The sequence below is a fragment of the Schistocerca gregaria genome, chromosome 1 (assembly GCF_023897955.1).
Source record: "Schistocerca gregaria isolate iqSchGreg1 chromosome 1, iqSchGreg1.2, whole genome shotgun sequence".
In the NCBI taxonomy this organism is placed as follows: domain Eukaryota; kingdom Metazoa; phylum Arthropoda; class Insecta; order Orthoptera; family Acrididae; genus Schistocerca; species Schistocerca gregaria.
Genome location: NC_064920.1, coordinates 142,690,545 through 142,834,723, shown reverse-complemented (window position 1 = coordinate 142,834,723; position 144,179 = coordinate 142,690,545). Strand labels below are relative to the sequence as shown.

Here is a 144,179-nt window from a genome sequence, read left to right as displayed (position 1 = left end):
AACTACATGGCCTGAGTAGGAAATGTCAGTTTGTCACGGACACTCATCACGAGTCTTATGCGGATTCAATGGTTAGGGATGCCATTCTACGGCTTGCTCCTGATAAAGAAGTTCGGCAACGTGCCCTACAACTGCCAAACCCGTCGTTGTCGGAAGTTCTGAGCATCGCTCAATCCTTTGAAGTGTCTCACGCTGCTGGCGCGCAAATAGACGCGTGGTGTGATGTAGGCGCTGTACAGTCAACTCTCGACAAGGACAATTTGCCTGTTGCACAGGAGAACGAAGATGTGGCGGCGGTTCACTCGCGTAAACAACGTCGCGTTGGGCCGCAACGCTCGCAGCGAAACCAGCAACCACAGAAGCCGGTTCGTTCCGCGCTTCCTTCTTGCCCCCGTTGTTTCGTACAGCACGACAGGGCAGCGTGTCCAAAACGTTGGGCCACGTGTAATTCATGTAGGAAAAACGGCCACATTGCTTCTGTGTGTCAGTCCCATAAAGTTCCTGTCGACGAGGACGAGGCGTCGGACATGGATGTTCACTGTGTGCTTTCTCAAACAAATAAGTTGTTTGTTACTGTTCGTGTTCTGAATAAAGACATCCGCATGCAAGTGGACACTGGCTCTGCAGTAACTCTCATTAATTCTCGCACGTATTTGGCGTTGGGCTCCCCTCCTTTGTCTCCAGTTACGCGCAATCTGAGGACTTATAATCAGCAGAAAATTCCTATCATGGGCCAGTTTGATGCTTCCACTGCCTACAAGTCTGTTGTTCGGCCCCTCACGTTTTATGTGGTGGATCATGCGGGCACTGAAAACCTGTTCGGTTATGATGCTTTCCAGTTGTTTGGGTTCTCCATTGATGATGATGTGCACCTCATATCTGAGGACATTCCGTATCAACAGCTTGATGGATTGTGTTGTGAATTTTCGTCCGTGTTCTCTGCTGGTCTAGGTTGTGCCAAGGATTTTGCAGCCCACATTACTCTTAAACCTACGGCTCGCCCTAAGTTTTTCCGGGCACGCCCTATTCCAGTGGCGTTGCGTGCACCTGTCAAGGCTGAGCTAGACAGGTTAACAGCTTCAGGGATTCTCCTTCCGGTTACCTCCAGCGAATGGGCATCGCCGATCGTGGTGGTTTCTAAACCAAACGGGAGTCTGCGATTGTGTGGTGACTTTAAAGCCACTGTCAACGCTCAGAGCCTCATTGACACTTATCCTCTTCCTCGTCCTGAGGAGTTGTTTACCAAGCTCGCTGGGGGCCAGTTCTTTTCCAAACTTGACTTATCGGAGGCGTACCATCAGTTGCCGTTGGACGCTCCTTCCAAGGAATTTCTCGTTATCAACACTCCTTGTGGGTTGTATCAGTACCAGCGATTACCATTGGGCGTCGCTAGCGCACCGGCCATTTTTCAGCGGTTTTTGGAACAGCTCACGGCTTCCGTTCCCGGCTGCATAAACTATCTGGATGACATTGTTGTCACGGGAGCCTCCACTGCGGAGCACCTTCGTAATTTACGTTCACTGTTTCGGGTTTTGCATTCGGCTGGGTTGAGGTGCAATCTGGACAAGTCACAGTTCTTCCAACCCTCCATTGAGTATCTTGGTTTCCAGTTGTCCCGTGAGGGCATACGCCCTCTCCGTGAGCACGTTGCGGCCATTAACGCTCTACCCCGGCCGTCTACGGTCAAAGAACTTCAGGCGTTTCTAGGCAAGATTGCTTATTATCACAAATTCATTCCATCCGCAGCAGCGGTAGCTTATCCTCTGCATCAGCTGTTACGCAAAAACGTCCCCTTCTGTTGGTCCGACGGGTGTGAGCAGGCTTTTGTCCGCCTGAAGGCTCATTTGCAGTCGGCGCCTTGTCTTGCCACATTCCGTCCAGGTCAGCACTTGGTTCTGGCGACTGACGCGTCACAGTATGGCCTAGGGGCTGTTCTCGCCCATCGGTATGAGGATGGGTCGGAACGACCCATTGCCTATGCTTCCAAGACCCTCAACGAGGCGCAACGGCGTTACTCTCAAATCGAAAAGGAGGCGCTCGCTATCATTTATGCTCTAAAAAAGTTCAGCGTTTTTTTGTATGGTTCTAAGTTTCACCTCATCACCGACCACAAACCGCTGGTCTCTCTGTTCAGCCCCTCGGCGTCACTTCCGGATAAGGCAGCTCACCGCCTGCAACGTTGGGCCTTATACTTGTCTCGTTTTCATTACGAGATTCACTATCGCCCCACGGCCCAGCACGCAAACGCGGATGCATTGTCGCGATTGCCGATGGGCCCCGACCCTGTTTTCGATCGCGATGAACTCCTCTGTTTCCACATTGATGAGGAAGAACGTCGTGCAGTCGAGGGCTTTCCACTTACAGGTTCGCAGGTCGCGTCAGCTACTGCGCGGGACCCGGTCCTGCGTCGGGTGATCGGTTTTGTTCAACGAGGTTGGCCAGACAGGACCGGGGGCCGGGCATCGGATCCCCTTCGCAACTACCATGCCTTGCGCCTTCGTCTGTCTGTTCGTGATGGTGTTGTTCTTCTGGCCACGGATGGCGCATCTCCACGGGTCGTGGTGCCAGCCTCTCTTCGCAAAGATGTTCTCAAACTGTTGCACGGAGGCCATTGGGGTATTTCTCGGACTAAGTCCCTGGCCCACAGGCACGTTTATTGGCCCGGCATTGATTCGGACATCGCCCATATGGTTGCTGCATGTGACCAGTGTGCTCAACAACTGGCGGCACCTCGTACAATGCCCTCTCCGTGGCCTGATCCAGCTCAGCCATGGGAACGGGTGCACGCCGACTTTGCTGGCCCCTTCCTCGGTACTTATTGGCTACTGTTGATTGACGCCTTCTCGAAGTTTCCATTTGTTGTTAGATGTCCGTCGCCCACCACTGCGGCGACGACGCTCGCTTTGTCCAAAATCTTTGCGCTAGAAGGTCTTCCATCCACGATCGTCACGGACAATGGCCCTCAGTTCTCTTCGCAGGCCTTCCGTGATTTTTGTACTGGACAAGGGATTCATCATGTTACCGCACCTCCCTTCCATCCGCAATCGAATGGGGAGGTCGAGCGCCTTGTCCGCACTTTCAAATGCCAGATGAAAAAATTCCTTAGTGATTTTTCCACAGACGACGCCCTGCTGCAATTTCTGAGTTCTTATCGCTTCACGCCTCTGGGTGATCGCAGCCCTGCTGAACTCTTGCATGGCCGCCAACCGCGCACTCTACTGCACCTGCTTCACCCTGTCAGGCCTTGTACTGTGTCCCCTAGTGCGGGAAAATACTCGGTGGGCGCCGACGTGTGGGCACGAGGGTATGGATCTCGCCCTAAATGGATTCCAGGGGTGGTCAAGGCTCTTCGTGGCCGCCGGCTTTGTGAAATCCGTACGGGCGACGGCACGGTTGTTCGCCATTACGACCAGATGCGCCCACGAGTGGTGGCCACGCCTGTGCCACCGCCCCATCCTTCGCCTCCACCAGCTCGAGACGCCAGTCCTGTCGCTGCTGCCGATCTACCGTCCGTGTTGATGCAGCCGCCGTCGCTGCCGCTTCCAAGTACTCCGGAACCGGCCCCAGTCGCGACGCCGCCTTCTCTGGGACCCATCTCGCTGGAGCACACTCCCAGGTCAATGACACCTATGGATGCTGCTCCGGAGTTTTCACCCATCATCTCATCCAGGAGGCACGTTCCTCGCACGAGCTTCCGTCCTGGACATTTTCGACCATACTCCCGTGTCTCTGCGCGGGATCTCCTCGGGGCCTCACAAGAGGCCATGGATGTCTCTGCGCTGTCCATGTCTCCAAGGAAGTGAGTGTTTATTTTTTTCAAGGGGGGAAAAGTGTTGTGATAGTGCCACGACATTTAACAGTGCCGCCACGACAGTACGCACAAATGGCGATAGAGGCGCTCCGCAAATCAGATGAGCGCGGGAGCGCCACCTAGCTACGAACGGCACCGGCCGCATGTCACGGCACAGCAGTCGAATACGAGAGACTGAGTTGTAATCATGTGATCAGCTATTGTTTCTAAGAAAGAGTGTGAAAATCCACGCAATTATTGTGATTAAAGGTTATAACAAAAACAGTTTTCAAACATGGTACTGACATTGTCCATGAATGTGTCATATTTTTCATTCATGTCATGAGCACTATAAACATCTTTCCAGTTCATATCTTTGAGCAGTTTTCTAAATCACTCAATTTTTGGCAGTCCTGATAATCTGCTTAGAATTTACATCTAAAACAAGCAGCTGCATGTCATGATCTGATAGTCCATTTATTACAGGTTTTATGATATGATTTTGTTCCTTTGATCTGTCTATAAAAAATGTTATCAATGGCTGTCCTTGAGGATTTAGTGATCCTACTTGTAAAGTTTGCAGTGCGAGTTAGATTGAAAGAGAACATTACTAACTGCAGTAAATGTTTACTGTAAGATTGCATTAGAAAATCTGTATTAAAGTCACCAGCAACCAAAATTTCTTTGTTTCTTCCTGTTAATTAACCCAAAAGAGCTTCTAGATGATTTATGAATAGATTATAATTTCCTGCAGGTACTCGATGATGTTTGTAACAAAGTATTTGACTAAATAATTATAATGATGTAGTGACATTCATGTTTTAAATGTTCTGCCAATTCTACCAAAAACACTGCTTGCCATTTCCGAGATGATAGCTTCCAAGTAACCACAAACTGCCACTCATTGGATTTCACATTGGACACTGACCACATCACTGATGGGGAGACTCAAGGTCTTCCAACAGCAGTACATCTCACAGTGCTTGTTGTACAACATCAGCACCACTGCTGGTTGAGAGGGCCATCTGGTGACTGTTTCTGATCATTGTTACAAGCACTCCCAGGTGCCAAAGACCTACATACCTGCTGGGGCCTGGATCAGCCAACTATATGACTTCTGACAGTGCTGTCCATCATGATGGGTCATTGCAGGTCATCGTTATTTTCCAGAACAGGATTGAGGATACTTTAACAAAGTGTGCAGGTATAATTTCATGCTATGTCTTTGCCAGAAGAATGCCAAACAGCAGCCTGGAAGACTTCAGCTGAATTTATGGTGTAGTTGCCTAGGTGATAGGCCAGTTTAGCTGATGACAGGTAGCAATCAGATTTCACCATGTCACTTGCACAAGGCACCAGCAGAGGCTGAAAACAAGATTCTGAACTGTAAATCTGAAAGAAAAAAGTTTTAATTTGCTAATAATGTTTTATTAGCACCGAAAGGCCCTCACAGTTTTCACATCCTCATGAGAACATAGGTGTCTCCATGTCGCAGCCCTACAATATGTAAAACCCTAAGAGATAATCAGTAATTTGAGAAAGGTGGATCACACCAGCAGAAACTCTGGTAGTCCCATTTTCCTGTAAAGTAATGTCAGCAATATGAAATTAATTAACATACACAATAATTAACATGCAGCTTATTACATTTTTCTTGTAGATTTTGTCATAACTTTTTTTAGAATCCAAACTTTAACTACATACTTTTGTTACATTGATTTCTCTGTGAAAATGACATACAGCACTGATTAGTTAACTGATGAATTAATAATTTAATTTACTTTGTTCTAACCTGCAATATGGTGCTCATATGTGTAAACAAGAGGATCCACATCACAGAAGGGTGACAGTGTCCATGTATTTTTCTAAACTTCTTACCAAGAATACTTTCCATAAGACAAGATCACATTACTTCTGGTAGTTTTTACAGACCAGTAAAATCCAGACTAGCCAATTTTTAAAGCATTATGTATAAAGAGCAATTAAAAAGCTTTTTTCTGCTGTCCATACAGGCCACAAGCAGCATGTCAATCAGGCAAAATCACTGTGAGTACTGAAGAAATCTTCTCACTAATTCACCAGACTGAACACAAAAATTTAATAAAACAATATGTCCTGCTGCATGAAGAAGTCTGTAACTGCCTGCTGCACATCCTCATCTGACAGGAATTAATGACCCTTTGAGGCCTTATTTGAGAGACTGAAGGCACAATAATCATACCAGGAGGATCAGAACTGTAGGGTAGGTCCTAGCATGTGTCCCAGTTGGTTTGGCTTAAATTCTGCATTACAAAATTTGTGATATTGGGATGTGCATTATAATGAAGCAGCTCACCTCATGGTATACCATTTCACAAGGGTGATTTCCAGCAGACATGCACCTCCATACATATTCTTCATTCTCTAATGGATGTCTACCAGTGTTTGTCCTTTTCCATTTGAGTAAAGAATAATAGCATGTTGGTCCTGTTTTGATGTATTTGGTCTCCACATTTTACTTTCCACATTTACTGCACAAACATCAGAAAGAAACTAATGCCACCCTAATTCCTTGCCTATATGTCAGTGCTTGTATATACATGTTGGAGTCACGCTACATTGCATATATGCTGCAGCAAAGCCCTCAGATGGAAATTTTTGATTGCTGCTTATACTTTATGAAACAACAGCTTATTCTTATGCCCATCTTTAAGTAGTTGGACATCATCCAAGTTTGGTAGCTCACTGTTTGAAAGCTCACAAGTAAGACCTATGTTAGAGTCACTCACACTGTTGACTAATGCCACTACTATGCCCACCCCATGCAGGCTTCGAGCCTCTTCATTATGAGACACTATGTAGACACTGGCTAGTCATGGCTCTGGCACCATCATTCTTGCATCAGTTCAGAAAATCTCTTCCTTGTTGACTCTGTGTGTCAACTGTGTGTGGACTCTATTGCTTCTTGCATTATTTATAATGAGTCTTTGTATGCTTGGAGAAATACAAGTTAAGTAAATCTTCTATTTGCAGTCCTAACTTGTGCATTACTCATTTCTGCTCGTGACCAGTTTTCCTATGTTACACTTACCACATTACTCTGTAGCCCCTATCTCCTTACCATTTTGTACCAAGTCATAGACATTAGGCTACTCAACTGTGGCTCACAGCCAGACCCAAACTTCCACATGTCTTCAACCATGTGTGTACCACCTGTATTGTACATCCATTCCCATACAGGGGATACATTTTAATTGAAAGTTGTTCTGGAATAGGATGCAATGTTTCTTCTGACATACATGCATTCCAAACGTAACAGGCATTGTGGTGACCATGACCATTACAAAATACTTGAAACATATTCACAGCTGTGATTAGACAACCATCAGCTATATAATGGAATGACAAAAATGTCAATTAAAATGTCTCCCCTGTATGGGAATATAGAATAGGATAGAGTAAAATAAGATAGAATATTTTATTAGCCTTTCAATATTTTTCATACAATGGACTTTGTCGAAGTTTACAGTGATGTCAAAAGTTATACAATAATCAATTACATATACAGAAAAAACACAGGAAATGACTAGCTTATTTAAGAACTAAAAGGTTTCCTTTATCGCCCCGGAAAAACATATATTACAGTTACTATTTTCTAGGAATTCTATAGCTGAACTGAATTCACAGCATTGTAGCCAAGTTTGTTATACACTCCTATATTTATTTAGTGGTACTGTATGAGCTGAGTATGAAAACTTGATGAAAAATACAGTTTGTATTGCAATCCTAAGGACTAGATATTGAAGTAATTTAGCACATATTCATAAATACAACAAACATTACAGGCAACATACAAAGTAGAATATTAATAATGCATCTTTATTTTTGTTGTTTGGCTTTTATATATTCTGTCAGACTGTAAAAGCAATGATCAATGAAATATGTCTTTACTTCAGCCTTAAAACTACAGAGTTTACCTATTGATTTAATATGTTTAGGTAGATTATTGAAAATCTTTATCCCAGTATGTAGTGTGCCTTTTTGGCACAATGCTCTTCTCACCTGTTTCATATGAAGGTCAGATTTTTGCCTTGTATTGTGTGCATGTATATCTTCATTTTTTAATAAGATGTCTGGGTGTCTATCAATATATTGTTTGATGAAAACTGATGTTTCATAGATACAAATGCAAGGAGGAGGAAGAACTGACAGTTTTTTGAATATGGGTCTGCATGATTTCATATTGTTTACCCCTTCAATAATTCTTAGTATTCTATTTTGCATCCTGAAAAGTTTAATATTTGTTGTTGTATTGCCCTAGAAGATTATGCCATATTTAATTACAGAATGCACCTAGGAGTAGTATACGTTTAACAGGCTGGCTTTGGTGCAACAAGTTTTTAAGATCCGTATCATGTAACAGGTTTTGCTTAGTTTTCTTTGCAAATATTCAATGTGTATCTCCAATTTTGTGTTGTTCTGGAGCCAGAGTCCCAGAAATTTAGTGCTGACAACACTTTCAAGAACCCCTTCTCTAAGTTCTATTTCCATGTTTGGGTGGTGTCTACCTTTTACCTTATAGAAGTTTAGTGCTACTGTCTTTTCTTTGTTTATAATCAGCTTGATGTAGCTGAACCACTGTTCTACGCTGTTCATTGTTTGGATAGCAGAGTCTTTTAGTTTTTCTTCTGTTTTACCACTAATAAGGGAGCTTGTATTGTCTGCAAATTGGAGGGTAGTTTGGCAATACTTGTTGTACATAAGATCATTGACATAGAGGAGAAACAAAATGGGTCCTAATACTCATCCTTAAAGGACACCATATTTCACATTTTCATATCCTGAATAGTAGTAGCTGATTTTGTTATGGTCAGTATATTGCACTTCAACCACCTGTTTGCGACCACATAGGTATGTCTTGAGCCACTCATTGGATATACCTCTAATTCCTAATTGGTCAAGCTTCTGCAGTAGGGCATTATGGTCAATGACGTCAAAAGCTTTAGATAAATCAAGACATATGCCTGTCACAAACTCACTTGCATCCAGTTCAGTATAGATTTCATTAAGAAATTCAAATATTGCACTTTCAGTTAAATAGCCTTTCCTGAAGCCATGCTGTGAAGGAGAGAGAATTTTATTTTTATTAAGGAAATCAGAAAATCTCTTACAAAAAACTTTTTTCTAAGATTTTTCAAAATACAGGCAGTAGGGCTATTGGTCTATAATTTGAAACACATTCTGGATTTCCTTTTTTGAACAGTGATTTCAGTTTTGCTGTTTCTAAGTATGAAGGGAAGGTTCCTGATGCCAGTGAGCTGTTGCACAAATGTGTCAAGGGTTCAGCTAAGGCAAGACAGCATTTTTTAATAATTGCATCTGGTATTCCATCAATTCAACAGGAGTACCCTGCTTTCAAGGTTTCTATAACTGATAAAATTTCTTCAGAATTTGTGGGCGAAAGGAACAAAGATGTAGACACATTTCTCACACTATTGCATGATGGAGGTGATATTTTGTTGTGTTCTTCCAGTCCACTCACCAACTGTTGACTTACGTTTGCAAAATATTTGTTGAAGGTCCCTGCAATTTCTGTTGGGTGAGAAATCATTTGTCCTTCATAACATAAGTTCATATTTTTATATTGTTTAGTTTCACTTGTTGTTTGATTTTTTATAACTTCCCATATAGCTTTAGATTCATTTTTTGAATTTTCAATGTATTTGTCATTTGCCATTGTTTTAGCTTTCCTTACACCATTTTGGAGGATCCTCTTGTAATTCTTCAGGTACAAATGAAGTTCATGAGGCATATTCTGTGTCTTTGCTATATTGTATAATCTTCTTTTCTCTGCACAAGATATTCTAATACCTGTTGTAACCCATTTATTCTTTTTGAAGTTAGGTTGACATTTTTGCTTTTTTAATGGAAATGCAGCTTCAAAGCATGACGTGAAGATTTCCATGAATTTTCCAAACTTTTTGTTAGTATTTTCACAAGTATACACTTCATACCAAGTTTCACATGGGAAAAATATATTAAAAACAAAGATTCCAAGACTTACCAAGCGGGAAAGCGCTGGCAGACAGGCACAATGAACAAAACACACAAACACACACACAGAACTACTAGCTTTCGCAACCGATGGTTGCTTCTTCAGGAAGGAGAGGGAAAGACTCTCCCTTAAAACCCACATCCTTCGTCTTTCCCTCTCCTTCCTGAAGAAGCAACCATCGGTTGCGAAAGCTAGTAATTCTGTGTTTGTGTGTTTTATTCATTGTGCCTGTCTGCCGGCGCTTTCCTGCTTTGTAAGTCTTGGAATCTTTGTTTTTAATATATTTTTCCCATGTGGAAGTTTCTTTCTATTTTATTTACATCATCATACCAAGTTTCTTCACTTAGTCTCTGTGCAAAAAGGTTTATTTGTTTGTTAGTGAATTTCCTTGCTTCTTTTACAAGTTCCTCTTTCTCAGTTGTTTCACTTGGGATGTGCAAAGCAATAAACTGTGCATAGTGATCACTGAAGCCAGTATTAAGATTTCCGGCACAGAAATTGTGATTTACATTTGTGTTTATTAATATCTGATCAATTGTTGAACTAGTTGTTGGTGTAACTCTTGTAGGAGAGTGTATGGTGGGTTTTATGTTATATGTTTCCAGTAGGGTCATCAAGCTTTGCTGGTCTTTTGAGATTTCTTGAAAATCAATATTATAATCTTCACATATGATCACTGTTTTGTTGAAGCTTTTTTATTGTATTTAAAGCTGCTTCTAGTTGATGACAGAAATCATTTAAGTTCCCATCAGGGCTCCTATATACACAGATGATTATTAATTTTAATGCAGAGAGTTTAACTGCAGTTACTTCAAAAATTTTCTCTTCAGCTAACAGTTCAATAGGTTTTATGTTACAATAATCAATGCCACTTTTAACAAATATACATGACCCTCCCCCATGACTGGATGTAATTCTAGAAAATGATGATGAAAGATTGATGTCTGCAATTTTTGTTACTAACATTGCATCTTTAGGCAGCCAGTGTTCAGTTATACACATTAAGAAACGTTTTTTAGCTCATCGGTACATAAAATTTCAACTTCACTTAATTTGTTTAGCAATGGTTGGACATTTTGATAAATCAGCATGAAATTAAAGGATTTGTTAGGCTTTGGCATATTGTTAGACTTTGGCATATTTAATTGATCACTTACCTTTACCTTGTCAATAGAAAATCATTCAGGTGTGCTGGAAGTACTGCCTTTCTTTTCCCGACTGCAACTATTCTTCTATTATCATCTGCAGCAGAATTTTCTTCTGTGTCTGGCTCCCCTGGTAGTTCTTCAGGTGCTGCTCCTGCTGTTGATAATATTGCTGCTGGTGTTAGAGCTGGGTCTGCAATTGGTAGAGCTGTTACTGCATTCATTGTTGTTGCTGTGCCTGAATATTGGAGGCACCTAGTTCCTTCTTTTGTTGTTGATGTTGGTGAGTGAAGTCTTGCTGGCATTGTTTCCTTCGAATATTTTGGGGGCAAGTCCAGGATGATTTTGCTTTTGAGTGTTTGATGCCTTTTGATGATAATTTCTTCAATTTTTCCGACGAGTAGTTTTTTCCCCATGTTGTTAACATGCAATCCATATGTGTGGAATCTGCGCCCAATATTGTTAACATTTATGAGTTCTACATTTCTGAAATGTTTGCAAAGTAATGAAATTTGTTGGTTGGCATTGATTATTTCTTTATTTATGCATGACCAATGCCAATGTGGAATGTTCAGCACTAAAACATTTGTGTGTGTCAACTGTCCTAAGCACCTTTTTAGTTCTTGTTTTGGTTCGTGGGTTTCGTTTTTATATACATCATTTGACCCACCAATTAGCACAACAAAGTCTTCAGAGGATAAGTCAGCAACGTCTGTGGATTGTACATGTTTGCAAACTTCCGACATAGAAGTGCCAGGCTTTATGTAAGCGATTGTTTGTATACTGGACTGACTGTTCAGAATGCGAGCAAATCCACGACCATGACTGTCTGCCATCAAAACTACTTTTATTCGTTTAGGTTTCTCTGCATGTTTAGAAGGCCCATCATCATTATGGCCAAACAATTTAGTTTCAGCACTGGACAAACACTTGATGTGTGATGTCAGTACAATATCTGCTGATTACAGTGGGGCAAGTATTTTATACTGTGCACTTAATCTCTGCCAGGAAATTGGAAAAGCATTTGTAAGTACTTTTGTAATTATTCATTATATGAGACTAATCCATTTTCTTTAACTAGTCTGTCATACTGTTTACATTCATTTGTCATAGTAGACTATATGGTCACTTCTCTTCTTCCAGTATTGAGAGCTGAATTTTCAATTTGAATCCATAGTTCTGCATGATACTGATATTCCTAATACTAAACATATGTGATGGATGTACAAGTGCCACTTGTAGATACATAGTTGATGACATACGAAACTTTGGGTCTGGCCATGAGTTATGCTCTGATAGCCTAATGGTAGTATGATTGCCCACAATAAGTAGGAAATCAGTGTTCAAGTCCTGGTCCACCACAAATGTTCATTGTCGTCATTCCATTATACAGCTGATGGAAGTCCATATTTGCAACTGTGAATATGTTTTGTGAACAAAATGTAGTTGCTAAAAGTAAATTTGAATGTAATAGTGGGATAAAGTTAGTAGAATCCTGTTTTTATAGTTAGTCTACTGCTAGCCTAATTATCAACAAAACATCAAGGGCTGTATCCGCTGCTTACTGTAGTCTGAATGAGGAAGTGGGCAGTTTATAGTTGATTAAACAATGCAAAGTTAAACAGGAATTTCATGAGGAAAGTAGCAAAATGCAGGAAGTGTCAGTAAAGGAGTACTTTCCGTCAGTGGTAATGGAGCATATGAAAAACTTGAAATCAAAAATGGAGAAAAGTGAGAGTGACACATAGTGGTTTAAGAGTAAAAATAAGCAAAAATAGTAAAGACATTAAAAAGGTACTTGTTGTGACTCGCCGATCTTTCAAAGTGCCGCCGCACAGTTACACGTGTCCTCTACATGCGTCGCTGTCCGCCAGCCATGCAGCAGCAGCACAGCAGCAGCAGCACCACCTAAGCGGCCAGACAGCCAGTGGCCGCTAAACTCGGACTCAGTTATGATTTGACTGTTAAAGTGTACACACATCTTACTCTGTTTACTTGATCTGTGACTTTCATGTATTGCGTCTTCCTTGAAATATATTTGTTCAACTTGAAGTTATAACAATTGGCGATCAGGTAGTGATTTTTCTTTTCCATCATTGACCCACATGTTTCCATGGCTACTTTAGAGTAACTATTGCAAGGTCTCATAGAACAGCAAACGGTTCTCACAAATGCTATTCATGATTACCTCATGGCATCAAATGTGGGGCATCTCTCATCGTTGTCTCTACCTCCTTTTCCTCCTTACGATGAGACGGCGGAAGACTGGTCTCATTACGAAAAACGTCTTCGACAGAACTTCTTGGCATTTCTTGTTGCAGACGAACAAGCATGTAAATCTCTGTTCCTTTCATGGATTTCACCTCAAATGTATTGGTTGTTGTCACAATTGGTTCTTCTGAAAGATCCTACGTCTTTGTCCTTTGCTGAAATGTGCTCACTTCTGCCCATCTATTTTAAAAGCAAACGCATGTGGTAGCCTCTTGTGTTGCCTTTTATCATTGTCAAAAACAACTGAATCAATCCTATCAAGCTTGGGCTGCTGAACTTCACGGCCTCAGTAGAAAGTGTCAATTTATTACTAACGTTTACAAAGAATCCTACACCGATTTGATGGTATTATGGGATGCTATAATCTGATCGGCACCCGACAAAGAAGTTAGGCAACGTGCCCTTCAGTTGGCAAATCCAACTCTAGATGAAGTCCTATCCATCGCTCAGTCTATTGAAATTTCTCGCATCTCTGGAGCGCAAATAGAGCCATGGGGCGACGTCGGGGAAATACAACCTCTTTGCAATGTTGACGAACCGTGTGGCATGTCCCCGCTGGCCGACGTGGCCACAGTATGCTCCCAAGCGCAGCCTCAGCCTAACCATAAATAAACCTCTAAGAAACTGCAGCAAAACCCACAGCAACTTCCTTCATGTCCACGGTGTTTTACGAAACATTCATGAGAAGATTGTCCACAACGTTCGGCCGTGTGTCACAAATGCAAAAAAAAAGAAGAGTCATGTATCATCCGTTTGCAAATCTGACCGCATACATGATGTTCATGAACATGACACTGAATCTGATTCTGTGTTCTGTCAATTGTACTTCTTCCCTTTCAGGGAAGTTATTCCTCACTGTCCAAATACTTGGTCGAGATGTTCACATGCAGGTGGATACTGGTTCTGCTGCCACTATCATCAATTCTAAGATGTATCTTCAGTTGGGTTCTCCAATCCTGTCACCTGTCACTAGGCAATTACTGACTTACAATAAACAGAAGATTTCTCTCTTGGGACAATTTGATGCTGAGATATCTTACAAATCTGTTGTTCGCACTGTTCCCATATTTGTGGTTGACCATAGTAATGTGGAGAATCTTTTTGGTTTCAATGCCTTTCGCGTTTTTGGGTTCTCCATAGATGACTCTGTCAATATCGTCTCTGATGCTATTCCTTATGCTCAGTTGGATTCCTTATCGATGACATTTTTGTCCCTTTTTTCTCCTGTGTTAGGGTGTGCAAACGACTTTGAAGCTCATATCACGCTCAAACCCACTGTTTTTTCAAGCTCGGCCCATTCCTGTGGCCCTTCATGATCAGGTCAAATGGGAGCTGGGTCATCTCACTGCTTCAGGGGTCTTGCTTCCTGTCACTTCCAGTGAGTGGTCCTCTCCTGTCGTCGTCATTGCTAAGCTAAATGGTGACATTCATCTCTGTGGCAATTTCAAAGCCACTGTCAATGCTCAGTGCCTTATCAACACTTACCCTATGCCTTGACCTTAGGAATTGTTCACTAAACTTGCTGGAGGCCAGAATTTTTCTAAACTTGACCTGTCAGAAGCTTATCGTCAACTTCCTCTTGACGCTGCTTCCCAGCAGTTTCTGGTCCTTAACATGCCTTTTGGCCTCTATCAATACCAACAATTGCCATTCGGGGTTGCCAGTGCCCCTGCTCTCTTTCAGCGATTCTTGGAACAATTATTGCTCACTATCACTGGGTGTATAAATTACCAGGACGACATTGTTGTCACTGGCTCCACCACTGACGAACATCTTCAAAATCATTTTCATGTCCTACAGACTGCCGGTCTTAATTGTAACCTTCAGAAATCAAAATTTTGTCAGGCATCTATCACATACTTGGGGTTTCAACTCTCCAGGGATGGTATTTGTCCGCTTCAGCAAACTATCACCTGCGATCAATGCCCTTCCTTGCCCTACATCTGTTAAGGAACTGCAGGCCTTCTTGGGAAAAATAGCATACTATCACAAGTTTTTACCATCTGCTGCTTCAGTGGCTCTGCCGTTGCATTGCCTGTTGCATAAAAACAAGCCTTTTCACTGGTCTCCGTCATGTAATGCGGCTTTCCAGAAATTGAAGACTATGCTGAAACAGGCCCCATACCTGGCTCCTTATCGACCTGGCCAAAATCTTGTTCTTGCCATGGATGCCTCTCAATATGGGGTCGGTGCAGTCCTTGCGCACTTTTTTTCCGACGTTTCTGAACAACCCATTGCTTGTGCCTCCAAAACAGTCACGGATGTCCAACAAAAGTATTCTCAAATTGAAAAAGAAGCTTTGGCCATTATTTATGCTCTTCATAAGTTTCGTGTTTTTCTCTATGGATCCAAATTTCATCTTGTTACGGATCAAAAACCACTTGTTTCTTTGTTTCACCCATCAACGTCACTTCCCGACAAGGCTGCACACCGTCTCCTGCAATGGGCTCTTTACTTGCCTCATTTCAATTATGAGATTCATTTCCGGCTGACGGCTCAACATGTCTCACCTTCCCATGGGTCCTGATCTGGCATTCTATAGGGACGAACTTTTGTGTTTCCACCTGGATGTTGCTGAGTAGTGGGTTGCGGATGGGTTCCCCATCACCGGGAGCCAGCTGGCGACTGCTACAGGTTCTGACCCTACCCTCTCCTAGGTTTTATGCTGTATTCAGAAGGGTGGGCCAGATCATCCATCCGCTAAGACTTCTGATCCGTTGCAGAACTACTACGCTTTGTGTTACCACCTCGCTGCGTGTTGTGGTGCCTGCGTCTTTGCGTGTTTCGGTCTTGCACCTCCTTCACCAAGGGTACTGGGGTGTCTCCTGCACAAAATCTCTGGAACGCCGTCATGTGTACTGGCCCTGCATCAACTCTGAAATCACACACATGGTCACTGCCTTTGGCCCTTGTGCGTCACAGGCCGCTGCCCCGAAGTCATCTTTGTCACCGTGGCCTTCGCCTGCGAAGCCCTGTGAGTGTATTCATGCTGAATTCGCGGGACCTTTTTTAGGTACTTATTGGATTCTCGTTATTGATGCCTATGGGTACAGGTACGGGTACAGGGATATGGAAGGTGGACAAAATGGAGTCCTGGCCGCATCTTACGACAACGTGGCCAACGCCTGTATGAAATCCAGACAGACATGGGTGTTGCAGTGTGCCATTCAGACCAGCTTCAGCCTCATGAACCGGAAATATCTGTTCTGGATGCCGCTACACCACCTTTGGCTCTACCTAATGCTTGGGATACTGGAATCTCTCATTACTCACATGGCAGTCCTTTCACCATCATATCGGTGACAGCACAAGAACTGATGCCGCCAGAAGACGTGCCCATGCAGGAACCAGATGACCATCATCTGTCGGAGCACATCGACTCACCTTCTTCTCCTATGAATGTGGACACATCGCCCATGTCTCCTGTTATAACAACCAGACGTGCGGCAACGGGCAGATTGGTGCATGGGGCCCCAGCAGATTCAACCCCCACTTCTTCTGTCATCTCGACCCATTATCATAGGGGACACTTCTGTCCATATGGGAAACCTCCTCCTTGAGACTTGAGTAATATTATTGATTTTTGAAAGGGTTAGGGTCATAGTAGTAGACAGTCTGAGATATTTTGAAGATAAGGAGCAACCAAGGAGTTATTACCATGTAAACAGAACAAGTTGTGGAAGTAATAATGGAGGTCCAATAAATAACTGGCAGCCAAACGATACAAAATAGAACTAATAAGAGAAATTTCAGTGATAAGAGAATGGAGAACATAAGACCCCAGTCAGAAAACTGAAGTTAGTTCCATTTGGGGCTCACACTTGGGAAAGACATAAAAAACCCATTTCTTAATAAATGTATACCAAGTTTCAGCAATACTGATGTGAATACAGACGGTGAAATAAGCAGAGAACTTAAATAACGTCTGGTGCTATCCAAAAGTGTTTCCAAGAGATAGAATCTTACACTATCAAAAGAGCAAATTGATGAGTAAAAAGTTTAAGAGCTAAAGTGTCTAATTTTATGGAGAGGCAGAGAAGATAGAGAACATATGATCAATCAAGAATTTGAAGATAGTGACATTAACACTAGTATTAGTTCAAATACTGGTGGATGTAGCTAAATATTAAGTACTGATGAAGAAGATGAGGTGTATGAAGTATTTGAATTTGTTTGTGTGGTGAAGGGAATATATTAACTAATTAAATAGTAAATGAATGTTAAGGAGCAAAGTGATGAAGAATACGAACCTTTTTTCAGGAAATATTGTTATCCTATATTCTAAGAAAAGAGCTGTATGAAAGGAAATAGAGAGGATACTGGCCTGGGGAATTACTGAGCAATCAAACAGTAGGTCCAATAACCCTCCAACTGTGGGTAATTTTCCAGCTTTTCCATACAAAGTTGTGGGGAATATTTATTTTATAATTAGCATAGTCATAAGGATAGAGTCAGAGAAATTTAGGAAGAAAATCAAACACTTACTTTAGTATTCATTTTTAATTGATGTTTAACATAAATAATGCAGGAAATACAAACCTTATAAAAGCAGGATAGACGTATTGATGAATTTTCTGAATGTTATATACCTTTAAGGAACGTTCCATACACAAGCTTAGGAATGTGGATACAAAATTGCTGAAATGAGGAGCAATACATGTAAGTAAGTGATTGAGACTAAAGAATGTGAAAAATGTGTCCACTGTTCCAGATTGGAAAATAGTGAGCTCTGACGTTCCAGAGCAACATAACAATGATTTGACAGGAAAATAGCAGCTTACAATGTCCCAGAACAACAGAGAAGCATTTGACAGGAAAACTGTGCCTTCTCATGTACAGACAGAGCAGAAATTACATCCAATGTGATAAATAAAGGCCCCAAAAATGATCCAGAAAGAGGTGAATGCACATGTCTGCATTGTCTATGGCTGGAGAGTTAATCCATTGGTGATCATTAGAGGAACGAATGGGTTGTAAGAGCTGTTTCGTATGTTAGAAAATGAAATGAATTTGTTTGGAGGCAAAGTGACAAACCAGCTAGTATTGATGAAATGCTGCAAAAATTTCACAGCTCCAAATTTCTTTCCTCTTTTGATGTAACTTTTTGCTAGAGGAATATTAGTTTAGCAAAATAATTAAGACCTTGCACAGTGTTTTTGCATGGAGGTAAGTGTTATCAATATTGAGTGCTACCTTTTGGTCTAAATTTATCTGTGATATTCATTATAGCTATTGATACAATTTTATGTAGTGAACTGCTGTTAAAGTGATTGCCTGTCTTGAAGACACCTGGCTAGAAAGTTCTGATTGATTGGAACTCTGTATAGTTTTGGATGAGGGTCTTAAAGCTATGTACAGATGAGGTATGAAACTGAAATTAAGCAAGTCTGAGTCAAGAAAGAAATGTCATTACTTAGCAAAAATAATTAATGAAAAATGGATACAACCTAACACAAAAAGCTCAAATTTGCTGCAAAGATTTTTCAGCACCTAAAAACAGGAAACAGCCAAATGCCATGTTTAATCTATTTGGTTACTACTGAAAATATAATCATCACTGTTTGGGTAACTCATTAAAGAAAAATAATCTCTGGAATTGAACACCTGGCCGCAAAGAAAATTTTCAAAATTTGCAGAAGGAATTAGTAGACAGTAGGTTATTGTATCATCCAGACATTTACTTACCTCTTTGTATAAATACTAATTCAAGCTATTGTGATTTTGTGGTTGAAATTTTTCAATTAGTAGGAACAGATACAAGAGTTGAATGCAAAGTACTTGCTTTTGCAAGTAGGACTTGGCATGCTCATTAAAAGAATCTTTAGCAATAGTTTTGAATTTAAAAAATATAGGGGGTATTTATTAGGGACAATATAAGATTTTACACATGACACAAAGCTTGTAGTTTTCTACAACAGTGTAGAATAAGGCATCCTAAGCCCACACAAATAATTCTATGCACAATACCATATAGATATGACATGCCAAATGAAAACTGCAAAATCTACAAAATGAACAATTACTTGATGCAGAAAACATCTTACAGTGAACACATCAGAGTTTTAGATGTAAATAGCTTCCTAAAATGGAAAGACTTCTCTAGGAATGGGCTTCACTTACATAAAAATGGGTAAAAGACACTGTGTGTTAATCTGCTGAATGCCACCAAAAGTCCACTGGTAACAAGAAGTGCCATAAAATGTGTTACACCAGGACATCAAACATATTTATGGTCCAATGAAGCTAATTTGTGGACAATCTCAGAAGAATGAGCAATACTGCAGCTGAACCAACAACAACACCAGGAGTTGAAGAGCCATCAGTAACAACAACAAAAGTGAATATCACAGAAAACATCAGAAACAGTGTTAGAAAAGAAGAAGGTATCCACAGTCAGCATCAAGTTACCACCAACATAATGTGCAAAAATCTTGTCAAGTGCCACAAATCAGTCAGCCCACGACATCCAAGCAGAAACAACAAAAAATTTGCAGCCACACTCCAAATCAGTACCACTGGAAACTGTGACAAGATCTTCAACACGAAAATGCAGACCTCCAGCCTACAGCCATGATTTTTTATGGGCAAGAACACCAGTAGCTCCCTGCTCGCAGCAAACCAAAGGAAAACAGATGCAGAGCAAAATCTTCATGAACCAAAACTACAAGAAAACCCGGTGAGTGGTGTAAAAAACCATTCCATTGGAAAACAGTCACTATTATCCTTTAAAATATTACACCATAATGTGCAGTCAATGTTTAATAAGTTACTAGAAATAGATCTCTTCCAAAAAACAAAGTCACACTTAGATGTTCTCTGTATTACTGAACACTGGTTAACAGAAGACAAAATTTAAAAAAAGCCACTTAGCGAATTTACTCTAGATGGTTATTCCTGTCGGGAAAAAAGTAAGGGAGATGAAAAAAAAAGAGCTAAAAAAGCCTCACAAAGTACAATAATATGCAAATAGAAACAGACCATGAATTCTCCTTAATTACTTTAACAGACTATAACCTATTGATACTGAATGTATATAGAGCCCCTGATGGGAACATCGAAACCTTCAATCACTCCCTCAAACCGCTACTCACAAAAATTCACTCACTAAACAAAAATCTATTAATAAGTGAAGATTTTAATATTGACTTCCTCACACATGGAAAAAACAAAGATGAATTGTTGAATATTACAGATTCATTCAACCTATCCCCAACTGTAAACCACACCAACCAGGATCACAAAAAATTCAAAAACAGTTCTAGATCAGATTTTCATAAATGTAGACAAGGTACACCACTCACTCAAAGTCATCAGCACAGGTTACAGTGACCATGAAGCCCAAATACTGACAGCAAATTTAAATTACATAAGACAATATCCCACAAAACCTAAAATGCAAGGGCAATTTAATGATGGTAATATAAGGCTTTTTAACTATCTGTTAAGGGCTGAAAACTGGGCAGATGTCTATAAAGAAAATGATGTAAACTACATATTTAATTCCTTCCATGAAACATTTCTCCACCACTTCACTACTGCATTTCCACTGAAATCCAGGAAAATCTGAAATAATCACACAAACTCATGGGTAACAAAAGGGATAAGGACCTCCAGCCAAAAAAAGCGTGACATGAAACACCATGAAGTCGATGATCAGTTTAGGTCATATTGTAAGAACTATTTTGCAATCTACAGAAAAGTAATCCAACAAGCAAAAAATTATACAATGATAAATTTATAAAGGAATCTAACAATAAAATCAAAGGCTTGTGGACAGTTGTAAAAAATGAAACAGACAGTAAGCAGCATGTTATAAACAAAATGTTAAAACTAAACCTAAATGATGAAGTCACAATAGATCCCCACAAAATAGTAAATGGTTTCAGTGCCTATTATCGCATAATAGCAGAAAACCTGATAAAGAAAAACTGCCACAGACCAGATACTCAACACCAAACACTAATGGAAACCATATCAATACAGGCATCAATGTTTCTTCACATAGTCTCCAATACTGAAATACGTACAACTATAAAAGGACTAAAGAATAAGTACTCCAGTGGCAGTGACAACATTCCCAATTTAATTGTAAAGAAATGTGGAGAATCCATTGTAGAACCCCTAAACCACATAATAAATGCATCCTTTACAAATGGCGTTTTCCCTGACCTACTAAAGGTCCCTAAAAATGATGTTGCCATTTACAGGCCCATTGCACAACTCAGCTCATTCTCAAAAATATTTGAACAAATTTTTTACACCAGATCGATAGACTTTACTAATAAACTATCCTTATTAACAAAAATCCAGCATAGTTTTAGAAAACAGAAGGTGACTACCACAGCTATTTATGTGTATCTCAACAAAACCTTAAAAGCACTGGATAATAAGGAAATCTCTACTTGTATCTTTTTACATTTACCCAAGGCCTTTGATGTAATTGACCATACCATACTCCTTAAGAAGCTAGAAAATAAAAGTATAAGAGGAACTGCAAACAAATGGTGAGAATCTTACCTGTCAAACAGATTACAAAAAGTTGAAGTTAATTTTGAAAAAAAAAAGAATACAACCACCCATCAATGTCCTGTCCACACAATGCCTATTAGATATGGTGTGCCCCAAGGCTCAATCCTGGGACCAATACTGTTTCTGCTACACATTGACGACATAAGCACGAACCTTGGTACAGGACATACTACACTTATTTGCCAATGACAAAAGTATACTAATAACAGGTACTGATACAGAGGACCACAACCAGACAATTAAACTGCTTATGTCGTCACTCAGCAAATGGTTCAACGAGAACAAACTGATTATAAATATACAGAAAACAATGTACATCAACTTCAGACTCTTATCCCAAAACAAGAAATGTCCAATGTGATTCTAAATAACCAAGAGCTTATGTGTGTGGACTCTGTCAAGTTTCTTGGCATATGGCTTGAAGAAAATCTCACACAAATTATATCTCAAAAAAGCTATGAACTGTTTGTTACATTTTAAGGATACTCAAATAATCAGTCACAAAATCTGTTCTCATACTTACATATTATGATTACTTCCACTCTACATTACAGTAAGGAATCATATTTTGGGGGAACTCACCTGGGGGTAGATATATTTTCAAAATGCAAAATAGGCAATACGCATAATTATATACTGTGCATGTCTATGAAATATACTGGATTATTATATACTGTGAATGTTTATGAAATACACTGGATTATTTTACTATTACATTTGTACTGGCTGTTTGTATTTTACCATACAACATTTGTATTTACTGTTTTGTTAAAGATAGATAATTTCCTCATTACAAAATAATGTAAAATCAATTTATTAAAAATTACTTGCAAATATGTTGTCTTGACCTGTCCAATATCATATGTACAACTGTACAATTCTATTATTTGTATTGACTGTTTTGATTAAGATAGATAATTTCCTCACTACAAAATAATGTAAAAATCAATTTCTAAAAATTACTTGTAAATTTGCTCTCTTGACCTGTCCAATATCATATGGTACAATACTATGATTGCATCGATCAATAAAATACAGTACAACTGGACAGACATTGTAACAGGTGTGGCAATGAAATGGATGATTTGACAATCCTGGAAATAACATATTAGCATATGGAAGGAGCAAACAGGAGTGCTGCCATCTAGACAACAAACATTTGCCACTGATCCTGATACTGATATTCAGCCATGAAGGTGTTTTTCTTATTTTTTTAAAAAAGACAAAAAACTATATGTCTGTGCAGCATGTATTTTGTGTTCATAACAGTCTTACGCATCATGCTGCAGTCCCATTGGCACATCCTATAAAATCATGGGTATAGAACTTCAAGGAAATGTGTTGAAATACAAAATGCATGTTAAAAGATTAGAAGAAGCATACACTTTCTTTTTTATAGAAACAACCAATACCATATATACTACCAGTTCTTGTATAGGTGAACATTATATCAGCTGTTTAAAGTGAATGAACTTCATATAAGTCTGTATATGATGTATTATATTTAATGCTAATATGTATAACAAGAAATTAATGTGTTACAATCGATATGTACTAACAGTTAAAATTACTCTTCTTTCAAAAAATATTTCAAATTACGAAATTTCTTGTATACATAAAATTCATATTATTAATTGCACAATACAATGATAATTATTAAATTTATTTCTCGATTCATTTGTAAAATAATAATACATCGTGGTGATGAATCTTTTTTTGTCAAGGAAGATTGCAAACTCTTTTGCTTTGTAAAGTCTTTGGAATATTGTGAGTACTGCACAATGTTAGTGGGAGTGGTGGGCCTGCCTCTGATGGAAGTACATGTTTATCTAAGTTTATCAACAACAATCTAATTATTGGTTTTTTTTGAAAGTGGAAATTGTAGAAATGGTGTGATATTTAATAATGTGACAAACAATAAAATTCAAGAAATTTACAGGCATATCTTCATCAGTTATTCAGTCATCAGGAACCCCAATGTTAAGTCACAATTTCAGTCTCAAGAATGTACCCTTAGAGTCGAGACTTGGAGCCAACAGCAAGAGAAAATGCAAATGAGTAAAACGATTTTCTGTTGTATATCTTACACTTCTTGAAGCATATGAAAATAATGAAAAGACTAAGAAAAAATCAATGACGATATGTGGGAAGGTAAGATTACAAGTGTGGACGTCAGCTGTGATCTGTTGACTGATAATGAAGTTTTGTCTGTTGTGGGAGAAGAAAGGACAATTATTTATGTATTTCTAAATAACAATGTAAATTAACATCTATCACTTGATGATAGAAGACCCAAGAACTACCAACAAAGTCATATCAACAGTGACGAGATAATATCAATAATGATAGACCAGATCAATTGAAAGAGGACTTGACAACTATGATGAAGGACATCAGAAAAAATTAGTACAAATCATTTGCGAAACAAATTTTTTTTAAGTAGACTTGTGTGGTTGTTAGGAAAATGAGAGATGGGGGTAGGGATGTAGATGTGAAAGCTGTAGAACACAGCCAAGACATGTTTGAACCAAGTGAAAGTGTAGTCAACAAAGAATCAATTAAAAATGATATTCTAAAGTTGATTTTTGCAAAATTAGAGGAAATGAAAACAGAACAGATTGAAAATAATAATAAAATGCACAGGGTATGATACCAGACCAACTTAGTAATCAGATTTTGGAGCTTAAAAAATGGATGTCAGATGGATTAAAAAGCATGAATGAGAAAGTCGATGTGTTACAAAATAAATTTATTGTTTTGGAAAATGAGTTAGTGCATAATCTCCACAACAGGAGTAGAAGTTAATGATGCCAGAATTAAACAAAAGGCCATAGAGGAAAAAATGGAACAGAACTTTTGTAGTATAGATCAAAAAATTTTAAATGTTTAAAACAGTATGCTAACTAATGTTTTAGATCAAAAAATTTCAGCAGTTCAGGAAAACTGAATTCACAACAAACTGTTCTCAAATAATGGTATTGCATTGTTCAACATTCCAATCAAAAGTGTTCCATCAGACAATTTACATCCTGTGGATTTTCTACACCACTGTAGGGGTAGTTTTGTGTCGGGAATGAGAGGCAACCGAGAGATTAAATTTGTTAAAAGATGTCTTTAAGGTGGAGCTCTGTCATGGGTAAATCTAAATTTAAGTCCGTTGAAAACATATTAAAGTTTTGAAAAACGTTTTTTAAAATAAATTCTGGTCTGAAACTGAACAAGGGAGAATTAAAAGTAAATTTCTGAACGGTCCTAATTACAGGAATAGGGATGGTATACTAAAAGAGTTTTGTAAGAATCAACTAAAGAGAACAGCACACCTTGACAGGCCACATGATGAAATGACATTAATTGATGCACTGAAAAGGAGATTACCAGAGATGTTGCAGTGAGATTTGGTACATGGACCTGATGATTGCCTTGAACAATTTTTACAGTATGTTGACAGGCTGGATAGGGCAGTAGAAAGAAACATATGCCATAGCAATCAAAATGATAGAGATCACAATGGTAACAACTACAGAAACAGACATAGTGGTAACTTCTATCAGAGTCAAAATGGTAATAGAGACAGAAACTTTGAACATCAGTAGAATAGGAACAAGGGTGTAACCATGTGCAATTTAATAGAAGAAACAGTCATAGAGGTAACTATTTGCGAAAGGTGGTCTGCCTCAATGAAGGTCCACAGTTTTGGGGTGATGAAACACAGCAAGTAAAGGACCCCCAATTTCCACTTACAATTAGACAATAATAACAGTTATTAAGGAGAACATATTTCATGTCATGTGAAGAAGGTACTGAACAGCATATTTATTACACAAAATAATGTTTCAGAATTTGATGTGAATGCTAGACAGTAAGTTATCTATCCACTGGAGTGTGTGATGAGAGCTCTAAAGAGGAAACTGAAAGATGTGTGTGGATCCACTCCGCACATGGCTGTATGGCTGTACCCTGCTGGACCAGTCAACCTGCAAGAGATCATGGGTGCTGGGTAACGTACTCAAACATGTGTTGCCTAGATCTGTGTTGTGTCTTATATTTGTCAATTGTTAGCCAAGACCATTAAAGGCAGTGTTATTCAGCATAAATGCATATTTTTCAAGAACAATACATTATGTAGCTTTAAATCAGTATTTTTTTTATCATTTGTAAGTGAATCTTCTAGCTCTTTATGTGTGTAGGTTAGTTTGTATGGACGATTAGAACAGTGTGGAAGACAAATTGTTGGATGTGAGGTCTGCCAATTATGCAAAACACCATTTTTCTCAGTACTGGAGGAACTCAGATACAACAATTTTAACTGCAAACACGGCCAATACAAGGAGCTGCAAATCTAAATGATGGATAGTGTGGAAGACATTTACTAGTAAGGACAATATAACAATATGTATACATGTCTGCTTCCATACTCTGTTTTTGGTTCTCAGGCTACTGGATTGTTACACCATTCAAAGTTAATTATGACTACAGTTACCTGTATTTATCCCAAGTTTTGCAATATTGTATCTGATTGGATCTTGAGTTGCGGACAGACTCCTGCTTAGCTCTGATTTGGGTACCCCTGGTCATCACGTGTGTGTGTGTGTGTGTGTGTGTGTGTGTGTGTGTGTGTGTGTGTGTGTGTGTGTGTGTGTGTGTACTCAAGGAGGGAGTACAACCATTGATTGAGGGTAGATGCTTCCTACAAATCCTCTTTGCATACAATTGGACTTATTGGAATGACTAAGAGCTTTACTCATTTGGTTGTGTCAAAACATTTTGTACCCAGGGTGGTTTGGATTCATGGGTCGATCCCCATATCGTAAACTTATGCCCTACCATTTTTCCGTAATTTTGTTCTTTCATGAGTCAACATATCCTTGAATACTCTGGTTCATGTGGCTGATTGATTCCTACTCATGACAGAGTATATTCTTCTAGTCTGTACCTGTCGTTTTTTGAGTCGGCTCACTTGTCATACACTTAAGCCCTGAAATTTTTCTCTTCCCTTTTAAAGATTGGGAAGGTTTGATTGTCTGGATGTTAATGTACAATTTATAATCCTAGTAATTTACATTTCCTCTGTAATTATTTCTATAGTTTAGTGGTGCAATTTTGTAGTGTTGATTTTGTAGTAATTTTTGTGACAATGTGTTCCACAGATCTGAAAATCTGAATGTCATATCCTGATATATGTATAGATTATAATATGTATAGTAGATATTATTCTTATGTTTTCTGTAATATGTTATGTATCAGATACTTTTACACATCCATCTGTTATCCTAGACATAATTTTGTTCACTGTTTGGCAAACTTTATAATCTATCACAAAATATTGTAAACATCCTATTTCCAATTTTGTGAGGGGGATATTGTAATTTGACACCCTTTTCTAACATAACATTTTTTATAGAAATAACTGATACCCGTGATGACTGGGTGTTGTGTGATATCCTTAGGTTAGTTAGGTTTAAGTAGTTCTAAGTTCTAGGGGACTGATGACCATAGATGTTAAGTCCCATAGTGCTCAAGCCATTTTGAATAACTGATACCATTTATACTATCAATTCTTGTATAGGTGAACATTATATCAGCTGTTTATGTGAATGAACTTCATACGATTCTATATATGATGTATTTATATTGCAGGCTAAAACGTATGAAAAGAGATTAACGTGTTACAATTGATATGTACTAACAATTAAAATTACTCTTCTTTTAAAAATATTTGAAATTTCGAAATTTCTTGTATACATAAAATTCATATTATTAATCCACAATCCAATGCTAATTATTGAATTTATTTCTGGATTCATTTATAAGATAATAATATATCTTGGTGATGATTCTTTTTTTGTCAAGGAAGTTTGCAAACTCTTTTGTTTTGTAAACTCTTTGGAATATTGTGTGTACTGCACAATTTTAGTGGAAGTAGTGGGCCGGCCTCTGATGAGAGAACACGTTTTTCTAAGTTTGCCAACAACAATATAATTATTGGTTTTTTTGAAATTGGAAATTTTAGAAATGGTGTGATATTTAATTATGTGACAAACAATAAAATTCAAGAAATTTACAGGCATATCTTCATCAGTTATTCAGTCATCAGGAACCCCCAATGCTAAATCAAAATTTCAGTCTCAAGGATGTAGTCTTGAGTCAAGACTTCGAGCCAACAACAAGAAAAATAGCATATAAGTAAGAAGTTTTTCTTTTGTATATCTTACACCTCTTGAAGCTTTTGAAAATAATGAAGAGACTAAGGGAAAATCAATAGTGATGTGTCGGAGGCTAAGATTACAAGCTGAAGTCCCAGGTGTTCTGTACACAAGCTTGCACTGCAACTTGACATATTGTATGACAGTGTATGGCAAATATTGCACTAGAAACCACAATACCTCTCATAAAAAATTTACATCATGGAAAAACAGAATGCACACAACCTCCCAAACAGACTACATTTTCCCCAGGAACTGTTGGAAGTCATTAATGATCCAACCCAGCCCTATGCTACAATCTGGTCCTGAGAGATGTGGACCATTTTAGGCATGAGGCTTTGCTAACAGGTAAAGCATTAGATACTAGTTACACAAAAATCCTAAAATGCTTCATAAAACACCACTTCACAGTCAGAACCTGCTATCAGTGTGAGGTGTATCATCATATGTAATTGCAGGGACCTATTTTTTGAAGATGGTCACAGCAATACTATTGCTATGAACACATAATGTTATGTTCACATGCTGAACCATTTGTTAATGTCACTGCTTGCACATTCTTCCAGCAAGACAGGTCCACATGCCATATCGCACAGCATTCCATAAACACAAGACACAATGTCTTTCCTGGTCATCTCTTCTCTGAGACTGGTGTCATTTTCTAACCTCCAAGATCATGGACTCTTCAGCATGTGATTTTTTTTCCTTTGGGGTCATTTTAAATCTCAAATCTTCTAATGTGAACCATCATACACCATACAGGAACTGAAGGGTCAAATGCAGGAAGAAGTTAATCAAATTCCATGATGTCATTTTCAAGTGATGGTCATTTTAAATTGCAAGCACTGTAAATTCATGTTATATTTCTTTTAAATCACTGTGAATAAATTTGTGTTACTGGTGGAGGGTTGAAAGCTCCAAGTCATTGCGCACCTGTTATTTACAGCAGTTTCACTTATAAATTAGGTAAAGGTAAAGACAACAGTATTGTTTTATCCTGAAAGCTGGTACGGAATAGCAATAATTATGACCATGAGCTAAATGAGAGTCAAATAAGATTGTGTTATTTACAGGAACTCAGGTATGAGAAACTGGTTGGGCATATTTCTAGAAACATGCAAAAGAGATTACTTTAAGAATTTTACAGCTCAGATGGAAACCTAAAAGTAAAACAGTATTATACCATACATCAGGAATTAGCATTGAGGAGAGAAACCACAGACAAATAGCAGTGAAAGTTGTGTCTTCCAGAACAATATGTTGACAAGTTAAGTGATTACTTTCATGAAAGTGGTGGACATTATGGCACTAGAAAAACTGCAGCCAAAGTTTAGAAAACAGTAATAATGAAAACAAGTGGCAAAGAGTGAAAAAGAGATTGAAAGCACTGGATAAATGTTGAAGAGAGAAAACCACTTACGTACAATCTAAAGGTCTAATGCATTCAGTTCTTCCTCATGAAATAAGAGACTTAATTGCTGTTTATTTAGTTTGTCCTCTTCCAGAATCTATACAGGAAGTTACAGACATATTTTTGTAGCTTTAGATACATTTACCACACTTTTGTTCCATAAAAAGAGGCAACACTAAAATAACAGTTCAGAAATTAGAAACAGATTATTTTTTCAATGTGGGGTACTAAAATTTCTTTTGGCAAACAGTGGACCTCAGTTTTCATCTGAAAGGTTTATGCAAAGTATGGAGCTACACAAAATTATTTGTATTAAAATTTCTACTATTTTCTGAAAGGGAATATAGGTGAAAGGCTTATGAACTAAATCAATAGATTGTGCAGGAGATAGTATAATAATAAAACACTCTGCTTGGACCAGCCAGATAGACATCCCCAACTGCTAGTGGAATTAATCTACTGGATTTTCTCCTCATGAACTGTAGTTTGGGCTGAAACTTACTAACATTACTGAGGAACAGATTCTACATTGATAGAAATTACTGAAAATGAAAATATTATGGTAGCTTGGAAAATGATGAATGAAGAGGTCAAGGAAAGGAAGAGGGGAGCTGATGACAATTTTAAACCTACCAGCTACAAGTTAGGGAAATTAGTATTGGTGAAGACAGGAAAATTTCATTTATACAACTTTGAAAGTTTGCTGGTTGTGGGAAATATTTATTTTTGAAGTAGAACTGAAGACATTTTTATTAATAAGAAACATAATTAGTTAAAGGATGCACTGATTTTTGGTGAAAATCCCAAGGGGGGTGGGGGGCGTCAGCAGGGGGGGGGGGGGGAGGTGCCTTACTCCAATTGAGTGTTTCCAATTTTCCTTCCTGATATACATTTACTTTTGATTCTGACTCACCTTGCCCTAATTTTTTCTGTCCTGGGTCTATCCCATTTTGGTTACATCTACCAAGTTTTGCACTTCCTTTACAATTCTTGCACTTGGGACATCTTCCATGCTCTGCTTTCATAAAAAAAGGAGCAGAGATGCCTTTTGGAATTGCATATTTTTATATAAAAGGGTAAATGTGAATTGTCTGACAGAGTTAAACAACAATAACTGTAATTTTGCTTACGGACTTTTCTCTGAATAAAATCAGTTGAAATTATGAGAGATATTCCATTCCCTTAACTGGTGTGACCATATAATGAACTCTGACAGAAGAAATTACTGAAATCCTGTTCTTTGCATGAAAATATTCAATCTCATCACTGGGGATATTTTCACACAGACTCAAATATCCTATGCCAGACCCCTCTATGACCAAAAATGTAAGACAGATGTTAATAATTATTGATCAGTGTCACAGCTTATCTTCTTTTCAAATCTGCTGGAGCAGATTATATCTGGAAGAAATCAAACCAAACCTTTATCAAAATAGGTTCATAGCCCATTTCACTCTGGATTTCAAAAATATTTCTCTACAGAAATTTTACTTTTCGACTCACAAATAAGATTACAATTTTTATAGACAAAATATTGCCAAATGGTATTTTCTGAGATTTTTCAAAAGCATCTGATTATGCAGTTCACAGTTTACTCCTAGGGAAACTCAAGTACTCATGTGTCATAGATCTTCCTGGTAACTGATTCTTGTCCTGTCTAACTATAAGGGTGCAGTTTCCACATTAAGAAACTCAGGACATGTACACAATAAAGCAGCATCTTCCAAATGGCGAATAATCACTACAGGTGTATCATAAGGATGAATGTTTGGTCTGTTCTTGTTATTTTTATATGTAAATGAGCTGCCATCATGGATCCAAATGCACAAATAGGTCTCATTTCTGATGATGCAAGAATTTAATCAAACCCAATAGAGAAACTTCACCAGTTGAACATGTAAATATTTTCTTGAAAACTAGTAGCTGGGTCTCTGAAAATGATCATCATTGAACTTAGATGAAAAACATATACACAATTCTGTAATCACAGGACCCAATCATACTTTTATAAATAATGTGTAAGGGAAATTCAATAAATGAAACTGAGTATTCTAAATTCTTAGATATTTGGATCAACAAGGAAGTAAATGGTAGTTACATGTTACAGGTATTTCTGAATGGCTGATCTTTGCAACTTTTGAGTTATGGTTGGATTTACTTACTTCTGAAGTAACTCACTATTGGGAAAAATTGTTAAACAAGAAGTGGTGTCATCTCTAGAGCCTCTTCTAGAAAGCTCTTTAAACATTATGACACACTGACATGAGCCCCTCAGTAGGTTTACTCCATTATTAATTCCAGTTAGAAAGCAAAACTAGTTTCATAAGACAAAGTACTAAAAGGAGAAATGGTTTATATTATCTACCACTTAACCTTACTCATGTATGCTGCTAGAGAAAGCGATAGTAAAGAGCAGTTTTACCTGTGTGAAAGGATAACTTTGCATAGAATATTCTATGTATTCTGCAGCCTCACTCAGAGGGTACAGCACAGACAACACAGATCCAGAGGACAGTGATGCAAACAACATCAAATTACTATGCGAAAAAACCACACAGTTTAAAGGCTGTTCTGCAAGAGTCAGTACACGCACAACCTGGAATGTAAATATTAATTCCTTTAGCAATTTATATACAACATTTAATTCTTCTGAGATCAGTTTGAAAGTTGTGTGTTATGATGTGTCAGCTTCCATTAGATGTATGTTGAATGTTGTAATCAAAATCTCAACTAGTAACATAATTCATTCTTTCTTTTCATAGGCAGAAATAATATATAAAACTGAGAGATGTTTTATTTCCAGTTTAATATCATTGTAATCAAGTTTTAAAATTATTGCCTTTATTCCTATTTGTATAATGTATTCTGAAAACATTTGTAAGCATTTGTGTGTAGCATTCCTTGGGCTGCAAATTTTTGCACTTGTTGACTTGTTTAGCAAATAGTTAGACGAAGAAGTTAAGGAGATATGATGTGCGTAATTGGACTCCGAATTCATTTGGTTTTGGCTGGAAGCTGCCTGGTTGATTTCTGTGTTACAGGGTAGTTTGATTTGAGAAATCTTTTGGAAATGTACATGAAATGAAGGAAACAAGAAGTAAAGATGAAGAAACAGATACAACTAGTGTTCAAATTTCAACAGATCTAGTCACATTCCTGCATGTGACAGTGTTTGAGTGACCATAATTTGCAATGAGCCACATATTCTAAGAGGAGCAACAAGAAGCACGTACATACTAAGCGACTTTCCTTCTCACATATCTATTAGCTGCACATACCTAATGGTGTAAGCTAGAAAAGTGCACATGCTCTGCACTTTTATTTTTCAATTGCTTTGTGTGACAGTACAGAGGAGGGTTGCTTTTCACGAGTAATAGTGTGGTTATGCTTGCATGTGACATGATTTTTAATTCTCTTAACAATTGAAAAGCACCACTCAGGTTATGATGTCAAGATAGGCATCATGATTAGCAATTCCAACACTTTAACAGTCTTGTCGAATGTGTCATGAAGCTCATCCACAAGAATCAATGAAAGAAATGCAACTGCACTCAACTCTGGCCTACCATAGAAGACTTGAAGCTCACCCTTCAACTTTCTTTTTTCCAGAAAAGTGTATGTGTCTTTAATTTCAAGTATTTGTCAGGAAAATCTATGATGTATTTGTCGAACTGATTTTCATCAAATAAGTTGGCTGGAATGAGGTGTCCAGTGAATTGAAAACATAGTTTTATTTCAGAATGGCATCACACACTTACAAAGCATATCTTTTTTTTGCCCATCAAGAATCCGTAGCTTCTTGGCAGGCATAGTTTCATAATTTTCTAAACCAATCTCATTAAGGATGGAGTCTGTGTCATCTCTGGTGTTTTGCATTATGGCTTCAATGTTCTTGTTGTCTTGCATTGCTGTGGTCAGTTGAGTTATCTTCTTCTGAAGCTGATTAAAAAGTATGTCTCCATGAGGCATTATCTCATAGAAAAATGATAGCCAGAAAAAGGAATTCTTTATCTTACAGTTTTTGTTTGTATGAACCAGCTTTTTCAATAGTAGGAGATAGTTTTATGCTCTCACTTGTTTCAGTGACTTCCACAACAGTAATAAGATATTCCCCTGTTTTCAAAAACATCTTTTACTACTTGTGAATAGTAATTCCATCCTGTCACACACATGGGGCAAGCTTTTCTGAATAATGCTATGTAACATTTTTGATCTATGTGGTGATTTACAAAAAAGAAGAATTGCCCCAAAGGTGTCCAAAAAAGATGTAGGCTTTGCAATTAACAGAGGGTGCTATAGACATAAGGTTGAATTGATGCATACAACAATGGATGTAGTTTGCATTTAGATATTTGTGTGTAATTTCTGAGCCCTGTTGGGCTTGCCACTCATAACATTTGCACTACCATAACTCTGAGCTATTAGTTATGCTCGATCATAACTAATTAATTGTTCCATTTGTTTCAGAATACTCTGAGCTACAGTATGAGCATTCTGACTTTCTCGATTAACAAAGTTCCAAAATCTTTCAACAGGTTTACCCTTAACAAAATAATGCAAAACAATAACCAATTGATATTCACAAGACACACCTGTGCTTTCAGCCATGACTATTGCAACATAATCGGCATATTTAATTTCTTTACAAACTTCATCATGGTACACTTCCAACGTGCATTGCAGTAGTCCATTCTGAATAGTCTTAGAAATGCCATTGAACACTGATCCTTGAATGAGATGAGCTTGAAGATCTTTATCCAGTTCCATGCTGAACTGAATTAGCTCATGCAAAAAACCTTTATTTTGAGAGGCATCAGACTCATCGTGGTCCCTGAGAGCCAGTTTCAGAGCACCACAGAACCAAATACAGTTTATAATTAAATTCAATATATATCTATTCTTTTCTACGCATTTGAAGTGGCTGTCAGTTGTTTGTCTATATTGCAACTTAAATTTCTGCTTGGTTTTGCCTAGAAATGAAAGACTGAACACATTAGTCATGTGTTACTTTGACATTTTATGTACTTTCATTTTAGACTTCATATATACCCAATATCAGTTACTCTGGTCTTACACCAGTGAAGATCTCCCATAAATAACACACAAGGAAAACAAAAAAAAAAGCATTGCTTTCTTCACAACCACAACTCCTTTTCTTCTTTTGGCAGATTTCTGGATTGAACTTATGGCATCTAGTTTATGTTTGTTGCTACAGCTTCAGATTTGGGAGTGGCCTACCTTCTGTTTTTCATCTGCGAGTCCTGTTGCTAAATAGTATTTTTACAAACTCATTTACTTTGTTCATGTTTGCAATTTTCACAGTCAACTGAATTTTTCCTTACAGATAAGACTGTGCAGACAGCTATTTACAGTCAACTACCTGACATCACAATAACTACAACATGTTTGTACAGAACTGTAGTACATGAATGTAATGAATACAAACAGAAATACTACACCTTTGTTTGGAAAACAGATTTTATTTATTTTTTATTTTGCGTATGGCAATAAAGCGACAATATTTTATATAAGTACAACAATACGTAAACGAAATGTATAAAACAATACAATGTGTAAATAGTACATGTGTAAAAAAAAAGCAATAACACAAAAGGATAAAGTACAAACACTCAAGACAAAATAACTACACATTAAACGCTTGGAAAGCCTGACTAGAAACTCATTCATATATTTAAAGCTCAATATTTGGATTGCACAGCCAATCCAAAGCAGAGGGTTTCACATATATAACCTCAGAGAGAGGTCCGGCGTATCTCCTTAAGGGACATTCCTCAATAATATGGCGGATGTTGTGTTCTGGTGCTCCACAGTCACTGGCTGATGAGTCACATAGACCCCACTTGTACTTATATGCATTGCATCTTGCATGGCCCATTCTGATATGCTTTAATTTAGTCCAGGTAAATCTCTTCAAGTCAAAGCTCGGTAATTCCAGAGTAGGATCTTGGATACCTTGTTTATTAATTCCAGAATCATTCCAAAAGTGCCGCCATTGCTCCTTGATGTCAGGTTGATGTTCTTGTGTATTAACCCGTATAGGCTTCCATGACATCAAGAGGGTTGATAGTATTTCGTTCAAAACGTCATGGATTGGTAGATTCTGTGGGTAATCTGAGTCATGAATTTTTGACCACTCTCTTACTGCTGCTTCTTGCTTTCTCAATTATGGAGGTGGGATATTGCTTAGAGTATGCAGCCAAGGGACTGGGGTGGATTTAATACAACCCATTATTATCCTCATACAGTCGTTCAACTGGACATTGATTTTCTTAGTGCTCGAATGCCAGACAGCAGAGCAATATTCGGAAACAGGATATACCAGGGCTATTGTGGCAGTACGTAAGGTGGATGCTTGAGCTCCCCAAGTTGAGCCAGCCAATTTTCTCAGGATGTTGTTGTGTCTCTTTAGCTTTTGGCATACATTTTCTAAATGTTTTTTGTAAGTCAGGGAGCGGTCCAGTGTTATGACAAGGTATTTGGTGTTGAAGTTGTGTTTGACTCTTTGTTCACAGAAGTTCACATTCAGTTCCTAGTGGGTCATTTTATTGTTCAAGTGGAAAGCACACACCTCAGTCTTGGCTGGATTAGGACAGAGTCACCATTTTTTATGATAGGAATTCAAGGACTCCAGATCTTCTGTGAGTACATTCGCTCCGTCCCCAAGTGTTTTAGTTTGTACAACTAGCGCCAAATCATCAGCATGGCAAAATTTCCTGCTGACTGTATTTGGTAAGTCGCTAACATATGAATTAAAAAGGATTGGAGCCAACACAGATCCTTGAGGAAGGCCATTTTTTATTTTATACAATCTGCTGGTGTTGTGGCTGATGCTCACTTTGAAACACCTGTTTGTCAGCATGTTGTTCATTAAGGTTGCCAGTTTTAAACTAGATATGTGTCTCTTGAACTTAAGCACAAGACCCTGGAGCCACAGTGTCATATGCCAATGACAGAACAACATAAGCTACACTTGACTTCATCCTGCTCTGGAATCAGCTTTCTATATATGATGTTAGGGCTAAAACAGCTGCACTTGTTTCTGAAACCTGCCTGATAAGGAAGGGTTATTCCATCCACTATGTCCTGAGTTCTATTAAGTATTAGGCATTCCAACAACTTAAAGCATACACTCAGGAGGGCAATGGGACGGTAGCTAGTTGGATCTTGTGGTAGCTTTCCAGGTTTAAGGATTGCTAGTGTGTGGGCTATTTTAAATTGTGGTGGGACTATTCCAGTGTTTAAAATGTTGGCGTAAAAGTTTCTTAGCCACACTTTTCCATTAGGTCCGAGGTGTTTTATAAATTATGGGAATATACCATCCAATCCCGCCGCTTTGCATATTTTTAAGGTCTTTATCGCACCCTTGATTTCCTCTTTACTAAATGGTGATGAAAGCGATGTATCATCATTTAGAGTTTTATCAATTTCTTGTAGTTCTTCTTTAGTTTCTGCTTCAGTTGTTGGATCAAGAGGGGTTTTCTTCAGCATGCACCTTTATGTGCAATGCCATCTCCGACGATTTTATTTTAGGCTCCTGGTGGTGTGCTGAAAAGGAGTTACCAAGTTTGCTCAATAATGACCAGGCTTTTCTGCTGGAATGTGTAAAATTCATCTGGGATGTGAGTTCCTGCCACTTGTGTTTTCTATGTGTGTTTAGTCCCCGTTTCTTGGTATTTATCATAAAGTTTGTTAATATTATTGTCCCAGCAAGGAATATACTGTTGTCTAACTCCACGTGGTATATTCCTTTTGGCTGCAGCAATGATGACTCCAGTGAATCGTTTACAGTTTTCTTGCTTTGGGGTAATCCAGCACAAATTTTGATCAACTTCTTGAGCATATTTTGCCCAATTAGCTTTCTTAAAGTTCCATCACAGTTTATTGATAGATTTTACTACTGGGATTTGGAGGCCAATGTTAAGTATGGTGGGACAATGTTGGCTCTTTGGAAAGTGTTTCAGGACTATTTTTGTATGGTATAGTGGGACTCTATTCTGATCAGTGAACACAATGCAGAGATCAGGATTGGTATCTGTTTGCCATCTGGCTGATTGGAATGTCTTAGGGTCCTTGGCATCATATATCATGTACATGTCTTGTGCTTCAATCCACTCAGACAGAGTTTCTCCATTTTCGTCATCGTTGCCATACCCCCAGAGAATGTGACGGCTACTAAAATCCCCCACATGCACGCAGGGGTTGGGCAGTACTGTTAAAGCTGGTGTTGGTGATTTACATTGTGGGGGCTTATAAATGGCTGCTATGGTCATTCCATTAAGTTCAATAGCAATTATTTCTATGTCATTGATTTCTTGGCATATCACTTCTTTGTACCCAGCAATGTTGTTACCAAGATACAGAGCGGATCCATGAATGTGCAATGGCAGTGCTGCGACCATCCTGTAGCCTGGAATGGTGCATGTTGTTATGCACTCCTGCACTTGATGAGTTTCTTGGAGTGCTATGATGTCGATTTTATGATGGTTAGCCAGCTTGCTTATGTAGTCACATTTATCCCTTGTCAGGCCTTCTACATTAATTTGCAGAACATGGATGATGGGTCCAATATTTTTAGTCTGTTGGCTCTCAGAAGAGCCTTTCTTGATGATAGCATTCTTCTTTTTCTTGTTTTGTCACTGTGTGTGGCAGTGAGAGATCAATGATCTAATTCAGCCACCATTTGAGTATACTTTCTGCCACCTGCTATTACAGTCTGTTGCCCGGGGGCACCATCTTGGAGGTTGTCTACACGTCGCACCTCGAAAAACAAATGCTCTACAGGTGGTGAATACGTCAGTTTTTTTGTTCTGTAGCAATAGCACTACTGTTGTGAAATATACCAATATTGAAATAATGCCTCTTAGTTTCAAAATCTAAGGGCATAATTGTATTCAAATTACACATAGCTATTTATAACAATATTTAAGTGTGTTATTTCTGTATTTGATTTAATTAAGCATTAATTGGCATTTAAGTATGCATTACCATAACTTGTAGAAAAACTGAAAAACTCGATTACAAGAAATCTGCACGATGATGTATTCTAACATGATCGCTAGATGGCAGATTGTGCTTCTATAGGTCCTGCATTTTACTTCTCTCTGGCGGAAAGAACATGAAGTTTTAAGTCAGACTAGCTGTGGCTCTACCTACACTATAAGAAGCATGTAGAAACCAAAGACTGAGCCTTTCACACAGCCCTTATGCGGGCAGTTGGATCCAAGCTTCAGAAAACTACCGGGGAAGCATGCATGGTGAAATGTGCCTCTTCAAATCACAAACTACATACTCTCAAACAGCGTTTTAGGCACAGTTTGCATAGATTTCTCTTTATTTTTTACACTAGTGGTGCTGTGGCACAGCGGCACTACCCCAGTAGCCGCCCATGATGGCCATTGCCAAACTGGGGCCCGGAACAAAGTTGACCACCTGGTGGCAACAACATGTAGCTGAGAACAACATGCTCTATTTCACTGGCTGCTTTACAACCTTTGCCAACTGGATCCTTTCCCCACATTTACTTTTCTAAACTATGCCGATGGGAGTAATTCTTTCTGGCCTCAACCTTTGCTAGCCCACTGCAGCCACCTCTTCCTCTGTCCTCTCACTCCCTCCTAAGCCATGTGTACACATCATTGTTATCATTCACCCCCCCCCCCCCCTACCCCCCTCTGCCTCTCCCTACTGCAATCCCATCCCATGCACCTGTTGCCCCTCTCCAAGCTGTTAGTTACCAATCAGAGAACACTCCTAATATCACTTGAAAATGTCCATATTCACTTTTGACTTTTAACAATATTCTTATCTATCTATGTATTGTTACCTCATGACCTCTGAATCAGATTAATAATAAAAGTTCACAGACTTGCTTGTCCCTGCTACATTCCATATATGAATGAAATGGCACAAAACTCTTTCATATAATTAATAAAATTAATGGAGTATATGTGTAAATGTAGTTCTAGACCCACTTTAATGCAAACATTTCTTTTTTTTTTTTAGTTTTGTTGTGGATGCGGTCAATACAATTTTATTGATAAGATGAGCATCATTCTGATTTTTGTTTCTAGTCCATATCACTCATCAGTTGGGCTCAACAGGTAAAAATAATTGTGTTCCTGTCAATAAATGTATACTGTGTTACATTTCTGCCCACTACACCCACTATGAGAAATATTTTAAGTGGTTAAATTTTCAATTGTGGCACAAATTTCTGGTTTATTGAAGTTCATGATACCTTTGTTTAGAAAAAAAACTGCTGTTATTTTAATAATTTTATTCAGTACTTATTGAATGTTTGATATAGTGGTTGAGTCTCAATCACAGCTTATGTAAAGGGGATGTTGAGTAGTAGTCAGGCACACCAAAAAGACTTCTAAACATATGAGCTTTTTGCCAAAAGGCCTTAGTTTCCAGAGACAGTAGTCATGTGCATGTGAGTTGTGTTAGTGTGATTGTGTGTGTGTTGTCTAATTGAGAAGAAGGCCTTATGGCTGAAAGCTCATATGTTTAGTAGTCTTTTTGGTGTGCCTGTCTGTGGCTAAACATCTCATCTATATGGTGGGTAGTAATCTAAAGTAAATTCAGAAAGATGTAGGTTTCAGTAAGTACTGGGAGATGAAGAAGCTTGCACAGGATATGGTAGCATGGAGAGCTGCATCAAACCAGTCTCAGGACTGAAGACCACAACAACAAAACAATCTATCCTTTTCATAATATGGCCATTATTCCACACTGGATTTTCCATTGCTTGATATTGCACAGCTTATTTAGATATATTAAAAGCAGCCAGCACAATGCAATGCCATTCTAAAACAGTTTCAATGTTTCTCAGTATGTATTTTGAGTGTTTTTTAACTAATGTCTACATTTCTTCATGTTGTAGGATAATCATAGCAAAAATTTCCACTTTAGTTAACTCAGCATTGAAATGTTGACTGATAAGTCTGTAGTTTTAGAACGTGAACTGTCTAAATGACTTCCAAACATGCAACAGGTGGCTGAATGCAAACAGTCAGTAAGAACATTTAAGTAATAGGAGAATTTTATTGTTTGGTCTTAGTATCTTACACAATTCATCAGACTGAACTGGTAATGTACTGATTTGGGCAACATATTTATAGTTTAAGATTTATAAGAGGTATAGTAACATAGGGAGTCATAGACATATAACATGTAAAAATTGTAATAAACTGGTACTTTTTGTATATAATTATATTTATTTTTTGCGAATGAATGAAATAAATACTGTAGTTGAATCAATTAATGAAAATTTATATTTTATTGACTTACTGAATTGTTAGTTATTTCTCTCAATAAGCCATCTTTGCTGACAGTAATTATTGTTTTTCCATCTGATGTTACTGCGATCTGAGAGAGGCCAGGCCCCAATGCTATTTGGCCAGTAATTTCCCCACGAGGAATGTCCCAAATAACAATTGTGCCGTCTGGACTGCAGGAGACCAGCATGTTATCCATACAGGCCCACCTTATGCTGCATACCTGCATTTTTTGGCACAAAGATGAAACAGCATGAATATTTATTAGTGAGAAGTATGTTTTTCATATCATTATCTTGGAAACTCAAAAACAAAAATAAGTAATTAAAGAGTTTCACTTTGTGCATTCTTTGTGTAAGTGTACTGACATGATTTCGATGAACTTTAAATTAGTCTCATAAATAGCTCTAATTGATAAAAACTGAAAAATGTACACCATTCACCTTATACTACAAAGGTATTTATAAACAAAAAGTGTGATTCAGAATTTAAAAAATATGGTATCAAAGTAATAAAAATTATGTGTGTTCAAGTCAAATTTGAGTACAACGTTTGAGCTCTTAAACAAGAGTAAACCAAATATCTGCTAGAGATATCTTCAAGGTGTAATTCATCAGTCAGAGCAGGCAAGACATTATGTGAACATCACAGGCTCATCATTAGCCTGTGAGTGTCAGTCTTCCATAATGCCTACAACATGGAGTAGTGCAGAGCAAAGTGACTAGAACAGTACTGTATAATAAGTGAAACTGTACTTACCAAAACACAGATGATCGCAGTATCAACAAGCTGTGAGGATGTGTGAATATGAAACAGAGCATTCGCTGCAGATAATCAACTGATCAAGCATAGAACGCTATAGTGTTAGATGAAGTAAAATGCAATTATTCCTCATGGAAACATATGAAAGTGAGATGAACAGTGCATGTACTGTGGACACCATACAGTAATGAAGCATGGAATACTTTAGATATAAATACATGAATCTTTATACTGTGTACTCACAAGGACTGTAAATACTGGCCTGTGATAATGAAATCAAATATTAAAGGCATAACAAAGCACAGAAGAAAGCATGGCACATGAGATGTGATGTAATAGTTGCTTGCTTCATCAACAATGTTGGCAGTGCCACTGTTACAGCTTGTGGAACTGTGATGTCAAACTATCTATGACATGAATGAATGAACTATTTGACATTTATTAAAAACAATGGACCATCACTGAACTTGGTCATACACTAAGATGATGATGATGATGTTTGGTTTGTGGGGTGCTCAACTGTTCGGTTATCGGCACCTGTACAAATTCCCAACATTAGTTCAGTCCAATCTTGGAATTATGAATGATGATGAAATGATGAGGACAACGCAAACACCCAGTCATCTCGAGGCAGGTGAAAAATCCCTGACCCTGCCAGGAATCAAACCCAGGACACTGTGCTCGGGAAGTGATACACTAAGAGAAGTGATCCATAATATGTAAAAACATGTTTATTCTGGTGTAGGATGTGAGGGTCTTGATAAAGTGTACTTCCAGACATTCTATACAATGCATTACGCTATTTAGTGAGCATAGAACCATTTAGGCACAGTTTTAATCTTTGTTTTTGTATGCCTGTTTCCTCCGAAGATCTTTCTGCAATTTGATTGCTTTTGTTAAGTGTATTTGTAATGACATTAGTAGCGTACTTCTTCCAGGTGTATCCCGTATGACAATACTATGTATGGCCTTTCTGGGAGCTGTTCAACAAACAGTAGGAAGCAAGTAGACAGGGATCCATGTCACGCATCCATGGCTAGCAGGCCAAAATCCTAACACACCCATTATAAAATTGTCAATATTTTCTCAAATTTCTTCAGGTGGCATATGAATATAACTATGTTAAGACCTATTTATAAAGCAAACAGAAAAGCAAGACACAAGAATGACAAACAATAATGGAAATATATGATTTAGTCTCCTTTTTTTAAAGTTGTGCTAAAAGAACTGGCGTAATGATCATAGAGAAATCAAAGATAAAGTAGTGGAATAGAGAAGTAAACATAAGACAGCACCAGCAATGTTATACACACTTCCACCATCAGCAGAAGGAATCAAGAGGTTATTATTTTGTTATTATTAGTTTCACTTCAGTAGAATTTACTTAGTTATTGTTGAGATATAGGTTCATTTACTGTGTCATTTGTGTAATTTTTATCCAGAGAATTTGTTGCCAGGGGCTTCATCTGATTGAAAAAACGATTAAAATACGAAAAGTGTCAATATTTTATATGTTGTTTTATGAATTAGATGCATTTTATAATCATGAAAAATATTTGGCAAACAATAACAACAAACAAACATTCACAAAAGGAAAATAAGAATATAACAGGTAACTTTAAAAAGTCATCTCTTGTAAATTATTAACCATTAATATTATATGCTTTATTTTTAAAGCTCCATCTCCCTAGTATCAGTGAAATAATCTTGCTTCTATTGATCAGTGACATTATTTTGCTCTCATGAAAGAAGTAGGATGACTTTGTACAGAAGGTGAAGTATGACTACAGAATAGTATAGCAACATTCTCCTTTGGCTAGAGGTACATCTTGTGCTGAATGAATGAGGTCTTCTGTTGTAATTTCAAAGTGCATGATGCATACTGAGCTGTGGATGAGGATAGATCATAACATTATAAGACACCCATCATTACTGTTAATAAATGTATTCCAGACAGAAATGCACATACAATGTATAAAATGGCATTAACATTACATTACCACATTTACACTGAATTTTTTTGGTGCAGACTACACATTTGCCCCAAAGAGCACTCACAGGCAAGAGAAATATAATCTAGAAATCCCTTGGTTTCTAAGTGCACTACAAAAGGTGCTGAATTCAAATGATAGTCACTGCATTGGTCCTTTCCAATACACTCTTTTTGTTGGTATTCTAAATGGTCTTCTGTTGTCAGCATTGACCTGCAGGGGCAGTCTAACAAACTGAGAAAATTCATCTTGTCTTTAAAATCTACAAACAATTCCACCTCCTTATATGTATCAAATATGGCAATGTGTTTAGCTTCTACAGTGGAAGTCACTACAATGGACTGCTTTTTACTTTTCCAGCTGATTGCTACACCAGCTAACAAAATCATGTACCATATTACAGACTGTACCATATTACAAACTATCAGCTGGGTCATCTGCCCAGTCAGTACCACTGAATGCACTAATATAAGAACAATTGGCTCTGAAACATAAACCCAAATCTTTAGTTTGCCACAGGTAGTGGAATATCCCATTTTTGGCACAGTGAGGATCACGTGGTTTTGAAATGAACTGACCCAACCTTCCCACAATAAAGACAATATCAGGCTGAGTACAAATCGAAATACATGCCAAACAACCACCACCTTTTGGTGCAATGTTTGGTCAAGTGGCTTGTGTTTCTCATCTTCATCATAACAGTTGTCATTACATAGTGTATCTATGCCCTTGCACACACTCTTGAATGTTACAAGCCTCTCTCCATCTCCTGTTGCAACAGCATCATATGAATCCCAGAGATCAGTAGAGAAGAATGCACAATGATCCTGTTCACATTATTCCAAACCTAACTTTATCATCACAGAGCTGTTAAAAGCATTTCAATTCTTATGTGCCTGGTGAAGCCCATACAAGCTCTGATTCAATAAATACTAAACAATTTTGGTTTCTCCATGAAGCCCTACACACAGATTTATTGGGAATACTCTGCATGCTTGGTACTGCCTATGCTTGTCTTTCATGGAAATGTGGTCACTTCCTGCCAATGTGGTCCTTTCCACTGCAGGAGAAACAGAGTATGTTTCTGCTAGATATGTTCTTTCAGTTTCAGATTAGCAGTTTCTATATCAATTTGTTTGAGTTTTCATTCCCGTAGTACTGTAACTCCTATCAGAATCCTCAAGCAACTTCATCTTATCACTGGATCTTACCTTTCCCAATAATCCACTGCAAATACCTAGCTATAATCCAGAGCTACTAACCTTGCTTTAAGTTTAATGGTATCACCTTCTCTGTTTTGCTTTGTTGTAAATATGCACTTACTTGCTATAGCATGATCAGCTTTTGATCTACTGACAAGTTGCCATATGCTATAGCATTTTAGACTACTCACCTGTGACTCCATGGCTGTATGCCATATGTCCATGTGAACTGATGCTAAAGCCTCTTCTACTGATGCTGGAATGGAATAGATTCACTTGACACGTGGTAATTAAAAACCATACAAAGGAACATGAACCACACTTTCACAGTTTTGCCAGATGTGAAGACCACTGTAATCCCACTTCACTATTTTCTCCAGGAATTCAACTTTCCAGCACTGTATCACACTCCTCACACACATTACTATCTTTCTACTGATGCTGGAATGGAATAGATTCACTTGACACGTGGTAATTAAAAACCATACAAAGGAACATGAACCACACTTTCACAGTTTTGCCAGATGTGAAGACCACTGTAATCCCACTTCACTATTTTCTCCAGGAATTCAACTTTCCAGCACTGTATCACACTCCTCACACACATTACTATCTTCACAGGCAGTAACTGCACTGTCTTCTGTATCTTAGCTATTTCTTCTCTGATTCCATATTGGCCCCCATCTCCTTGAACAGCTGTTGACTCCACTGCATTGTCTGTTATTGGTTTGACATACCTAGATGGTGTGTTGTCACAATCTGTTGATAGATCTGGGAAGCTCAAATGCATTGTATTGGCATTATCTGCTGTCACCGTATTACTGTGTGGATTAGCTATGGTTGTCTGCTTCATGTTTACTTCCCCTGGAAGACACAGTTACTTGTTAACTGTTGCCCTCAGAGGAAATATTCTCTCATCAAAGATGACATCCCCTTTCGAAAGGATATTTCATTGTCCACAGATCCATAGACAACATCCTTTTGATATTGCTTCCTCTCCAAGATAAATACAATCTTCTGCTCATTCCCCAAGTCTGTCACATGTCGATGTGTTTGCCAGGTTCTGCAGCCAAACACTGAGCATTTTCAAATCTCCTTTAACAATTTATTTCTGCTTCCAGACTTCATATGGGATTTTTCCACTAAGGAATCTTGTTGGTTATCTATTTCAGATGTACCAGGCTAACATCAAAGTTTCAACCAAATGCTAAAGGGCAAACAACTTTGGAATAGCAGACACCTCATGATGAATATAATTGTTTGATTCAGGCACTCAGCTTTTCTGTTGGATGGAGGAGAGTAAACTGTACTTTTCTGATGTGGTATGCACTCTTCCTTGAACAGCTCTTAAAATTGGCCTTTGATGTACATGGCCCCATTGTCCAATTCAAAACTTTGTGGTTTACTCAATATCTCACACTCTACATACCCCTTAAACTCCTCAAAAGACTCAGACACACCACTTTCTACCTTAAGCACTTTGACTACTGAATACCGTGAGTGATAATCCAGGTAAGTAGCATAGTAATGCACTCCACCCAAGGAGGTCTGTCTAACATACACTACATCACTATGTACCAGTTCTAGGACGTTTCCAGTCACAGTTTGGCTTGGTTTGAAAGACTGTCTTTCATTTTTCCTTCACACATAATTCACGTTTTTCATCGTACTTAGTAGCTGCACATAATTTTGGTAAAATTTCTGTGTGTCCATGTCTTTGATGCAAGAAAAACTCCTATTTGCTCAGATGTCGCTTTAGTCTCTACTTGTTGATGTGTTTTGTCACTTGGGGCATCACTGTACTGTTATTCACTTTGTAATATTCATAGCACACTAAACAGACATCACTCCTTAATGATCTTCCTCTCAACATTTCATTTGCACCAACACACATGCTAACATCACTATTTTTAATCTAATGCTCTTTCTTTTTTTGTCCATTTGTTTAGAAACAATAAGTTACCATCCAGTTCTTTCATGAGAAGCACTTCTGTAAGTTGGAATGACTTACCACCACATGATTATATTGCTTTCTTGAGAACACTTACCAGTCACTTTAGTAACATTCTAATCATCCAACTTCTTCAGAGTTACCTATCTCTAAATCTTGTAGTATCTGTTAGTGAATATGATCTATATCTACATCTACATCTATACTCTGTGAACCACCATAAGGTGCATGGCAGATGGTATTCCCATTGTACCAGTTATTTGGGTTCTTCCTGTTCTATCCATGTATTGAGCATACTGAGAATGATTGTTTCAATGCCTCTGTGGATGCAGTAATTGTTCTAATCTTATTTTCACGATCCCTATGCGAGTGATACATAGGGTGTTGTAGTATATTCCTAGAGTAATAATTTAAAGTCAGTTCTTGAAACATTGTTAATAGACTTCCTCGGGATAGTTCATGTCTATCTTCAAGAGACTTCCAGTTGAGTTCCTTCATTATCTCTGTAACACTCTCCTACAGAGTAAACAAATCTGTGTTCATTCATGCTGTCCTTTTCTGTATATGTTTAATATCCTCTGTTAGTCCTATCTAGTATGGGCCCCACACACTTCAACAATATTCTAGAACTGGTCACATGAGTGATTTGCAAGCAATCTCCTTTGTAGAATGATTGCATTTCTCCAGTGTTCTACCAATAAATTGAAGTCACCTCCTGCTTTACCCATGACTGAAACTATGTGATCATTCAATTTCATATCCCTACAAAGTGTTACACCCAGGTATTTGTATGAGTTGGCCAATTCCAGCAGTGACTCGTTGATATTATAGTCATAAGATAGTATTTTTTAATTTTTTTTCATTTTCTGAAGTGCAAAATTTAACATTTATGAACATTTGAAGCAAGTTTTCAATCCCTGCACCACTTTCAAATCTTATCAAGATGTGACTGAATATTCTTCTTTAAGATAGTACCACATTATAGATAACTGCATCATCTGCAGAAAGTGTAATTTTACTATTAAAATTGTCTGCAAGGTCATTAACATGCAACATGAACAGCAAGGGTCCCAACACATTTCCCAGGTGCACACTCAAAGTTACTTCTATATCTGACAATTACTCTCCATCCAAGATAACATGTTGACCTCTCTATCAAAAAGTCATCAATCCAGTCACAAATTTCACTTGGTACCCCATATGATCATGCTTTCTGCCGTAAGGGTAGGTGTGGTACTGAGTCAAATGCTTTTGGAAATCAAGAAATACAGCATCTACCCAACTGTCTCGATCCAAAGTTTTCAGTAAGTCATGTGAGAAAAGTGCAAGTTGGGTTTCACATGATCGATGTTCTCAAAATTGATGCAGGTTGGCACTGAGGAGCTCATTCTGTTCAAGATACTTCATTACATATGAGCTCAGAACATGTTCTAAGATTTTACAACAACTCACTGTTAAAGATATTGGACAATAGTTTTATGGATCACTTTGTTCAAGGGATCTGCAATAGATTATAGTTAGAAGAGGGGCTAACACAGCTGCAAATTGAGAATAGAATCTCACAGGGATTCCATTGGGACCTGGGGCTTTTACAATTTTAGACATTTCAACTGTTTCTCAACACCACTGGCGCTAAGACTTATTTCATTCAGCTTTTCAGTTGTACAAAGATTAAACTGCGGCAATTCTCCTGGGTTTTACTTTGTAAAGAAACATTTGAAAAGGGAGTTAAGCAATTCAGCTTTTGCTTTGTTACCATAAACTTCAGTTTCTGTCTTATTTGCTAGGGACTGGACACTAACTTCACATATGAACAGAATTTCTTTGGGTTCTGTGAATGATCGCTTGACAATATTCTGCTGTGGGAGTCATTGAAGGCATCATGCATTGTTCTCTTGACAGCCAAACAAGTTTGATTCAGCCTCTCTCTATGTATAGTCCTAAGCTTTGTTTTACTTCTATTCTGCAGTAATTTCTCTTTCTTTAGAGATTTCTTTACAGCAATAGTATACAATGGATGTTTCCTCACATTATATGAACTCTTCTGCTGGGTACATTTCTATACATTGTATTGTTGACTACTCTTTTAAAATTGAGCCAGAGTTCCTGCCCTGTGCTGAAATTTCAAGTCGATATGACTCCACTGATATTTTTACCTAGTTTACTGAACCTATATAACTTCCTGCTTATTTTAGTTGTCCTTTGTACTCTGGTAATCATTGTTGTCACAACTGCATCATGGTCACTGATACCAGTTTCAATGTGGACAGCCTCAAAGAGGTTAGGTCTTTTTGTTGCCATTACATCCAATATTTTTCATCATGAATGGGGTCCTAACTGTCTGTTCTAGGTAGTTTTCAGACAAGACATTTAGTAAAGTTCCACAGGATGTTTTGTCACTCACATGACTAACAAAATTGTAATTTTCAAATTAATTGTTGAATGGTTAAAGTCTGCACCAAAGATTGCAGTTTTATTGGGGAGCTTATGTACAACTGAACTGTGGTTTTCTCTAAAGTTTTTTTTCACATCAGCAGATGAGTCTGGTGGGTGATATAAGAATCCAATTATCATTTTATGCCCATCTCTGATACTGAGTCTTGCCCAAACATTCTCATATGCTGCTCCAATTTCTACCTTGGTGGATTTGAGTTTCTTGTGTACTGCAACAAATACACACCTCCAATTTCCATTTGCCTATCCTTTCAATATACGCTAAATTTTCCCCAAAATTCTCATTACTATCAATTTCAGGTTTCAACTAGCTTTTAGTATTTAATATTATATGAGATTTGCTGCTTTCCATGAGTGCTTCAAATTCTGACACTTTGTTGCAAATGCTTCTGCAGTTTACTATTAGGATTTTAATTCACTCACCTGTTGGAAGCTTTATTTTTGATATTACATTGATACTTCTGGGTTTCCTACAGCTATCATTATCTGGATTGGATATAGGGTTGCCTAAGCTAAAAAAACCTCGTGTGCACCACACACACAGATACCTAAGTAACAGCTTCCAGTGTGTAGTAAGTCAAGGAAGTTGCAGCCTAGTTTGTCAAAAAACCTTCTAATTCTCTGGTTCAGTCCTTCCGCTTGACTCAGAACCAAAGTGCCAAAATCAGTTCTGGGGACAATGCTGCAGATTGTGAGCTCCATTGAAACTTCATGCACAAGGCTGGTTTTCTCAACCTTCTCTGCAGTCCCAGGAATGACCAAAGAGCGACCTCACAGCCCAGATGACAAGCATCATATGCCAGAATGAGATTTTCACTCTGCAGTGGAGTGTGCGCTGATATGATACCTCCTGGGAGATTAAAACTGTGTGCCGGACTGAGACTCAAACTCGGGACCTTTGCCTTTTGCAGGCAAGTGCTCTACTACTCTAAAGCACTTGCCTGCAAAAGACAAAGGTCCTGAGTTTGAGTCTCAGCACAGCACACAGTTTTATTCTGCCAGGAAGTTTCAGGCAACATATGTTCCAATGTGCTTCAGAGTCTGCAGTTGGTTGTATCCTGTCCAATCAGTGGCTGCTGGAATAGCCTCTTCAACATGTTGAATGAGGCCCAAAGGCCTACACACTGAGTGCACCTGATCCTTTTCTGTCCCTTGCAGCCATTGCCAAGGACTACCATCATTTGCCATATGTTTGAACTACCAACAATTAATAGACCCCTACACATTTGTGTTTGCCTCCTTCTGACACCAGACAAAATAGGTCTCCCCTCAAACAGGTGAAGTGAGTCCTACTGACTCAGTTTCAGTTTCAGTGAAAGGCAGCACCTCAAACTTATTGATTATGGGGATTGGTACAACACCCTGAGTCCTCCCTGCTCCTCATTGGCCCTGTGCAGTATGCCTACATCTGCCATTGACACACCCCTCGCAATCCAGTGGATGAGTAATGACAGATTTTGTTCTCTCTGCAGAGGAGCCAGGATCCATGAGAGAAGATAGTACTTGAGGTACCTCTGGTACAAGCATCACATGTACATGACTCACGGGAGCTCTTCCAGCACACCAACTTGCAGCAGCTGCCAGTCATTTCCAGCTACTTATGAACATCAACCAACTCATCTAGTGTTTGAGAGCAGCATTCACAGTGGGGCTACATTTTGGCTGGTGCCATGCATTATAAGGTAGTTAACAAATAACTTTAAATTAAGCCAGCAGATTATCTTTTAATCTGTTGAGCTAAAATTTTGCTAGTTGCCTACAATTATTGAAACAAATACACAAAATAAGATTTCTATTAACACAACACAAAAACCTATGGTAAAAACTACTAGTTTCCTAAAATGTTTTAGGGTTAATTGCAGTTATTAGCAAACTCAAAAACAGAGTTAATTTATGAAAATGTAGATAAGATATAGGGCTACTCCTTTTTAAAGGAAAACTAAATGTAACTCAATACATTAGTTAGAAAATCTGCTACAGTTACTAAATCACAAATGCCAATTTGCTACATGATGTGATGCTCCTGGATCAAAAACTCACATCTTTCTATCAGCATCTCTTCATCTTTGGTAACTGTCATAACCACTATTTCATCATCTTACTTTGCACTTGCACTATATGAGTCTTTGCTGTTCGCATCATTTGTAACAGTGTTGAGCTTATACCTTCTTTCCCTACATGCTGCTTTCTTGGGAATATTCTGCCTTCTCAGTAGAGCTCCTGCTTCTTTTTCATGGAAATGTGGGCACTCCCTGTTGATGTGGGCTGATTCACTGCAGAAGAAACAGGGTCTCTTTCTGCTGTATGTGTTATTTCCACTTTCTGGGTGTCATTTGTGACATCTGTGGTGGTTCCAGACAAACCTGTTTTGTTTCTGATCTCCACCTTGTGCTGCATATGCTTTGGCTTCTTTTGGCTCTTGGTGGGTTTGGAATCTGGTTCCAGTCACTACTCTCTTGATTCTTATTTGTTGCTGGCAATGTATGTGTTCAATCTGTAATAATCTCCTTCTAAATTTCTAATAAGACTTTCATATTTTTCCATAGGCATCCGAAGAAGCATGAAATGTGCAATTGTTTTGTCATCAAAGGTGAATCCCCCTTGTTTCACTAATCTATTGGCAGCCATGGTCTCCATAGTCATATCATCTTCTTTCTTGATATTTACAAAGTTTTTCATCTTGGATATGTATTAAATAGGTCACTTTGAGTATATTTAATCAAGCTTCCACCATGCCTCCTTTGCCAGCTTAAGAGCACCAGTCATTTCTAGTTAGTAGTTTTGACAAGAGTTAGAAAGTTACACAAGGCCCTCTCTCTTTCCTTCTTTGTGCCTGCATGCAATTGGTCATAATGTGTTCCAGAGCTGGGTTCTAGGGCATCCAATGTCTCACAGTGCTGTATCACTGAATGAACACTGATCAAGCAAGCAAAATACTTATTTCTGTGTCGACCATTCATCTTTGGAGATGGTTCTGTCTTTCTGAATTGTTTTCCTCGTTGTCTGATATTGTATTTACTTATTTATTTACATATCAAGTTCTGTAGGACCAAATTGAGGAGCAAGTCTCCAAGGTCATGGAACATGTCAGTACATGAAATTACAGCATAAAAGTAATAACAGATAAAATAAAATGTTTATGAACCTGAAAAAAGTCAAGCCATAAGTCTAAGTAAACACAATCAACAATATAACAAGAATCAGCTTAATTTTTCAAGGAACTCCTTGACAGAATAGAAGGAGTGACCCATGAGAAAACTCTTCCATTTTTATTTGAAAGTGCATGGATTACTGCTAAGATTTTTGAATTCTAGTGGTAGCTTATTGAAAATGGCTGCAGCAGTATACTGCACACTTTTGTGTACAAGAGTTAAGGAAGTCCAATCAAAATGCAGGTTTGATTTCTGCCAAGTATTAACCAAGTGGAAGCTTCATATTCTTGAGAATAAACCAACATTGTTAACTAGAAATGACATTAAGGAACAGGGGTCAACAAGAGATTTGTGAACTTATCCCACTTATTTCCCAAACTGCCTGTTTCTGAGCCAATATCAGATACATTGTCTATATCAGTTCTTGCACTTAGCATTTCTTCTCTCATTGAACTCACATGCACACCACACTCATACGCTGAGCCCATAAACTGTTGCAATTTTAAAGTGTATAGTACATATTGAGATGTAGTTGAGGATAGGTCACTGAATAATAACACACAGATCTCACTGTTAAGAAATATATTCCAGATAAACACACACATACAATTTACACATACATATTTACACTGAGATGTTTTGGTATGAACAACACAGCCATCAGAAAGAGCACACACAGAAATGAGGACCATAAGCCCAAAATCCCTTAGTTTCCTTGTGCGTTGGAAACAACAAATAAAAATGATGCTCACTGGATTAACTAGACAGAATTGTGACATATTCCACCTAAAATACTACTTTCACAAAATTAAGATTTACAAAGTTCTTTTTTTCCCCATTTACAGTACCAGTACTCTGTCATGACTCCACGACACAGAAGACAAACACTGCCTTTATAGAAAATATTTAATTTGTGAAGGTATGTGGTGTGACTGAAATTATTTTGCAAAGAGGGTCTTCTACGCTTTTATCAAAACGTATTTTGTAATCATTGCTCTCTCTAGGTTTTGGACTTTATTTGTAAGAATTATTTAGAGAGGGTGGGAATAATCTTACCTACACCAAAATATTATTTTTTACTTGTTTTCAGAGCTTGCATGGTATCATGAGAAGTCCTACTGATACACTCTTAGCAATACCTGGTACTAGAGATGAATTGTGTGATATAGTCCTCCACGTATTCCTTCATAAACATTTATGGGAAGCCCCAGATTAATTCTCTGCACTGTCATACTATTAAACTAATCTACACAGAGTATTTGGAAATTCCCATTACAAACTGCTAGGACTTGTAGAGAGTGAGTACATAATATTTTGAATAGCAACCCATGCCCAGAAACATACTGTTCCCATGCTGCAGCTGTTTGAAAACATGTTTGCTAGATAGTTACACAACAGGATAGTCATAGTGGGGGGTGGTTACATCAAATTGGCTGATATCGTTTGCCATCTATCCTACCTCTCTGACATGGACTGAGCCTCATTCATATATCTCTGAGTGTTAGAGCAACATGCTTAAGTACACGTTTGTAGAATAACATCAACATGATCCTTTGGAATGCTGAAGCTCATGGTAATGGAAGGGCTGACGAAAGATGATAATTACAGTACAACTGTAGGTCTTAATGACTTAGTGAAGAATAGAGATGCACATCATGATCTGTGAAATACTGAACAAGCTTAAGGATGGAATAAAAGACGGGGAGAATTTTAGTGCATTTCCTATAATTGGTGTCAAGCTTAAAGATGTTACTGGATTAAGTAGTAAAGTGATTATCAGGTGTGTTCCATTGATTTTCAAGATAAATGAGGTTTCTTTTGTGCAGGGATGTTTAATAATTGAGGATTAGAATGCAAATTTAATGCTGGGAATGAATTGGATGGTCAAGGCTAAAGTTGGTTTTAATTGGAATGAGATAAAATTGTCATTTAATGAGCCTAAGAGGGGAATTTCTTAGAAGAGAGAACTTGTAATGATAAGTAACAGTAATAGCAATCATATCAGGGAGTTGAGGAATTTGATGATAAAGGATGCTATGAGAAAGATGAAGAATTATATGATGGGGAAATAAGTAATGAAACTTACAGTGATCTTGTAGCAAATAGAGATGGGAAGTGAAGCTTTGAGTACAGAGGATAAACAGGAAATAGAAAACTTTTTATAGGGATCTAATGATATTTTTGATGAGAGACTAGATAAGGTGAAGAATTATCAATGTAAACTAAAGCTGAAACCTTATGATCCATTTTCCATGAAGCCTTAAGATGTACCCAACTGTAAGAGAAAAGCAGTTGAAAGGGAGTTACAAAAAATGTGAAAGATGAGGGTAGTGGAATGAAGTTATAGCCAAGATAATAACCCATTGGTGGTCATTTCTAAATGAGATGGTAGGATTAGGCAAGTTCTGGGCTCTAGACATTTGAACAAGTACTTGGAGAGAGAGACTAATCATCCAGAAAACATAGGTGACTTACTGAATAAATTTGAGAAAGTGGAATACATGACTAGCCTTGACTTAACTTCTGATTTTCATCCAATATGACTCTAAAATGTACTGCATTTTTACATAATGGTGGTTTTGGTGCTATGAGGTTTCATTTGTGTTGAATGATTCTGCAGCTAAACTTATTATGGGGTTTTCTTTTGTTTTGTGGAAGGAACTTTTAGCCAAATTAACTATTTTTGTAGATGAAATTCCATTATCCACTTAGATATGGAAAGATCATATGAGTACTTGCAGGGAAATTGGGGAAAATTGAAAAAGGGGTGTATGACTCTGATGTTTGAAAAAAGGAAATTTACTGTGAAACAAGTTAACTTCCTTATCCACAGAATAACAAAGAAGGGAATTTTGCCTCATAATGAGAATACCAAAGCCACTGCAAAAGTCCCTAAGCCAAAGTTTAAGAAGGAGATGAACTCATTCTTTGATCTTGTATGTTTCTACAGAAAGTATCCTAGGACTGAAGGTTAACTACACCTTGCTTAAACAATCTGCTGGCCCAAAAGTACTTAGTATAGTAAGTAACAAATTATCTTGTATCAGCAATTTGGAACATATGTCTCAAAACTCAGAACCAGATCACGGAAACATATAAGGCTGACCAAGCCTGAAATGTGTCAGACTTGGTCAAAACAAAGAGCTTGAGATTATAATACAAAAACCATACTTAAAGCAAATAATCAAACTAAGCCCAATGTAAGCAATGTACCCTCTTGCAGAAAAAATGAAGTACTTTTGTTACATATAAATGTAGTCCCTAAGAAACAAAGTCATGGAACTACAGAACTGGCTGGATGAATTTCAGTCTGGAATTCTCTGCTTGAATGAACATAGGATTAAAAGTTCAGAAATAAGCTTATTTGTACCATTTGGCTACTCATTTGTAACAAGCTACTGTAGACCAAACAACGTCCACAGTGGAGTGTCCACTTATATCAACAAAAACTTGAATCTAAAATATTCAATCATAGACCTCACAAGTCTGTCTGTTGAAGGACTTTTTGAAGCATCTGCCTTGGTTATACACACTCAGAAACTCATTATTGCAACAGTTTACTGGCCACTAACTTCTGATGCGGAGATATTCACAGAAAAACTCTCTTAATTAATCTTACTGACTGCCAAATTTGAGCAAAATAAAACATTTGTCACAGGAGACATTAATATAGATGTAAGACTAAAGAGAAAAACAGTGGTATACGTCCTAAATATCTTAAGATCAATTAATTACTGCTGCTTAAATGAAAAATCAACCAGAATGGACGCATGCCTTGACAATATAATTAGAAATGTGTGTCAGAATGATGTAGTGTGGGATACCATCAAATTAGAACTATCTGACCATGATGGCTTATGGTTCAAAATCAGAAATCTGACACTTGGTGCCAAGTGGTTCTAGGTGTTAGAGCCTGGAATCATGCGACCGCTATGGTCACAGGTTCGAATCCTGCCTCGGGCATGAATGTGTGTGATGTCCTTAGGTTAGTTAGGTTTAAGTACTTCTAAGTTTTGGGAGACTGATGACCTCAGAAGTTAAGTCCCATAATGCTAAGAGCCGTTTGACACTTGGTGATACCAGGATGCTATACGACATATAGAGCTCTCAAGGAAGAGAATATTGAAGTAATGAGAAATGAACTGAGTAGAACAGAATGGGCTAGAATACTAACCATACCGCAGCACGCGACATAGCTTTGCAGATGATAAATGTAACCATTTCAGAGAGAAGAGCGGCCAATGTGACGATCTGGCTTTAAGTCGATTCGATAACAAAAGACGAAAACGGACGGATTTTTCAGGTTTTTACTACATATGAACACTTTTGACATTCTCCCATGCAACGCGATTGCTAGTCCTCCCTTCATGCAAAATCTTAAGGTCCTAGCTCATGCCCAAGGCACCAAAGAAGGGTAAAAAGTAAATAATTGATAACTAAAACTTGAATTGTACTGCTTCTTACTGGCTCTTACATCAACTTAGAAGCTTCTTCTGTGTTCTACTATGGTGCTTTTAGTGTCTCCGCATACCGCAGATATAAGTGAAAGCTTTTCTGCATTCATATCCAATGTAAAAAATACATTAGACAGTAACTGCTTTTTTATTACTAAGAAATGTAACCCTTGCAATATGCATAAACCACAACATACAAAAAGTGGTACACCCTACACCTCAATAAAATCAGAATCCTTCTACTCATGGTGAAGGACAAAATTGAAGACAGTGAAGAAAACAAGAGTAGATATACAAACTTAAGAAAAATACACATATCTGAAATTAAAGCAGCAAAAAATGAAAGCAAATGAGGAGTATATTTTAAATCCTAAAAACAAATGTAAAGCTGCCTGGAACACAGTTAAAAGTGAGATAAACATGGGAAAGGAAGAAGTCAGTAACCCAAATTGTAACACTTTCAACAAATACTTCATAAATTCAGTAGATGCCCATGTACCAAATAGTGAAGATTTAACTGATGCAGATTTTTTTTGCAATCACAGAATAAAACAGATAAAAGATGTAACTGGAGTAGAATCACTGCTACAGATATAAATAACTCTGTAAACAACTGTAGAACAGAAGACTACTATGGAATGAGTAACTTTGTAATAAAGGCTATAATTAAGGAAATTAGAACTCCTTTACTCTATCTTGCAAATAAAATCCTTGATGATGGCATTTTCCCTGATTGCCTTAAAATTATTGATACACACACCTTATACAAAAAGGGTGACAAAGAAATGCCAGATAACTAAGACCAATATCAATTGCCCTTATACTGGCCAAAATCATAGAGAGCAGCTCACACACACAGATTTACATGTATTTTGAGAGCAATAAATTACTTAATGATAGCCAGTTTGGATGTAGAACTAATCAATCAACCATAAAAGCTATTGAAAGCCTGATAACTGAAATCCACAATGCTTTTGAAAGGAAACTGACCAACTGTGCAACACTCATAAACTTCAGCAAAGCATTTGACTCAATATCACATGAGATAATTGTTAAAAAATTAGAATATTATGGTATTGAAGACAAACCACTTAACTTGATTAAGTCATACATAAATAACAGGCAACAGTTAGTGTATGTCAGCAATGATAGGTCAGAACTAATGAAAATTAAGAGAGGAATTCCACAGGGGTCCGTTCTTGGACCCTTCGTCTTTATTATCTATGTTAATGACTTCTCAAACTCTATAGCCAGCAAAAAAGTTTTATATGCTGATGATATGACCATGATCTCCACAGGTGAGAGTATGCAAGAGGTGGTAAACAACAATAATGAACTTTTTGAAAAGTGTAGGATGTATTGTATTGCTGACCAGTTATGTATAAACAACACAAAAATTGAGGATATTTTTTAAATCTGAAGGTACAGAAATAAGAGAATCGCAGTGTCAAACTATTCGGACTAAAAACAGACCAGAGGCTCTCATAGGACGACCATATGAGCTATCTGACTTGCATGCTTGATATTCCTGCTGTATAAACTAACGTATTCGCCGATACCCCAGGAGCAACAGTGTCTCTAATTTGCTGGGAAGTGGCGGTGCGGTCCCCTACGGCACTGCGTAGGATCCTACGGTCTTGGCGTGCATCCGTGCATCGCTGCGGTCTGGTCCCAGGTCGACGGGCACGTGCACCTTCCGCCGACCACTGGCGACAACATCGATGTACTGTGGAGACCTCAAGCCCCACGTGTTGAGCAATTCAGCAGTATGTCCACCTGGCCTCCCGCATGCCCACTATACGCCATCGCTCAAAGTCCGTCAACTGCACATACGGTTCACGTCCACGCTGTCGCGGCATGCTACCAGTGTTAAAGACTGAGATGGAGCTCCGTATGCCACGGCAAACTGGCTGACACTGACGGCGGCGGTGCACAAATGCTGTGCAGCTAGCACCATTCGACGGCCAACACCGCGGTTCCTGGTGTGTCCGCTGTGCCGTGCATGTGATCATTGCTTGTACAGCCCTCTCGCAGTGTCCGGAGCAAGTATGGTGGGTCTGACACACCGGTGTCAATGTGTTCTTTTTTCCATTTCCAGGAGTGTATATGACATTTCATTCTTACTACTTGCAGGCATCCACTGACCTCTAAACTGTGATGCCTACCTCCTGATAAACAGCAAGCAACTCAGTCTAAGTGCAGTAAAATGCTATCAGATGATTCAGTATCTAGATATCACAGCTCATGGGCTTCTCTTTTGCACATGGTCAAGAAGAAAAGTGGAACATGGTGCTTGTGCAGTGACTGTTGGGGCCTTAATTCCCATGAATCAGTACCCAGTTTCAAATGTAATGGATTCTAACTAAAATGTGTTGAGATCATGTATCTTCAGTATTATTGACTGTGCCAAAGCCTTCTTGCAGATACCAAGGGCAAAAAGGGATAAGTGTAAAACTGCCATAACTATGTCATTTTGGCTCTTCAAACACAATGTGATGCTTTTCACCTTCTACAATGAAGCACAAACATGGCAGAATTTTATGCACGTAATTCTTGCGAGACTTGACATTTACATTTTGTTACATTGGATGATATTCTAATTTTTTCCCAAAGCCTTGAACACCATTGTCAAAACAGATTGCAAAGTTTTAGAATCAAGATAACTCTGGATAAATGCATTTTTGCCAAGCAAAAGGTACAATTCCTAGATTACAAGGGCTCAAAAACTGGACTCACACTTCTGTCAGTAAAAGTGAATGACACCCAACAACTTCATCTGCCATCTAAAGGACTTCACTGTTTCTTTTGAATGCTCAGTTATTAAGGACACCACATTCTACATTCCACAGCACTTCAGGAGCCACTGAACCTTTTGTTTGTTGGCAAACACACTCCTTGAAAGAGTTTCTGCCTTTAACTCCATGGAATCTGCACTTCCTAATGCCACCTTACTGGTACACTCTATCGAGGAGTTACCCCTTGCTTTAAAGTTAGATGCTAGACAGTCTGTTGTGGGAGCACTCTTAGAACACATTTCAATATCATGGCAGCATCTGGATTTTTTTCAAAAAATCTGTCACAGCAACAACATTGTTGGTGTGCCTTTTACAGAGAACTAGTTGCAATTTGTCTGGTCATGGAGCATTTCAGACCTTGGGCATGGTTTCAAATCATTTGCAAATCATAAACCACTCAGGTCCCTATTTCATGAAATTATGGAGTCCAGCTTGCCTTGTCAAAGCCACCACATGGATTTCATAGGGCAGTTAACCACCAATATTCAGCATATTGTCAGCCATGCCAATGTTGTGGTTGACTGCCTGTCAAGGGATTGTGCATTGCTCACCACCATTAACTAGGATCCCATGGCCATTTATCAATAATCTGACCTTACGTCCTGCGGTGTCTTCAGGATCCATCATCCACAGCATTGCATCCAGAGCTCCTCCCTCAGCAAGTTTCTAAATGAAAGGTTTGGTGTGATACATCTTGCAACAAGGTACATTCCCTCATCCCTATGCAATGGCACCACCTAATTTTCAACACTTACAACAACCTAGCTGACTCGAGAATCAAAGCTACTGCAAAACTGCTTGCTGACAAAGTAGTCTAGCCTAGTTTGCAGCATGATTGTTGCCAGGGGGTGAGATGTTGTTGCAGCTGCCAAACTGCAAAATTAGCTCACGATGTATCTGTTAATGTCTCCTCTTTCTCTGCCCCTACAGGGAGTTTTGTCCATACCCATTTGGATGTTGTAGGTTCTCTTCCTGCTTCACAAAATTTCTGTTACATGATAACGGTTATCGACAGTTTCACACATTGGCCTGAAGCTATCCTGGCCATGGACATTTTGGCTTCTTTGATTGCTCAGGCTTTGATCACTAAGTGCTTTTCACATTTTGTAATCCCTCATAAACAGAGGTAAATAATTTGCAGAGATATTGTGTTCATGTGGGCATGGTTATGTCTGCACTACCAACTAGCATCCAAAAAGTAACAGAAATGTAGAGCACCTACACTGCACCCTGTCCTGTCACTTTTAATCATGGTCTGACACTCTCCCCATGGTTTTTCTTGGCCTGCTTGCAGTCACAAAGGAAGATATCAGCTGTTCCCTCACCCAACTTGTTTATGCAGAACCTCTGAAAGTTTCAGGTGATTTCCTTTCTACTTCCCCCTTGCCTCATGTACAAGTTAGCAACTTTGAATTCTTTCCACACAAACTGCAATCATGTATGAATGCACTTGCACCTCTGTATCCTGTGTCATGGTTGAAACCCTTCTTTTGGTACAAAGACTTGTGTCCCTGCTCCTTTGTCTGGGCTTGTGAAGGGGCAGTTAAGCCACCACTCTCCCATGCATACAAGGGCCCATTCAACGTATCAAGTCACTCAGAAAAAACCTTTGTCCTTGACATTAATAGACACAAAGATACAGTTTCCATTGACTGCTTCAAACCAGCATATGTAGAGGATTTCTCAATTAACAATGTGAGCCCTAAACAGTTATGGGTACCCAGCCTGTTACTGTACCTTCTCCCTGCCACCAGTCACATTTTCAATAAACAGTAGGCAGATTAAGTGCCACTTTCCTCATATCAAATGACATGCAGTGCATCCATTTGTTTGACAATTGCAGTGTTCTGTCCTCTTCAATCCAAAAACAGGGGGGAGCTGATGTGGCAACGATTTCAATGCAGTCAGCCACTGAAACCAATACCATTGTGTTTTATCTTTTCCATTTTGTATTCTTTGAATACTGGAATACAGATGTTCTGTTACATGAATGTCTCTTGTGTGGTGTTTTCTATATCAGTGTATCTCTATAATGTTGTGCACATATCTTGTATGAATAGTATACATCAAGTACCCACAATCTATTTGGCCACTTGCCTAAAGAGGATACTATTACATATTTGTCATGGTAAACTCACTTCCTAAACTCTTGACCTTTATCCCTTGAAGAAGGCAACTAGTAGAAAAACTATAAAGGAAATTAAACAATATTATTTTTGCACTGTTGGTATCTTAGTATCTTTCTTTCTGACAATGGGAGTCACTTACTTACTGTAGCAAATATCACTGAAACTGGATAGATTATATTGGTTCCTTTTAAGGTCTACTAACCAGTTTACAACACACAAAGCCTGGTTTCTCTTCATTTGAAATTTTATACAATAAGAAACTTGTCTACCTTATCAATGAATTAGTTCCACTTCCCCATCATGTAAGAGTGTTTCTGCAACTCAGAGGAAGACGCATTTAGGAAGATCATGTAACAACACTACAGTAAAGTAAAACAGAGACATGACAACAGAGTGAAAACCACACAATTCTTGATTGGAGATGTTGTGTTAACTAAGAGCTATACCAAGTCAAAGTTTATAAACAGTGAGAGTAAGAATTTTCTTGACATATACACTGGACCATTTGAATTTTTAGAAAAAACACATAAAAATGTATACAGTTTTATCCAACCAAAACCTAGGAAACTTCATGTGCATAGGAATGTAAAACAACAGAAATTATACAAACAGAATGAACTGATGGCTGATATATACCTTTGTTTACCTGAAATTTCATGATATACTACAATTTGCATTCCTTCAGGGGGATGCACATTTATTTGTGCACCATGAATGTGGCAAAAGCAGGGACCCTGCCATGTGACATTTGCTTCTACAGTAACATATTTCTACTGTCACATCATTTTCTTAGGCTATCCTTTATCAGCTATGTATATACAATTATCTATTTGACCTGTACAGTTTGATATTTGAATATGTATATACTTGGTAAAAGATGGAACTTTGATTATGGTGATATACTTAGGTTCCCATATGCATATATAATGCTCTCATAACATTTGTACAAGGAATAATGCTGTCATGTTATGATGAGAAGATTTTGCTAACACTGTGTCATGCATGCTTATATACGCATGTCTACTGAAAGTTTATGATCTGTGGACTGTACTCTGCCATGTGTCTGATAAACTACTTGGTTTATGCATTTGATACTTCAAGATTTCTTATCCCAATAATACACAGTATTGGATCAGAAACCATGAATAGAGTGTTGTTGCATATATCTTGAAAAACTTCAAATCTTTTACACCACATACTCAAATAATTAGTTATTTACCATTCTGCCTCCTTAAAGTTCAACACATGTTGATTGGATTCAACATATATACCTCACAAGTGGAAGATTTATTTAACTACATTGAGCACAGTGATGCACTGATGTTTATGGATATTTTTCATTACATTGCACTATGGTACTTTGATCATGTTAAGAAGGACATGGTGCTATGTTTGCTTATTCACATCACTGTTGCATTCAGTTTTTGTATTGTCATGCAAGAAGCTCTGCGAATAGATTCATATACAGATGAAGAATGGAGATGAGTATTGAAAGTGTTTACATTTTGTTTTTGAAGCTATGAATTAAGAGAGATATTGTTAATGGATTTGTGAATTACTCAGCTGAACTTTGAGATATGTACTGCTACATGAAAGAAAAATAGAATTTGACATTTGAAGGGATCACTTAGCAAGTCAAAACTGTACCTGACTTCTTAATGGATAATGATTCAGCATTGCTTGTGTCAACATTTGGCTTATTCTAAACTGTACCTGACAGTGTACTGTTTTATATTTCATTTATGTAGTATAACTTGGTAGTATTGATACATTCATTGATACAAAGTTGACCACTCACGTCATTGTACTACTCTGTGCTCGATACTGCACTTCATTGATGCAGAAACACTGAAATAAGAAATGAAGGTTCTGTTTGTTCTTCACCAATGTTATTTTTGAAATTTTGTTTGGAGGAACGGAGAGAAGGATATGTTTCCTGAGAATGCAGGCTTTCTTGGCGAATCTTGAAGATAAATTCTTCTCGGGTTGACAGCCGAGTCAATGCGTTGTTCTCCAGCAATGTTTCAGCAAGTTTCTTACTTGCCATCTTCGCCTGAAGATGGCAAGTAAGAAACTTGCTGAAATGTTGCTGGAGAACAACGCATTGACTCGGCTGTCAACCCGAGAAGAATTTATCTTTGGATATGTTTCCTGTTGGTTTTAAGTTTGAAGTCACAGCTTTTATTGCAAAAAATCAACAAATTTGAATGTAGTCAGCACCACCACATTTATTGGTAGACAATATTACCAGAATATTTAGACATGAGAGGCATTATATAGACACAAACTCGAATTCTACATTTATAAAATGATTTTTCATTGCCAAACACACGAAGTATACATCAACATCATTGTGCGGTCACACAGGAGTTTTACTTATGTGTTGGTATATGATTTTTTTAATTCAGAGTTATCATTTATAACTGAATATGTGCCGAATCACAACCGATATGAAAACTATTGATTTAGATTATTTACTTTGTGTATAAAATTGATTTTTGACTTATGTAACTGTTTAAACTGAGGGAACCTTTACTTGATACACGTTTATTTACACATGCTGTATGATTGAGATATGATACACTGAGATCAATCTGTGAGGAATATGTACTACTATATGTAATATATGTACTAATACATATTGGAAAGAGAGAAGTGATATTTTACTTAAAATGCCCTGCCATAGGAAGGAAGACACTTATACAGGTATGTTCTGTATGGAAAGAACAGATATAATTGGAACTAAATGATCTACATTGGGAAAATGTTGATAGCTTATTGTATGTGCTTTTAGCAAACGGCAAGATACTTGCGGCTGATCATCTGAGATTAGAATAAACGGTAAAATGATATACTGATAACTGACTATGAAGACTAGTTTATGGAGGTCTGTGGTACTATCACTACATGTTAAGTCTGAAGTGAGAGACTGAGATATGAGCTCTGTTTGTCTGCCTCAAAATGAAAGTTAGGAGATATGTCAGATATGTCTGCCTCATTCCAACACTATTGAAAATGAGCTATGTTAAAGAAAAAGACTGATTCAGTATTATATAATGGAAAGTTGAAACAGTTTTGTTCTATGCATAGTATTAGTGTTATATATTATTCGATTTTTAATGAGCTTCACCATAATATCAGTTTTACAATTGAGCGAGAATCCGATACCAGGTCATTAAATTTTTTGGAGCTCACTTTAACTGTGGTAACAACTGCATTGAATTTAATATTTTTCGGAAAAATACGTTTTCCAACAGTATTATACCTGCAGACTCGGCCCATCTGTATGCCCATAAGATGGCCTTTTTTCATTCTAATTTTCACTGAGTTACAGCTATCCCTCTTGCACCAAATGCGGTAGGAACTGAACTGGTCACACTTGAGAATATTGATATAAATAATGGCTATAGGCCTCAGTTGGTAAGACAGATGTATAACAAGAAAATAAATAAAAATAATATTACGTCTTCCACCATAGGGGATGCACTAGATGACAAACGAGTGGCAACGATATCTATCCCATACATAGGCAATATAAGTTACAAATTGGGGCCTTTACTCAGAGCTCATAATTTCAGTCACTCATTCTACTAATAATAGTTTACATAGGAATTTAATCCACTTCTTGCACAATAAGAGCAATACACTTTTCCAATTAGGAGTATATAAAATTACATGTGGGGATTGTCCAAAATTTTCCATCGGGCAAACAGGACAAGCTCTGGGTCTCAGGTATAAAGAGCATGTTCCTACCAGACACGGTGATGGTACTAAGGGCTCTACTTATGCGGAACACCTATGCAAACAGCTCATGCACCAAGCACGACAGTTAATATCGAGTTACTTCATGCCAAGGTTAAGGGCTTAAAACTGGATGTTTTGGAAGAAATGCAGATCTTTAAGCATCTGCAACATGCTAAAGACAATATCCTTAACGACCAACTCCTACTAAGAAACAGAAATTTTTTTGAAGGTTTTGCACCTTTTGATTTGTTTTTAATAGTTGTAAATCTGATGATCTGGGGATTTTCACATGTGTGCACTGATTGGCGAGCGTGGTTGGTCAAGCTGTTCATCTTCTTTCTTTTTATCGTCATTTTCCTTTTATGATGAAGGTGATTTTAGTCCGTTGAACACCTCACATTTTATACCTATATCTTTATTACCATGACGTCTTTAGATTATGTCCCCTCAGCCCCCCCCCCCCCCCCCACCGCTAACTACTGGCTTTAGGTATAGTTTCTAAGAGTTCCTCCTGTTGTTATAGGTGGCTTCATATATGTTTCTTTCCTAGCATAAGCAACTGTGTGCAGTTATTTTTAGGTTTCATCACCCATTTAGCTCGTCACTTATTTTATCCATTTCATTTTTTGACATACGTTGATCCACAGTTGGGAATATATGGGCTATTTAGCCCCCAACCCATGTATAAACTTTCTCGTATTCGTATGTGCATGCGCATTCAAGTAACTTCCCTTGTATTGCGCATGTGCATAGGTAGCGGGTTGGGCTTGTAAGTGAGCAACCATTTGTAGCTGCAGTTTATGGTGGGTCATGGCCCATCGAACATAGGCCGGTGTGAGGTGGAGCGTACACCATTAAGTTAAGTAGTGGTTTTGACTTTGTACATATGTACTGTTTGTGTTTTCCTTTTCTTTTTCATTTATAAATGTATAGCTATCGTTTTCTTTTAATCATTGACAAAGACCTTCTTAGGCACTTGTGGGTTTTATTGTTGTTCTGAAGAAAGTGTAGTTATCTACGCCAAAACCTAGGTTAACACTAGGTGCTTTTTTCACAGTCAAGGTGGGTTTTTAGTTTTTTAATATGTTTTTACAAACCCTTAAAATTTGTCCATTGTAAATTCTGACACAAGACATCATTTAACAGATATTTGAAAATACCAGTATGTATAAGACTGTTAGGCAAACTGATATTACAGAGATGAAAAAGTGGAAGAGATACATTAGTAGAGAAAACAATTACTTTTGATTTGTGGTATTCCAGATTCAGCACATTTTTAAATGTGATGGCTGAATAGATCCTCACAATGGTGCCATCAGCAGCTGCAAAAACTTGCCCATGAGCACTGAAAACACATTCTGAGCATGCTTTGATGGGGAAATATTGTAAAGGCAAAACGTCACTAAGCAAAACTGTCATGTAACAAAGCCTGTTTTCAAAGCCAACAGCAATGAAGAGACCTGAAACAATAAACAGTTCATCAAAATTTTATATTTAATCATAATTTTGAAACTAAGAACAATGATAAAACTTACAATTGAATCTTAAAAGCCATGTATACTTTATTTTTAGGACTGTGTTATTTTCAGCATTCAAGCTAGTATATACTTATTTTTTTATCTACTTTTATCAGACAATGTTGATACTTGGACTTGCACATTTATTAAATAATAAAATATTGTATTCCAGCCAATGGGAATGTTAACAACAATTTATGGTTTTGAAACAATTTGAAAATGTTAACATTTCAAGTAGCATAACTTTTATCCAATATTCATCGTATTTAAACCTATGAAGAAAATCATTGTGCTGAATATTTGTTATTATTTCTATTATATTAATTATTAATAATCGTATTGATAGTTTTATACTGGCATTTTGTAGTTCAAAACCTTTATGTGTTATTTTTTCCTTAAAAATGTACTGGATATACAATGACACATCTGACAATCATGTGTCATAAGTGCAGTGGTCTAACAGAATAAAAATAATAAATAAAAAGATAAAGTAACCTTTGAAATTGTATACATATAAGTTCCATACTGCAGGAGAATTAGTAAAGATCTGTGATGCATCTTTTTAAAATAATAACAATGATAATTTTCTTAAATTCACATGGAGCTTGGTACACTGCACAATGAAACCTCCATCCACCATCTTTGTGGGAAGAGAAGCATGTCCTGGACATTCTGGACTATTGTATCTGCTATATATACACAACTCATTCTTCATTGTATTCTGTGGATCCCATCAAGCAGAAGAACCTTCAAGGATGTGTATGTATCAGAGAATATATTTGGAAAACAATATGAAATCACAGAAAATTGTTATTTAATCTGTGTTAATAATAAATTATGCTATATTGCTTATCGATATTCACACTCATGTCTAAAACTGAGTACACTGGTAAGAAAGCAGCTCAAATAAATAAATAAAATAAAAAATTAAAAAAAAGCTGTTGCCTTCTCTGATTTGTTATACAGCTGCTGTTAGCTTGCTATAACTAACCTAATTTACATGATTGCAATGGCATTTTTCAAAGGAAATACTTTCTTACATATGTTAACCCCATTCCTTTTTATAGTGCATCACTCTTTGTCATACTGCTTCACAACAAAACCTTACCTTCTATGTAATTAATACAATTTTTCAGTCTATGAATCTAGATATTTAGATATTTTATAGAAAGAGTGCCGAGTGGGGTATATTTTTAAGTTTCTTCTGAGTTAGTAAAGATTCATAATTTATTGCTTTATGTTAGATGGGATCATGTGGAATAGCTTCCCTCCACAGTATGACTCCATCCTGAACTACAGAAAAGGAGACAAAGCCATGGACTGTGACTGTGTAATTCACAGTTCAGCCGAAACTGATTTTTATTGTAAGCTACAAAAACCATTAAGGAGTAAATGTATTGGAAACTGAATTTAAGAATTCAAAGATCTTTAAAAAGGCTTTTACAAGATAAATGATTACTGGTACCTACTTCACACAATATTCCTTCTGCTTGCTTCTGCTGAACAATTTATTTGCTTTGCTTACACTGTCCAAAAGATGATTCCATAAAGCAACAGGGAGCTAAATAAGCTACACATTCTTGTCTTTAAGTCAGCACAATAGGAGATGCTTCTAAGGGCACAATATGCTTAACTGTTTCCTGGTTGGTTTATCCATGTGCTAACTCCATTTTAGCTTTTTATGCAGCTGAATCCCTAAGAGTTTTACGTGTTGTGCTTCATTTAGTGTATGCCCATTAATGTTTACTTCTAGTGCAGAAAAGGCATTATTAGCTGTTTGAAATTGAATAATATGTCTGATATGGTCAACAAAAACGCACATGAAGATAAATGCTACCAACAATTAGGTCCTAAAGGAAGGGCTAGGAAACTTATTGAACATTGCTTGTTACTTAGCAATCCTTACAACCAATTTGCTGAACATCAAAACTCTTTACTGGTGTATTACAATGTCCAAGTATAAATATATCTTTTTTTTTTTTTTTTTTTTTGAACGACACAAGCTTTTAAAGAACCAAAAGCATTGATGTCTCTTCTACTTAGAATAATACAAAATTTAAAGAACCTAAAGCATAAATGTCTTTTCTTTAGAACAATATAAACCTTAAAAAACAGTAAGCAGAAATTCCTCTTTTTTTTACTTTTAGGAACACAATGTTATTTGAGCCTCACTTTAATCTTTAACCATGTTTCAAGATTCCCCTGTAGCAAGGAGGAAGTGTATCAAACATGAATGAATTACAATTGGTCAGGTTGATTATGAACTGTGGCACAAGCCCACAGGTGGCACAGTAGACTGAGAGGTAGGCATTGGACGCCAGCCATAGCCCCAGTGAGACAAGCAATGTAGTGAAGTGATGTGGAGTACTGGCAGCAATCTCAGGACTCTGTTCCCAAGGGGGGAACCCAAGGAAGATGCAGGACTGAAGCAGCCTGGGACAGCACTAGCACCAGCAAGCACACCACAAAAACTGCCACATCACTCTGCCCATATGGCCAGCTCCCAGCACTCCATTAGAAAAATGCCTGCACAGGAAGTACATTGACTCTTGCATGTCTGCTCACACCAACGATTCAGCTTCTACTTCTCACCCCCTACCAACACCTGTCCCTCCTGCCCAGAATCCATCAACCAAACATCTTGTCATGAGCAAAGACAGTGTACAACTCACCTGGCATGCTGTATCAATCATGTGTCATTGTGAGATTAAAACTTAAAGGCTTAGGCAAAGTCACAGAATATACCGATAGGACAGTTCCTCCTGTTTAGCTCAGAGCTCAGTCAGTACTTCATTTGTATAGTCTTGTATTGCTCTGCATGTGGAGAACCCTTTACAAAAGTATAGTAAAAAGTGATTAACAAACTCTCCTTCATTGAAGAGTCAGCAATGTATCACACACAACTTTCTCAAACACTTTTTAAAAGCTTGGAAGGAATTATGTATGTCTATAATTAAAGGTGGTTTGTTTCTCTCCAGTTTTGTAAATGTGTATTACAACAGCATGCTTAAGTCTCTTACAAAATATGCCCCGTGTCATCGATTCATTACAAAGACAGGTTGTTGGTAACCTTATCAGATCACAACAAGATTTTAACATTTTGCTAGAGACACCTGCAGAGCCAGCAGAATTACTTCTTATAGTGATCTGATTACTTCTGTAATCTCCTTATGTGTTGTATAACTAAAACTGATGAAGGTTGGTGGTGCCTGTACTGTCCATGAGTGTATTTAACATACCTGTACCCCACTGTTTATTACTGGGAGCAGTGTTTGTGAGTGCTGTGTGGAAGTAATAATTGAATTTAGTTACTTATGATTCAAAATGTCCCATTTCTGTCAGATCTATTTTATGGGAGCTCAATTTAAGGTGGATTACTAAATTTTTTTTGTTTCTTGTTTAATGAAGTTCAATTACTTTGTTTCCTTATTCTTGGCACATAGCATAAGGGTTTTGCTTTTTTAATGCCAGAATGGAGGATCAACAATATTGATGATAATGGGGTTTCAAATCTTGACTACTGCTTGTTCACTGAATTATATAGGTCTTTCTCTTCCTAGCACAAGATAATTTAATCCCAGGAGTTATCCACCCTTTATTCTTGGCCCTGTTCAATTTTATCCTCATTTATTTTAGGAGAAAATAACCTTCAAGGATTGTAAGTTGTTGGATCTGAAAACAAATTGTCAATATCTCTTGCACTACACTATGTCCTCCAGCGCTCACAGGGAAATTTTCTGTGGAAAATACCCAAAGCTGGATACCAAATGTAGTGATTTTATGCAGGTTCAAAATACCAAAAAGGTTTCCAAACTAGCAGTAACACCATAATCTTTTAATTATAATCAGTATAATATATGATTCACAATTATTGTCCACAGATACAATAAAGTAACAAGATTGGCTAATCACAATGTAATGATATCCTTGATTGAAAACTGATAGTGAAATGTTGTTACCTATCGTTCATGTCAAATACACCAACATTTGAGTAAATATGTCCAGGCCACACTACAATCAGTGTAGACTTAACTCCAGGGAGATCCATCTTGGACAGCAGTCGTTCAACACAAATACAAATGTTGATAATAAATGGAGGATACCAACTCTTGATATGTGGAGCCTATAGGAGGCCAATGTTGGAGAGGTGGAGGCTTGGAAACAACTCACAACGGCTGTACAGCTGAAATTTCTAGGTTGGTGGGGCCGCTAGAACTGCTGTCTCCTTGGCTGGACAGCTGCCTAAATACTGCCATGGCGGATGGATATTTTTCAGCCTGCTTGCTGGCATGAGAGCCAAGTAGTGTTGTTTACCATGTTTCTGGTGGTGATATAGACACTGCCAGTAGGTGGACTGGCTGCCATTTGTTTTTCTAGCATCGACTGAAATTGTACAGAAAAACAAACCAGTGTTGTCATTGTTAACTTTGTTCACTGGGAATTTTTAAGTGTGTTTCCCACATCACATTCTCTGCAAGGCAGGTGCTTCAGCTACACACCAGAAGACAGGTGCTTCAGCTACACACCAGAATGCCTGCATTCTGGTGGATGAAGTGTCATCATACATCTTCCTTCCTTGCCCCCCCCCCCCCTCCTGCACCCTCCCCTATGGGAAAGATGGTTGACCCACGTTGATGCTTCAGTTTCTGCAAGAGTCATTGGCATCCATTGCAGGGGATGTCCTTGGCAGTCAGTGATAATCTCCATCAGGATGAGAGCTTCTGTTGCAGCAGTCTCCTTGTCTGAGATGCCTGCACCATGCTGACCAGGTGGCTCCTGCTGTGGCAATGGATGGTTCAAGTCAGAGCTTGGCTGGGCATCTTTGGAACTGAAAGTCTGGTGGAATTTCTGGTAGGGCCACCCAGGCCCCTGCAAGAGCGAAGCTGGTTAATGTGCTTGGGGATCTGTGACTAGTCTTGTAATAGGCCATCTACCATGGCACTGCCCACAAAATGAATGATCCACACTATTACCCACTGAAACTTACCCCACATAAATACTGTCACCCATAAATTGGTGTGAAGCCAATAGCAGTGTGGATGTAGCCCTGGCAGAGGGTGTTGTGTCCCACTGGTTTCACTATGAAGAGCTTGGTCCTCTGGGGGTGGCAATGCATCATTTTTGTCAGGCTAGCCCTAACTTTCAGAATGGAATCGTACAATGCGAGAAACTAACTGATTGCATCACTATTGTTGTAACCCTGTAGCAGCTCCACCATTTGAGATTTAAAAGTCTGTTGGAAGTGTTCCAACAAACCAACCAATACCAGGTGAAAAGGAGCTATCTGCACATTCTGAATACTGCTGAACTCACAAAGCAGTTGGAAGACTCCAGAGGTAAACTATGGCCTGCTGTCTATGATGATTGTAGCTTGAAGACCTTCAATGGAAAAAAAAAATCATAGCCCCTGCTTGGATTATTTTGGCTATTGTCATAGACTGCATGCTGGAACATAAAGACATTTACTACAAAAATCCACTAGGCTGCAAGATGTACATGAAGCCTGGACAGGTTCGTTATTGATTTAATATGAATTGGGAACTGCATGACATTCACAGCAGGCTCGATGTCCATGTTGAAACATATGTCTCGTGCACTGTCCTGACCAGCCAGTAGGCAAGAAAGTGCATTAATATTCGCATGCTATGTCATGGGGAGATTTTGAATGTCATAAGTATGAGAAGATTTAAACATCGCCCAACATGAGGGGCATCTTGCTATTTTCTGAAGGATACCCACATTTATGTTGAAAATGGAAACAGTGGTTTGTGGTTAGTAAGTAGAATGAACCACTCACTGCCCACAGACTTAATCACAGATTTTCTCTAAAGCAAAAATTATGGCCAGAGCCTGTTTTGGAATCTGGCCATAATTTCATTGTGCTGGTGTCAGTGTTTAGGATGCAAAGGTCATAGAGAATACTTCTCTATTTACTTTATGGGACAGAACCACACCCTCACTCCATAATCTGATGCATCAGTTGCAGAAATAACCATTTATTTTGGGCACTTGCTATCCAACATGTAGGCTGGAATATAGCCTGCACAAGGCCTTGCAAAGCCTTTCAGCAAGTGCTAGACCAATTCACTTTTCATTCTTGTATGGAAGGTGGTGCAGGAGTTCCATAATGCTATGGCATGTGTGATAAACTTACAGAAATAATTAAGTTGCCTGAGAACTGACTTCAATGTTAAGCTTCCTTGGGTGCTGGCAATTGGTGAATAGCTTCCACATGTCATGGTGTGAGGCAGATCCCTGAAGTGCGAAGTACGAGGTGCATTCAAGTTCTAAGGCCTCCGATTTTTTTTCTAATTAACTACTCAATGAATCTGGCGTTACTTCTCGACATTATCACCCTGCAGACGTACACATTTTTCACAATGCTGACGCCATGATTCCATGGCAGCGGCGAAGGCTTCTTTAGAAGTCTGTTTTGACCACTGGAAAATCGCTGAGGTAATAACAGCATGGCTGGTGAATGTGCGGCCATGGAGAGTGTCTTTCATTGTTGGAAAAAGCCAAAAGTCACTAGGAGCCAGGTTAGGTGAGTAGGGAGCATGAGGAATCACTTCAAAGTTGTTATCACGAAGAAACTGTTGCGTAACGTTAGCTCAATGTGCAGGTGCGTTGTCTTGGTGAAACAGCCCTTCCCGGACGTTTTTGTTGCAGTGCAGGAAGGAATTTGTTCTTCAAAACATTTTCGTAGGATGCACCTGTTACCGTAGTGCCCTTTGGAATGCAAAGGGTAAGGATTACCCCCGTCGCTGTTCCAGAATATGGACACCATCATTTTTTCAGCACTGGTGGTTACCCAAAATTTTTTTGGTGGCGGTGAATCTGTGTGCTTCCATTGAGCTGACTGGCGCTTTGTTTCTGGATTGAAAAATGGCATCCATGTCTCATCCATTGTCACAACCGACGTAAAGAAAGTCCCATTCATGCTGTCATTGCACGTCAACATTGCTTGGCAACATGTCACACGGGCAGCCATGTGGTCGTCCATCAGCATTCGTGGCACCCACCTGTATGACACTTTTCGCATTTTCAGGTCGTCATGTAGGATTGTGTGCACAGAACCCACAGAAATGCCAACTCTGAAGGCGATCTGTTCAACAGTCATTCAGCGATCCCCCAAAAGAATTCTCTCCACTTTCTCGATCATGTCGTCATACCGGCTTGTGTGAGCTCGAGATTGTTTCGGTTTGTTGTCACACGATGTTCTGCCTTCATTAAACTGTCGCATCCACGAACGCACTTTTGACACATCCATAACTCCATCACCACATGTCTCCTTCAACTGTCGATGAATTTCAATTGGTTTCACACCACGCAAATTTAGAAAACGAATGATTGCAAGCTGTTCAAGTAAGGAAAATGTCGCCATCTTAAGTATTTAAAACAGTTCTCATTCTTGCTGCTGGCGGTAAAATTCCGTCTGCCGTACAGTGCTGCCATCCCTGGACATATTGACAATGAACGCGGCCTCATTTTAAAACAATGCGCACGTTTCTATCTGTTTCCAGTCCAGAGAAAAAAAAATTGGAGGCCTTAGAACTTGAATGCACCTCGTGTATGGTCTAATAAATCGTCTTGGTTGGGAAAAAAAATTGCTTTCCTTACTGCATTTTAGATTTTCTTTTCCCAACACTTGAAAGAGTGCCTCCAAAGTTGTTGAGAGGTCTCTGGAATTCTTACCTATGGCTAGAATGTCATCCACTTAGTTAGTGGTTCCAGCATCTCCTGAATAAGTTATTCCAGTAATCACTGAAATATAGGTGGTGCATTGAAAATCTCAAATGGCAGATGATTGCACTGAACAGGCCAAACAGTGTATTGATCATCAGAATGCATGTGGACTCTGCATTCAAGGGCAACTGTAGGCACAATTCACGGAAGTTAGTGTTGACAAAAATACTATGCCCTGAAGCTAAGACCTAATATTATCTACCTTTGGAATAGGGTATGTGTTGACAATTGCCTTGGTGTTCAATGTCAACTTGAAATCCTAACAAATCTTTAAGGATTCCTCCAGGTTTTCAACCAAACCATTGAGGATAGTCCAAAACCTGTTAGTGAGTTATGTGAGGACCAATTTGTCCAGTAGCAATGGGAGATCTAACTGCAGTTGCCTCTTAAAGCAAATTACACATTCCTTGATTTGTGAAATGTGGGAACCATCAGTGGTTGCAACGTGATGTGTATCTCATAGCTGGTAATACTGAAATTTGAAAATGATCAGTGGTTGCAACATGGCGTGTATCTCATAATTAAAACAAAATAGAAAGAAACTTCCACATGTGTGTTTTGTTCATGTGCCTGTCTGCCGGCGCTTTCCCGCTTGGTAAGTCTTGGAATCTTTGTTTTTATCATAATTAAAATATGTCATCTTGCTATTAAATATGGAGGCATATTTTGTGAGGAGACCTATAGATGGATGCTGGTAAGAATGTTGTAGTTGATCAGTAGAACCAAACACCACACACCTAATTTTTTGAAAAGATCCAACCCAAGATGTTAACAGCACCTTTTTTTGTAAGTATTAACGGACTGGCTGTGAAGAACGACCATTGTATTAGGTTGCAGGACTAAAATGGCCCATTACTGGAATGTCATTGTTTGTAATTGAATTGTTTGGCAAGCTGCAGAAGTGCCAGTGACCCCAGCTGCCTATATGCAGGCAAGCTGATGACCATTGCAGAGGATTCTGTGTCTATTTTTGACACAGCAGGTGTTGTACTGATCAACACATCCAAAGTCAATATATAGGTCAAAGTGGGCAACATAGCCTGAACTTGGTGCCCATCTGGACCTGACCCCAGAATGTTGGTCTCACTATCAGAGGTTGTCCCTTAAGGCATGTATGTACATCTCGTCTTCTGAAAAGAGCATTGTCACTTGAGTAATGGAACAATTAATACATGAATGTAACTTCCTAGAAGCATGGCCATTCAAAACAAGAGTGGGTGGTTGTACCCTGAGATAATATGTTGACTAACCATTGAGGCAGGCCTGGTTGCTGTGAGACGGATGGGTGGAAACACCTGAGATGTGTCCCACAGTGCTACTGATGATCTAATCATTTGTCCAAGTGCCCAATTGAGTGGAAGACATCTGACAATGAGGGATAATTCGGTTTCAGTAAGTCATCTGCCAAACACAAAATGTTAACAGCACCTTTTGTTCTAAGTATGAATGGATTGGCTGTGAACACACACAAAAGAAACTGTGTAAATACAAATGTTTTTACTGTATTTACACAGTTTCTTTGGTGTGTCTTATGATACATTGAGGATCTAATCATTTGCCCAAGTGTCCAATTGAGTGGAAGACATCTGACAATGAGGGATCATGCAGTTTCAGTAAGTCTTCTGCCAAATGCACAAGTATCATGAGACACACCAAAGAAATTGTGTTTATGCTTAAAACTGACACACTGAAATTGGCAGTCCCAAGAAAGACCCTGTAATAGTGCTATCCATTCTTTTTGTGACAGCTAAAGAACTTGTAGCAGGCAGTGCTTACATGGGTCCGGAAATCAAAATAATTTGTTGATTTAGTCTTCATGGAGTTCCACTTTGTGATTTAATTGTTGAAGAAACTTATAAACCTAATAAAAAGGACCATTGGTGTTGATGGTCTCAGCAACTAATATTTCTATGTGGTTCCAGAAGTAGCTGTAACCCGTGAAAAGATTGAGTTGTTGGCTCAGTACCCGGGTGTATAGGCTATTTCTTAAAAAAGGTTGCAGTGACACCTGGTTATGACATTAAATAAAGTGAACATTTTTATTTATTGAAATATTTTTCAGTTTAGCCTACACAAAGACTGGGATATAGGTGTGCTTAAAGAAAAACAGAACTACAATTAATTTAAGAATAATGTCAATAAAATTTGCATTGAAGCTCTTTGTTTCCTGTAATTAGAATGAAAAGATTTTATTTGTTTATCACTGTACAAGATCAAATAATTCACTGTTGGGTTTCTCTTGTTCTGGAATACAAGCAATGGTTGGCTATTGAACATTGTAAGTCTGTAATGACTCAATTATTGTTAAAATATATGATTATTATAGGCAGAGTTATTACTATTTCATTTAAGTAGACAGTACTTTAGCATGCAGGAAGTAGTAACTTTTCTAATTTTCAGTGACTGCAGCAGCTTGAAAAGATCATGCCAATAAAAGTCATTGTTGGCCACCATTACCAGCCTTAACATTTATTTTAATATTTTCACAGCAACTCTCAAGCTTTAACGCATGAGAGTGTATAAATAATTTCTCTTTGACAGGCCTTATATTGGTAAATTTAAGGCTTTTTCAGTACCAGTATTTTCGTAATCTGTGGGTTAGCAGTTCAGTGATTCAAATAGGTTGCTTCACAGCGATCGATTACCATTTCAACTACAGTATTTTGAGGTGAAAGATAATAAATAATTTATGTTTCTTTAGGAAGAGACAACAATATTTTGACACACGAAACACACGAATAACATTATTTTCTAACGCTTAAGTTTATCAAAGATACCCTGAGATGTTTAGCTTTTCGATACATTATGTACGCATTTTAACATGCCTCACGCCCCCCATCCATATCTAGGCTGTACCCAGTTATTTAAAACAAAAGTTCTTCACGACATAGCTGCTTAATACTAAGGTAAGGATTTGGTTGCATGGACTCCCAGGCTCCAGGATATTAAGCAATAGGTACCCGGTGGCCATGCAAAAAGCTAACCTTTGCAATTAAAGGCTTAAGTTAAATAATCTTTGCTGAACTGTACAGTCAGATGTGCAGAAGTAACATCCCAACTCTAGGGTGGGTCAATAAAGAAACTAAAAAGAAATTTAGGTATAATATCTCTGTAAAATGTCAAGCTGTGAAACCAATAATTCAGCATCTGTGAACCAAAATGAAAAGAAAATGCAACATTACAGACACTGACATTTCATTACATAAGGCATAATTTTTCCATTGCAGAACCACAAAATTACTGGAGAATGGCCTAGAAGGCTGAAGCTAGTCTCGGACAAATAAAATTAATTCAGGAAAAGCGTAACATTTAAATGTCAGCTTCTTTCAATAAATTTATTGTTGTGATACAACTAAGGGGGAAAAAACCTGTCATATTAAATTTGTTTACATATTTGCTTGTTTTAAACCATCTACAGCCTTTTGAATTGCAAGGGTAATAACTGTAAGTAAACTGAATATATTAATTTTATGTAAATAAAGTGAACTGTTTAAATATATTTAAATGTTGCAATTAATTGTAACACTCTCAGGGCCATTAGTTCAACTTACCCTTATAAACCCCTCATAGTCTACACTTGTACAATGCATTACACCCAATTTCGAAGAAAAATGTTGATGTGGTGCTGTGAGCAATGTAACAGTCATAGCTCCAGAAGGAATGACGTTTATCAGAGCATGTGCAGTCAAAAACAGACAACTGTACCCGTTCTCTGAGTTGACCAAACTCTGCCTGACCATCATTTTAGCACTCGGCACTGGTTTCTAGTAATCGTTAAGAGAGCACTATGAAATAAGTTTTTTTTTCATTTTATTTGCATATTAGCATATATTCAAAGACAGATTAAATTTTACTGTGAGTTCTGGCTTGCATTCAAACAGAAATGGCATAATTTTAATTCGATCTTTCCAGTGTTCCATAGCACATGAATGCGGATAACCAGCCACCACTGCACATATGTATGTATCTCGTGATGTCTGGGGATTCAATAAACAATTTTTGGAATACCTCCTGATAGTTATCTCACAAAACACACTCCAAACAATGATTTTGTGGGAATATCCATTGTGATATACATTGCTGACGTACTGTGAGTGCAATATCTGTTACTGACCAGAGACTTCAGTTTGTTCTTAGCATTTACAGTGAATAGTTGTGTGTCATTTACCTGGCTATATATTCGCCCAATGAAGTGTTAACTCATTTATATTATACCCACACTGTACCTATCACATTGGTTATGCTCGCAGTTCACAGTGACTGCGTATGAGGTAAAATTCACACCAATACAGTTATAACATTAGGACAATGTGACCCACACATGACCATGGAGGCTTATCAACTAATTATTTAACCATATACAGTCATCAATTGCTTAAATTAAGTGCTATAGTACTGTGATTCAACTTCTGACAATAGTGCTGAAGAACTGAAAGCAACAAACTGTCTATTGTGGAACATCATTGCCATCTCAGATCTGCAGAAATACTATGCAATTGCTGAACTGCAATATTCCAACAGCTCAGATTTGAAGTCATTCATGACACTGCATTTTCCACATCATGCATGAATTTGTCCAACCCGTCTTTGCTGCCACCGGCTGCCCTTATGTCAAACATTCACACCACATCATGGACAGACCTAGAACATACACAGTTTCACCTGAACCAACCTTAAGCCTGACCTCTGATTGTTGAAAACTCATTTGTAAAGACTGATGTCACAAATGAAGAATTACATCAAGAATATCCCTTCAAACACCAAAAATGCATTCATATTATTGACAAAAATGCTGACTGTCATGCACCACAGTGACATTCCCTGATATGCCACACACCAACCAAGCCCAACTGACTTTGCCTGATCACTTCTGATTCCTACGACATGGCACCTGCCTGGAGCCACAACCTTTGACTGCCTGCACCTGTACACAACCTAGTCATCTGTGCTGCACCTAGGCCTGCACAGAACACCACCAATCATTCTGCGTCTACACCTCAGTGGAACATCATTATCCATGTTGACCCCATGCACCTACGACACATGCCTGACTACATGGAACCTGAGTGGACCTCTACAGCCTGCCTCATGCAACATATGGCACTGCCATCACCTGGCACAGTGACCTCCATCCAGTCAAAATAAACGACCATGCACCAAGCAGCTATGCCCCATTCGCAGCCACTCCAATGCAAGAAAAGTTTTATAGTACTGCATAAGAACGAATGTTTCCCATCTTACGACTACACGATAGTGATCACAAGTTCATCTATTCGAGAAGACCAGTCTCACACCTCGGCATCCACGCAGCAATCTTCTCTCATTCCACTGACATTGACTGCTACCAGACGTGACATTCCCAATTGAGAACATGAATACGACCTTCTCATCATCTTCGGCTCTGATGAGTGTTCTGCTGGGTTTCCACGTCTGCTCATTCATTTCCAAGTGCCAGTGTTCCATTTTTAACCATGCAGTCTGACTCAGCACTTCTGGGGACCCACAGTTTAGTAGCCTTCAGCCATAACATGAACTCGCTACTGCTTCGTGGCTGATTGACAATGGACAAACCTATGCCATTGCGACTGCAGGAAGCTTGCAACTCATCAATTGCAGTGCATGGATCCATGATCCATACCCTGCAACTGTCATTGTCCTTCCACCTCACACGGATATTCTCTGTTAAGGACATCATACAACCAGAGCTTTGTATGGAATTTTTACGTCATTTCCACTTATCTGGTAGTACAACATGCCATGCTCTTGTACTTTGACACAGGCTGCTGCATCTGTATACCTTTCACCCTGGCAGCTCTGCTCTTATCCTATACATCTTCCAATCAAGTCAGACAACAGGACCATAGTTCTACATTCATCAACACATTCAATGAGTCTACCTCCTCAGCTGACAAGCCTTGTTGGTCTGCCAATACTTCTCTGTTTGCCATGAGACATTGGGCTCACTTAGTATAGCGAATGTGTTGCTCCCACAATGTAATAATTACACATCCACTGCCCACACCATGGTGCACAACCAGCTCATGGCCTTGACACACAACCACCATGATGACAGGAGTGGGAAGCATGGATGACCCTGGTCCCTCCAACAAGTGATGGCCACCAAACGTCTGGCTATGCTGAACGCCAGCTCCACCCAGCATCCCTGCTGTCACCGATTCCAGACACACAGTGAAACACACTCACTGGTACTTTGCCTCTCCACCCAGCTACTGGCATCATTGGGCACATTTGACCAGCAGTACAGTATGTTATTGGCACACCTTAACTCAACGTCATGCAGCTCGACTGCCATTTGCCGCCAATCTGCACATAACAACACCGACCATATTGTTAAGTTCAACTGATTCTATGTTCGACTATGAAGCACTTACCATAGGTTGATGACATTCTACGAAGCTACATTCATGACACATCACAGGAATCGAACGAAACACGATGCTTTTCAACCACTCTCAATTGAACTACTTGTCCTCAACTGCCAACTTTGGCACCTCTCTCTGACAAAGAGCTCACTACAACAATTCTTGATTCTGCAGCTGCATCTCCATCTACAATTACTTCAACCACAATTCGAAACACAGGATACCTAGCATTCCTGCCTCCCCATGGCCCCCACCCCACCACAGATTGCCTCTACCATGACCAGGCCCATCAAGATTCAATCTGGCAAACAAATTACCAGACCACATCAATTGCACTGCCCTCTCAATATACATCACCACTTTGATCAGACCAAAATCTACCTGGCACAAATGGCCACCACAAGCGACATCCTTGCCACTGACATCCCACCTCCATTTCATCAATTGTAGCACTGGTGAAGGTGTGCAGACACTGTATGCTTCCCATATCAGCTACAGTGGTACAACCAGTTCAATGCTCCTATCACACTCACCACAATACCGAGGAACAGCCTGACCATGTCTCATGAAAGTACCAGCCACAGCACGACTGGTCATATATATCGGTACCACACTAGGGGGAGGGAAGGGGGAGAGGGATGTTACCGACACTGTGCTGACCTGCACTGCAATATACATCACTGTTGTGCTGCGAGTACAATACCTGTGACTTGACCAGAGACTTCATTCTTAGTGTCCATGGTGAACAGGTGTGTGTCTTTTACCTGTGTATATATTCATCGAATAAAGTGTAAGTCTACCATACTGTGTCATACCTCATTTATGTCGTATCCACACTGTACCAACTTCCACAATTTGAAATGAATGAGTGAGAAATGAAAGCTATCTATCAGAGATTGTCTCCCGCGAGTAATAATTGTAATGGACAGGGGTACTACGAATGTAGTGTGTGGACATTAAGTTGGGAATGTGGGTCTGACGGGAAGCGTGCAAGAAATAAGTCCCTGCAGTCGGACTATCCTAGGTGCCTTCGGTGGCTCAGATGGATAGAGCATCTGGCATGTAAGCAGGAGATCCCAGGTTCGAGTCCCGGTCAGGTCACACATTTTCAACTGCCCCCACTAATGTATATCAACGCCCGTCGGCAGCATAGGGTCTTTATTCAAATTATCATTTCAATGTCTGTAGTAGCGCTGGAGGAAATTGACACCATGAATCCTGCAGAACTGTCCATAAATCCGTAGGATTATGAGGGGGTGAAGATCTCTTCTGAACAGCACGTTGCAAAGCATCCCAGATATGCTCATAATGTTCATGTCTGGGGAGTCTGGTGGGCAGCGGAACTATTTAAAATCAGAAGAGTGTTCCTGGAGCTACTCTGCAGAACTTATGGATGTATGGGGGTGTCGCAATTTCGTGCTCGAATTGTCCAAATCCATCAGAATGCACAATGGACATGAATGGATGCAGCTGATCAGACAGGGTGCGGCCGGCCGGGTAGCCGAGAGGTTCTAGGCGCTAAAGTCTGGAACCGCGTGACCGCTATGGTCGCAGATTCGAATCCTGCCTTGGGCATGAATGTGTGTGATGTCCTTAGGTTATTTAGGTTCAAGTAGTTCTAAGTTCTAGAAGACTGATGACCTCAGATGTTAAGTCCCATAGTGCTCAGAGCCATTTGAACCAAGACAGGGTGCTTACGTACATTTCACGTGTCAAGAGTTGTATCTAGACGCATCAGAGATCCCATATCACTCCAACTGCACACGCTCCACAACTTTACAGAGCCTCCACCAGCTTGAACAGTCCCCTGCTGACATGCAGCGTCTAGACATTAATGAGGTTGTCTCCATTACCATACATGTCCATCTGCTCGATACAATTTGAAACTGTATTCGTCCGACCAGGCAACATGTTTCCTGCCATCAACAGTCCAATGTCGGTGTTAACGGGCTCAGGAGAGGTGTAAAGCTTTGGGTCGTGCAGTCATCAAGGGTACACGAGTAGGCCTTTGGCTCCGAAAGCACAAACCGATATTTTTTCGTTGAATGGATCAGCATTGAAATCTGCAGCAATTTGCAAAAGGGTTGCTCTTCTGTTGCGTTGAATGATTCTGTTCAGTAGTCATTGGGCTCATTCTTGCAGGATCTTTTTCCGACTGCAGCGATGTCGGAGATTTGATGTTTTATCGGATTCCTGATATTCACGGTACACTCGTGAAATGGTCTCATCGCTCGTGCGCCGACTATAACACCACGTTCAAAGTCACTGAAATCTTGATAGCCAGCCATTGTAGCACCAGCAACCAATCTAGCAACTGCGCCAGACACTTGTTGTCTTTCTACATCTACACCCCTGGAAATGGAAAAAAGAACACATTGACACCGGTGTGTCAGTCCCACCATACTTGCTCCGGACACTGCGAGAGGGCTGTACAAGCAATGATCACACGCACGTCACAGCGAGCACACCAGGAACCGCGGTGTTGGCCGTCGAATGGCGCTAGCTGCACAGCATTTGTGCACCGCCGCCGTCGGTGTCAGCCAGTTTGCCGTGCCATACGGAGCTCCATCGCAGTCTTTAACACTGGTAGCATGCCGCGACAGCGTGGACGTGAACCGTATGTGCAGTTGACAGGCTTTGAGCGAGGGCGTATAGTGGGCATGCGGGAGGCCGGGTGGACGTACCGCCGAATTGCTCAACACGTGGGGCGTGAGGTCTCCACAGTACATCGATGTTGTCGCCAGTGGTCGGCGGAAGGTGCACGTGCCCGTCGACCTGGGACCGGACCGCAGCGATGCACAGATGCACGCCAAGACCATAGGATCCTACGCAGTGCCGTAGGGGACCGCACCGCCACTTCCCAGCAAATTAGGGACACTGTTGGTCCTGGGGTATCGGCGAGGATCATTCGCAACCGTCTCCATGAAGCTGGGCTACGGTCCCGCACACCATTAGGCCATCTTCCGCTCACGCCCCAACATCGTGCAGCCCGCCTACAGTGGTGTCGCGACAGGCGTGAATGGAGGGACGAATGGAGACGTGTCGTCTTCAGCGATGAGAGTCGCTTCTGCCTTGGTGCCAATGATGGTCGTATGCGTGTTTGGCGCCGTGCAGGTGAGCGCCACAATCAGGACTGCATACGACCGACGCACACAGGGCCAACACCCGGCATCATGGTGTGGGGAGCAATCTCCTACACTGGCCGTACACCTCTGGTGATCGTCGAGGGGACACTGAATAGTGCATGGTACATCCAAACCGTCATCGAACCCATCGTTCTACCATTCCTAGATCGGCAAGGGAACTTGCTGTTCCAACAGGACAATGCACGTCCGCATGTATCCCGTGCCACCCAACATGCTCTAGAAGGTGTAAGTCAACTACCCTGGCCAGCAAGATCTCCGGATCTGTCCCCCATTGAGCATGTTTGGGACTGGATGAAGCGTCATCTCACGCGGTCTGCACGTCCAGCACGAACGCTGGTCCAACTGAGGCGCCAGGTGGAAATGGCATGGCAAGCCGTTCCACAGGACTACATCCAGCATCTCTACGAACGTCTCCATGGGAGAATAGCAGCGTGCATTGCTGCGAAAGGTGGATATACACTGTACTAGTGACGACATTGTGCATGCTCTGTTGCCTGTGTCTATGTGCCTGTGGTTCTGTCAGTGTGATCATGTGATGTATCTGACCCAAGGAATGTGTCAATAAAGTTTCCCCTTCCTGCGACAATGAATTCACGGTGTTCTTATTTCAATTTCCAGGAGTGTAGATCTACATCCATACTCCGCAAGCCACTTGACGGTGTGTGGCGGAGGGTACCCTGAGAACCTCTATCGGTTCTCCCTTCTATTCCAGTCTCGTATTGTTCGTGGAAAGAAAGACTGTCGGTATACCTCTGGGTGGGCTCTAATCTCTCTGATTTTATCCTCATGGTCTCTTCGTGAGACTTTCATAGGGGTTGCCAACCGCAGCGCCGTATTCTGCCTGTTTACATATCTCTGTATGTGAATACGCATGCCTATACTAGTTTCTTTGACACTTCAGTGTAAAATCGTGAAGTTTCGACGAGTGAAATACTCATCATCTTCTGGCGAAGTGTCGAGATTTTGCGGACGCCATCCGACGTATATCTGCGGCGTGTGCCCCCATCATCTGCCTCCCGGAGGCGAGGTACAGAGAGACTGGTGGGTATGGTGGAGGTGAAGTCGCGGTAGTGGGAGTAGCGGATGCGCCGTTCGCATCGCTGTCAGACCATTTCAGCTCTGTTTCGCGGGGAAGACTACGGTGGGTGCAATCTCGACGAATTGCCGCTATCCCTGGATCCTTGCTGCATTCAGTTGGTATCCTTTGTCTCTGTTTCCGAAATTCTCGTGAATCCAAATTTCAATGGACTCTTTTATGAAGTTGTCCCAATATCCGGCGGCTCGGCAAAGTACATTGGAGTTCTCAATCAAATGTGTGGTCTTCCTTGATGTGGTGTTCTGCTATCGGCGATTTCTTCATCTGTCCCAGATACACATATTCCTGGTATGTTCCTCTCGGAGTACTGTGGTATGAATGGGACAGTGCTCAAATGGTTTAAATGATACTTAACTGCAAGAGTGCAGAAAGTTGAAATAAGCAGTTCACATAATAAGCAAAAAAAAAAAAAAAAAAAAAAAACGGTGATTTCTCAAACTGGGGAACAATCAAGAATGGGGTGCCACAAGGTTCAGTCTTGGGTCCTCTGCTGTTCTTAATATATATTAATGACTTGCCATTCTATATTCATGAAGATGGAAAGCTGGTACTTTTTGCCGATGATACAAGTATAGCTATCACACCCAAAAGACAAGAATTAACTGGTGAAATTGTAAACGATGTTTTTCAGAAAATCATTAAGTGGTTCTCTACAAATGGGCTCTCATTAAACTTTGACAAAACACAGTATATACAGTTCCACACAGTAAATGGAATGACACCATTAATAAATATAGACTTTGATCAGAAATCGGTAGCTAAGGTAGAATATTCAAAATTTCTAGGTGTATGCATTGATGAGGGGTTGAACTGGAAAAAACACTGAGGATCTGCTTATGCTATTAGGGTCATTGAAAAATTTTTGCAATATACATCTGACTAAATTAGCTTCCCACACCTATTTTCATTCTCTGCTTTCGTATGGCATCATATTCTGGGGTAACTCATCATTGAGTAAAAAAGTGTTCATTGCACAAAAGTGTGTAATCAGAATAATTGCTAGAGCTCATCCAAGATCATCCTGCAGACACTTATTTAAAGAGCTTGAGATCTTCACTGTAGCCCCACAATACATATATTCACTTATGAAATTTGTTATTAACAATACGAACGAATTCAAAAGTAATAGCAGTGTACATGGCTACCACACTAGGAGAAAGGATGATCTTCACTACCCAAGATTAAATCTAACTTTGGCTCAGAAGGGAATAAATTATACTGCCACAAAAGTGTTTTGTCACTTATCTAATAGCATCAAGAGTCTGACAGATAGCCATTTAGCATTAAAAAGGAAATTAACAGAATTTCTGAATGGAAACTCCTTCTACTCATAGTAAGTGGGTAATTCCTCCCCCCCCCCACACACACACACACCAAAAAATATTAAGTTTCATGTAATATTTTGTGTAATAGCCTATCCCCGATGTTATTCAATCTTTATATTGAGCAAGCAGTGAAAGAAACAAATGAAAAATTCGGTGTAGGTATTAAAATCCATGGAGAAAAAAAGAAAATTTTGAGGTTCGCCGATGACGTTGCAATTCTGTCAGAGACAGCAAAGGACTTGGAAGAGCAGTTGAACGGAATGGACAGTGTCTTGAAAGGAGGGTATAAGATGAACATCAACAAAAGCAAAACGAGGCTAATGGAATGTAGTCAAATTAAGTCGGGTGTTGTGGAGGGAATTAGATTAGGAAATGAGACACTTAAAGTAGTAAAGGAGTTTTGCTATTTCGGGAGCAAAATAACTGATAATGGTCGAAGTAGAGAGGATATAATATGTAGACTGGCAATGGCAAGGAAAGCGTTTCTGTAAAAGAGAAATTTGTTAATATCGAGTATAGATTTAAGTGTCAGGAAGTCGTTTCTGAAGGTGTTTGTATGGAGTGTAGTCATGTATGGAAGTGAAACATGGACGATAAATAGTTTGGACAAGAAGAGAAGCTTTCGAAATGTGGTGCTACAGAAGAATGCTGAAGATTAGATGGGTATATCACATAACTAATGAGGAGGTATTGAATAGAACTGGGGAGAAGAGAAGTTTGTGGCACAACTGGACTTGAAGAAGGGATCGGTTGGTAGGACATGTCCTGAGGCATGAAGGGATCACCAAATTGGTATTGGAGGGCAGCGTGGAGGGTAAAAATCGTAGAGGGAGACCAAGAGATCAGTACACTAAGCAGATTCAAAAGGATGTAGGTTGCAGTAGGTACTGGGAGATGAAGAAGCTTGCACAGGATAGAGTTACATGGAGAGCTGCATCAAACCAGTCTCAGGACTGAAGACCACAACAACAACAACAACAACAACAACAACAACAATATCTTGTATAGACACCTTTTATTAAACTGACATGTTCCACATCATTACGAAGTGTCGTATTCATGATCTATGGAACAAGTACTAATCTAATCTAATTTAATCTAAACTGCATACTGTTAACCGCATTTGCAGGCGATGCTGTAAATTCGTGGTACGTTCAGTTTAAGTAAGACTTTTACAGTTCCAAGACACTCTTTCGTTTTCGGCGGTAGTCAGAAGACGGTTTTTATGTTTGATTTTTCCAGAAGCCTCCCAATTTTGGCTGGCTGCGGTCCCAAATAAGGAAGCATAGCGAGTTTCTTGTCTTTTTCTTCCTCTTCCCGATTTTCCGCAACCTGTTGCGGCGGCGTGGTTCCTTTCGTCCTCTTACCTTCACCTACCTGTGAACTCGTTGCAGCAGATCGCCAGTAGGAAAACCGAGCAGAAACCTACCGTACTGCAACTCGCACCGGGCTGCATACAACGTAACTATTCTAAGTATCGGGGAAAGGTGTTCATTTTGAAGGAAAGGTGAAAATACTGACAAAACTTCGGTATATTCTGAAGTTGAGAGTTACACGTTCACTGCCAAGCCCGCGCTAATCCTGACACAGTCACGCACAAACCCTTTCATTCAAGTTTATGGTAACGTATTACCCGAAATCTGAACAGCTATTAAACACAGATTATTCTTAAATGAAAATGCCATACTATTAAGTTTATCGGTGTCTAATGCACTCAGGTTTTTTGTGACCAATCTGCTCAATATGCCAAGCGGAATAACTGTGTTTCCGCATACACAAAATTACTTAAAAAATCCGTCCTTTCTAAGAAACACACCAGAATAAATATGCCTTCACTTTAAAGCACTTTTGAGGCATGTAGTACACCTAAAACCGGCAAATTATAACTTCCTTATGAGCTCATACTACACACAACCTTTCCTTTGAAAGGCTGGGCTCCGACTCCTTAGACTGCTGTAAGAATTCTGTATCTCCAAGACAATAGACGCGCAAAGAATACTCCGTTCTTGATTGGTCAGTTTTCTTTAACGCCAACAGAAAAACGTTATTCTCACGCGTTATTCCGCGCTCTTCGTGACTAACCAATCAACAAATAACACACTTTCGAACTGTACTTTTTCCCGAAATGAATACTTAACATTGTGATATTTTGTTTGTACTTTATATTATCAAATATTTTCATTTGCACGCAAATTAGCTTTCCTTTTACCATAAACGTACTTAACATATTATGATGCAAAATTCCCTGTGGTCAGCATTCACTCTTGTCTTAAAATTTTCTCACGCTACTTCGTACAGCGTTTATCAGTAGAACAATGATCTACATATTTACTTTAGACGACATTCACGCATCGTTCACACTACTAAAAGCATATACACAACTGTAAAAACACAAATAAACAAAAAAGCCTTCAAGAAATAAAGAGAACAATCCATAAAAACGTTCTCTTGACCTATTTCTTGAATATGTCTGTACACTGCTGCCCTCTAGCAGATGAAAATTAGAATTACGTACTCGACTGAACCCGCTTCACCCATCTGTCCCTGTGCGTTCTCCAGGCATACAGACTCTAGACAGGAGCTGCGCTCTACGCTTCAATGCACTCATTTTTGTGAAATATCTCCTTCAGGTGCTGCAGTTCATCTGAGACGCTTTCTTCTTCATAGATGACGTGCGCCCTGTATAATAAGGTGGACGGTACTGTTTGTCACTCCGCTGCATTGCGGCAGCTTGTTGCACACAGATACAGGTCGGTGTGGGTCTCCTTGCTATATACTGAACATCCTAGTGTGTCATCTGGTTTCTTCCTTATTAGTATATCCAGAAATGGGAGACAGCCATTCTCCTCTATTTCCATGATTAAGGCGATGTTTTCAGATGCTGTTAAGATGGTCGAAAAACTCAGTGCCTGCCTGCCAAGCTCTCGTAACACAAAAGTATTGTCAACATAGCGGTAGACGTGCTTGGGTTTTTGGCGAGCAATTTGGGGCGTCACCTCCTCAAAGTGTTCTATGTGATGTCACCGCCAGACACCGCGTTTGCTAGGTGGTAGCCATTAAATCGGCCACGGCCCGTTAGTATACGTCGGACCCGCGTGTCGCCAATATCAGTGATTTGCAGACCGAGCGCCGCCACACGGCAGGTCCTAGTCTAGAGAGACTCCCTAGCACTCGCCCCAGTTGTACAGCCGACTTTGCTAGCGATGGTTCTCTGTCTACATCCGTTCTGATTAGCCGAGACGACAGTTTAGCTTAGCCTTCAGCTACGTCATTTGCTACGACCTAGCAATTATGTACCGTCAAGAGCGATTTTCATCATTAATGGATTAAAATTTAGTATCAAACTAATTACGTCCGCTTTCTGAATTCTGATTCCTTGTCATGTCCCAGACCTCACGTCAGCATAGTTCTTCCCTCCTCACGCCAGCCTGCGTGAGCTAAAACGCGTGCATTTCGGCCTCCAATAGTAACACGGTACTGGCTCTTCTGCCAACTACAACATTCTGTGCATATATTAGCGATCCCTGGAGTAAGAGGGGATCCCTTGGACACTCCATCTGTCTATTCATAAAACTTTCTATTGGACTTAAAGTCGGTGATCGTTAGTTCGTGTCAGAACAGTTTCACTATTTGAGACTAAATGATGCAGCAGAGCCAAGCTGTCTTGCAGAGGTACTTTCATGAGAAGTAACGCTGAAGCTCACGAAAGGTCGTGTCTTTGTAATAGCATGTGTTCAAGTACTCCGACCACTGACAAAGACGAAAGAGTGGCTTGGCTCTGTGAAAGACTCACTTAAACTCAACATATCAGGAATTTATAGCATCGCTTGCAAATGAAGTGATGTATTTCTAAACGCTGCGAAGAACAGATGAGGCATTCATGGCTGGGCAGACGGAGAAATCGACGATAGCAGAACACAGCATCAAGGAAGACAACACATTTGAGTTCGAGAACACCATTGTGCTTTCCCGAGCCGCTGGCTATTGGAACAACTTCATAAAACAGTCCATTGAAATTCGGATTCACGATGATCTTGGAATCAGAGACAAAGGGTACGAACTGAGTGCGGCATGGAATCCAGCGATAGCAGCAATTCGTCGAGAGGCCACACACTACCGTCCTCCTTGCAAAACACGGGCAGAATGCTATGACAGAGATGCGTATGGCGCATCCGCTACCCTCACCACCGCGACTTCACCCCCGCCCTGCCCACCAACCTCTCTTCTGTATCCAGCCTTCCGGAGCCAGGTGGGGGGGGGGGGGGGGGGGAGGGGCACACCGCAGTTATAAGTAGGACGGCGTCTGCAAAATCTCAACACTTCGCCAGAAGAGGAGTACGTCACTCGTCGAGATGTCGCTGTTTTGTAATATTGCCACCCACCTGGAAAACCAAGGTCTTTTCATCAGCTGTATACACCAGAAAGTTTACATTCACATATACGTTTATTACAGTCGTAAAAGTCGGTATTAACATACATAATTTGTAAGAAACTATATTGAGAGAAACAAAGCAGGAATGGCTGGACGAGAAATGCAAGAATGTAGAAGCATGCATGACTATCAGAAAGATAGAGGCAGGATTCAGGAAACTAAAGAGACCTTTACAGAAAGGAGAAGAACCAGTATTTACATTTAGGGCTCAGATTGCAAGCCCATATTCAGCAAGGATGGATGAGAGGTGAAATAAATACATAGGAGGTCTATATAAGGGAAAGAACCTGGAGACAATATTACATAAAGAGAAGAGGTAATATGTGAAGATGAGATGATAGACATTACACTGTGAGAAAACACAAACAGGTCTCTGAGAGACGTAAGTCGAAAAAATCTCCTGAAGTAGGCGACGTTCCCTCAGAATTACTAAGGTCTTTGGTAAAGCCATCCATGACAATCCTTTTCCGCCTCTTATGCAAGATGTATTAGACAGGCGAAATGACTCAGACACAAAGAAGAACGTAATGATTCTTATTCTCTGTAACACAATTGCTGACGGATGTGAATATTACCGAACCGCCAGTTTAATAAGACATGGTTGCAAAATACTGGGACGAATTATTTACAAACGGATGAAAAATCTAGTAAAAGACTAACTCGGAGATCACCTTTTAGGATCTGAGGAAATATAGGAACATGTTAGGCCGCACTTTCTAACGTTTCCGACTTAAAGCGTGAGTGAAAATCTGGGTTATTTCGGTTTATTCCACAAAATCAACTTCCACTTCTTACTCGGAATTTGCAGCCAATCTTCTTTACCGGATAGTCGGCTGCTGGAAACCCTAATGATTTCTTCTCCGTCGAATAACGATAGGTAACTGAATTTTTAGACTCTTTATACTTATGAAATAAGTAGACATGTAAACTTTGCTTTTCGTCAATTAACGATGTATTTGACGTTCATACACAATAAAACTCCCACTTTCATCATAAATATATAATTTCCGGTAAATCTCTCGTACAGTCGAACGTCAGAAACATATTGAATTACTGTTAAAAGAAAGTTGGCTTTGATACCATAACTTTTCTTAACATAAATCAGAAAATAAGTCTTACCTATAGCAAGGTTACGTCAACAGTTTCCAACAGTTCTTTTACAACTGTCTTTGTTTTGATAACAATAGTCAATGACCCAATAAGCACAGGGCTGCATGTAAACTCCATGGTTCTTCCTTATACACTTACTAAAATGTCTATGGATTGCCAGGCAGGTACTTGTCGGTGCCATTCGTCCACCGCGTCTACTTTCTTCCCGCAACTGAAAAATGGTTCAAATGGCTCTGAGCACTATGGGACTTGACTGCTGAGGTCATCAGTCCCCTATAACTTAAAACTACTTAAACCTAACTAACCTAAGGACATCGCACACATCCATGCCCGAGGCAGGATTCGAAACTGCGACCGTAGCCGTCGCGCGGTTCCAGACTGTAGCGCCTGATTTTAAACCTGCACGCAGAAACATTTGACGTGCAGCAGGTAGGATTCTACCATCCCACACTCATATCCAGAATATCGTGTGCTTGAGACGGTAGATGGCTGAGTGGTTCTAGAATTTACACAGAAATTCTCGAATTACTACAACTTACCCTACGATTTATCTTACACGATAGACTGAAAACTGATGTTTACAGCATTTATAGATTTAAAAAAAGTTTTAAGTGGTATGCACTCTTTGAAATTCTGAAAGTAGTAAGGTAAAATAGAGAAATTACCTATAAACTCGTACAAAGGCCAGAGTGTAATTATAAGACAGTGAGACGGGACTGTAGCCTTTCCCCGATGTTACTCAGTTCCACTGAGCAAAACGAAACCAAGCAGAAATTTGGAAAGAAAGTTAAATTTCACGCTACGGTCGCAGGTTCGAATCCTGCCTCGGCATGGATGTGTGTGATGTCCTTAGGTTAGTTAGGTTTAATTAGTTCTACGTTCTAGGCGACTGATGACCTCAGAAGTTAAGTCGCATAGTGCTCAGAGCCAGCCAATTAAATTTCACGGAGAAAAAATAAAGCATTGCGGGTTGCCGATGACGTGATTTTTCCGGAGACGGCACAGGGTTTACAGGAGTAGTATAGCGTAATGGACAACGCCTTGAAAAGAGGTTACAAGGTGAACACGAACAAAAGTAAAACAATGGTAAAGTAATGTAGTCGAGTTAAGTCAGCTGATGCCGACAGAATTAACTAGGAAATGAGACACAAAAGTGTCAATGGGTTTTGCTATGATGGCCGAAGCGGGGAGGATATAAAATGCAGACTGACTGTTTTTTTAAAAGAGCCATCCGTGACAAAGCTCTTCCATCTTGCATGCAAGGTACTAGACAAGTGAAATACCTCTCAGATGTCAAAAATAATGGAATAGTTCCTATTATTAATAGCATAGGTGCTGATAGTTATCAATATTACTGAACCATCACTAAAATTGAGTATAAATTTAATTGTTAGGAAGTATTTTCTGGAGGTACTATTATGGAGTATGGTTTTGTACAGAAGTGAAACGTGAACGATAAGTAATTCAAACAAGAACAGAAGTAAAGCTTTTGAAATGTAACGCTACAGACAAATGAGGAGAAAAAAGAAATTTGCGATACAACTTGACAAAAAAGGGAGATCGGTTGATAGGACACATACTGAGGCCTCGAGGAATCGTCAGTCTGATAATGAATAGAAGTGTCAGGGTGAAAATTGTAGAGGAGAATACAGAATGGATTTATGATGCGGTATCTATGTAGAGATGAAGAATCTTGCACAGGGTAGAATGTGGGAGAGCCAGAAAAAGAGAACTCCTTATAGCTGGCAGCAGTGTTGCCAACTTCCAACTGCAGAACACCAATGTCTGCGGGCGACAACAGTAGTCGTCTGTAGTGCTGCCACAACACTGAGACGTTGCAGTTACGTGATTCTTGAAACACTAAATCAGTCAAGAAAAAACATCAAGATGATTTGTCCGATAACGATATTGATAAATTCCAAACAGGAATTCGGCACAAAAAATCGAGGAACACTAGAACAAAGTCGATGTGTCTCGAATCCTCGATTTTGGTCGATATACTTTGTTAGAACAGTAGAGAGGGTGCCAGAATTAACTGCGTGTATCTTTCTGCATTCTGGGGGCAATCCATATGGTAAGGTGGTTGGCGAAAGGTGCCGTATTCATTGATTGAAAATGACAATCAGAATTTCAATGTGGTATAATCTCACAGCTAAGTTACAGCCATCCTGTTCCGTGCATTAATTTAGGTCCTTCCTGCATTCTGCGTCTACGTGTACCAATAAGTTTGTTCTGGCGGCAAGGAAAACTTCTCAGCACATGTGAACAGTTCTGTTAATACAAGGTCGACTCATGTTAATGCCACCAGTTGTCCAAATTCTGAATAAGCACCTTATGCAGAGCGGACCGCTGTGAAATGTGCAGGAAGACAATCAATGAGTTTCTGGAAGATACCAACAAGGATGTGGAGAATGACGACTCCAGTGCTGTAGCCAGCTGCAGTAAGTTTCTCGGTTGAACAACCACGGTGCGAACAGCCCAATCGAGGTGGCCCCACAGATTCTCTACGAGTTTAAATTTGGGAAGTTTGGTGGCCAGGAGAGTACAGTAAATCCTGTTACTCTTCGAAGCACACACGTACACTGCGAACTGTGTGCCACATTGCATTGTCCTGCTAATAGATGCCACAGCTCAGAGGAAAAGCAAAGTGCAGGTAGGGATGGACATAGCCCCAAGGATAGATGCATACCTTCGTTGATGTGTTCCAGAATGATGAGTTCGCACAGCAAATCCCACAGAAACATTCCCCAGGCCATAATGCTCCCTCTCTTATCTGGACCCTTCCGACAATTGTTGTATGTTTGTATACGCCGATAGCCATCTGACCGATTGCTCATAAAACGTGATTCATATGAAAAATCACCTGTCAGCACGCAGTGGACGTTTAATTGTACTGACGTGCAAATTCCAGCCTTCGTCGCTGATGAACAGTAGTCAACGTGTGTGGAAGAAGGTGTCTGCTGCGAAGGCCCATAAAGTGACTACTGACACCGTTGGTAGCCCCTTGATTCATATTGGCGGTCAGTAACTGAATACTTGCACGTCCATGTGACTGCACACACCTGTGCAGCCATCGTTCAACCCTGTCCTCTACGGCCTGTGGTACACCATAGTTTCCTCGGCACTGGTTTTGGATAGCACCATTTTGCCATGCATGGTATATTTTCACCAGATGGCATGCGAGTTGATCACAGACTTAGACGTTTCGGGGCAGAAGGGCTTCATGAGAGGTATGACCCTCCCCCATCCCCTCCCCCTTCGATTCAGGTCTGTCACAAAGACCAACGATGGTTACTGAAGTACGGTCAGAGTTTACAGTAACAGAGTATTGGTGATGTTGACCAGACCTCAGATCTCAGATGCTTAGGATGACACGTGCTATTACTAAATGTTGTAAGGCGAACAGTACCCCTCCCCCCCTCCCCCCCCCCCCCACTGCAACCCTCCTTCCATGTTTGTTGGCTTAAGGCAGTACAACAGAAGACCATAGGTCTCAAGCCCATGTCGAAGGTCATTACCTCGTCTGTGTCGCAATTTGTATGAATGAATAAAAAAGAACTGTGGCGTCCTTTCGACGCTCTTGTATAGTTAGCCATAGTACACCAAAGATGTGATGGATCAACTATTGAGCAGTTCAGATAGTGCGTTTCTTGTGAGCGGCAAGCCAAAGGAAAATTTGTATGGACTACAATTTATTTACAGTGTGGGACTACAGGTTGCAGTACACGCTTGGTCCCAAGCCTAAAGAGTGGACTGCTGTCATTCAGTCGAATAATTTGTAGAACTTACGTAACCAGAGGCTGTGTAATCAAGCTGTAAAATGGCATAATCAGTTAGTCGGTTTGTCAGTAAAATATAGAGTCTGAATTTTTTTGTCAATAAAGTATAGCTTAGAATATGAATTTCTCTCGGCCCATTCATTTACCATATTCGTTCCCTTTCATCAAAAATGGATATTTTATGAGTCTTATGACTAAAATACAGCCAAAAAATACTGTATATTTACCTGTCGGATGCGCAGCAGCACAGTACAGTTGTTGTTTGTATTGCCTGATGAACATCTGTCTCTCAGTTTCGTAATTCCAGACACGTAACGTGTGGTCTTCCCTCCCAGACGTAACAAAAATCGGTTTCCAAAGACAGGTAGACAGCCCGCTTATGGGTCCGTGATGAAGCCGCTCCCCCAAGATTGAGAACGGAATTTCTGGTTCCTGAGGACACAGTAGCAATGTTGGTAGTCACGAATTGTGAATGTACTATTACTTTAATCAATTGAACTATATGCTTCCAGAAACCTTTTTAAGTCTCTAACACCTATGATACACATGTGCAGAACGAAGCGATGGATGAAAATTTGTACCACAGCCAGTTTCAGATCCGTTCTTGGTACGAATTTTCATTTATCGCTTCAGTCTGCTTCGAATCGTGGCTTTGGTACAGATTTACATGCATCACTTTAGTCCACTTATATGTGTTGGTACTTCCTTGTTTGCTTAGTGACGCATCCCTCGAAGTACATATTCAGTAAATCATAGAATTCAAATTTTTGGACAGAAATCTCTGTAAACACACGATTTAGCAAACCTTCATACTGTTATACAAGAGATGTGTTTCAACAGAACCCATTCGAAGCCTAACATATGATGTATTACGGTTTGGAATGCAAAGGCGCTAGCGCATGTGCACCTTCATTTCCATCACATTCACTTGTTGTTGTATGGCTGTATGGTTTAAAAGATTGGCGCAATGACTATTAGAAATCTCTAAGAAACATGAAACGTCAACTACCATATACGTCGACCAATTGCTCATACCATCGGAAGTGTTTCGTCATAGACGACTAAAAGTATAAATAGTCCAGTCAACGAAGGAAATTCGGGGAAAAATTCGTGTAGCCGCAATTTTTTGTGTAGTGGTAGGAGGAAGTGTCATGAACAACATACGGAAAATCTAGGTTGGTGGGAAGTGACCGTGTAGGTGAGGTGGCGTTCAAAGATCACTTTTTTATGTTCTTCTTGAATAACTCTAACACCACAGCTTCTACAAAAATGCTTCCCAGTACAAACTTAAACTGCGTTATATTTCCTACGAAAAACGTATTACTCATTTTTTCTCTGGCACTAATAGTTTCCACATTGCAGGTGGATGGAAAAGTCATAGATTATTAAAAATATTGGTTTAGCGGTTTAAAGTTAAAGTTTACTGTTAAATTGAATAGATTAAGAGCAAATATTAAATGTGTGTATCATGTCTAAGTGCAGTAGAAGCTAGAACATTAATAAGGGATGAACTGTATTCTAGCAATGTAACAGGATGGAAACGATGGTGGGGGGTGGGGGGAGGGTGAGGTTGAATGTTAGAAGCGTGAGGGAAGGTATTTCGCCAAATTGTGATTATGCTTTTTCATTCTTCACATGTTTGCAGAGTAAAGACCGAGCAGGTGATTCCTCATTCTTTCCTATGCACTAGCCCCAAAAAACAACACAGCATGTATCACATATACAGACACTTCAGCAGCTCGTAGTACGTGTTCTGGCGTAGCCACTAGCGCCGGAAGGAAGATGAGGGACGCAAGAGAAGAGAAGGCGGTGAAACGACGTCAGCCAAAAGCGCAGAGTATTAGCACGGCCCGGCACAGAGTGCTACGAGAACAGTTATTAGTGATCGACAAACTGCGTGTCAAACTTGCACAAACATTGTATAATAACAAAAGGCTCGGATTTATGTTGCATGTCGCCCATCGCTTTCGACACCTTTGGAAATACAAGTTAAGTATTGTCACTCTTCTTATTTGTAATAAAAACTACTAATGTTATTTGCTTGAATTGTTGTACAGCATTCCAAGAACGCAGCATCCTGTAGGCACACTATACGAGACGAGTGGGCAAGACCCACATTTGGCAACGAGGACTCAGCGATATGAATCACCAACGACTCAATGTGCAGACATGCCTGGCGGTGCTTAGTGTCGACAAATTAGGTTAACAGTAAGTGGAAAACATATGAATAACTAGTAGACTTAACACTAATGTAAGAAACGCATATAGGTCTGTGCACACTGTTCTACATTGCTAGAGCGGAATTGATTCTTAGTCATCCCGTATGGCTGCTGTAGCTTTCTTTCAGGAATGGACACTTGTCCCACCAAAAGCGATGCTGGCTTTTCAAATCATATCTTCTCAGTATTTTCTGTCCAGTTCTCTCAAGTGAGTGAACAAAATAACTTCATCGAGCTCATGTTTATATAGTGGAGTTATTTTCAGTTTATTGAGCATTAATTTGCAGTTGTTGAGTGGGATTTTACGTAAAAAAATCTCGACAGCTGGAGCTGTTAGTTGTGCACCACACGGAAGACACTCTCTGAAGTGTAACAGGCTAGCAATATGTATTCCACAATGTTGATTTCATTCTCTCCACTATAAATGGCTCGAATACTTTTCGTAGCATTATGGGTACCAAATGCATTACCCTAGCCTCAGCTCTCCCAACATTTCAGGAGGACTAGAGGCTTAAATTGTCTCCCTCTGCAACACAAGTAGATCACCTAGGTGGTATGGAACTTCCTATATTTCAATATAATTCAAGCAATGCATTACAGAAGATTACTGTTACAGATTTGCTTATGAGTTGTCCTGTTCTATCAGTTATATTGACATCCACCTTGCAAGACACACTGTGGATGTGAGATAAGATGCTCTATCCAGTGTGGCCTACTCTAGAAGTGCCAGTAATTCCTGAACGGTAGAGATATATTCAGTGTATCAAAAATTCAATTAAAGCTAGAGAATTGCAGTAAAACTTCCTGGTCATTTATTAATTCACGACCAAGTGACTACAGCACGGTTACATGGATTTTCAACACGCTGTTAACGACAGATAGCAGCAAGATGCCACTATTATCGTTCTAATTCCCCCCCCCCCCTCTCCCCATGAACCATGGACCATGCCGTTGGTTGAGAGGCTTGCGTGCCTCAGCGATAAGATAGCCGTACCGTAGGTGCAACCACAACGGAGGGATATCTCTTGAGAGGCCAGACAATCGTGTGGTTCCTGAAGAGGGGCAGCAGCCTTTTCAGTAGTTGCAGGGGCAACAGTCTGTATGACTGCCTGATCTGGCCTTGGAACACTAACCAAAACGGCCTTGCTTCAGCGAACGGCTGAAAGCAAGGGGTAACTACAGCCGTAATTTTTCCCGAGGGCATGCAGCTTTACTGTATGATTAAATGATGATCGTGTCCTCTTGGGTAAAATATCCCGGAGATAAAATAGTCCACCATTCAGATCTGCGGGCGGGGACTACTCAAGGAGAAAGAAAACTGGCTTTCTACGGATCAGAGCGTGGAATGTCAGATCCCTTAATCGGGCACGTAGGTTATAAAATTTAAAAAGGGAAATGGATAGGTTACAGGTAGATAGAGTGGGAATTAGTGAAGTTCGGTGGCAGGAGGAACAAGACTTTTTGTCAGGAGAATACAGGGTTATAAATACAAAGTCAAATAGGGGTCATGCAGGAGTAGGTTTAATAATGAATAAAAAGATAGCAGTGCGGGTAAGCTACTACAAACAGCATAGTGAACGCATTATTGTGGCCAAGATAGACACGAAGACCACGCCGACAACATCAGTACAAGTTTATATGCCAACTAGCTCCGCAGATGACGAAGAAATTGAAGAAAAGTATGACGGAATAAAAGAAATTATTCAGATAGTGAAAGGAGACGAAAATTTAATAGTCATGGGTGACTGGAATTCGGTAGTAGGAAAAGGGAGAGAAGGAAACGTAGTAGGTGAATATGGCTCAAATGGTTCAAATGGCTCTGAACACTATGGGACTTAACTTCTGAGGTCATCAGTCCCCTAGAACTTAGAACTACTTAAACCTAACTAACATAAGGACATCACACAACACCCAGTCATGACGATGTAGAGAAAATCCCTGACCCCGCCGGGAAGGTGAATATGGATTGGGGCTAAGAAATGAAAGAGGAAGCCGCCTGGTAGAATTTTGCACAAAGTATAACTTCATCATAGCTAACACTTGGTTTAAAAACCATAAAAGAAGGTTGTATACATGGAAGAAGCCTGGAGATACTGACAGGTTTCAGATAGATTATATAATGGTAAGACAGACATTTAGGAACCAGGTTTTAAATTGTAAGACATTTCCAGGGGCAGATGTGGACTCTGACCACAATCTATTGGTTATGAACTGTAGATTAAAACTGAAGAAACTGTAAAAAGGTGGGAATTTAAGGAGATGGGACCTGGATAATCTGAAAGAACCAGAGGTTGTACAGAGTTTCATGGAGAGCATGAGGGAACAATTGACAAGAATGGGGGAAAGAAATACAGTAGAAGATGAATGGGTAGCTCTGAGGGATGACGTAGTGAAGGCAGCAGAGGATCAAGTAGGTAAAAAAACGAGGGCTAGTAGAAACCCTTGGGTAACAGAAGAAATATTGAATTTAATTGATGAAAGGAGAAAATATAAAAATGCAGTAAACGAAGCAGGCAAAAAGGAATACAAACGTCTCAAAAATGAGATCGACAGGAAGTGCAAAATGGCTAAGCAGGGATGGCTAGAGGACAAATGTAAGGATGTAGAGGCTTATCTCACTAGGGGTAAGATAGATACTGCCTACAGGAAGATTAAGGAGACCTTTGGAGAAAAGAGAACCACTTGTATGAACATCAAGAGCTCAGATGGAAACCCAGTTCTAAGCAAAGAAGGGAAAGCAGAAAGGTGGAAGGAGTACATAGAGGGTCTATTACAAGGGCGATGTACTTGAGGACAATATTATGGAAATGGAAGAGGATGTAGATGTAGATGAAATGGGAGATACGATACTGCGTGAAGAGTTTGACAGAGCACTGAAAGACCTGAATCGAAACAAGGCCCCGGGAGTTCCATCAGAACTACTAACGGGCTTGGAAGAGCCAGTCCTGACGAAACTCTACCATCTGGTGAGCAAGATGTACGAGACAGGAGAAATACCCTCAGACTTCAAAAAGAATATAATAATTCCAATCCCAAAGAAAGCAGGTGTTGACAGATGTGAAAATTACCGAACTATCAGTTTAATAAGTTACGGCTGCAAAATACTAACGCGAATTCTTTACAGACGAATGGAAAAACTAGTAGAAGCCGACCTCGGAGAAGATCAGTTTGGATTCCGTAGAAATATTGGAACACATGAGGCAATACTGACCCTACGACTTATCTTAGAAAATGTATTGAGGAAAGGCAAACCTAAGTTTCTAGCATCTGTAGACTTATAGAAAGCTTTTGACAATGTTGACTGGAATACTCTCTTTCAAATTCTGAAGGTGGCAGGGGTAAAATACAGGGAGCGAAAGGCTATTTACAGTTTGTACAGAAACCAGCTGTCAGTTATAAGAGTCGAGGGACATGAAAGGGAAGCAGTGGTTGGGAAGGGAGTGAGATAGGGTTGCAACCTCTCCCCGATGTTATTCAATGTGTATATTGAGCAAGTAGTGAAGGGAACAAAAAATGTTTGGAGTAAGTATTATCCATGGAGAAGAAATAAAAACTTTGAGGTTCGCCGATGACATCGTAATTCCGTCAGAGACAGCAAATGACTTGGAAGAGCAGTTGAATGGAATGGATAGTGTCTTCAAAGGACATAAGATGAACATCAACAAAAGCAAAACGAGGATAATGGAATGTAGTCGAATTAAGTTGGGTGATGCTGAGGGAATTAGATTAGGAAATGAGACACTAAAAGTAGTAAAGGAGTTTTATTATTTGGGGAGCAAAATAGTTGGTTATGGTCAAAGTACGGAGAATGTAAAATGTAGACTAGCAACGGCAAGGAAAGCGTTTCTGAAGAAGAAAAATTTGATAACATCGAGTATAGATTTAAGTGTCGGGAAGACGTTTCTGAAAGTATCTGTATGGAGTGTAGCCACGTATGGAAGTGAAACATGGAAGATAAATAGTTTGGACAAGAAGAGAATAGAAGCTTTGGAAATGTGGTGCTACAGATGAATACTGAAGATTAGATGGGTAGATCACATAACTAATGAGGAGGTATTGAATAGGATTGGGGAGAAGAGGAGCTTGTGGCACAACTTGGCTAGAAGAAGGGATCGGTTGGTAGGACATGTTTTGAGGTATCAAGGGATCACCAATTTAGTATTGGAGGGCAGCGTTGAGGGTAAAAATCGTAGAGGACGTACAAGAGATGAATACACTAAGCAGATTCCTAAGGAAGTAGGTTGCAGTAGGTAGTGGGAGATGAAGAAGCTTGCACAGGATAGAGTAGCATGGAGAGCTGCATCAAACCAGTCTCAGGACTGAAGGCCACAACAACAAATTTAATATTTAATATTTAATATCATGTTAACACAGTTGGTGGAAAACAAACCGCCGCCCCCCTCCTTCCCCTAGGAACGTCTGCACACTTGGTCGCCAATGATTCCTTTGTTAAATACTCTGTAGAGCGTTGTGGTTCTGTGTGATATAGTGGGGTAGGCAGAATGAGGACTCATCTGCTCGCTCTTCAGTTCTCAGCAGTACAAAGAAGAGAAGGGCATGATCACAATTCGACGTGCCTTCCTTCAGGCATCTACCCTGCAGTAACCTTCACCCGTTTCCCATCTAACCTGTGATATCCACAGAACACGTATCATCCCTTAACTGTTTCTGTCACACTTAGATGTGGCAGACACGTTTAAAATTTGTTCTTAACGCACTTCATTTAACAATAAACATTAATTTTATACCATTGAGACACTATTTTTGATACTGGTTGTGAGTGGAAGATGATGGGCGATGCCCCCTCTAGTAGGATCACCGCTTGACCAGTTGCGATGACAGTTGCCAGTGGAGTAACATCATCCAAAGGAACATCCGACTCTTGCGTAACAGCCTCCATGCACGATCGCACTGCAGCTGGACGATGCTCTACACAAGATACTACACTCCTGGAAATTGAAATAAGAACACCGTGAATTCATTGTCCCAGGAAAGGGAAACTTTATTGACACATTCCTGGGGTCAGAGACATCACATGATCACACTGACAGAACCACAGGCACATAGACACAGGCAACAGAGCATGCACAATGTCGGCACTAGTACAGTGTATATCCACCTTTCGCAGCAATGCACGCTGCTATTCTCCCATGGAGACGATCGTAGAGATGCTGGATGTAGTCCTGTGGAACGTCTTGCCATGCCATTTCCACCTGGCGCCTCAGTTGGACCAGCGTTCGTGCTGGACGTGCAGACCGCGTGAGATGACGCTTCATCCAGTCCCTAACATGCTCAATGGGGGACAGATCCGGAGATCTTGCTGGCCAGGGTAGTTGACTTACACCTTCTAGAGCATGTTGGGTGGCACGGGATACATGCGGACGTGCATTGTCCTGTTGGAACAGCAAGTTCCCTTGCCGATCTAGGAATGGTAGAACGATGGGTTCGATGACGGTTTGGATGTACCGTGCACTATTCAGTGTCCCCTCGACGATCACCAGAGGTGTACGGCCAGTGTAGGAGATTGCTCCCCACACCATGATGCCGGGTGTTGGCCCTGTGTGCGTCGGTCGTATGCAGTCCTGATTGTGGCGCTCACCTGCACGGCGCCAAACACGCATATGACCATCATTGGCACCAAGGCAGAAGCGACTCTCATCGCTGAAGACGACACGTCTCCATTCGTCCCTCCATTCACACCTGTCGCGACACCACTGGAGGCGGGCTGCACGATGTTGGGGCGTGAGCGGAAGATGGCCTAATGGTGTGCGGGACCGTAGCCCAGCTTCATGGAGACGGTTGCGAATGATCCTCGCCGATACCCCAGGAGCAACAGTGTCCCTAATTTGCTGGGAAGTGGCGGTGCGGTCCCCTACGGCACTGCGTAGGATCCTACGGTCTTGGCGTGCATCTGTGCGTCGCTGCGGTCCGGTCCCAGGTCGACGGGCACGTGCACCTTCCGCCGACCACTGGCGACAACATCGATGTACTGTGGAGACCTCACGCCCCACGTGTTGAGCAATTCGGCGGTACGTCCACCCGGCCTCCCGCATGCCCACTATACGCCCTCGCTCAAAGCCTGTCAACTGCACATACGGTTCACGTCCACGCTGTCGCGGCATGCTACCAGTGTTAAAGACTGCGATGGAGCTCCGTATGGCACGGCAAACTGGCTGACACTGATGGCGGCGTTGCACAAATGCTGCGCAGCTAGCGCCATTCGACGGCCAACACCGCGGTTCCTGATGTGTCCGCTGTGCTGTGCGTGTGATCATTGCTTGTACAGCCCTCTCGCAGTGTTCGGAGCAAGTATGGTGGGTCTGACACACCGGTGTCAATGTGTTCTTTTTTCCATTTCCAAGAATGTGTAATTCCAGTAGAAGTTGGTCGTTGCACTATTCTATAATTATGATCATGTAGTCTGTGCATCTCGAACAAAGTGCGAATAAACGTCTATTCATTTACAAAGAAGAAGAAAGGTCAGTGTTTTGGTACCATCGTTAATAATGTTATTAGGGATGGAGTACAAGCAAGAACCGGGAGAGAGAGGAAAAGGAAATAGACGATGTCGGTTTCAAAGGAATAATCCCAGAATTTTCCGTTGTTGGTTTACGAAAACTATAGGAAATGTGAATCCGTGTGGGAGGGCGGGGATTTGAACTGGTGTCCTCCAAAATTTGAGTCTAGCGTCTCATCTCAGCGCCACTTCACTTCAGTATAATAATTATTCAGTTCCGCAATTTGTGTTCCATGAATTACCATCCATAACAGTAAGTAAATTAAATAATATACAGTTATAACAATTTTACGAGGTCATTAATTAAAGGGAAAGTAATTGAGAAATTGAGAAGACAGTGCCTCTGATACAGATGTGAATGTCTATTTGGGTTCAAGAGCGTACTCAGGAACTGAGCTAGAAAGAGAGAGTGGGGCACTTACATTAACCAGTCTATAACACTTGTTACACATGGCTAATCGTTTTTATAAAATTTTGGCACTAGATGCAATTAAATAAAAACAATTGCTATAGTGAAGTATAAAATTAAGTGACCAAATGCGAACGTTCCTGTCATGTAAAATTAAGAAATGGGAACTCTTGTGTGGGAAGAAATATGCACATTCCACAGGGTTTCAATTTGTCCAACCCAGCACTTACACCGCCATTAATGTATCTAACCTTTAATTTTATATCTGTCAGCAAGACGCTGAAAGTAGTTTACAATTATACCCTGATATCCTATTGATTTATTTGACTAAAGAGCGAAATTCATTAGAAGCCTGCCTGTGGTGTTTCCTATTTCTGTTTATCTCAAGTTAACTACCTACTAGGGGTGTAAGTGTAAAACAACACTTTTATATAATTTCTGCTATGAGTGTTGAATGTTTAGTTATCGAATGTGGAATAGAGACCACTATAATAAAAGAATCAGAAACTTTTTCAAATTTCAGAAGTGATTTTATGATGAAGTAATTGAACATCATCATATTTTTTTATGTAATTTTGGTGTTGTAATTTCAGAGCTACGTTTAACTTCTTTTTTTAAACTTTATTCTGCGATCTTCTTTCTGTAGTAGCACTTTGTGTGTAATACACATTTTCCTTATCAATAGGCAATAGTGTTAAAAAGACCCTCAGGTATGTTTAGAAATATGCAGTGCAACATTTATCGTTTTCAAGCTCTATAGAGCCCTCAGATTGTTACTTCGCGACTGCTGCTTGGAATAAGTGATTTTTACTTCAATTTTTGTTGCCTTTACAAAACGTGCATTGAAATTTTCATGTTTTATTTTTAGAATTCCGTAACTCAATCGCCTTTCTCTCAGGAATATTTCGAGGTATCAAGTTGAAATTAACGTAAATACCTAGGTCCAATGGTGCTGTAAAACATTTAGGCTTCTACATCAGCGCAGCCAAAAGGCACGGACATTTATGTCACAAATTTTAGCTCAAGCAAACTCACTCATCAAAGCTGGTAGTGTACCCCCTTGACCTTGAATCATGAAATTTGGCAGTAATAAAGGTTTCACATTTTAAGTAAAGGAAAATATCTGGAAGTGGTTAATTTGTAATTATATCACATACTGACTTACTTTTCGAGCGATCACCGGCCCTGTAGACCATGCGTTGCATCAACAGTCAGTCTCCACTGCATCCTGCTTGTTGCTGTTTCCTCCCAATTGACTACATTCGGAGATATCGCATTTTTCCTTACGTCGTCTCCTCACCATTGGTATACCCAGGACTTTTTTGTGGTAATGTGAGCAATGAAAACTTGCTTAAGTATGTTTCTTAGCATATGGTTTACGTAACTTGCCCACTGCAGTCGTCTGCTCTTTTGGTATTGTAAAATGGTGGACTGGTTCACGATCTCATAAGTTTTATTATTTTTCCTTGCTCATTAAGTACCTACGTCTCTTATTGGGCACCAAAATCTTCTCATCGTCTTTCTATCAAATGTTAAAAGCTTTTGCATCTCCCTGTTAGTTAGCGTTCAGCTTCTTGAACCATGGAGGACAATGGGTCGTATAACGGCGCTGAAGATTTTCATTTCTGCAACATGTGATACGGCTTTAGACTCTAAAGTATCGCTGAGGGCACACAGGCATCTGGAACCAGCAGAAATTCATTCGTTCACACCTGTGAGTATTTTATTACAACAATAGTACCAGCTTTCCAGGTGCTTGAACTGATCAACAGATCGGAATTTGTCTCCATTAACTGTGATGTGATCTCGTGGGTATTAATTCAGCCTAGTCCCATTTCTTTTCTCTTTTTTTTATTGATGAGTAGTCCTGCTTTATTCGCTCCTATGACAGTCCTCTCACACATCTCGCTCACTATTTCTACGTCGCTTCGTAACCAAATGTCTGAAACTTCCACTCGCAGTTTATTACGCTCTTCAACTTTGCTCTGTCTTACGACTTTCCCCAGAATGCGATTGACCCTGTGGTGCACACGTCCACTGCAGTGAACAGCTCTTAATCATCGCTTTTTTGTCGTTTTCAATTAATTCTGAGGCGTCAATGCAAGCAGGGCACAGCACCAGCAGTGGGTGAACAATGGAGTTGGCTGCGTGAATCTGTAGCCTCAGCACTGACTGAAAAAGTCAAGGAAGCGACATTAAGAGCTGTCTACTACAGTGGGCAAATGCACCATGAGGTTGAATGGTGCGAATAACAGTGCGTCTCCGTGTCTTAAGGGAACTAAGCACAGCTTCTTACGAAATAAAACCTATTGGAATACTGTTATTACACTACTGGCCATTAAAATTGCTACACCAAGAAGAAATGCAGATGATAGACTGGTATTCATTGGATAAATATATTATACTAGAACTGACATGTGATTACATTTGCACGCAATTTGGGTACATAGATCCTTGGAAATCAGTACCCAGAACAACCACCTCTGGCCGTCATAATGGCCTTGATACGCCTGGGCATTGAGTCAAACAGAACTGCCATGCAGCTTCAACACGATACCACAGTTCATCAAGAGTAGTGACTGGCGTATTGTGACGAGCCAGTTGCTCGGAAACCATTGACCAGACGTTTTCAATTGTGGAGAGATCTGGAGAATGTGCTGGCCAAGGCAGCAGTTGAACATTTTCTGTGTCAAGAGAGGCCCACACAGGAGCTACAACATGCGGTAGTGCATTACCCTGCTGAAATGTAGGGTTTCGCAGGGATCGAAGAAGGGTTGAGCCACGGGTCGTAATACATCTGAAATGCAACGTCCACTGTTCAAAGTGCCGTCAATGCGAACAAGAGGTGACCGAGACGTGTAACCAATGGCAAACCATACCATCACGGGTGATACGCCAGTATGGCGATGACGATTATACGCTTCCAATGTGCGTTCACCGCGATGTCGCCAAACACGAATGCGACCATCATGATGCTGTAAACAGAACCTGGATTCATCCCAAAAAATGACGTTTTGCCATTCGTGCACTCAGGTTCGTCGTTGAGTACACCATCGCAGTCTCTCCTGTCTGTGATGCAGCGTCAAGGGTAACCGCAGCCATGGTCTCCGAGCTGATAGTCCATGCTGCTGCAAACGTCGTCGAACTGTTCGTGCAGATGGTTGTTGTCTTGCAAACGTCCCCATATGTTGACTCAGGGATCGAGACGTGGCTGCACGATCCGTTACAGCCATGCGGAAAGATGCCTGTCATCTCGACTGCTAGTGATATGAGGCCGTTGGGATCCAGCACGGCGCTCCGTATTACCCTCCTGAACCCACCGATTCCATATTCTGCTAACACTCATTGGATCTCGACCAACGCGAGCAGCAATGCCGCGATACGATAAACCGCAATCGCGGTAGGCTACAATCCGACCTTTATCAAAGTCGGAAACGTGATGGTACGCCTTTCTCCTCCTTACACGAGGCATCACAACAACGTTTCACTAGGCAACGCCGGTCAACTGCTGTTTGTGTATGAGAAATTGGTTGGAAACTTTCCTCACGTCAGCATGTTGTAGGTGTCGCCACCGGCGCCAACCTTGTGTGAATGGTCTGAAAAGCTAATCATTTACATATCACAGCGTCATCTTTCTGTCGGTTAAATTTCGCGTCTTTAGCACGTCATCTTCATGGTGTAGCAATTTTAACGGCCAGTGGTGTACTAATAACTAAACATATTAGTGCTACGATTTTAAAATATGCTCATACTACTGATAAGATTATTGCAGGATGGGCTGTAATGATGAATAACTATTGAGATAAAATTCGATACTTTGCGCTGTTTCCGAGTAAATTACCATTGAAGTTAGCCAATCAGGACGTTGCTCGTGCAAATTCCGGCACCCTGCCAGATCCAACTGATATAAAAGCGTAGACGACAGCGCACGAGACTGCTGAGCCTCTGGCTCAGGTTCGATCCTCACCACCGTCCATTGTTACTGTGTCGTTCTCCTGTTCGGTTATAGTAAAGCGAACAAAGAACACGTTGGGCGATACCGTCTCTGCCGGTCAGCTGAATTTGCGTGCGCAACGGCCTGGCTGGATATCTTCAGTGCTAGTTAACTCGAAACCAGCGCAACGTATCGAATTTTTTTTCTTAACAATTATTTCTCATCCCCGACCTACCCCGCAACACCCTTACAAGTTTTACAGGCTGCTTCTGACCATCCTGTATATTACTTCGTTGTCAGCCAGGCAACTCTGAGTTTCATACGGGTACTTTCTGCCTTCAAATGTAATACCACCAGATTTTTGACAAAATCTGGTGACACGTGAAAAAAAAACTGCGAACTGGGACTACAACCTTACTGTGGTGGGAGGCAACATGAGCTCAGTTTGCGACCTTTTTCTGGATGGGGAAGGAGGGTGAGCGGCAAGGCTCCTCTCCTCTGCCCATTGCTGTGTACACCCTCGGCTGAAGGAATACTTACACCGTGTCCCACATATCGACAAATAATTAGCTGAAGCCCAAATAGCTAATGGCTCTCGAGCAGGTTAGTTACCTCGTTCATGTGGGGGCCCCATAATCGTACGTGGTACAGCTGGCAGCAGTTGGTGACAGCCATGAGGTGGTCACCAGCAGCGTTCACACTCAGAGTCTGGATGCAATTCATGTCGAACACATCGCCGGCAAATTCCGGTTTCGGTACGGTGAAGACGTTTCTCTTCTGGTATAGGCTGCCTTCCTCTCTTTCAAAAAAGTGCACCTTTCCCAAACCGCACGAGTATGCGACACCTTTCTGGAAGCATAGCATCTCCCGCACGGTCATGTCGTCAAAGCCTTTGGGATCCCTCATTTCGAGTGTGGAAGTTGAAGTCGATAGAAGCCTGCAAATAAAAGCAAGCATATTTCTGTGGAAACAGATAGGTTGATTAATTAACTGTATTTATAAATGAAGAAACCACAAGCTGTAGCAATGTGGATCAAATAAAAATGTGTCATGGCAGAAGGTAAGAAATATTTTTACATTCACACACGTGAGGACACGATTAGTAAACCTATTCTTTTACTGTCACATGATTCAAGATCACGACGAAGGAGAAAATGGAGCTGCACAACGAAGTTACTACAATCAATCATGGTTATTGAGCTCTTAGGCCGTGAGACAATGAAACACCAAAAATCCAGGAAAAGTTAGCGAACAAAACGTTAGTGACAGCTCCGGACGGTGCACAAGTCCCGCCGAATCACCCCCCCTCCACACCAATCCATATCCTAAGCTCCGCCCATGATCTGTGATCAAAGTTGTTCGTATCACAGATATGCCAGTCATAACAAGGGAGAAAATCAGTAGTTAGTACGAAATACAGTTTTTCCAGTACCATTGTGAAAAGAATTAGAAATATGTTCATTGAATATGCGAGTTGAAAAATTATCAATAAGAAATAAAAATAAAAATTGTATCCACACTGTCTTTTTAATTTCATGAGCTTTCATCTGCACTATATAAAAAATCTGATATTTGTTAACTGCAGTGAGCGCAAATTTCCGTCAACTCGCGTAGTGTAAGAAATTCTGTTGGGAAATATTAATTGGTAGTATCGCCAAGGATGCTGTCCATTATCTCGATTGTCTAAAGTCAATGTTGTGCATAAACAAGGCAAAGTCGATGTCTTCGTTTGTTTCTGATTACCTCATTAAGACTAACGAATATAAGAGTGGGATAATGTAGAAATGCGTAATGGAAGAAGTCAGATATTTATACAGTGACATTCTTCATTAATATTTGCCTGTGTAATGAGTGAATTTTTACTTGTGAACTCTTATGACTGCTTGCTTATAGCAGACACGAAATTACTTTGAGTTCTTCTTCAGTGTTTGAGAGCTTTAGAGCTGACTATTGTTAAACATATGTACATATTTTTGTCAGTTTCATTGCAACACATCTTATCGTACTTTAATGTCTGTTAGATATCAGTTTTGACAGCAGTTGGCCATAACAGTCAAGATTAGGTGCCTTGTGTATGATAACTTTATTGAGAGTGCATATCTAAGTTTCATTTTGACAGTATTACACAAACTGCTAAGAAGTACTAACAGCACAACACTTCTGGTATGAACAACCGCGGTAAAACAAAAACGAGGAACAAAAACACGACAGAGACGAAGACTACCAAAGATCATATTGATGCGCTCTTGGTTGGTGTGGCGGGGGTAGGTGTAGAGGGGGTAAATGGGCGGGGCTTGTGCAAATGTCCGGAGCTGTTTCTAACGAGGAAACGTTAGCGACAGCCACGGACATTTGCACAAGCCCTGCCCATTTACCCCCCTCCACACCTACCCACCGCCACACCAACCAAGAGCGCATCAATATGATCTTTGGTAGTCCTCGTCGCTGTCGTGTTTTTGGTAGGGAGGCCCTCGTCACAAGACATTATTATTATTGACGTAATACTGAAACATCCCCTTCGAACAATTATACAAGACTGTGCTTAAACTGACACACAATATTTTTAGCGCAACGCAATCTGACTTTCAAAAATCCCTACAAAAGAATGGCCCTGACTAACATTAACCTATACCTTTCACAAATCACTTACCTCACCAAAAATCTTCGTTACTCGAACTACTGCAATACAGCGAGCGCCACTAAATAAAAGATTCAAACTACGGAAGGCACTAACTACTGATAGGCATAGTTAGCGAATGAAAGATTTTAATAGAGAACAAACAATGTATTTACCTTAATAGTCATAACATATATATCAGTTCAATACATCCATTCTCACAAATTTCAAAACTCCGCCATCTCTCTCCCCACATCCACCACTGCTGGCGGCTCACCCCCAACTGCGCAACGCTACGCTCTGTTCACTTCCATCTGCCCAACGCTACAATGGCGAGTATTACAACAACGCCAACCACCCACACACTGCACACAGCACAGCCAGTGATCTTCACACAGAGCGCTACGTGGCGTTACCAATATAAAAACACCTAAACAGCCTACTTACAATACTTTCAAGGGAATGGAAAAAGCTTCATACATATCTTCTACTAGAAGATGGATCTTGGGCCACAGAAGGTAAGAGTGAAGAAACTGTTAGAAATATGACCATTACCATATAAGAAATAAACACCACATTAACTGAAATGAAGAATGGCCGATCAGCTGCCCCGAAAATATTCGTGCAGAGTTACTGAAAGCAGGAGGACACCATGTGAAGAAAAGAATAACACACCTGATGAATAACTGTTGTCAACGGATTAAAATACCCTCAGAGGGTAAAACATCACGTATGGATTGATTTTCTAGCAGGGGCAACACTAACTGGTGTAGGAGAGTTGGTGTGAACTGCACGATAAGCCGCTTATTTGGCAAAATTAAGTATGAGAAAATAGGCAGAATGTTGTCCACCGTATACGAGAAGACTAGGAGGGTACAGACAGAACAGATCCTCTGTAGATAACCTCTTTATTTGACAACAGCTAATGGAGAAATTTATAGTAGCATGAAGGGAGTTACATATTGCCTTTGTAGATATAGCAAAAGCTTATGACACAGTTTCTAGAGCAAACTGCGGGAAGCTTTGAAAGTCATAGACTGTTTTCATTATTATTATTGAAATATACAGAGATAATAAGGTACAGAATAAAAGATTGCCAAAATTATCAGAAACTATTAATGTCACAAAAGGGCTGAGGCAAGGTTGCTGCATGTCACCCATTTAGTTGAATATTGACTCAGAAGTGGCTCTCCAGAGATGAAAGTACAGATGTCTGGGAATGGAAATCACTGTTCATATTGTACAAGTGTTTTAATTAAGCTTTGCTGATGATCAAACCATTCTAGCACAGTATGAATGCGACCTTGAATTGGAGAAATGGGAACTACAGATGATTCTAACAAAAATCGAGTATCGGGTAGTGAATGGTAACACTACAGTTCCATTGTTGCCAGCTACCGCTCGCTCATAAGCGAAGTAACACATCGTGTTACTTCGCTCATAAGTGAAGTAACACGTCGTGTTACGAACGCTCCGAAAAACGCCAAGTGGAATGACAAGGAAGTAGGCGGCCGCGCAAGGCCGAAAACAAAGAATGAACAGACAATCAATTAAAGAATATGAAATCACGAGACAGATTTGGGACCTTTTGACGAGGAACAAATCGCTGTTCTGTCTACAATTTGTATATCAACTTTATTTCGAAGTATGTAAAGATTCAACTGTGAATTAATTGCAGAAATGAAAGAAGCTTTTTAACAATAGTTCGTTACATATAGAAGAACTGAAATCTGTAAAAGGATCTCTTCTACCGTTATTCTGGGCGGAATTAATAGTGTTTGAAATGGCGGCGGCCGTTAAAAACATTCAAGTTTAAATTGAGCGTCTTATTCGCCTTGAAGTGAGCACGAACACAGAACATCCTGCCATCCCAACGGCCGGGGCTGCTCCCGGTTAGGAAACTTCTGGGGCAAAAACGAAATGGCCAGATCTGCGGCCCAGCAAGTCACTTGACTACCCTGCAAGATGAAACCGGAACTACTTTTTTCAGCCGTAAGACACGCCAGTGTGAGGCATCGGCCAGCTAACAAAAGCCGTGAGCGTCGCTGCTCCAGCGCATTCTGGAACGGCTTCTTGGAGGGTCCACCAGCTGCCGTCCAACCTGCGACAGCCTATTGTCAGTCGCCATGCGACGGTAATCTTAACGGTTCATGACTTTGAGATCAGTCTAATAATGGTGCTCGGATTCGGGCGACATTTCCGTCATTCGGCGACCGCACGATCGCGAGTATTTCGCGAAACTACGAGAGAGCTGCAGCCAACCACCTACTGCCAACCATTTGGTTGCCGTAACCAGGTTCACATGATTCATGGTTCTCACTCTGGAGACTTCTCAGTTGAACTTATGTTGCCATAGGTGAAAGCTATCCCCACATGTCGTTCTGTGAATGTGTCTATATCAGTGGAGACTGTCCTCGGCTAAGGGTACATTGTTCTATGCTAATTTCAAAATATATCTGTTTGCGCTAGTTTCGAAATCTTTTATTTGTGTTGCGATTTCTACCGCCTTCCCCAAGTAACCATTCAAAATCAGTGCGTTCCTGCAACTAGAGTCGTAGTCCACGTCTTCGCTCAGTCTCGTACTGGGTAGAATAATAACATGACCCCGATGGCCTATCAATATTTATCTCACCACATAACTTGGGCAAGCTCTTTTCGTTCAGACCACCTGGGATAAGAAAACTATGGCAATGAGTTAAGGTTTGGTAGCGCAGCGATATCCTAACGCGGCTGGTCACTTCACAAATGCTGTTAATGTGTAACGCAGAACACTGTTGGAAGCGACCGCCGTAACGTATGACGGAAATGGAAGATGCTGTGTTAACATCCGATTTTAAGTGACCATTGACTCAACTGCGGCAGACGGCGCGTTTCGTAGCCCTGAACTTAAACTCATCTCCAAACCTAACGAAAACCTCGTGAGGTGTAGTGTACCCGAGGAAACGGCGGTCGACAATCAGCTACAGTAGTAAAATCACGGTAGTTTTTTTCAATACGTTTAATGCTAACCTCTATTAACAAAATCAAGAGAGAAAAATTTTCGTAGAATGTTTGCTTGTATAACCATCTGGCGCAGCAAAATTTCTGTTTGAGCGGTAAAAGGAAAATGTATTTACTCCCCGTCATTGCTTAGAAGAAACTATCCTCACAGATTAAAACAGTGTGCCGGACCGAGACTCGAACTCGGTACCTTTGCCTTTCGTGGGCAAGTGCTCTGTGAGGACGAGTCTTGTGTCGTGCATGGATAGCACAGTGGTAGAGCACTTGCCCACGAAAGGCAAAGGTCCCGAGTTGGAGTCTCGGTCCGGCAGACAGTTTTAATCTGGCAGGAAGTTTCATATTAGCACACACTCCGCTGCACAGTGGAAATCTCATTCTGGAAACTATCCTAACACTTTCTACAGGGAATGCCGCGTTACCAACTAGTAAGCAGTTCCGGTTGGTACTCGGTTGCAGATTATGGGTGACACAGGCAAATAAATAAAAAAAAAGATAAGAAGAAATATCCATATACACTCCTGGAAATGGAAAAAAGAACACATTGACACCGGAGTGTCAGACCCACCATACTTGCTCCAGACACTGCGAGAGGGCTGTACAAGCAATGATCACACGCACGGCACAGCAGACACACCAGGAACCGCGGTGTTGGCCGTCGAATGGCGCTAGCTGCGCAGCATTTGTTCACCGCCGCCGTCAGTGTCAGCCAGTTTGCCGTGGCATACGGAGCTCCATCGCAGTCTTTAACACTGGTAGCATGCCGCGACAGCGTGGACGTGAACCGTATGTGCAGTTGACGGACTTTGAGCGAGGGCGTATAGTGGGCATGTGACGTACCGCCGAATTGCTCAACACGTGGGGTGTGAGGTCTCCACAGTACATCGATGTTGTCACCAGTGGTCGGCGGAAGGTGCACGTGCCCGTCGACCTGGGACCGGACCGCAGCGACGCACGGATGCATGCCAAGACCGTAGGATCCTACGCAGTGCCGTAGGGGACCGCACCGCCACTTCCCAGCAAATTAGGGACAGTGTTGCTCCTGGGGTATCGGCAAGGACCATTTGCAATCGTCTCCATGAAGCTGGGCTACGGTCCCGCACACCGTTAGGCCGTCTTCCGCTCACATCCCAACATCGTGCAGCCCGCCTCCAGTGGTGTCGCGACAGGCGTGAATGGAGGGACGAATGGAGACGTGTCGTCTTCAGCGATGAGAGTCGCTTCTGCCTTGGTGCCAATGATGGTCGTATGTGTGTTTGGCGCCATGCAGGTGAGCGCCACAATCAGGACTGCATGCGACCGACGCACACAGGGCCAACACCCGGCATCATGGTGTGGGGAGCAATCTCCTACACTGGCCGTACACCTCTGATGATCGTAGAGGGGACACTGAATAGTGCACGGTACATCCAAACCGTCATCGAACCCATCGTTCTACCATTCCTAGACCGGCAAGGGAACTTGCTGTTCCAACAGGACAATGCACGTCCGCATGTATCCCGTGCCACCCAACGTGCTCTAGAAGGTGTAAGTCAACTACCCTGGCCAGCAAGATCTCCGGATCTGTCCCCCATTGAGCATGTTTGGGACTGGATGAAGCGTCGTCTTACGCGGTCTGCACGTCCAGCACGAACGCTGGTCCAACTGAGGCGCCAGGTGGAAATGGCATGGCAAGCCGTTCCACAGGACTACATCCAGCATCTCTACGATCGTCCCCATGGGCGAATAGCAGCCTGCATTGCTGCGAAAGGTGGATATACACTGTACTAGTGCCGACATTGTGCATGCTCTGTTGCCTGTGTCTATGTGCCTGTGGTTCTGTCAGTGTGATCATGTGATGTATCTGACCCCAGGAATGTGTCAATAAAGTTTCCCCTTCCTGGGACAATGAATTCACGGTGTTCTTATTTCAATTTCCAGGAGTGTAACTCCGTTCTGGCGGTAGCAGCTTCACCTAGCGAGGAATGACTGCACGTTAGACAATGTACGGTGCATGTAGTATCAGTGAGTGTGCTGTCCGTTTGCAGAATGGGGAATGCGCGATCTACCTCAGTTTGACCGAGGGGAGATTGTGATGGCCCTGAGACTTGGCTCGAGCGTTTCCAAAACTGCAGGACTTGTCGGGTGTTCGAGGAGTGCTGCGGTGAGCGTCTTCAACACCTGGCGAAATCGAAGTGAAACCACGTCCAGACGTCGTGGGGTTGTGCAGCCACCCCTCAATACAGGTGTCGGGTGTCGTAGGCTACAGGCTAGTAAAGCAGGACAGGTGGTGAACAGTGGCAGAACTAACATCAGACTATCAGACTTTAATGCTGGGCAGAGTATAAGTGTGTCTGAAACACACAGTGCACCGAACACTCGTAACGATGGGCCTCCACAGCCGATGACCCCTGCATGTTAACACCACGACCTCAGCAAATACGAATGAAATGTGCACTTGACCATCGGCACTGGACGCAGTGGTAGAGCGTTTCATGATCTGATGAATCGCCATACGTTCTTCATCATGCCAATGGGAGGGGGAATCAAAATCATTGTCTTGCAGAGGAACAGCTCCTTCGCACATGTACTATGGGCCAGAGACAAGCTGGCGGTGCCTCCATTATGCTCTGTGAAACATTCACATGAACATCAATGTGTCCAGTGGAGCTCGTGCAAGGCACCATGACGGCCTGATTGCAGACCACGTACACTCCTCCATGACTATCATGTTTCCCAATGGCAGTAGCATTTTTCAACAAGATAATGCGCCATGTCACATGGCCAAGAGTGTGATGGAGTGTTTGAAGGAACACAATGCCAACATGCACTTGATGTGCTGGCCCCCCAGCTCGCCCTATCTGAACCCAACCACACGTCTGGAATTTGAATGAATGTGGCGTCAGAGCTCATTGTCACCTCCTCGTCACTTGCGGGAATTATGACTTGTGTGTGTAGGTGTGGTGCCGACTCCCACCAGTGACCTACCACGGTCTCATTGCTTCCATTCCACGACGCGTCGCCTCTGTTATCTGCGCTAAAGATGGACATACCGGCTACTAGGCAGGTTGTCATAATGTTCAAGGAGATCAGTGTATATCTATGACGTTTGTTATAGTGTAAGAACGATCCAGATGGTAGGGGATTTTATTTTATTTTTATTTTCTTTCAAAAGTTACTTTGTTCGCTTGTTACGGTCAAGCCTTAACCGGCAGCGTCGGCTGCCTGTCATTTTCTCGTCCCACAGTCTGGAAACAGCAAGACTGCAAACATCTCGATCATGCACTTCCCCCATGTGCTGACGAGGTACCGCCGCTCAGGTGACGACGCTGACCAGGCCACCTTCTGGAAACTTCCATGCCGCCCCTGCGGGTTGCTCGGCCTCTGAACAATCGTGGCGGAGGAAGCCGTGTGGCTGTGTTGGATGTACCCGTCCGCCCGCCACGAGGCCGCCCTCTCTCAGTCGCGCGCCCTGTAGCGGAAAACACCTCCTGCGCTTCCCGGTGCGGTTGCGCCGTGGACTTTGTTTTCAGTAGTTCGGACTCGGTCGTTCTGGCTCACCCTCGCCTCCATAGGCCTGACTATGTGACCTGACTGCATTTACTGCCAATAAATGGCGTTTCACCTAAAACTGTCTTAATGGTTTATTCCCGCCCACCGCCTTCCACTCCTAAGCGAGCTCATCTTGCACAATAGTTATCTGTTGCGAAGTCTAGAACTTTAAAAATAGTCTAAATGTAAAAAAACACCACATGTCATAAAGGAACCGTGTAAACCCTCTGAGGATGAATCACAACGATTCGAAACCGGTAACGGTGCCCTTTGAGTAAAGGAACTGAAAGTAAATTTGTGGCTGGTGGCTGTCCTAACACCATCAACATTTGTCTTCAAACAACAGCCACGGTCTCCATCATGTCATCATATGACAAAATTGCATATGATGACGGTGTAATACCCCTTCTAGCGCCACGTCAAAGATCTTTGTCAAATATATTTGAGGGTATATTTGATCACACCTCTGATCAAATCTTTGACAAAGAAATTTGATAGTGTAACACCGGCCTAATGTGAAAGCAACGAGCAGAGGGTAGTGACTGCTCCGTCGGCTGCGCACTTCTGATCAAATCTTTGACAAAGAAATTTGATAGTGTAACACCGGCCTAATGAGAATGCAACGAGCAAGGTTACTGACTGCTCCGTTGGCTGCACACCTCTGATCAAATCTTTGACAAAGAAATTTGATAGTGTAACACCGGCCTAATGAGAATGCAACGAGCAGAGGGTAGTGACTGCTCTGTCGGCTGCGCACCTCTGATCAAATCTTTGACAAAGAAATTTGATAGTGTAACACCGGCCTAATGAGAATGCAACGAGCAGAGGGTAGTGACTGCTCCGTTGGCTGCGCACCTCTGATCAAATATTTGACAAAAAAATTTGATAGTGTAACACCGGCCTAATGAGAATGCAACGAGCAAGGGTACTGACTGCTCCGTCGGCTGCGCACCTCTGATCAAATCTTTGACAAAGAAATTTGATAGTGTAACACCGGCCTAATGAGAATGCAACGAGCAAGGGTACTGACTGCTCCGTCGGATGCGCACCTCTGATCAAATCTTTGACAAAGAAATTTGATAGTGTAACACCGGCCTAATGAGAATGCAACGAGCAGAGGGTACTGACTGCTCCGTCGGCTGCGGCGGAGGAGAAGCGTCGGCGTCGAAGGAGAGCAGGTCGGCGGCGCGGAAGGTGGCGCGCAGCTGCCCGTTGTGCAGCAGCACGAGGCGGCCGTCGCGTGTGCCGCACAGCAGCTGCTCGCCCGTGAGCCAGCAGCCGCAGCTGATGGGCAGCAGCTCGACGCGCGCAGCCGGCAGCTGGTGCCACGCCGCGCCGGACACCGTCAGCAGCTGCAGCACGCCGGGGCCCACCAGGCACACCATCGAGTCGTCCGTCGGGTGGCACAGCACCTGCACTCACCGCCCAAACAAACCTCAACAAACACCGGCCGACCCTATCCTCGAGAGTACAGCTGGCCATCGGAGTTACAACACAACTGCTGGCTACTGTAGACTGCCGTTAGACAGCGTTGATATGGCGCGCGCCGCTAACCTGTCATCTTGTTCAGAGCGCGCACTGTAATCGATTATAGTTCGCTGTCCTGGTACGGGTGGAGCTCCGGTGGCGATTTGCTATGACGTCGCTGGCGGGTGTTTGTGGTGGCCGGTGGAAAGCGAGAGGCTAGTTGGTTTTCCGGGTATTGCACGGAACATGAAGTTCGCTCTGCCTGACCGGCTAGTGACTAGCGCTAAGGTTATTGTGCCTCGCAATATGAGCTGAGTGGTCTGGGACGGAGGCGACAATCCGCTGTGATGGCCATGCGGTGGTGATTAACTGGAGTCGGCGTACTTGTTCTGCCTGCCTGTCTGATGCGGAGGTCCGGCGGGGTCCTGTGATACTGTGTCCCGGAGACAATTAGTTGCTGAATTTTGGAGTCGTCTTCCAGGTTAGGGTGTAGGCTCGGCTGGCTCTTCAGATTTTCCCCTGGAAGCTCCAGCAGCGGTTTCTGAACTTTTCTGATGTGGGACGGTGTTGTTGGAACTTTTTCCTGTGTGTGTGGCTCGTTACGATATTTGTGGGTACTAATTTATTTGCGCAACTGGAGCCCTGCCGGGAGTTGCGTTCATGTATGCTACTTTTGCCTACGAAGGGCGGTTTTGTACAGTATATACATAGTGAATTACTGTTGCTTGGTATATGTGGTCTTCTGGGACCTGAACAACACCATCTAGTCAATTTGGTTGTGTAACAGCATTTAGTGGTATGTTCTGTATTTTTTTTTTACTGTGTTATTATCAAATTGGTGGAATAGTCACGTTCGGTGTCGTTAAGACACTTCTAAGACTGTGGTTTGACTATTCCTGTGCGCTTGACTTTTATTGTTTCGTTTTAGGAAGCGAGAATTGTCTGAGATTTGTGTATGTTGGCTTCTGGCACTTATTAAGAGCGCCCGAGTTAACCGCGCTGTGGTTATCATGTGCTGTCGGGATGTTATACTGTATCTTAGAATTTTATCTTGTGTTCATATTATCTGTCGTGTGTTACAGAACATAACCAAGGTGCGTAAGTGATGGGCAGTTGTAGGAGGCATCTCGGGGAGCTCTCAGCGGTTTATTTCGGGGACCATTTCTAGTAGGAAGACTCCCAAGTGTTGAGAGTTCGCTCGTCTGTGATTGCGTTAGGGGTTGCCCTCGCCCTTTGGTTGTATCAAATTATTATTTTGTTATTATATTTATTGGTTGTGTGTTGCGTTTCTCTTTTTTATGGTGCCAAGCGCCATTATTTTTCTCAAAGTTTTTTTTATATAAATCATTTTAAATTGTAATACCAAGTTAACTTATTATTGGATTTTGTCCTTTGGATAAACTCTAAAAGCACTATTGTGAAAGGTTCAGGGTTATGGTGGCAAGCCGCCGTTCTTGTTTTTAAAGCTCACTCTTTAACCATTTAAGTTTTGTAAGTTATATGAATTCGTTGTTATTTAAGAGTTCAGTATTGGCAATTTAATAAATTGTGTATAGAGTCTGCTGTTTGGATATTATTGGGTGGAACTCCTTAGATAGTTGTCCTATAAGAAAACACATTTCAAGCGTACACTGCGGTAGTATTCGTTAATACAAGAAATGTATTCGACCTTGCGAATATGGACAACATCAGCTGTATAATGGAACGACGACGGTGATTGCGCAGGAACTCGGATCTTCGCGAGCGGCCACATCACCATTACGCTTTCTGTGCAACACTTGTGGCCAGACCCAAACCTCAATCATGCGTTTACAATCTGTTCTCGTACATGCATCATGTAGACTGAAGCGCTAAAGAAACCTCGTAACGATCAATTACTTCACGTATGCGGTCGGTATCTTACAAGATTCCCCCAGAAACCGCAAGCAGTGAACCGTCTAGAAACTGACTGAGGATATACTAAGGGCCGGTTTTACATTGTTATCCTCCTGCCTGTTGCAGAAGAATAAACAGTGTTTATAGGAAAATTTAAACTGTCAATGTTTATATCTACACTGCTGGAAATTGAAATAAGAACACCGTGAATTCATTGTCCCAGGAAGGGGAAACTTTATTGACACATTCCTGGGGTCAGATACATCACATGATCACACTGACAGAACCACAGGCACTTAGACACAGGCAACAGAGCATGCACAATGTCGGCACTAGTACAGTGTATATCCACCTTACGCAGCATTGCAGGCTGCTATTCTCCCATGGAGACGATCGTAGAGATGCTGGATATAGTCCTGTGGAACGGCTAGCCATGCCATTTCCACCTGGCGCCTCAGTTGGACCAGCGTTCGTGCTGGGCGTGCAGACCGCGTAAAACGACGCTTCATCCAGTCCCAAACATGCTCAATGGGGGAAGGATCCGGAGATCTTGCTGGTCAGGGTAGTTGACTTACACCTTCTAGAGCACTTTGGGTGACACAGGATACATGCGGACGTGCATTGTCCTGTTGGAACAGCAAGTTCCCTTGCCGGTCTAGGAATGGTAGAACGATGAGTTCGATGACGGTTTGGATGTACCGTGCACTATTCAGTGTCCACTCGACGATCACCAGAGGTGTACGGCCAGTGTAGGAGATCGCTCCCCACACCATGATGCCGGGTGTTGGCCCTGTGTGCGTCGGTCGTATGCAGTCCTGATTGTGGCGCTCACCTGCACGGCGCCAAACACGCATACGACCATCATTGGCACCAAGGCAGAAGCGACTCTCATCTCTGAAGACGACATGTCTCCATTCGTCCCTCCAATGACGCCTGTCGCGACACCACTGGAAGCGGGCTGCACGATGTTGGGGCGTGAGCGGAAGACGGCCTAACGGTGTGCGGGACCGTAGCCCAGCTTCATGGAGACGGTTGCGAATGGTCCTCGCCGATACCCCAGGAGCAAGTGTCCCTAATTTGCTGGGAAGTGGCGGTGCGGTCCCCTACGGCACTGCGTAGGATCCTACGGTCTTGGCGTGCATCCTTGCGTCGCTGCGGTCCGGTCCCAGGTCGACGGGCACGTGCACCTTCCGCCGACCACTGGTGACAACATCGATGTACTGTGGAGACCTCACGCCCCACGTGTTGAGCAATTCGGCGGTACGTCCACCCGGCCTCCCGCATGCCCACTATACGCCCTCGCTCAAAGTCCGTCAACTGCACATACGGTTCACGTCCATGCTGTCGCAGCATGCTACCAGTGTTAAGGACTGCGATGAAGCTCCGTATGCCACGGCAAACTGGCTGACACTGACGGCGGCGGTGCACAAATGCTGCGCAGCTAGCGCCATTCGACGGCCAACACCGCGGTTCCTGGTGTGTCCGCTGTGCCGTGCGTGTGATCATTGCTTGTACAGCCCTCTCGCAGTGTCCGGAGCAAGTATGGTGGGTCTGACACACCGGTGTCAATGTGTTCTTTTTTCCATTTCCAGGAGTGTACATCTATATCAGGGACGGCCAAGAACGCGCCACGTGTGCCGAGGTTTCACACGCGTGCAGATCGCTCCCTTCTGACGTCACACGTCCCCCACTACCACACCAGCGAATGCGCGGAACTACGAACACGCCGCACGTGACAGTGCGTTCCCGTAAGGAACAGAGCCCTGCTAGCGTGTGGCTTAGTTTCATATTACGACATTTGATAATATTAAGCTCTGTACAACACATCATGTTGAGCAATACTGAATCTTTGTTGAATGTTGGTACACCTACAGAAAGATAACAATAACGCTGGGTTTGAAACTGCATTACACCAACAATATAGTGCTTCTCACATCGTCACTCGTAAAATTCTTACAGCATTTAATCTGAGATGTAGAAACAGACTTGGAAGTAGTCTACAGCGTGTATAATGTGGAATAAGTGATTCCAGCTACATGTGAAACAAGCAAATTTTATATCTTCTGGAACTACTGTACAAAATTTGCATTAACTACAATTCTCAACAAAACATATGACAAATACAACAAAATTATCTCCATTAATTTAATTATTTTTCGTTCACTGTAGACATAATAAAGTACATATCCGGCACAAACTGACGGTACACGTTAAAACGCAAACAGTTTCTCATATTTTCGTCACTCAGATTGCCACATAATCCTGACTTATTTAGTTTCATGATCGAAATAAACCTTTCACACACGTATGTCGATCCAAACACATATAACTTTTGCAGCCTCATTGTGGAGACGGGGCAACTCTTCCCGAGGAAAACCTTCGTAAAATTCCTGGACAGTTTTTACGTGAAACAATTTGACCTTTAAACACAGCAGATCGATCAATTCCATTTGCAAATGCACTGGAGTACTTTCAAGTGAAATGGCAAAGGATCTAGAAAATAGTTCAAAAACAGATGTCACACTGGCAGTGTCCAGAAAACGTTTAGAAAATTGTGCCTGTAGTTCCTCCAACACAGAAACGAATTCGTCAGAAGTTGCGTTCTCTCTGACATTAGAGAGCGTAGGGCAATGGGCGGCATTCTTTTCACGAGTTGTTCCTTCCACAGTGCGAGTTTCTTATTAAATGCATCCACATTTTTCATCAGATCAGAAATAAGCTGCTACTCACCTTGCAAAGTCTTATTGAGAGCGTTTTAGTTGCAGTCAGATCAACTAAAAAGGCGAGGTCTGCAATCCACTTTGTATCTTCTAATTTTGGCTCTGCCTTTCCCTTTTCCTTCAGGAACTCAACAATAGCGAGTCTTAAACTGAAAAATCTTTCGAGGCATGATGCTCGACTTAACCAACGTATTTCCCAGTGGTAAATAACATCTCCGTACTCTTCGTTCAGTTCTATGAGAAACTGTTGAAACTGACTATGTACTAACCCACGCGACTTCAAAAAATGTACTATGGTGACTACCAACTTCATCACGTACTCCAAATATGCATACTTAGCACAAAGAGCTTCTTGGTGTACAAAACAATGAATTCCGTACAAACCTTCTGTCGATCGTACTGCTTTTTCACGCAACAACGCTACGAGCCCATTTTGAGCACCTCGAATTGAGGGCTCTCCATCCGTGGTGACTGAAACTAACATTTTCCAATTCAGGCCAACGGCTTCAACTGCCTCTTCAACTGCTTTTAGCAAGTCGGTACCCCTCGTAGGATGTCTCACTGGTACTAAATCTAACAGTTCTTCCGTCACGTGCAAATTTGTGTCGACTCCACCAACATAAATCGCTAGTTGTGCTGTGTCCGAAATGTCGGTCGACTCGTCCAAAGCATTCGAGAATGCAATAAACTTGCAGGCAATATCAATTAACTGCCTGTAGACATCCGCTGCCATACCAGCTATGCGACGAGCTATTGTCTGTCTGGAAAGACTAATTTCACTAAACTTCTTTACTTCTAGTGGCGTCAAGAGTTCCGCCGCCTCAACAATACACTCTTTGATGAAATCACCACCACTGAAAGGCTTATTCGCTCTTGCAATTTTGAGCGCTGTTTTGTAGCTTGCTCTTGAAAACAGGTCGCTACGTTCGGTTGCAGGCTAAAAAAAGGACACAAAAATTGACTGAACTCTAACTTCGAATTCTAACGACAAATATGTACAAATACAAACATCAGAAACACAAACATTTGTAAGTGGTACTCGCGTTCGGTCCGTCTCGCTCCATAACACTACGTCTTCTTAATTCCGCCAACTTGTTTGATCTATCAATCCAACTAAATCATTGTCCTTTGTGTGTGGTGTTACAACGCCGTTCTATTGCAAATTTGCGGTGCCCGGCGAGTATGCGACTGCATAATACATTGACAATTTTCATCGTTCTCTTCCAAAAAATATTGCAATTCCCATTCAGCTCTGAAGGCTCGTGACGTTGTCACTACCCCGCCTCTTTATGAGCGCGTGTTCCATTGCAATGACCACTTTACAGTACTTATAAACTTCCTACGAATCGCTAACAAATAGCGAGGAATAAACATGGTTGCCACTACGAATCAGCTAATGCACCCTGTTTTTTGTTGTTGTGGTCTTCAGTCCTGAGACTGGTTTCATGCAGCTCTCCATGCTACTCTATCTTGTGAAAGCTTCTTCATCTCCCGGAACCCACTGCAACCCACATCCTTCTGAATCTGCTTAGTGTAGGCATCTCTTGGTCTACCTCTACGATTTTTACCCTCTACGCTGTCCTCCAATACTAAATTGGTGATCCCTTGATGCCTCAGAACCTGTCCTACCATCCGATCCCTTCTTCTGGTCAAGTTGTGCCACAAACTTCTCTTCTCCCCAATCCTATTCAATACTTCCTCATTAGTTATGTGATCTACCCATCTAATCTTCAGCATTCTTCTGTAGCGCACCCTATGCCGGATGAAAAGATGCCGCATCGCACAGCTAGTCTATGTCGCGCCGTGCCGAGCAGTGCCGCGAAAGACCGAGGAAAGCCGAGTAGTGGCGATGCGGACCGAGTCCTGGACGGCACGCGTGCAGCACATCTGTACACGCGTGCAGTTTGGCACGCCGTGGCCGTCTCTGATCTACATGGATACTCTGCAAATTAAGTGCCTGGCAGAGAGTTCATCGAACCACCTTCACAATTCTCTATTATTCCAATCTCGTATAATGCGCGGAAAGAACGAACACCTATATCTTTCCGTACGAGCTCTGATTACCCTTATTTTATCGTGGTGATCGTTCCGCCCTATGTAGGTTGATGCCAACAAAATATTTTCGCATTCGGAGGAGAAAGTTAGTGATTGGAATTTCGTGAGAAGATTCCGTCGCAACGAAAAACGTCTTTCTTTTAATGATGTCAAGCCCAAATCCTGTATCATTTCTGTGTCACTCTCTCCCATATTTCGAGATAATATAAAACGTGCTGCCTTTCTTTGAACTTTTTCGATGTACTCCGTCAGTCCTACCTGGTAAGGATGCCACAGGGCGCAGCAGTATTCTAAAAGAGGACGGACAAGTGTAGTGTAGGCAGTCTCCTTAGTAGATCTGTTACATTTCCTAAGCATCCTGCCAATAAAACGCAGTCTTTGGTTAGCCTTCCCCGCAACATTTTCAATGTGTTCCTTCCAATTTAAGTTGTTCGTAATTGTAATACCTAGGTATTTAGTTGAATTTACGGCTTTTAGATTAGACCGATTTATCTAGCAACCGAAGTTTAACGAATTCCTTTTAGCACTCATGTGGATGACCTCACAATTCAGGTTTTATTCGACAACTGTTGATTTCTAACGTGAAATTGAGACATGTATTAAAAACAAAGGAAACCGTACATATTTGTCATGTAGCGCTAGAAAATGCAATTTCCTCAATAAAAAGGCAAAATGAAAAAAAAAAAAAACGTAAAACAACAACACATCAGATATTCCTTCAATATTTCGTGGAACTTACATAAAACATCTTCCTCTTTCTCATAAACAACCTTCGAATTTATCAATAATAACAGGAAACTCTTGCATTTGATAATGACGAAGAACATTCTATTCAGTACAAAATAATAACAATAATTATATCTTTTTCATGTTTGTTCGTGTAAACAGCTGGTATGTCCATGTTTAACGCGTCGTAGCATGGAAGCAATGAGGCCTTGGAAGCTCGGTGGAGGAATCTGGCACCACATCTACACACGCAATTCAGGTACTTCCCGTAAATTCCGGGAAGGGGGAACATGAGCGCTGACGCCACATACAATCATATCCCAGATGTGCGGTCGGGTTCAGAGAGGGCGAGTTGGGGGACCAGCGCATCAATTGCAAGTTGCCATTGTGTTCCTCGAATCACTCCATCATATTCTGGGCCATGAGCCAAGGCGCATTGTCTTGCTGAAAAATGCTCATCTCTGTAGTTACGTATCTTTCTAGTTCTTGTAAGACGGACGATATCGGTTTCGCCATTCATCACCGATGTAAGCGACGTGACGTTACGTTCGTGCTCTACCTGCTGTGAACACGCTGCTGTATTGACGTTCAGTGTGAATCGATCTTAAGTCGGAGATTGTCACTAGTGGGCTTTGCCCAGTTCTATTTGGCATTATTCTAGAAGGCAACAAGCAGGTAGCAGATGGCCTAGAGGAAATGGAGGAGGCAGTGTTTCGACCGGATTGGAGCTACTGACTAACGACATCCGCGTAAATCAGCGAGTGGCCACACCCACCCCCCCCCTCTCCCCTTAACAGCCTGACAAATCGAACTCTTTGTTACAGTTTCTTTTTTAGCTTGCAAAAACACTGATGGGTACAATGGTGATATCAAGGAATTAACTCCACCTCTTCAGCAGAGTTACAACTAAATACAATTCTTAGGTATAGGCTCCAATCAAATGGCTGGAAACGGGAAACACTAGCACTCGAAGAACTGCTCCCTAATATGAAGCCTAACTTCACGGCGTAATGCAGTCTTCTCCGAAGGCACGTTGATGACAGCGTGAGTTATGGACAGTAAGCAATCAGCGCGTGATTCGGACATCTCGCGCCGACAGGCAATGATTCTTTTTTCTGACTTTATTGTTATTTCATCCCCATTGCGCCATATGGGAGGGTGTTGGGTTCACACCGTGACAGTATGCCGCTCTGCAGCCAAGGAAAATTTAAAAATGTTACAAGACTAAGGAAAACATCAATACTGTTTTTCTATTTTAAATTAAAAATCGAAGAAAGGCAGCAAAAAATCGAAAATATATACATTTTAAAAACACGTCACTGAGTGATAAAATTGTTTTGAAAAGAAATACTGAAGTATTTCACTGTCACTAAAAAAACTCTGACTGCACTGGGTGAGAAATATTTTCAGAGGAGTGAATTTGTTCCATGCAGTTGAGGGGACAGAATGGAAGAGATAGGAGCAGTTAGGTAGAAGAACAGCGGGTATGAAGGTGGATAGTGGAAATACAGGAGGTGAGAAGGACAGAGGGTAAGGAGGAGTTTGGTGTGGGAATAGGGTAGTGATAACAAGAAGAAGGGGTGGGAATGAATGGAGAGGGAAAAGGAGCACTGATGTGGAGTGGGGTAGGTGTGGAAGATTTAAAGTTGGCTGGAGGGATAAATATCTGAATGGATCTCATTGCTGGGAGAGGAAGTTGATTGAAGCTGCGTTAAATTGGTTATCAATTGTGTGTAGGTGTAGAATCACTGGGGTGCACGTGTAATGGCGTGGAGCATACAAGGAATGATGATCAGAGGCGGTTAATGGAATCCAGTTTGCAAATGGTATAGGAGACAATGAGGTGTTCGATGTGTGTGAGGAGGGATGAGAATTTGTTGAGATGGTAAAGGATCCATTTGGGAGAACGTAAACGGATTTGGAAAGTGAGACAAAGTGCATGGCATTCAAGCATTTCGATGGACTTATAGAACTTAGGTGGGACGGGTATCCGTGCAACATATGCAGTACAGAGGATGGGTCAGATAAGTGATTCGTATGTGTGGAGAATAGTTGAAGAATGTAATCCTCAATTTCGTCCTGATGGTGGTTTTGGCATTTTTAATCTATTGTAGACTTTCTGTTGGATGATTAGTAGGTGAGGTTACCATGTTAGTTACCAGTCCAGGATTAGTCCAATATATTTTCGTGTTAGTTAGGTGGATAAGATGGTCATGGTGACAGACGTTGTGGGTAGTTTCTCTTAAAAATTTTGCCTTTGTTTTGGAGAGGTTGATCTCGAGGAGCTATTGGTTAGACCAGGAGGTAAACTGATTTGAGGTGAATTTTAAGGGACCACTGGGATTTCTGCAGTCTGGGGTAGAGGGCGAGGGAAGTAGTACCATCAGCATGCTAAAGAAGGGGACTGGTGGATGTGGTTTGGACACATCAGCATTGTAGAGGAGACAAAGGAGCCGGCCGGAGTGGCCGTGCAGTTCTAGGCGCTACAGTTTGGAACCGAGCAACTGCTACGGGCGCAGGTTCGAATCCTGCCTCGGGCATGGATGTGTGTGATGTCCTTAGGTTAGTTAGGTTCAATTAGTTCTAAGTTCTAGGCGACTGATGACCTCAGAAGTTAAGTCGCATAGTGCTCAGAGCCATTTGAACCATTTTTGAGATAAAGGAGAGGAGATAGAATGGAGCCTTGGGACACTCCTGTAGTAGGATGAAAGGTACGAAAATTGGTATTGTTAATAGTGACAAAGGATGGGCAATTACAGAGGAAGGATGCAATAGGTTCTGCAGCAATCTTTGGGTTGACTTAAACAGCCATTCTTCTGAAAGAGACGTGCTGACCCATTGTCACTAGTGGCCTGGTGGTGGCGCTGTGTTGTGGAGCGGCCAGCGTCCTCTTGCTGGTGACTGATTAGGTACCCGATGGTCTGTAGCTCTCTTTGCGCCTACTGGCGATCTGGGTTTACACTTGATGTTCCTCCATAGTTGCTACAGTGTGTGTGTGTGTCTACTACTTCAACCCATGCATGGTAAGTGTTGTGAGGGCTATGGCTGGTGCCTTGGTCACCATAGCATTCGCAGCGCCTACTCGCAATGGTGAGCATGGCACGGCAAACAGCTAAAGTGTGGGCATTCGGACAGCTACATCATAACCTGTGCGATCGTACTATCCTGACCAAGTGACCGAAAGCAGAGTAGATCATTAGGCTCACTGATGCGCAGAACGCCTAAAATAGCACCTCCTAACTAGTGATGGAACAACTGACTGCTTTGATAAACCGACTGGCCATTCAAATGTTTTCTGATTCAGTCAGTTTTTTATCTGAATGAAACAACTGAGTGAGACAAATCTCTACAGCTACATTAGCGACATCAATGTTTTACACTCACTCTCTGGGTTTAAGTGGTTCCACTTAATGTAGAGAAGCCTCTGATATTTATGCCAGTTATTTGAATGTTTTCATTCAGTCTCCATTTTTTCAGCCTTCTTGGTTACACGTGAAAAATGTTTAGGGCTGACAACTTCTGACGCTTACAGGCTACATTCAAATGGTTTGTAATTAATTGACATCATTATTATGCCTTTTCACTTGCTAAAACTTTGGAAATGTTCCTTTTGTATTTATGCGCCCCTAAGGAGACACATAGAACAAGCAGGATTCCGAAGCAATTTTGGCACTATTGACCACATTCTGACCGTTAGTGAAGTGGTAAGCAGAGCGAATGAGTACCAACTGTCGCTCTGCATTGCCTTTGTTGACTTAGAAAAGGCATTTGACTCCGTTAGCCATGTAGCTGTCCTCCAAGCTTTGAGTGAGCAAGGAGTGGGAGCAGCATACATTGAAGTGCTCAGGAAAATCTATGAGAATTCTTCAGCATATGTTAACATCGGCGAATCAACTCAAGAATTTCGCATCATGAGGGGTGTCAAGCACGGCGATCCCATCTCCCCAAAACTGTTCTCTGCTGTATTGGAAATGGCTATGTCAAAGTTGAGGTGGGAAGGTAAGGGAATTAGAGTTAATGGAAGAAGGCTTACCAACTTGAGATTTGCTGGCCAAAGACTTCGCAGAGCTCCAAAACTTAGTTACACATCTTGCATCGGAATGTCAGCTGGTTGGCTTGAACATGAACCTTTCCAAAACAAAAGTAATGTCCAACAAATGGGTCCCAGCTGAAGATGTGAAGGTCAAGGACAGTCTACTAGAAGAGGTCAGTGAATATGTCTACCTTGGCCAGATTATACATATGAAGGGAGACATAAGGCCAGAAATCTATCGACGCATCAAGCTGGGCTGGCAAGCATTTGGGAAGAATTCAACAGTATTCAGATCAAAAATGCCAGTAAATTTGAAGAAAGCAGTATTTGATCAATTCATTCTTCCTGTGATGACGTATGGCTGCGAGACATGAACACTGAACTCATTTACAAAAGAGAAACTTAGGACAGCACACAGAGCCATGGAGAGATCAATGTTGGGCTATACAAGAAAGGACAGGAAAAGGGCAGATGACATCCGGTCTGTGACGAAGGTTAATGACATCTTAGAGACAGTAGGTTCCTTGAAATGGCAGTGGGCTGGCCACGTCTCAAGAAGAAAAGACTACAGATGGACGAAGCTAGTACTGGAATGGAGTCCGAGAGAGCACCGGAGGCCTAGAGGAAGACCACTAGACAGATGGGACAAAGACATCAAGAAGATCGCTGGTAACATCTGGCAGAGAACTGCCCAAGACCGTCCCACTTGGAGAAGACTGCTGAAAGCCTACCTGAATCCACGACTCGAAGAGGCCACATCATTTAATGACTGAATTGGCTGATGATGATGATGAAGGAGACTTTTATGCTCAACCTCATACCCCCAGCGATACATCATCTTATTTACAATGGCCAGTCAAATGAAAACCAACACTCGTGACTACATGACCATGGAAGGGTTCCATTCAAAAGTAGTCACCACTCACATTAAGAGATTTATGCCACTAGGAAACGAGATGACCATTCTTTTGTATTATGCAGATGGCCGCAGATGGATTCACAACACCACCGACTCCTTCACTTTGTCGTCTGACTGAAACTAACCTACAAGGGCGTCTTTCTTCAGGTCGCCAAATATGTGAAAATCACACGGTGAAACATCTGGGCTGTTTGGAGGTTGTTGCAGTGTTTCCCAAACAAACTTCTGAAGTATAGCCTTCATCCAATTGGCAGTGTGGGGGTAGGTGTTATCGCGGAACAGGAGGATTCGGTTAGGCAGCATTCCTACAGCCCAAAGTCAAACAGCAAAGCCAACAGTGGAAGCATATATCTCCCTGGCCAACAAACACCGAAAGGTGTTCAAACAAGTTCCAGTAAATTTGAGATAAGCTTCGCCTTTGGCTGCAGGGGCTCTGTGCTTGTCGAGTTCCTCGAGCACCAATCGGATGATCCTGCTACATGGTAACACCTGCTCCCACACTGTCAACTCGTCTTAGGCTATGCTTAGTGAACTGGTTGGGAAACACTGCAGTATACTCCGTATAACCCGAATCCTCCACCTCGTCATGTTCACGTTTTTGATGACCTGAACAAAGACATGCATGGGCTCTGATTTAAGCTGGACGAGGAAGTGCAAGAGTGGGTGCAGTTGTACATCTACATTTATACTGCGCAAGCCACCCAACGGTGTGTGGCGCTGTCATTACCTCCCTTTCCTGTTCCAGTCGCGTATGGTTCGCGGGAAGAACGACTGCCGTAAAGCCTCCGTGCGCGCCCGAATCTCCCTAATTTTACATTTGAGATCTCCTCTGGAGGTATATGTAGGGGAAAGTAATATATCCGATACCTCATCCAGAAATGCACCCTCTCGAAACCTCGACAGCAAGCTACACCGCGATGCAGAGCGCCTCTCTTGCAGAGTCTGACACTTCAGTTTGCTAAAGATGTCCGTAACGCTATCACGCTTACCAAATAACCCTATGACGAAACGCGCCGGTCTTCTTTGGATCTCCTCCGTCAACCCGACCTGGTACGGATCCCACACTGATGAGCAATACTCACGTATAGGTCGAACGACAGTTTTGTAAGCCACCTCCTTAGTCGATGGGCTACATTTTCTAAGCACTCTCCCAATGAATCTCAACCTCGCACCCGCTTTACCAACAATTAATTTTATATGATCATTCCACTTCAAATCGTTCCGCACGCATACTCCCAGATATTTTGAAACGTCCCCTTTGAAAAATTACGAGTGTGCTTATACTGAAACACAAATTTTTGGCGCAACGCAATCTGACTTCCAAAAATCCCTACGAAAGAATGGCCCTGACTAACATTAACCTATACGTTTCACAAATCACTTACCTCACAAAAATCTTCGTTACTCAAGCTACTGCAATACAGCGAGCGCCACTACTGCCAGCTAAATAAAAGATTCAAACTACTGAAGGCACTAACTACTAATAGGCATAGTTAGCAAATGAAAGATTTTAATACAGAACAAACAACAATGTATTTACCTTAATAGTCATTATATATATATATATATCAGTTCATGACACCAATTCTTACAAATTTCAAAACTCCGCCATCTCTCTCCCCACGTCCACCACTGCTGGCGGCTCACTTCCAACTGCGCAACGCTACGCGCTGTTAGCATCCAGCTGCCGCTGCCCAACACTACAATGGCAGGCAACAATGCAAACCAGCCACAGACTGCACACGGCACAGCCAGTGATTCTCATACAGAGCGCTACGTGGCGGCGGCGTTACCAATAACAAAACCTAAACAGCCTACTTACAATTTTACAGAAGTAACTGCTACCAGTGTTTGTTCCGCTATCATATAATCATACAATAAAGGATCCTTCTTTCTATGTATTCGTAATACATTACATTTGTCTATGTTAAGGGTCAGTTGCCACTCCCTGCACCAAGTGCCTATCCGCTGCAGATCTTCCTGCATTTCGCTGCAATTTTCTAATGCTGCAACTTCTCTGCATACTACAGCATCATCCGCGAAAAGCCGCATGGAACTTCCGACACTATCTACTAGGTCATTTATATATATTGTGAAAAGCAATGGTCCCATAACACTCTCCTGTGACACGCCAGAGGTTACTTTAACGTCTGTAGACGTCTCTCCATTGAGAACAACATGCTGTGTTCTGTTTGCTAAAAACTCTTCAATCCAGCCACACAGTTGGTCTGATATTCCGTAGGCTCTTACTTTGTTTATCAGGCGACAGTGCGGGACTGTATCGAACGCCTTCCGGAAATCAAGGAAAATGGCATCTACCTGGGAGCCTGTATCTAATATTTCTGGGTCTCACGAACAAATAAAGCGAGTTGGGTCTCACACGATCGCTCTTTCCGGAATCCATGTTGATTCCTACAGAGTAGATTCTGGGTTTCCAGAAATGACATGATACGCGAGCAAAAAACATGTTCTAAAATTCTACACAGATCGATGTCAGAGATACAGGCCTACAGTTTTGCGCGGTTGTGGATCTGTTAGCGGCCGACTGCGTTGTACGAACAGCACTCAACCGTGTACTGTTGCACGAGCTTTCACGGCGGTCTAGCAAAACTACGTGAGAGCCGGTCAAGTACTGGCAGGCGCAAGCAGACGGTACCTGCTCGACGCAGGAGAAGGTGCCGTAGACGGGCAGCTTGGCGCTGCTGTGGAGCGTGCCGCGCTGCCAGCTGAAGCAGCAGAGCAGCCAGTGGGGCGGCCCCACGACGGCCACCAGCCGTGTCTCGCCGCACGTGAAGGCCATCGTGGTGAAGGGCGCGCCCTCGACGCCCGCCGGCGCACACAGCGGCCGCTGCCGCCGCAGCCACAAGTCGTTCGCCTCCAGCTCGATCACCCAGAGCGCGGCGCGCCGGCCGCTCTCCGCCACCGCAGCCAGCTTCCTGCGCAGGTGCCGCCGCCGTCGGCTTACAGCTCAACTAGCAGCGCCACTTGTCACGCCACTAGTTTCCACGGGCTTCCTGAAATGATCAACTGATAGCGTAACTCTTACGGTGCGCCCAACTGGAAAGGAGACCTTCGCTGGAGGGACGTCGTGTTAGGGGCGTTCAGTAACTAACGCAAAACACGTTTTTTCTCAGCCAATTTCCGTTGAAAAAGCTTGGAATTTCTTGTGGAACATAGTGGAATACCTCCGATCGAGCCCCTACAGTTCCATGAAGTTTCGATAGAATGCAGATCAATATCTAGCCTTAGCACACTGAACTCGCATTCGGGAGGACGACGGTTCAATCGCGTCTCCGGCCATCCTGATTTAGGTTTTCCGTGATTTCTCTAAATCCTTTCAGGCAAATGCCGGGATGGTTCCTTTGAAAGGGCTCGGCCTATTTCCTTCCCCGTCCCTCCCTAACCCGAGCTTGCGCTCCGTCTCCAATGACGTCGTTGTCGACGGGACGTTAAACACTGATCTCCTCCTCCTCCAATATCTAGTCTTCAAAATGGCGACTGTAAGGGACATGCATTCCAAGCAGAAAGCTCTCATCGAGTTTCTTTTGGCATAGAACCAGAGGATCACAGGTATGGATAGGCGCTCGCACAATGTCTGTGGAAAAACCTAGCAGTGAATGAAAGCGCAGTGAGTCATCGGGGGATGTATCTGTCATCATCGCAAGAAGGTCGTACAAACCTGGCTGATCTCCAATGTGCCAGTGAGATGGCTCAGTGGTTTCCACACCAGACTGGCATCCCGGAGGATGATAGTTCAAACCTGGGTGTGGCCGTCCTGATTTAGGTTTTCCGTGATTTCTCCAAATAGCTTCAGGTAAATACCTGGCTGGTTCCCTTGACAGAAGGGCACAGCCAACTTCCTTTCCCATCCTTCCCTAATACGAGCTTGTGCTCCGTCTGTAATGACCCCATTGTCAACAGGAAGTTAAAAACTAATCATTTCCTCCTCGCATATGCTGGCCAACCAGACACACCTGTGACTCATGCAATGTTGAAATGTGTGGACACACGCATTCGAGGTGACCGACGCATCACAATGAAACACCTCGCTGCTCAGCTGGACATCTCTGCTGGTAGGTCTGTGTAATGAATCATGTTAATATTATTTTTCCTCTTGTTATTTTCTTTTTATACGTATAAGATTTATTTAAAATAATAAGATATTTTGTACCAGCGATACTATTGGGTCACAAACAAAACAAGTAGAGATACGCTCTTCAGTTGATTAAGTTCTATATATTCACGTGTTTGCCTCTATAAGTGGTAGCGGGCGGATGTATGGCAAGTAAGTTATTCGTATATTCACGACGACCGTACCTGTCATCATTTCGCCCGCACCGAGAATACTGCATCAAGAGGATCGAAGCACACAAGAACTTGCGGGAGAACAGGAGGGGCGATCCGGAACCAGTATTGTCATACCAAGCTCTATGCGCAACAGCGGTAACAGGAAAAAGAAGTACGTAAAATTACGATCGATAATCCAAAATGTGTTGAGCGTAAAGGTCTGTTGATATTACTGCTAGCTAAAGTTCACTGAGGATATGTGTACCTTCCAATTTCATTCAATTATTCTTTCCAATTTTTTTGATTATTGAAGTTCCAATTCTTAATCATTTTCCACTATATATTATATTTTGTGCCCGCCCCCCTGTTCCAGCCACTATTTAGCTGACACACTGGCCCACCAGATGGGGTACTTAAAGATGTGGTTCCACAGTTCATAAAAGAAGGCCATAACGAGCAGCAAAGGACCATCTGAGCAGAATTCCTTACACATTACGAGCTGGCTGCGACAACTTTTTGTTGAACATCTTCACAGGTGATGAAATATAGGTTTATCACCTCGAACCGGAAACTAAAGGGCAATCTATGAAGCAGCGCCACTCCACCTCCGAACAAAGTGTTTACAGCCGCAACCTCAGCCAGTAAAGTCATGGCGACGGTCATCTCGGACTACGAAGGGGTTGTTCTATTTGATGTCCTCCCCCATGGTGCAATGGTCAACTCTGAAGCTTATAGTGCTACCTTCAGGAAACTGAAGAAACGACTTCAGCATGTCTGCCGCCACAAAAATTTAAGCAAACTACTTCTTGATGACAGTGCAAGGCCTCATACAAGTTTGCGCACCTGAGAGCGGCTCTTTAAACCTCATTGGACTGTTCTTCCTCATTCACCCTAGAGCCCAGATCTCGCACCTTCCAACTGTCGACTGTTTGGACCAGTGAAGGATGCCGTCAGTAGGAAGCAGTAGCTGGATAATGGGGAGGTTGTTGATGCGGCAAGACGTTGGCTCCGACGTCAATCAGCAGAGTGTGTGAGTGGACTGCTTCTCTGTTGGCAACGTTGTGTAGCGCTTTTCATTGGACCTCTGACTGTGCTTTCTTTGTAAGAGACTCTGTGGCTGGTCGGACTCGTTGTTGGAAGTTAATCGGCAGTACTGTTGGGCAGTTGGAAGTTAGTCGCCAGCAGTGATGAAAGTACTGTTGGGCAGTTGGAGGTGAACAGCCAGCAGTGATGGATGTTACATGTGAGAAATTAGCATTCATGGAGGGTAGAGGTCTGAAGTGTTAGCGTAGGCTAACGATCTGTATATGTTTGACTTGGAAATTGAATTCATCATTATATATCTTTGTACTGGATGTCAATGACGATTTATATTCGTGTTTGAATTGGATGTCACATTACTATGGTAAAAAATACATTATTCGATTTGCAACAAAATCTTTCCTTTGCTAACCACATGCCTATTAGGAGTTAGTGGCTTTAGTAGTTAGAATCTTTTATCTATTGCACTAAATCGCGTAATGAAGATTTTTGTGAGGTAAGTGCTTAATGAAATGTATAGGTTATTGTCAGGATTGCTTCTTATTCAGGGCCATTCTTTTGAATTAATTATTTGAAGTCAGGTTGTAATTTTTTTGAGCAGTCAGATTGCGTTGCGCTAGAATGTTGTGGCTCAGTGTTGACATGATAAGAAAAGTAAAGAGAAAGTAGGCTCAGTATGTTCAGGTTTACTCAGCTGTTTCAAAATCAAATAACGTAGACGTTTGATCTCCTCAGTCATTCTGCAATTTAAATACAGATTTACACATTTAAATAAAGAAGCTTCAAGTGGTACCGAGCTCGCCCTCCCAGTAAGATGGAGTAAGTCTCTCGCACTGAACGCATATTACGTTGAAAATTAGGATTTTTTAGCCAAACGACTGGGGAATAATATGGTGTATTGCAACCATTTCTTACTGAATGCCCCTCGTATGTAATTCCAGTAGGTGAATGTCTTTACCGAGAGATAGCGTGTTGGTATTCTCTATTGATCAAGCTCACTTAACAGTCCTGTAGCAGTTTCTCCATTTCTAGTGAGTTGTTTCAACAGCTCGTCGCATGCTCGATTCCTCCTATTAAGCACAAAGAGTGGTTATCCGTTTCTTCTTACAGAAGGGGAGCACGCTAGACAAATTTATTGCAAGATGTAAGATGTGCACAGAAAGCATCGTCTCACAAGTTCCAGAATATTTCGGTGGTGTCATCGTTATGCGGCGGTGTGTTTTTGCCAAGAAGACCCTCGAGCTCCTTCAAAAACTTCGATGGAAGGTCCTGGAATAACCTCTTTACAACCCCAATATTTCACCATGTTACTCGTTTATCTCTGGCCCCTTAAAAGAATCTCTGAAAAGGCAGAGATTCATCTGCGACGAGTAATTGTAACGCACCGTCGCAAACTGGTTTTGTCAGCAAGTTTCTGTACTGAAGCCATCCAGTTCCTTCTTAAGTGCTGATATTCGTATATGAAAGTCAATGCCTATTATGCGTAGTTGTACTGTTCCACATGGTCTGTAATTATAATATTGTTACTAAAATTTCTTTACGTGTAACTGTAGCTTCCTTTTCATTTTGGTACATCTTCTATGACTACAATATTAGTGCCGGCCGTTGTGAACGAGCGGTTCTATGCACTCCAGTCCGGAACCGCGCTGCTGCTACGGTCACAGGTTCGAATCCTGCCTCGGACATGGATGTGTGTGCTGACCTTAGTTTAGTTAGGTATAAGTAGTTGTAACTGTAGGGGACTGATGACCTCAGTGTTAAGTTCCATAGTGCTCAGAGCCATTTGAACCATTTGAACAATATTAGTTATTCAACAAACTCATAGAAACATCTCAGTGTAAGAAGTTTTAGGGATATGAAATAGAATGATGACGTAGGTCCAGTGGTAGGATACTGGGTAAATGTGCCCAGTCTACAAAGGAGGTCGCTTGCAATCGCACAGATCTGATCTCAGTATATTGCTCTGTTGTTTGAGAGCCATGCAAAAAAAAGGAGTAACATGAGATATTTAACACGGACAAAGTAGGATGGAATGAATTTAACTTACGGGACAGAGTAGCAGAAATGTTGAGAAACCAGAAGTAGTAGGTTCCTGTATAGCACAAATTACCCCACGACGGCGTGCTTACAAAATTTCAAGAATCAGATTTTAGAGATATTCTTCAGCTCCAATTCTTCGCACCAATTTGACTCACAGGCAAAACGGCACATGCTGGAATTGCCAAGCACTACACTGCTGAGGATAATTAAATTCACCCTTGTGACATACGATATGTTCGAGGTAATATGCAGTTCCACTGTTGGTACAGTTGGAAACTACCACTGGGTCTTAGTCCACACAAGATACAGACCACAAGTCTCACCCACTAGGCATGGAGTTTTATGACCTTCCAAGCATTTTCACAAAAGCTAAGTTTACAGCAGTCTCTCTTAAAGGGCTTCCTGCGCGTACTTTCCACTAACTGGCCACCATCACGAAGGACTGCCGCTTGGCCCAGGTAAAATGTTTTGTGAACTGGCGCCCTTATGTCAGACCCTAAGTAGAAGGAGGAGAGGGTTTGAGACAAAAGCCCCACTGCAGATGTGGTTCACTGAGCGTTGCTTCCCAGAATCACTCACACAGCCAGGTTGCTGCACTCAGAATATGTGGCCCCCAGTTAATCTCTCTACCTGTTCTCCGTCACCTCCACTATGTCTCCTCAGTTACAAGTTCTCTACAGGTTACACATGCAGTTATAAGAACATTCTGCCCACCATGTCCCTATGTGAAAAAGTCATAAACCACACATACCAAATGTAGTACTGAGGAACACAGAGACCATAACCTAAAGTATAAACGTTAATCTGACTGACAATGTTGTTAAAGTGAGAGAGTGGCGCCCCTTCTGTCACCCACTTCTCGATTATGTCCCGTGTCGGGTGACCTGGGTGGCAAAATCATTCTCTCAAAATGTCCATAATGCCCTTCAAACCAGTCATGAACAACTGTAGTCTGATTACATGGCACAGTGTCATCCATAAAAATTCCATCGTTGTTTGCGCACATGAAGTCTATGAATAGGTGCAAATGGACTCCAAGTAGCCGAACGTAGCCTTTTAAAGTCAATGATAGGTTCAGTTGGATCAAAGGACTCTATCTATTCCATGTAAATACAGCCCACATCATGATGGAGCCACTACCAGCTTACACAGTGCATTGTTGACAACTGGGGTCCACACAAAAACCATACCATCAACTCTTAACAGCTGAAATCGGAACTCATGTGCGCAGGCCATGGTTTTCCACTCGTCTAGGGTCCAACCGACATGGTCAGCCTACCAGAAGGGGTGCTGCAGGCGATGTCATACTGTTGGCTAAGGCAGTCGCATTGGTCACATGCTGCCACAGTCCCTTAACGCCCAATTTAGCTGCACTGTTCTAACGGATGCGTTCATCTTACATCCCACATTGATTTCTGCGCTTATTTCACGCAGTCTTGCTTACGTGTTAGCACTGACAACTCTGCCCAGATGCCGCTACTCTCAGTTGTCGGCCACTGCACTGTCCATGATGCGAGGCAATGCCTGAAATTGGATATTCTCAGCACATTCTTGACACTGTGGATTTCTGAATATTGAAATCTTAAACGATTTCCCAAATGGAATGCCCCATGAGTTTATTTCCATCTACTTTTACGCGTTCAGAGTCTGTGAATTCCCATCGTGCGGCCATAATAACGTCGGAAAAGTTTCACTCGAACCACCTGAGTACAAATGACAGCTGCGCCAATGTATTAGTCTTTTATACCTTGTATACGCGATGCTACCGTCATCTGTATGTATGCATTTCGCTATCTCATGAGTTCCGTAACCTCAGTGTATATCAGAATCGGTTAACCGGTTTAGTCATGAGTATGCAACAGACAGTTACTCTCGCATTTATAATATTAGAATGGGTAAGAGGACATAATCAGTCTATCCAAGGCAGCATGTCTTTTATCCTAAAATAAATTGATTTAGTTGGACTGCGACGAAAAATGAAGAGCTAACAAGAAATTAATCAGGACAATAATTATCTATAGATACGGCCCACGATTTTTTATTTATGTACATTAATGGCTACAACAGTAGTGACAGTCTCGGAACATATATCGGGAATCGCAAAACAATGTAACTAACTGCAGCTTATGTATACAATTGGTGGACGCCACTGACATCAGTTATTCTTTGGTCAAATGTGAGTCTGGACATCCTTTACAGGTGTGAACTATCTCAATTACCAACAATAAAAAGTCTAATCACACCATTCCCTATTGGACTACTCATGGCCGTCTTATTGGTTTCTACATTATAGGTGTAAACTATCTCAATTAGCACCAATAAAAAGTCTAATCACGCAATACCCTATTGAACTTCTCATGGCCATCTTGCTGGTTTCTGCAGTGTCACTGAACGGCCTTCCCTGAATTTTCACGGATCACTGTCATGTCGCACGTGGGGGATCATTTCTACACCGTCTGCACTTCTCCAGCAACCCCTGTGTGCTCTTTTAAAGTGGTGACTACTATCGGATTTTTTACTATGGAGACTCGGGTTTAAGCTTTAATTACAAATAAACCAACAGGCCTATCGCAAAACAAGTAACTAATATTTTTCTTGGCTCAACCTGCGTTAGGCTACATGGAGCAATATGGTTTTAAAGTTCAACATACATTTCTTATTTTACGTTTTAGTAAGGACTGTCCAGTTTTCGGCTCAGTTCAAAACTATATAGCTTGCAATGTATTTGTATTAAAGTAATGTTAATAGCTTATAGGCACTTATATTTTCCCGGCGTATTTCTTCTTCCAGAAATTTTCGGGTTTGCAGCCGAACCCCATCACGATTCTGCCACGATATTTCGGCCCAGAGACGTCCGGCCATCCTCAGGTGAGTAGACGAAGTACTGAAGAGACTTGATGCAGTCTTGGTATTTATAGCGAATTCCGCGCATGCGAATCGTACTGGCGGTTTACGGCGCCTGCGTTAGGAAGTGACATGCGCGAGGCAGTCAAGTTATGTGTGCTGCCCTCAATGTAATCGCTGAGTATCGACTGAGCATGTCTATTCCGTTGTGACCGCATAATTTTAAGAACTGGATTCCAATTTTTATCAAGCTGGAAGTCGTTATCACGATTCATTAAGTTATCAGCAACACGTATTTCCACTGATTCTTTAATTACAGAGTCGCAGAAGCTGGAAGCCGGTGTTAAAAGTTTGGCATTATTGTATTCCATTGAATGTCCCATGGAAACGCAATGTTCTGCCACTGCTAATTTTAAAGGCTGCCGCAGATGGATGTGTCTGTCGTGTTCTACACAGCGTTCCTGGACCGTTCGTATCGTCTGACCTATATAGGACACGCCACACTCACAGATAATTTTATAAACACCCGCCTTCCTCAATTGTAAACCGTCTTTAACGGATCTGACTAAGGCCCTCCTCTTTGCTGATGGACGGAAGAGGACATTAATATTATTCTTCCTAAGCAATCTGCCTATTTTAGAAGACACGTTCTCGGCACATGGAAGGAACGCAGTTGATTTAGAGTTGTCATCAGTCGTTGCTTCTTGTTATTGTAATTGTGCATGGCCTTCCATATTGGACGCGAAGTATAGCCATTCTCTTTAAAAACCTTCTATAGAAGCACTAATTCATGTCTTCCTTGCTCATGTCACCTCCTAACGCATGCGCCGTTAACCGCAAGCACGACCCAGCGAGGTGGCGCAGTGGTTAGACACTGGACTCGCATTCGGGAGGACGACAGTTCAATCCCGCGTCCGGTCATGCTGATTTAGGTTTTCCGTGATTTCCATAAATCGCTCCAGGCAAATACCGGGATGGTTCCTTTCAAAGATCACGGCCGACTTCCTTCCCTAATCCGATGAGACCGATGACCTCGCTGTCTGGTCTCCTTCCCTAAACAACCCAACCCAACCCCGCCAGTACGATTCGCATGCCATCAGGTGTCTTCAGTATTTTGACTAAGAAAATGAAGATGGCCGGACGTCTCAGGGTCGAAATATCGTGACAGAATGTTGATGCAATCCGGCTGCAAACCCTAAAATTACTGGAAGATTTATATTGGTAGTGGAAATCTCAAGTTACAAAATTTTTCAATTATCAACCAAAAAATTCGTATTACGTGTCTAAAGTAACTTTTTCTCAGCACAGGATAAGTACATAACAGAATACGTGGGTTTCTTTTGAAGCTCTCTTTTGTGGCTCTGATAAGCTACAACCACAGAGACGATACAGTGTGATACGGATCTTATAAAGAGTGATATTTAAGACTGGGTCTGTGCGTGCTGGACCTTACGATTAACAGCGTGCACGGCTGTGAAAACGAATAAATCATTCCCGCGAATCGCCGGGTTGTTGGAAAATGGTTTGCCTGTGACTGGCAATGGAGCACCTGATTCCACCACTGCGCCCATTGTTATTCCCAATGCGCATCATGCACAGAACCAGTGTTACATATCGTTCTTAATGAAATCCATATCCCACTGCACGGTCACAGTGGTTGTAGCTTCTTACAACTACAAAAGAAACCTTCAAAACAAACCCACCCTCTCTGCCATACGTTTATCTGGGCTGAGAAAAAGTTATTTTAGAAAGATCGTAAGAAAACTTTTTTGGATGACTGAAAAATACTGAGACTTGAAATTTTTACCACCAATATATGTGCCTATAGCCTATTAAAATTTCATCAACAGTGGACAAATGCATTTCAAGCTACGTAGTTTTAAAGTGAGCATTGTGTAGCGAAGACGCCGGTTACCGGACAAACCTTACTGCTTTGAAAATTAAAAAAAAAATATATGTTGAACTTTAAAACCAGATTCCTCCATATAGTTTAACGCAGAATAAAACAAGAAATATATTGGTATAACTTATTTTATGGTAGGGCAATTGGTTCGCTTGTCATTAAAGCTTAAACATGAGTCTCCATAATAAAAAAAG

General features: G+C 41.1%; 1 protein-coding gene across 1 annotated transcript; it reads right to left on the bottom strand.

Moving 5' to 3' along the window:
* Nucleotides 1-33,808: 33,808 nt before the first annotated feature.
* Nucleotides 33,809-134,642, bottom strand: LOC126334979 (cilia- and flagella-associated protein 57-like). Its single transcript, XM_049997821.1, has 7 exons — nucleotides 134,527-134,642; nucleotides 119,204-119,487; nucleotides 109,543-109,867; nucleotides 96,079-96,283; nucleotides 66,560-66,777; nucleotides 40,697-40,906; nucleotides 33,809-34,156 (listed from the first exon to the last, which is right to left on the bottom strand). The coding sequence occupies exons 2-7, from the start codon at nucleotides 119,458-119,460 to the stop codon at nucleotides 33,809-33,811; spliced, it is 1,563 nt and encodes a 520-aa protein (XP_049853778.1). The 5' UTR covers nucleotides 119,461-119,487; nucleotides 134,527-134,642.
* Nucleotides 134,643-144,179: the final 9,537 nt, after the last annotated feature.

Bases quoted from the DNA above. Each gene is read 5' to 3' on its own strand.
- LOC126334979 (XM_049997821.1), bottom strand. From the start codon at position 119,460: ATGGTGTGCCTGGTGGGCCCCGGCGTGCTGCAGCTGCTGACGGTGTCC. The intron at 109,868-119,203 runs GTCAGTACCCTC...TTTTATTTGCAG, and splicing joins CCGCCGCAGCCGACGGAGCA to GCTTCTATCGACTTCAACTT. The intron at 34,157-40,696 runs GTAAGTCAATAA...GAGCTAATTCAG, and splicing joins GAGAAATAACTAACAATTCA to TTCAGCATGGAACTGGATAA.